The sequence below is a fragment of the Bubalus bubalis genome, chromosome X (genome assembly GCF_019923935.1).
Source record: "Bubalus bubalis isolate 160015118507 breed Murrah chromosome X, NDDB_SH_1, whole genome shotgun sequence".
Lineage (NCBI taxonomy): Eukaryota > Metazoa > Chordata > Mammalia > Artiodactyla > Bovidae > Bubalus > Bubalus bubalis.
In genome coordinates this window covers 22,436,077-22,579,950 of record NC_059181.1, presented here as the reverse complement: position 1 = coordinate 22,579,950, position 143,874 = coordinate 22,436,077, and the positions used below count along the sequence as shown (strand labels likewise).

At 41.9% G+C, this 143,874-nt stretch overlaps 4 protein-coding genes, 2 long non-coding RNA genes and 1 other non-coding gene across 8 annotated transcripts; 3 read left to right on the top strand and 4 right to left on the bottom strand.

Annotated features, from left to right (window-relative positions):
• Positions 1–14,393: 14,393 nt before the first annotated feature.
• On the top strand, positions 14,394–17,252 carry LOC123327577 (liprin-alpha-1). The gene is made up of 2 exons (XM_045164555.1): positions 14,394–15,541; positions 15,609–17,252. Exons 1-2 carry the CDS (start codon positions 14,591–14,593, stop codon positions 15,870–15,872), a joined length of 1,215 nt encoding a protein of 404 aa, XP_045020490.1. The 5' UTR covers positions 14,394–14,590; the 3' UTR covers positions 15,873–17,252.
• Positions 17,253–28,921: 11,669 nt separating this feature from the next.
• On the bottom strand, positions 28,922–31,975 carry SAT1 (spermidine/spermine N1-acetyltransferase 1). Its single transcript, XM_006072184.3, has 6 exons — positions 31,728–31,975; positions 31,452–31,503; positions 31,280–31,363; positions 29,704–29,805; positions 29,570–29,610; positions 28,922–29,443 (listed from the first exon to the last, which is right to left on the bottom strand). The coding sequence occupies exons 1-6, from the start codon at positions 31,791–31,793 to the stop codon at positions 29,273–29,275; spliced, it is 516 nt and encodes a 171-aa protein (XP_006072246.1). The 5' UTR covers positions 31,794–31,975; the 3' UTR covers positions 28,922–29,272.
• Positions 31,976–53,779: 21,804 nt separating this feature from the next.
• Positions 53,780–56,405, bottom strand: LOC112582323. The gene is made up of 3 exons (XR_003106862.3): positions 55,677–56,405; positions 55,420–55,581; positions 53,780–53,963 (listed from the first exon to the last, which is right to left on the bottom strand). It is a non-coding gene; the product is annotated as an uncharacterized LOC112582323 (long non-coding RNA).
• A 3,645-nt stretch (positions 56,406–60,050) lies between these two features.
• TRNAE-UUC lies at positions 60,051–60,123 on the bottom strand. The gene has a single exon. It is a non-coding gene; the product is annotated as a tRNA-Glu (tRNA).
• Positions 60,124–73,088: 12,965 nt separating this feature from the next.
• On the top strand, positions 73,089–103,218 carry ACOT9 (acyl-CoA thioesterase 9). Its single transcript, XM_006072185.4, has 15 exons — positions 73,089–73,294; positions 77,639–77,730; positions 79,743–79,788; positions 81,809–81,979; positions 82,218–82,255; positions 87,139–87,222; positions 87,620–87,723; positions 93,568–93,641; positions 99,947–100,014; positions 100,475–100,586; positions 100,739–100,829; positions 101,007–101,092; positions 102,090–102,177; positions 102,327–102,477; positions 102,915–103,218. Exons 1-15 carry the CDS (start codon positions 73,275–73,277, stop codon positions 103,001–103,003), a joined length of 1,314 nt encoding a protein of 437 aa, XP_006072247.3. The 5' UTR covers positions 73,089–73,274; the 3' UTR covers positions 103,004–103,218.
• A 12,014-nt stretch (positions 103,219–115,232) lies between these two features.
• Positions 115,233–128,380, bottom strand: PRDX4 (peroxiredoxin 4). Of its 2 annotated transcripts, XM_025276039.2 has the most exons (8): positions 128,032–128,380; positions 124,440–124,557; positions 120,159–120,275; positions 119,172–119,294; positions 117,231–117,361; positions 116,237–116,271; positions 115,557–115,607; positions 115,233–115,345 (listed from the first exon to the last, which is right to left on the bottom strand). In XM_025276039.2, the coding sequence occupies exons 1-7, from the start codon at positions 128,282–128,284 to the stop codon at positions 115,557–115,559; spliced, it is 828 nt and encodes a 275-aa protein (XP_025131824.1). In that variant the 5' UTR covers positions 128,285–128,380; the 3' UTR covers positions 115,233–115,345. The 2 variants fall into 2 exon arrangements, with proteins under 2 accessions (XP_025131824.1, XP_006072250.1); XM_006072188.3 differs by lacking the exon at positions 115,557–115,607 and having other exon boundaries at positions 128,032–128,379.
• Positions 128,381–128,473: 93 nt separating this feature from the next.
• Positions 128,474–136,981, top strand: LOC112582081. The gene is made up of 3 exons (XR_006548477.2): positions 128,474–128,720; positions 130,546–130,651; positions 136,257–136,981. It is a non-coding gene; the product is annotated as an uncharacterized LOC112582081 (long non-coding RNA).
• The last annotated feature ends 6,893 nt before the right edge of the window (positions 136,982–143,874 follow it).

The window sequence follows — 143,874 nt, the reverse complement described above, 5'->3', positions numbered from 1 at the left end:
ACAGTTGGTTGGTGACTGTTGAGAGCTGAACAGGGGCTTAGTGTTTAATGAGGACACAATTTCAGTTTGGGAAGATGCAAAAGTTCAGTGGATGGATGGTTCTGATGGTTGTGCAACAATGTGAATGTATTTGATGACACTGAACTGTATGCTTAAAAATGGTTAAAATGATAAATTTTATAACATTAAAAGAAAGAGTTCTATATAACCTGTTATTTCTGAATATCACCGAGGAGACCCATACTGCAAATTCAGCCCTGGAAGAAGCAGTAGAGATGCCTTCTGGACAGTTTCATCTCTTCCTACAAGCCTGCTACGAAGGAGCCTCGTGAGAGAAGTCACGCGCACAGAGTGGGAGTCTCTTCTGTTTCCCATCACATGCCGCTCAGAGCCTTTGCGTTGAACGTTCAGCCTATGATCCTTCCTGTGTGCTTCCCACTCCTGTGGCTTCTACTCCGTCAACAGATTCCAACTTGCCAGAACTTGTAAAGTGCACATCTCACCCTCCACATGCTTTGTGGTACCCCTGGTCTTGATTACACCAATTCTGAAGTGGAGTGCCCAACACGCCTGACTCCTTGGCTTGAAGGAAAGAACACTGAATCAGAAGCTAGAAAGCCTGGATTCGTGTCCCAGGCCTGTGCCACACCGCCTGGTGACCTCACAAGTTGTTTTACAGCCACGTTCCACTCTCTCTCTCCGAGTGATAAATGCATTCTGAATTATACACCCATAGAATGTGTGCTCACCTACCCTTCTCCCTAGATAAAGACTATTAGTCATTCATTCTCACTGTGAATCAGTTTAATCAGATTGTAAGTGGGTGTTGGACAGTATTGCCAAATGGAGAAGGCAGGCCTAGAAGAGGCCTAGGAGGAAAGGAAGCAAAGAGGCCAAGGGGAGTCTTGGATAAGTACCACAGGACTGCACTGGCTTCTAGCAACAGGAAAGAGGAGTCAGGAGCCGGGAGACCACTGGTCAAAAAAAAACTACCTTTGCAACAACACAGGAATTTATCATGAAAACAAAGAGGTACTTTTGTGAGGTAGAGGACTGTTACCTCCCTAAACTGAGTTTGATGTATTAAGGAGAGAAAGGGAAGAGGTCTCAGACCCTCCCCTAGTTCTTTATTTCCTGAGATCACATATGTATCTCCTTGGATTGTGTTCAGCCTAAAGTGGTTAAAAACACAGAAGTTTATTTCTCAAAAGAACTTTAAAAGAAAGTCCAAGGCTGGTGTGACAGCTCCATGGTCATAGGGACTCAAGCTCCCTTCAACTTTCCGCTCTGCCATTCTTAGGATAGAGTCTTCATCCTTATGGTCTAAAGTGGTGCTGGAGGTCCAGCCATAACATTGTAGTTCCAAGCAGCAGAATAGAAAAGAATACGGTACACATGCCACATCCCTTCCAAGACTTCCCGGAACGTCTACCTATAACTTCAGCTTACTTGTTGACTCTGACTTAACCTAGCTGCAATGGAATCTGACAAATACCTTTAAAAAAATTTTTTTTTAATTTATTTTTGACTGTGCTGGGTCTTTGTTGCTGCCAGCAGTCTTTCTCTAGTTGTGGCAAGTGGGGCTACTCTAGTTGCCGTGTGCGGGCTTCTTATTGCAGTGGCTTCTCTTGTTCTGGAGCGCGAGCTCAGTAGTTGCGGTGTGTGGGCTCAGTAATTGCAGCTCACAGACTCTAGAGTGCTGGCTCAATAGTTGTGGCTCACGGATTTAGCTGCCCCATGGCATGTGGGATCTTCCCAGACCAGAGATTGAACCCAGGTCCCCTGCATTGGCAGGCAGATTCCCAACCACTGGACCACCAGGGAGATTCCTGACAAATGTCTTTTAGCTGAGAAGCAATATGCCAAGTGAACAACTGGGGTTCTCTTAATTTGTGAGGTATTTGGAGAGTAGATACTTGGTAGGCAGTAGACCCTGCACCACAACAGCCTAAGAGACAACAGTGGGCACAGTCACTAGGAAACCAGTTCATTCAGCCACACATTCCCTCAGCATCATTGAGCTGTCGTAATGCGACAGCTACTTTTACTTTAAAACTTTTAGCTCCTTTTCATATGTAGAAAGATACCAAATGTGTCTGTCCTATTCATTCAACAAAATTTCCTGAATTCCAGCAACTGGCAGCGTAGTGCTGGAGAGGAATAGATGAGAAAGATCCAGCTTTTGAGCCTCCCCTCACTTCATCACCGCTGCTCTTGCTCTGTAGACTCATGCCACCTACGGACTCTCCACTCTCAAGTGCTAACACGGCTGTGACCGCTGCAGAAGGGGAAACACTTACTGTGGGGGAAGAAAAGAGTCATGGCATTTTAGGGAACACTGAGAACCCAGAAAATATGGAATGCAGTTTGAATATCTATTGTTTCAAGCTAAAGAGAACTTTTTCCCTGAATGGGAAAAAGTTAGATTTAGTACCAAGAATAGAGGAAGAGCAATGTCGGCCAAGTGCCTTCATCTGAGAAATGAATTTCATTAGAGTCACAGTTACCGTCTATTGTCCTGATTGGTTGTTCTAGTTGAGCTGAGACCTAATTTCCACTTCAGTTCTCACAGTTGGCATTATTATTTCCCTTTGTGTAACTTTCAGGAAAAAATTCAATATGAATCAGATTTTGTTTTTAGTTCCCACCAAAGAGACTTTTTTTTAATACAATGAGAACAGATTCAGCCTTAGATCAAAATACTTATATCACAATGGAATACCTTTTCAGAGCACTGTTGAGTCCTCTGCCTTTTATTGTTTCAGTGTCCCCACGACAGTTCCTGTCCTAATTTAGAACAGAGTGCACCTGCTGCCTCCAACATTTGACTTCCTTTAACTCAGCCTTCCTCTTTTAGTATTTTTTCCCCCATGATATTTACAAACCTGTGATTTTTTTTTTTTACTGGATGCCTCCCAGTCAGAAGAACATACAAAACTCTTCAACTGCAAGGTAACACCCAATTTCTTGCTTCCCGGTCTTTCCCTGTTCTTTCAGGCAAAGTTTGGATCTTCAGCCTTCTCAGATTCGATCCATGAATGATCACATTATCTTCCAAATTTTCTTCCTTCAAGTCCTGATGTTTGAAACCAAGGTTTTAAAAAAAAATTGTAAAAACCACATGACATAAAACTTACCATCTTAACCATTTAAAAATTTACAGTGTAGTACAAATTAAAAGATGCTTACTCCTTGGAAGGAAAGTTATGACCAACCTAGAGAGCATATTAAAAAGCAGAGACATTACTTTGCCAACAAAGGTCCGCCTAGTCAAGGCTGTGCTTTTTCCAGTGGTCATATATGGATGTGAGAGTTGGACTGCTAAGAAAGCTGAGCGCCTAAGAACTGATGCTTTTGAACTGTGGTGTTGGAGAAGACTCTTGAGAGTCCCTTGGACTGCAAGCAGATCCAACCAGTCCATTCTGAAGGAGATCAGTCCTGGGTGTTTTTTGGAAGGACTGATGCTAAAGCTGAAACTCCAATACTTTGGCCACCTCATGCGAAGAGTTGACTCATTGGAAAAGACTCTGATGCTGGGAGGAATTGGGGGCAGGAGGAGAAGGGGACGACAGAGGATGAGATGGCTGGATCGCATCACCGACTCGACGGACGTGAGTTTGAGTGAACTCCGGGAGTTGGTGATGGACAGGGAGACCTGGTGTGCTGCTATTCATGGGGTTGTAAAGAGTCGGACACGACTGAGTGACTGAACTGAACTGAACTGAGTAGTAGGTATAGTCACATTGATGGGAAAAAGATCTCCAGAGCTTTTCCATCTTCCAAAACTAAAACTTTATTCTGTCACGAGCAAGAAATTTTCCTCTGCCTTTGTAGGTTCTTCTGGCTGGCCTAAGAATTAAATTGACATGAGACAGATTAATTGGAGAAAATCAAACAAAGTTTTGATAACATGGATACATAGGAGAGACCCAGAGAAACTAAGTCACCACCAAAATGGTCTCTGCCCTCACCTTGAATGCCATCTTCAGCTAATGACAAAAGAGCATGTTGGGTGTAGTGGTTTGGGATTTCAAAGGGGAGGGAGGCAATTCATACTGAAGATGGAACCATCAGCAAATGCTTAATAAACAGTGTTTGCTGGGCCAGGCAGAGACGATGGGATACACAGTAGATGGGTATCTCTAGGCCCTGCTGAATCTCCTTCATCACATCCCATGCAAGTTCTTTGCCAAGTTCTCCGGTGATCTCTGTATTTGGGGAACAGGCCCTTTATCTAAATTCTTTTAGGCAAGTCAGAGGTTCTTTCTGAGTCTTGGGCCTTGGTTGTTTTCAGCTCAAAATAATTGAAGAGACACATTTTAGGATAGCAAATTTTGCTCATTAAATAACAACTCCCAGGACTTCCCTGGTGGTCCAGTGGCTAAGACTCCGAGCTCCCAATGCAGGGGGACTGGGTTTCGATCCCTGGCCAGGGAACTAGATCCCACGTGCTGCATCTAAGAGTCTGCATGCCACAAGTAGAGCTCCTACATGCCGCAATGAAGATCAAAGATCCTGCATGCCACAATGAGACCTGGCACAGCCACATAAACATCTAAACAGAAAAGCAACCCCCCACTCACAGTTCCCTATTTTTCCCTCCCTTCAATTCCTGGAGACCACATTCTACTTTTTGTTTCTATGAATTTGACTAGACAGATACCTCATAAATGAAATCACATTGTATTTGTCTTTCGTGACTGGCTTATTTCACTTAACATAATATCCTCGAGGTTCATCCATGTTGTAGCATGTGACAGGATTCCCTTCCTTTCTAAGCCTGAATAATATTTCACTGTATGTAGAGACCACATTTTATGAATCCTTTCATACATCAATGGACATTTGTGTTGCTTCCACCTCTGGGCTATCGTGCATAATATTGCGATGAATGCGGGTATATAGGTATCTCTTTGAGACCCAGCTTTCAACCCTTTTGGCTAAATATCCAGAAGTGGGATCGCTGGGTCATGTGATAGTTCTATTTCTAACTTCTTGCGGAACTTCTTTACTGTTTTTTCCTCTTTCAGTTGTAACCCAGAGATATGTAAATCTTAATCTTTTTGCAAATTCAGAAGTGTATATCAAAGAAATACCAATGTTTTTGGCAGATACAGAAAAAAGGGTGGAGCAGAGTTTATATCAATTGAAATGATCAAAGTGAAGTTATAATGAAGTCACAGCAGTGAGCCTTTCATTTTGAGGGCAGACTTGAAAATGTATCTTCATTTTCAATCTGATATTCATTTCTTTATATTATTTTTTTTACTTCCTCTCATTAAACCCCATTTTCCTTTAGTAGAATCGGTTCTCTGAGATACAGAGAAGTCAGAGGTCACTTTTTTTCCACCTGGCTCTCTTTAATTGTTAGACAGGTGAAATAAAAGTAGACAGAAACCAAAGCCCCTACATGTGTGTCATTACATAAATATCTCTATGGCTAAAGTTTCTGGTCAGGTGGAGGTATCAGTAAGTTTGATGTCAAGCACCTTTACACTAGATTCCTCTGATTGTTGTTAAAACACATGCACATGCAGGGTCCCATCTCTTAAGCAGTCTAACTGAACTTTTTGGGGGTTTAAACTCAGCCTAAGTGGTGATTAGCAAAACGAGCATGACAGATGTTAGCATTGGAAGGTTTCCATTTTTTTCTTCCAAACATTTGAAAGAATGGGAAAATTAAAAGATGGGTTTTTGTTTTGTTTTTTAAAATTTGGCCATGTTGTGTGTCTTGTGGGATCTCAGTTCCCTGAGTAGGAATTGAACCCATGCCCTTGGCAGTGAAAATGTGCAGTCCTAACTACTGAACCCCCAGGGGATTCCCTAAAACGTGTTTTTTTTCCCCCAAATTTCTTTCTTTATTGGAGTATAGTTGATTTACAATGTTGTGCCAATCTCTGCTGTACAGCAAAGTGACTCAGTTATATGCTTATATTCCATTATGGTTTATCGCAGAATATTGGCTATAGTTCCCTGTGGCATACAGTAGGATTTTGTTGTTTATATATCCTAAATATAATGGCTTACATCTGCTAATACCAAACTCCCAGTCATTCCTTCTACCTTCCCCCTTGGCAAATACCAGTCTATTCTCTATGTCTGTGAGTCTGTTTGGAGATAGATTCATTTGTGCCATATTTTAGATTCCACATATAAGTAGTTTGGTATTTGTCTTTCTCTTTCTAACTTCAATTAATACGATAATCTCTAGTTGCATCTATGTTGCTGCAAATGGCATTATTTCCTTCTCTTTTATGGCTGAGTAGCTCGATAAAGGACAGAAATGGTATGAACCTAACAGAAGCAGAAGATATTAAGAAGAGGTGGCAAGAATACACAGAAGAACTGTACAAAAAAGATCTTCATGACCAAGATAATCACGATGGTGTGATCACTGACCTAGAGCCAGACATCCTGGAATGTGAAGTCAAGTGGGCCTTAGAAAGCATCACTACAAACAAAGCTAGTGGAGGTGATGGAATTCCAGTTGAGCTATTTCAAATCCTGAAAGATGATGCTGTGAAAGGGCTGCACCCAATATGTCAGCAAATTTGGAAAACTCAACAGTGGCCACAGGACTGGAAAAGGTCAGTTTTCATTCCAATCCCTAAGAAAGGCAATGCCAAAGAATGCTCAAACTACCGCACAACTGCACTCATCTCACACGCTAGCAAAGTAATGCTCAAAATTCTCCAAGCCAGGCCTCAGCAATATGTGAACCGTGAACTTCCAGATGTTCAAGCTGGTTTTAGAAAAGGCAGAGGAACCAGAGATCAAATTGCCAATATCCTCTGGATCATCGAAAAAGCAAGAGAGTTCCAGAAAAACATCTATTTCTGCTTTATTGACTATGCCAAAGCCTTTGACTGTGTGGATCACAATAAACTGCAGAAAATTCTGAAAGAGATGGAAATACCAGACCACCTGACCTGCCTCTTGAGAAATCTGTATGCAGGTCAGAAAGCAACAGTTAGAACTGGACATGGAACAACAGACTGGTTCCAATTAGGAAAAGGAGTACGTCAAGGCTGTATATTGTCACCCTGCTTATTTAACTTATATGCAGAGTACATCATGAGAAACGCTGGGCTGGGAGAAGCACAAGCTGGAATCAAGATTGCCGGGAGAAATATCAATAACCTTAGATATGCAGATAACACCATCCTTATGGCAGAAAATGAAGAAGAATTAAAGAGCCTCTTAATGAAAGTGAAAGAGGAGAGTGAAAAAATTGGCTTAAAGCTCAACATTCAGAAAACTAAGATCATGGCATCCGGTCCCATCACTTCCTGGCAAATAGATGGGGAAACAGTGGAAAAGTGGCTGACTTTATTTTTGGGAGCTCCAAAATCACTGCAGATGGTGATTGCAGCCATGAAATTAAAAGACACCTACTCCTTGGAAGGAAAGTTATGACCAACCCATACAGCATATTAAAAAGCAGAGACATTACTTTGCCAACAAAGGTCCATCTAGTCAAGGCTATGGTTTTTCCAGTAGTCATGTATGGATGTGAGAGTTGGACTGTGAAGAAAGTTGAGCGCCAAAGAATTGATGCTTTTGAACTGTGGTGTTAGAGAAGACTCTTGAGGGTCCCTTGGACTTCAAGGAGATCCAACCAGTCCATCCTAATGGAGATCAGTACATCCTAATGGAGATCAGTCCATCCTAATGGAGATCAGTCCTGGGTGTTCATTGGAAGGACTGATGTTGAAGCTGAAACTCCAATACTTTGGCCACCTGATGCAAAGAGCTGACTCATTTGAAAAGCCCCTGATGCTGGGAAAGATTGAGGGCAGGAGGAGAAGGGGATGACAGAGGATGAGATGGTTGGATGGCATCACCGACTCGATGGACATGGGTTTGGGTGGACTCCGGGAGTTGGTGATGGACAGGGAGGCCTGGCATGCTGCGGTTCATGGTGTCGCAAAGAGTCAGATACGACTGAGTGACTGAACTGAACTGAATACTCCGTTGTATATATGTACTGCATCTTCTTTATCCATTCCTCTGTTGATGGAAATTTAGATTGTTTCCATGTCTTGGCTATTGTGACTAGTGCTGCTATGAACACTGGGGTGCATGTACCTTTTTGAATTATAGTTTTGTCTGGGTATATTCCCAGCAGTGGGATTGCTCTATTGAACAATAATTCTGGTTTTAGTTTTCGGAGTCACCTCCACAGTGTTTTCCATAGTGGCTGCACCAACTTACATTCTCACCAACAGTGTAGGAGGGTTCTCTAAAAGGTGTTTTTTGATGTCCAGATTTTGTAGAGTGGAAACTCTCTGAGGGTGCACCTGGGGTGAAGGGTGCTAAGCTAAGGGGGAATGGGATCAGGACTATGGATTTCATCTTCCTCAAGATATTCCCTTCCTTCTCTGAGCAGCTGCCTTGCTTTCTAAGCAGTTTTGAGGACAGTGGTTCTTGCTCTTAACCACACATTTGAATCACCTGGGGTGATTTTAAAAAGTCCAGTGTGCAGTTTGCACTTAAACCAATGACATCAGGGTCTCTGGGGCGGGTGAGAAGGAAACTTAGTCATAAGGATTTTGTCAGACAGTCCAAGGCTGGGAACCACTGTTTCGAAGAGAAAAGGCAGATTGCTACTATTTTCCCCTCAGCACCATGATTTGTAAATTTACCATTTTTATTAATACAGCACACATTCATTTCAAAGTTGAAGTACCATATAATCTGTGATGTTTATGATCTGAAATACATAAGAGCAAGTATCCTTGAAGGATTATTCTCTCTACAAGAAAGAAAAATGGCTACTGTGCACACACTGCAGATCAGTATATCTCCAAATTAATTTCCATTAAAATCATTTTTCCATCTTAGGAAGATTTTCCCTAACTGACTTTTATTTCTCACATTTTGTATAGAACTTAATATTCTTTTCAAAGAGTTCCAGGTCTCTTCTTCCTTGGAGTATACACTTGCGGGTTCCCACACTGTTTATTTCTTATGGTTCTAGTGAGTACTGAATGCTTGTGACTCACTGGAATGTTTACCCTTTTAATTCTTTTTCACAGTTGGCCTCCTGGTCTCCTTTTACCTTTGATGTTAACTGGCTAACACTGTGGTTCATTTCCTGTTATTTATAATTTTGGAATTAAAAGTGTAAATGAAGTCAAAAAAATGAAAGGCCCAGGTCAGCTATCATGTTAAGGGTCACAGCTGCGGTTCTGGAAGGTTCCAGTCGAAAAACTGGCTTGTTTTCCCTCCATCCATTCCCCAAATGTAAGCTTCTCCTGTGGAGGCAGTTATTAGGGTTGGCCAAAGGCGCTCTCAGAAAAATGTGTTATCTTTGTGAGCGGTTAGTTTTTTCTATGCTGAATCACATATTTTGTTGCTTGGGAATGTATTTGATGAAGCTCAAGCAAATAATTTGTCTCAGTTTATTCAGCTTGTCCTTCAATATCCTTTATCCCTGAGATACCAGGAATAACAAGGTGCTGTAAGTTGGCGTCTTAGTTGTGGGGGATGGGGTGAAGAGGAGGCCTTATGGGCAGTTTGTTTGCTTAGGCAGAATTTGGAGTCAGAGGTACTTGTGTTCACTGCAATGTATAACTCAGTTCAAAATTCCAAGGTCATAAACTTGAACATGCACCTCCCAGGTTGGGTGTGCACGTGAAACAAGATCAATGTAAGTTCTGCTCTGTAAGTGCTGTTTTTTAAGCAGTCACCTAGTGTGCTCACTTATTAGAAAAACATTCGGGTTTTAGTACACCTTCTGTCACAAGAAAAGAATTGGACAGATCTCACATTTCACCCTACTACATGCCAGGCTTGTTTCTTGGAGGAAAAAAGAACAACATAACATGACCTGCTACCAAGCAATTTAGGACCTCGGTGGGGAGAAGACCTATCCCTGTGGGATAGATTCAAGAATATGAGGTGTGGCTTCCCTGGTGGTCCAGTGGTTAAGACTCCGAGCTTCCACTGCAGGGGGAGCAGGTTCAATCCCTAATCGCGCATGCTGGAGCAGCAAAAAAAAAAAAAAAAAAGAATATGAGGCAATCTATAAATGGGAGGGGACTACACTTCATGGTGAGACTGACCCCGTGGACTGGGGTGGAGCATGAGCTGAAGGTTAAAGGGAAGCGGAACATCTCAAACCCAGAGATTGTCTCTGGTTCCCACAGGCTTCAGCTCTTCTTGTAACATCTCGCAGCAACTGCTCCCTCAAAGTGAGGAAGATGGCAGCCATCAGCTCCTGGCTTCTGTTGGGAGCTGGGGAGCCTGGGGACACTAAGCACTGAGCCCAGTCCTGGGGTGATGGGATCTTAGAAAGGAGCAGGGCAGGCACCTGGACTGATAATTTTGCCAGGACCCCGGGACCATGTGGGTGGAAGAGGAGCTCTGCTGATAAACAGAAGGATGGAGATGGGGAGTGGGCTGAGCAAAAATTAGAGCATTTGCAGGCCATGATATTTGCACATTTTTTTTTTTTTTTTTTTGCTTTCTAGACATAAAACTAAAAATCTGGACTGTTCCAGAAAAAAAAAAACAGAAGCCAAACGACCTTACATGTAGTATCCCTATATCGTCTACACTGACGCTGTACAGACACCTCAAAAAATGTTGAAAATGGTACTCGCCTCTCTGCCCTGCCACTCAGCACGATTTCGCTGATTTCTCACAACCCCTCATTTTTTTTCTTCTTGCTTTTTTCCTGCTTGCAAATCATGTGATACTATTTTTAAATGCTGTCTCTTTCTCATCTTCCTTATCCTGTAGACTTTTCACCAGATCATCTTTTGGACTTTTTGTAAAACAAAACAGTAATTATGAAAAACTTTCTTAAAAGTTGTTAGGATGTGGTATGCAATATATACTGAGAGAATTGGAGCTCTCACTGCTGAAGCCACCCCAGGGTTCATGCTGGGAGTCCAGATAGGAAAAGAATAGATTGTGTGATGATATGGTTCTGTTTTCAAGAAGAAAGAAGTTAGGTATGAATCTAAAAGCATCAGCCACAAAAGTTTCAGAAATTATCTTCCATAAAAATACATTAGAAGAAAAAAATTTTCAATCAGAAGAATCCCTTCCTGAACCTTTAAATAATCATGAAGACTTATTTGAGATACTATCCCCCAAACAAACTTAAATGTGTTTCATATTTTCAAACCAAGAAAAATATGGTGGCTCAGATGGTGACTCAGATGGTAAAGAATCTGCCTGCAATGCAGGAGACCTGGGTTCGATCCCTAGGTTGGGAAGATCCCCTGGAGAAGGGAATGGCAACCCCACTCCAGTATTCTTGCCTGGAGAATCCTATGGACAGAGGAGCCTGGTGGGCTACAGTCCATGTATTCACAAAGTGCTGGACACGACTGAGCAATTCACACTTTCACACTTTCAAAGTATAGAATGACTTGCCCAAACCTTTAAATAATCATGAAGACTTATTTGAGATATGGAGAAGGCAATGGCACCCCACTCCAGTACTCTCGCCTGGAAAATCCCATGGATGGAGGAGCCTGGTGGGCTACAGTCCATGGGGTCTCTAAGAGTCAGACACGACTGAGCGACTTCACTTTCACTTTTCACTTTCATACATTGGAGAAGGAAATGGCAACCCACTCCAGTGTTCTTGCCTGGAGAATCCCAGGGAAGGGGGAGCCTGGTGGGCTGCCATTTATGGGGTCGCACAGAGTCGGACACGACTGAAACGACTTAGCAGCAGCAGCAGCATCCCCCAAATAAGCATAAATGTGATTCATATTTTTATTCTTGGTTTGTTCTCAGTACTCAAATAGTAAAGGCAAAGGCTTATCTGAGTTTTGAAGACAGTGTTTCCTGAACAGGAAATGAAACTGCCGATGTTCCACAAAGCACACAAAGTGCCTGATTCGGTGAAGAAATTATGCTGATTCACCAGAAGAAAATGGTCTTAGTTCTAATCAACTGAACATTTGTGTGTGAGAGTTTTTTTTAAATTAAATTGCCATAAAAAATCGAATTGCTTTACAGGCAAAGTCATGTCTTAGTGTGATTCACAATTTAAAATGTATTTTAAGGATTTCTGACTTACATGCTGATTAGGAAATGTGAATGTCACAACCATTTAACACATTGGAGTAGGGTGGTTGGAGTTGGGAGTGGAAAGAGAAGTCACTAGAAAATGTCAAGAACAAAGCAATGTCAGGCCATATATACTAGCTTTCAATTTTTTGAGAGTCTACATTTTTGGGTGAACTGTTTATATTTTTGGTTTAACCTAGTTAGAAATTTGTGTAACTTTACACATCATTAAAGGTTTGTTTTGTTTTAATAACTGTTTTGTTAGCTGATTATTTAATTTACTTTGCAGTCTTCCAGATTACTTCTAAAACTGCAGCCTGTCATTTTTCTAATATGTGATCTATCACTTTGCTCACCCGATACCCATGACTTCCTCTACAAGACCAAGGAAAGCAGGGACTTGCCTGGTGGTACAGTGGCTAAGACTCTGTGCTGCCAGTGCAGGGGGCCCAGGTTTGATCCCCAGTCAGGGACCTAGATCCCACATGCTGCAGCCAAAGAAATAAAATAAAAAAAAAAAACAAAACAGTAATTGGAAAGCAGCATACTAGAATTGCCAGCTTCCATTACCACTAAGAGTTCCCTGTGACACATCCCAGGCAATGAAGTATAAATGGAAGTGATTAGAGATGGCTTTCTTATGAATTTTTTTTAAAAGCCAAGCTGTTTAAGGACAGGCTGTGTGTTTTACCGTCTACCTTCCCCCATTCCCTGTGTAGAAAGTAGACACATGGCTTGGAGGCGCCAGAAGTGACATTTAAGTTGATTGCTGACAAAGAGTAGGAGCTAATTAGGGGAAGGGAAATGGAGATCTTCAAAGAAAGACAAGAAATAATGTAATACAGAATTTATAAAAGATTGGCTCTCGGATATGATTATCTTGGAATCATTAAAAGCATGCTCAACGGATAAGGGACTATTCCAGCTCCAGTGGGAGAGTTTAGGCCACAGCTGGGTGAATAGAAACAACAGAGACAGCTTTTGACTCCAGGCTAACTGAACTTTTTTAAAAATGGAGCTTTCCAACAATGCTTTGTGCTAGCATATAGGGTAGTAATTTCCCCATCACCAGATGTGTTCAAGCAAATGCTTAACGGACGCCCACCCAGGAAGAGTAGAAGTGGGACTCCTGTGTTCATGCAGCGATTGTACTATTTCAGTTTTGTTCAAGCATTTCTATTCTCATAAGCCCTAAAAGACTTTTGAACAACTGTTATATACCCCTCCACATATTTTGTCTTTTAAAAATTTAACTTTCACATTTTCTCTTGCACATTTTGAATTGACATTTTCTATTTGTAAAATCACCAGTTAAATAGTTGCAAAGAACATAATTTCTGATGTACTGTGCATTCTGCACATACTTTAAATCTATTTTTATTGCTTTAAAATCTCGGCACAGCTCATTTAGCTCATTCAGTTAATGGAAAGTGCCTGCTCTACTCATAATGGTACAGCTAGTCCTCATTGGCAAACCGATCAGCCACATCAAACTAACTTTTAAAGAATTGTGCAAATTATAAACCCTGTCCCTGCTCACCAATCAACGATGGGCCTAAAACTGGCATGATTCTTGCCCTTATGTGCTTCTCTCTAATGAGGGAGACAGATCTAAAAGAATGTCACAGATAAACAGCAAGTCACAATTCGCAAGAGTGCAGTGAGGGAGGTGTTAGTGGAATGAATACTACAGGGTGATCTGGGAGGGCTTCCCTGAGGAAGTGACGTTTAAGCAGAAACAGCCCCAAGTCAACTGAACGCTGACAGTCTTTAACCAGTAGTTCCTTAATTGTACACTTAGCTCGCTCCTGAGAGAGACTCTTTGAATTGGCTTGCTCAGGAGCCTCTTTCTCTGTGGAGTTAGAAATAAAACCTTACAGCTTTTAGCTGAGCGATCTCCTCTTGTCTTTCATGAAGCTGATGCCTCCATGTGTGTAGTTCTTCAGGAGTTGGAAACTCCTGTATGGCCCACAAACATAGTCAAGGGCCACAGTTAAAAGATGATCCAACTCATAGCCACGCTTTCTCGATTGAATGGGATTCGGATGATCAGGCCTACTTAAGATGTATTTTAGATCTTTGTACACCTACAGGTCTCAGCTTGAAAGTACTTCTTCTGTCTTACTGTTAAGTTCTTCAAACAGAATTACTCTGCACCGTCAGAGGTTTGTTAGCTTGGTCTCACAAAAGGCATTTGTTTTTGGTTTCACAATATGGGAAAATGACATCATCTTGCCTCTTCTTTTCATTTTCTTACATCGGGTACCATGTGGCCAACGTGTCAAGTTGATCAACCACATTCCCAAACAACAGATTCCATCTTAGGAGAAGAGCTATTTCTTCCTTTGACTGAAATATCTCACACCTCGGGGCCGAGCTCCCGGGGGGCTTCGGCGCCGGCCGGGGGCGGCCGCAGGTCCCTCAGGTAAACAGAGCCAGCGAAGACCACCAGCGTGTGCCTCCGAGCGACCGAGAGCTTTCGCGATCAACGAGTGAGGTGGAGGTGCTCAGGGCGCTGAAATTTCTCTTTGAATACCACAAGGCCCTGGACGAGAAGATGATTCTTTCAGAGGAGAATAACCAGGAAAAGATACTAACGGACAGGGTGCTTGATGTACATCATGAGCAAGAAAACATGCCAAGCGCCAATGGAAAGAGACCCTCGGACGGCTTGGCGAAGGAGACAGAGCTCCAGGAAATCATACAGAGGCAGTTGCGGGAGCAGAGGCAGATGGAGGAGCGCCTGGCAGCCCTCTCTGCCCACGTGAAACATCTGGAGGAGGACCTGGACACGGCCAGGAAGGACCTCCTCCAGTCCAAGGACAGGAACAGAAAACTTGAGCGGGACGTCCGCGAAACAGAGGATAAGAACCGCCAGTTGCAGGAGCGCCTGGAGCTGGTAGAGAAGCTGCAGCAGAGACTGCGGAGGGCAGAGACGCTGCCCGAGGTGGAGGCGGAGCAGGCGCAGAGGGTGGCCTCGCTCTCCAAGGACCAGCTGATTCTAAACCTGGAACCCCTGAGAGCCGAAGTGGACCAGACGAGACTGCGAGGGGCTCCCTTCCACCACAGCCGACCCCACTTGGGCAGCGCCCCGGACCTCAGGTTCCCTGTGGCGGACCGGCCGGCAGACTCCTTGGGCAACGGGGCGGTGCTGTGGTGCCCCCAGAAAGGCCGGCTGGCAGCGTTGCACGATGAGCCATCCGAGGCAAGGACCCCGCCGCCCCCTTCCCATCCCTGGTGGGCACCTTGTGAGGCACCTGCCCCCTCACACTGTGGTCCTGAGGTGCAGACCCCGAAGGAGCAGGACTGGGAGCGCACGCAGCAAGCCAGCATGCTGGCCGATGTGGCCCAGGCGTTTGAGAGTGACGAGGGCGTGTCTGACGACGAGGGCGACAGGGTCACCCTCTTCAGCTCGGCCACTCAGCTGTCGCCCAGCAGGCAGGCCAGTGCCAAGACTCTGACCGTGATGATGCAGGAGCAGCTGGACGCCATCAACGAAGAGATCCGAGTTCCTGATCCCCAGTGGAAAAGACTTGAGGCACTGACGTGCATCTCTGCCCTGAGAGCAGGGGAGGTTGATCGAAGAAGAGAAGGAGAACACGGAGCAGCGGGCCGAGGAGACTGAGAGCAGGGAGGGCAGGGGGAGCTTAGGCAGCCTCCGTCGTTTTAAATCAGTGAGCTCCCTCAACCTGCTTCCCACCTCCTCGCATGCTGGCTCCTGCCCGCCCCTGCCCAAGGCCAGAAGGAGGCAGCAGAGCCTGGCGCAGGAGGGAGACCAGCTGGGCATCATGACTCTGGCAGGATCTTTACCCCTAGCGCCACCTGGAAAGCCCCAGTGAATGCTGACAACTAGAAACGCAGAACATAAGGGCCGCTCCTAAGTTAAACTGGAAGAGCAGCAAGCACAGGTTGTAAAGAGGAAAACACACGATGAGCGACAACAGCGAAATATCTGTGCCATTCGGAAGAGGAGCCCGTCAGCCCTTGGAGGGACAGCTGGAACCAGAATGAAAACCGAGGCCATGGTCAGCAGTGCCCACCACACGGCCTGGGTGGCGTGGTGTCACTCACCGGGCTTCCTGCATCCCCAGAGCTGCTGGCAGTAACATCTCTGAGTGCCAGGCCGGGCAGCATCCCCGAGTGAGCTCAGGCATCACCGCTCTCCTTCCAGTGCTGCTCCGGGGCCCTCTGTGGGCGGCCACCCTCATGCCCTGCCCTGCCACTTGCTGGGGCCCGGCTGTCCCCCTGGGATCCTTTCAGCCCTTGAGCTTGGGTGTTCCCAGCCCTCTGCCACACCAGACTGGGACGCAACTCAGGACTTGGGCTTGAGATATCAAGGAGACCGTGAATCTGGAAGGACACCACCCTGGGGCCTGTGAGAGAGCAGGAGAGCAAAGCCCCTACGGGGAGGAAGCAGAGCTGGGGAACGTGCACACAACCTCCACTGCCTCCTGCACAAGTGCCTTTTCTTTGTCTCTCCTTGACCTGAAACAAACGCCAGCTGCTGCTGCTCCGCAGGTGATTCCTAAAGATGCACCTCCTGCCAGAGCTATTGTCCTGCTGCTCTGGGGCTGCCTGAGTGTGCTCAGGAGTACCAGACAAGTTAGGGCTGCCACACCTCATACTGGAGGTGGGGGGCCTGATACTGGGGAAGGGTCGGAGGTGGGGGGAGGGTCTGAGGGTGGGGGAGGGCCTGATGCTGGACTAGGGCCGTGACGCTGGACTGGGATCTGATGCTGGACTGGGGTCTGATGCTGGACCTAGGGTCTGATGCTGAGGGAGGACCTGATGCTGGACTAGGGTGCATCATTCGGGTCCCCGTCAAGGTTGCCCTCGGACACCCCGCCCTGTGACCGATGGCGAGCCTCGACACCTGCACTTTGTTCCCACCCTCGGCCCGCTGCCCACGCCTCAGCAGCAGAGGGGCCCTGTCCCCGCAGATGCTGAAGTGATGGAGCCTCTTGTCTCCGGAGCCAAGGGAATGAACACACCGTCGGGCGCCCTCTAGGGACACCTATGCTTCCGCCTTCTGGCCTTTCCATTGCATCCGTCCGTTTCTCTTAAGAGAATGTCCGTGGGATGACACGGGCTCCCGTTACCAGCTCTGGTCTGTTCTCAGTGAGAGTACAGCTTACCCTCGGCACTCTTTATTGGCCCTGGGAAATTTTGCTTCAGTACTTGATTGAAAGAAAGCAATAAATAATACTGTGATAAAAATAGTTCAAAAGTAGACTGTACATACTTTGTCACATATTCGGGAAGTTCACAAAAGATTAATAGGAAAATAGAATGATAACAATGAATTGTACAAGTAAATTAAAGGCGGAACCCACATGTAAAGAGACATGCTGTCTCTGTCTACCAAGATACCAGCTGCATAATAAATATCACACTGTGACCTGAAAAAAAAAAAAAAAAAAAAAAAAAAAAAAAAAAAAAGAAATAAAACCTTAGTTTATGCTCCTAAGTAACCTGAGAAGCTAGTGAAGGGGGCCAGAATATCCCTCCCTCCCAACATGCCTCTTTGGCATGAGATTATTTTAGGCTAATTATTTTTAAAAATGAGCAGACCCAGGAGAAGCTCTGAAAACCAAGTAGAAATTATCCTTTTGTAAGAGACATTTACATTTAGAAATCTCCATTTGTAAGGGTGTTTCCATCTCTGTACCAGGAAGAAGAAAATGTCTAAATCTCTAGAACCTCTATCAATAGAGAAGGCAGCAACTTAAATCTGCCTTACCCTTGTTTACTGTGCTTTTCCTGATTACCATCTGTAACCAAGTCCCCCCGCCAACATCTTTCTGTGTTTATATATAATTTTATTTATTTCTTTTTGGCTGTGCTGGGTCTTTGCTGCTGTGTGGACTTTTCTCTGGTTGCAGCAAGTGGAGGCCACTCTCTAGTTGCGGTGCGGGGACTTCTCGTGGCAGTGGCTTCTCTCATTGTGGAGTGCGGGCTCTAGATAGAGCACAGGCTCAGTAGTTGTGGCACACAGGCTTAGCTGCTCTGCAGCATGTGAGATCTTCCCAGATCAGGGATTGAACCCATGCTTCTGCATTGACAGGTGGATTTTTGACCACTGAGCCTCCAGGAAACCCCCCCAACATCTTTCTTTTGGCTTTAGCTAGAGATGGTATTGAAGGTTGTGGTTTGGGCCATTTTGGAGAGTTACTTAGTTTTCCTGGGTATACAGTAATGTACATGTATTAAACTTCTGTTTGTTTATCTCTTGGTAATCTTTTATTACAGGGGAATCTCAGCCAAGAACCTAGAAAGGTAGAGAGAAAAATTCTTTTCCTCCCTGACCCAGGCTTAACTCTCAGGAAACTCTTCCCTCCGGAACACTATACATTGCTAAATTCTTTGGTTCGGTGCCCAGAGGTTTTTACACTTTGAGGTAACACACTCTGCTAAGATTCAGTGTAGATGAGGGATACACCTTTTTGTATTCAAGTACAAGAAAAGTGAAAGTGTTAGTTGCTTGGTCATATCCAACTTTTTGCGACCCTATGGACTGTAGCCCACCAGGCTTCTCTGTCCATGGGGATTCTCCAGGCAAGAATACTGGAGTGGGTTGTTATGCCCACCCCCAGGTGATCTTCCCAACCAGGGATCAAACCCAGGTCTCTGGCATTGCAGGTGGATTCTTTATTGTCTGAGCCACCAGGGAAGCCAAGAAGTACAAGAAGGCTATTATGAAAGAGGAGATGCTAAAGAAGACCCACACGAGCATGGCCTTGTTACCCCAGAGGTGTTGTCAAGCAGATTATTTCCAGAAAGAGTACATATGGATTTGAGGTTTGGAAAGCAAGTTCCTAAAACTCAAGTCACCTGAAAGTTCTCATATACCTCAGTTTCGGTTCAGTTGCTCAGTTGTGTCTGACTCTTTGTGACCCCATGGACTGCAGCTCACCAGGTTTCCTTGTCCTTCACCAACTCCTGGAGGTTGCTCAAATGCATGTCCATCAAGCTGGTGATGCCATCCAACCATCTTGTCCCCTTTTCCTCCTGCCTTCAATCTTTCCCAGCATCAGGGTCTTTTCCAGTGAATCAGCTCTTCACATTAGGTGGCCAGGGTATTGAAGCTTCAGCCTCAGGATCAATCCTTCCAATGAATATTCAGGATTGATTTCCTCTAGGATTGACTGGTTTGATTTCCTCGCAGTCCAAGGGACTCTCAAAAGTCTTCTCCAACACCACAGTTTAACAGCATCAATTCTTTGATGTTCACTCAGCCTTCTTTATGGTCCAACTCTCACATCCATACTCGACTATTGGGAAAACCATAGCTTTGACTATATGGACCTTTGTTGGCAAAATAATGTCTTTGCTTTTTAATATCATATACCTCAAGTGACAAGTATTTCCCAGTTTAAAGGCCTTGAACTAGAAAACTCCTCTGTCCTTGGGGCAAAGGCTTATATAAATGATTGTAGAGAGTGATTCATCAGAGATCATATCAAGAGATTATACTTCGGGTTCTGGAACAGAGGCACCTGGGGCAGCAGCCTGCATCTGTCCAAGTGTCCTCAAAACTCACTCTTCTCAGTGGTTCCTTTGAGACAGAGTGATTATTATTCAGTGGTTATTGCAGAAAGATTGTGTTGTGTTTTAGTTTCTGAAAAAACTAGTAAACTAGGAAAAACCAGAAACTATTCTGTTTCTCCCCTAGATGTTGGAGCCTATGAAACTTAGGGTTTGTTTTCAAAATGAAGTCTCAAATAATTATCATTGGACCCAAAAGATTGTGTATTTTTCATTGGAAGAAAGGCATGTTCTTAAAATATAGTGCTTTCAGTTTTGTCTTATCACTTGTTAAATTTTCACTTCCTTTCTCAATCCAAATCTCATTCTTTACCACAAGCCATTACCAGGAAACACCTAGATTTGAAAACATATAGCTTGCTTTTTTTCATTGAGTTTTAGGTAGAAAGAATAATAAACTTCATGAAATTCAAATGCAGGACAATGTACCCAGAAAAATACTAACACAACAACCTGGGTTGCAAAACTTGTTTAGCAAGTTTCAGGTGGAGGTTAATTAAAACCTGCTTGGAAACCTCTTAAAACATAGACAGGAATGCAAACTACACACACCACCACCTAGATTCTTCCCTCGGGAACTTCCTCCTCTCTACTTCCCTGGATTTCGGTGGGAACATTTCCTGAAAGTTCCATCTGGTCAGGCCTAGTGTCCATGACCAATAGAAGTCTATTTCTCCCATCCCAGGGGAGGAGCTGCGGGACTGTGGGTAGGCAGCCCACTCCTTAGCAGTGATAACAAACAGCCACTCCTTAAGATTTTAGCTCCTCTGGGAGGTGGAGTGGTGGTGGGGTGGGGACTGAGGGATTGTAAGAATTTCCTCCAGTGTTTCATGTTTAAGTCTCCATGTTTCAAGATAGAGAAGAGGCGGACACGACTGAAGTGACTTAGCAGCAGCAGCAGTGATGTTGTTCTGAACAAGACAAGAGAGCACAGAGAGAGGTCAAACACAGTACAGAAAAAGGTAGAAATGCTCCCTGATGTATGACCTGTCTGTAAGAGAATATTGAGCTGGCCGAACATTCTAGAATATTAGCTGCATATTCTTTCAGAAGTTCCTCCGGGTGACCGCTATTATTTCTTCTGTCCAGGCTTGTTTAGAGTGATTGTCAGCTAACACCCCGTTGGTGGATAAGCATCTGCGAGATGTGCAGGCAACAAGGCCGGGGTGTAATTATAACATAATGCTGTAACAACATTGCACAAGACTGCCTCAGTACTATCTGCCAGAGTACATAGCCACCCTCTCACTGACAGTCATTTGGATGGTGATTAGTGTTGGATCATGTCCTGGAATCAGGCTTGAAGCCAGAGAAACTGGAAAATGATTTTTGTTTTTCAACTCCTTGGAGGCCCGTGTGGAAAATTTAGGAGAGCAAATGTTTGTTTCTAGTAGCAGAACTTGTATATACTTTGAGGAAGAGAAAGTGAAGTGGGATGGTTCCTGAACCGCTTGCCTTGCCCTGAAGCTGGTCCTCCACAGAAAACTCTTATTTTCTCACGGGGCTGGCCAGGAAGTGTTGAGGCAGGGAGCAGTTGATGGCAATCCCACTCTCCCTCGGCTCCTCCACAACTAATCTAAGCACAGGTGAGACCCTTTCCAGGTGACAAAGAAACAGTCTCCGTCCCAAAGCACCACCAGTATTAATGACTCTAGGCCACCGTGTATGGTTAAGCTAGACAATGAGTTGTGGTTTGTGAGGTGTGTCTGGGGCCTGGCTGTCCAGTTCAAATCTCAACCCCATTGCCTTCTGGTTGTATAATACAGAACAAGTTGTTTCACCCCCTATACCTTGCCTTCCTCATACACAAAAGGCTGGCTTTGTTTTAAGGATTAAATGACATAATCCATGTATATCACGTGGAACATAGAAAGTGCCCTATAATTACCAGCTTGCTTTTTCCACCCCCCATTAAATTCTAACTCTCATCATGGATACCTGTTACAGGGAAAGCATGACATTAGAATCGATTCTGTCTCTCAATTTCCCCCCCAGACTGGGGCTGATTGATCCCATTTATTTCATGAATGTTTGTTAAATGCCTACTGCGTGCCATGCGTGGAATGAGAGACTCTGAAGATATAAACATCGTGGGACATGGTCCCTGCTCCTGGGATGTTGCTGGTCAAGGAGGTAGACATTTTTGGTCACGCTGCTATGCCAAAAGCATAGATAAATACATAAATCCAAGGTCAAAGAGTGTGGATCAGCTGCTTCGAGAAGGGCCAGGGATTTTCGAAAGCACATGTTTGTGGAGGCACAGACTGGGTTAACAGCCCAGACCTGCACTCCCTGCAGTGAACACAAATTGCTTAACTTCTCTAAACCTCCCTTTCCTCATCTTTGAAATGGGCCTGATTCAGTGGTGTGCTGAAGCCTGCTCCTATTGGCTTGGGAGAGCCTCCTGTTAAATATTCAAAAATTTTGCAAGCCAGTGGTTAAAGCCCTTGGTAGCTTGAAATCAGGATCAATATTTACATCCTGTTAATCAGCAAAGTCTATAGTTCAAAGCTCCTCCCTAACCCCAGCTGGCTCACTGGCACACCACAGGAACCTGTGGAGAAAGGCAAAACATGACCTTTACCCTCTTGGGGTTTTTGGCTGGGCCTGTGAATTTAATTAACATAAAACAGGTCGACAGGAAAAAAAGCACACATATTGATTGAATGTGTTTTTCAGTGACAGGGCAGGGGAGAACCCTCATAAGGAAATGAGCACCAAAGAGGTGGCAGAACCTGAATGCTTTTCCAACAGATTGGACAAAGAGGGGTGATTGTGGAGAAGTAACTGAAATATATAGAAAGAAGGCTCTTAAAAGGAGGGCCTTGACTCCCAGGTGAAGAATGTTTCTTTTCTCCTGGGACAGGGAAGGCATTTTTCACTTGGGAGTGTTATCTCTTGTTTTCAGAATGAAAAAAAGAGAGATTAGAATGCCCTTCATGCATCTGCTGTTTTTCAAGTGCCTTTAGCTCAAAATAATCCTTATGCCAAAGCAGCATGTTTTGAGGTGCCATATTCTGCTGCTGTTACGAAGATGAATGAAATAACAAAACCGTGGTATCTGACGCATAGTAGAGGTTCAACATGGGGTGACTCTAAGTATTTCATGTAGAATATATTAATCATATACATCCTGCACTTCCACAGTCATAGTCTTATTTAGTCCTCATAGCAGCTAGGAGGTAGTTTATTTTTAGTTCTGTAAATGAAGTTTTTTTATACCTACGAATGAAGAAGAGCCAGGATCAAATTCAGTTTCCCTTGCCTCCAAGTGGAGTGTTCTTTCCACCAGACCCAAACTGCCTCTGGATGGATGGTGTTGCTCTGCAAACAAGTATCATTGCTGTGGATTTAGCTGTTTTGTAACCACTTTTGTTGTTTTTTGTTATTGATTCACTGGATGAAAGAAAGCAGGATAAGTACCCAGGTGGAAGAAGACAGCCCTGGGCCACACAGCTGGTGGAAGGCTCCCTGAGCCAAGCTGGAGGTGAATGCCACCAGTCTGCTGTGTCCATGTCATTGTCAAGACAGAACTGTGACCACTACTCTCAGTAAATGTCGCTTCCTGGAAACCTCAGAAGCTCAGGATTACCTCACCATTGATGTCAGAAGCCTCTTGATGAAAATGAAAGAGGAGAATGAAAAAGTTGGCTTAAAACTCAACATTTAGAAAACTAAGATCATGGCATCTGGTCCCATCACTTCATGGCAAATAGATGGGGAAACAATGGAAACAGTGTCAGACTTCATTTTTTTGGGCTTCAAAATCACTGCAGATGGTGACTGCAGCCATGAAATTAAAAGACGCTTGCTCCTTGGAAGAAATGCTATGAACAACCTAGATAGCATATTCAAAAGCAGAGACATTACTTTGCCAACAAAGGTCTGTCTAGTCAAAGCTATGGTTTTTCCAGTAGTCATGTATGGATTCAGGAGTTGGACTATAAAGAAAGCTGAATGCCAAAGAATTGATGCTTTTGAACTGTGGTGTTGGAGAAGACTCTTGAGATTCCCTTAGACTGCAAGAAGATCCAACCAGTCAATCATAAAGGAAATCAGTCCTGAATATTCATTGGAAGGACTGATGCTGAAGCTGAAACTACAATACTTTGGCTGCCTGATATGAAGAGCCGACTCATTGGAAAAGACCCCAGTTCTGGGCAAGATTGAAGGCGGGAGGAGAAGGGGATGACAGAGGATGAGATGGTTGGATGGCATCACCGATGCAATGGACATGAGTCTGAGTAGGATCCAGGACTTGGTGATGGACAGGGAGGCCTGGTGTGCTGCAGTCCATGGGGTTGCAGAGTCAGACATGAATGAGCAACTGAACTGATATCAGGTCTGGGGTAAGAAATATACAAGATGAACCTGGGATATCTTAAAAGCCAGGAAGCTAATAAAGAAAGGCTTCTGGGATCATGGGCAATGGATTCTGAAGCCAACTTGAAGAAGTTCTCACTGGACAATTAAAGCAGTCTGAGCTTCAGTTAGAAAAATAATGTCAATGATTTAAGACACAGAAAATGTTTCAAGTCCACGAGTTAATAAAGATACTTGGGGGGAGAAAACCTAATTGGAAGATGCCAGAAAGCCAATCCATTCTTTTCCAATCTAGTAAATAACAAGACCAACCTAGATAGCATATTCAAAAGCAGAGACATTACTTTGCCAACAAAGGTTCGTCTAGTCAAGGCTATGGTTTTTCCTGTGGTCATGTATGGATGTGAGAGTTGGACTGTGAAGAAGGCTGAGCGCTGAACAAGTGATGCTTTTGAACTGTGGTGTTGGAGAAGACTCTTGAGAGTCCCTTGGACTGCAAGGAGATCCAACCAGTCCATTCTGAAGGAGATCAGCCCTGGGATTTCTTTGGAAGGAATGATGCTAAAGCTGAAATTCCAATACTTTGGCCACTTCATGCGAAGAGCTGACTCATTGGAAAAGACTCTGATGCTGGGAGGGATTGGGGGCAGGAGGAGAAGGGGATGACAGAGGATGAGATGGCTGGATGGCATCACTGACTCGATGGACGTGAGTTTGAGTGAACTCCCGGAGTTGGTGATGGACAGGGAGGCCTGGCGTGCTTCGATTCATGGGGTCGCAAAGAGTTGGATACAACTGAGCGACTGATCTGATCTGATCTGAAATAACAAGAATCAAGCATGTATCCTGCTTTCTCTGGGTGAATTGTACTTCATGGCAACAAAATACAAGAGAGGAGAAAGTTCTTTTTATAGAAGTATTTTAGCTAAGGAATGAAGAACGAATGATAAGAGTACCGCATTTTGAAATTCCTAGTGAATTTCGGTATTGACATCGGTATTGACTGCTAGCATCACAAAAAGAGATAATCAAATGTTATATGCCTCTTGATGGAAAAAAAAGCATATTATCTATGAAATATTTTTGCTGTAAATCAAGCCTAAATCTGATCACATTGGAGCTCGGTGGGTAGAGTCTTCCCTCTGATGCCACTGGCCTTTTATTTTTTAACCAATCAGAAGTAGGCATTATTGCATTATGGTCACAGCAGTGTTTCTCCAACTTGGGTAACTTGGATCCCTTTTAAAGGAAAGGATTCTTACAGAGCCCCAGTGGTGATTGAAATTATCCTTTTTTAAATATGTGCATTTTAAATTACTTTTATTGGAGTATAAATGCTTTACAATGTTGTGTTAGTTTCTGCTGTACAACAAAGTGTACCAGCTATATTATGTATGCATATATCCCGTCCCTCTTGAGCCTCCCTCCTTCCAAAATTATTATACTACTTACTGTAGACCTACAGCTAGACATGGATATTTTACGTTCATGGCTCCTATACAGCTGTGAAACCATATACATTTACAAGTCAAATACAAACAAAACTACCAAACAAAACTCAAATGAGCAACACTGATTTAATGTGAGGGAAGATGTTTTGCTGAAATGAAGTGACTGCTTGCAAAGGAGCATGGTACTGCTGGCAGTTTTCAGTTTCAGCACTGTATGCAGTTGGCTGGCACAATTCTCTCGCCATTTTTATCTAAAAATTCTCCAGGATCGTGAGGTGTGATGTGACTTTACTTGGTCTTTGCTTGGCAAGAGTTCACTGTTAATGATGGGGTGTCAAGGTGAGCAGCATAAACACAGATAGAAGTGGTTGTACTCACAATTGTGGCTGGGATTTGGTTACAAGGTGATTACCTAGCTCAGTGGCCATCAGCCCTGGCTTTACTTTGGAATGTACATTAAGAAATAAATTAAGATTCTCTCAGGGTGGGGCATTAGTATTTCTTAAAAGCTTTCTAGGTGATTGTCATGTGCAGCCAGTATTGAGAACTACTGATTTTGAGAATCCAGAAAATGCTTATACACTTGGCCCTCCCTTATCTGTGAGTTCTGCATCATTGGATTCAAGTAATAGTGAATGGAAAATATTTGGAAAAAAAAATTCCAGAATCCCCCTCGGATACTGAGGGACAACTGAACTGATTATTCTTTAGACTATAATCCAAAAGAAACACCAAATTCAATCATTCTGAGAGAGAATATGCCAGTGAACCCCCAGGGGTTTGAGAAATTTGGTTTGGAGTTTGATTCCCAGGCCTAGTTGTGTGGCCTTAGGCAACTTAACCTCTCTGAGGGTTAGTTTCTCACTATAAAAAGAAACTAATAATAGTATCTACCTCACAGGATGTTCGTGAGAATTAGATGACATCATGACTGTACAAAGCGTCAAGTGGAATGCCTGGTTCCTGTTGAGTACTTACTAACGTTAGCTCTTATGAACTATTACGTTGATAACCATGTGGAAGCTACTAAAAACATTTGCTGGGTTGATGTGAGCCCCAAGAAAGAGAAGTGACAGGGGCAAGAGGGTGCTGGGAGAACCTTTCAAGGAAGGGCAGTTAGTGGCCTTTGATAGAAGAGGAAACCAAGGCAATGACAGCAAGGATGGGGGTGGGGGTGGAGTGGGCTCCATAAGGTTGTGGGCCTGTGAGCCTGGGTTGTGGGTGACGGCTGACTAGGTTGAAATCTGGACCAGCAGCACAAAGAAAAGGGATGAGAATAAAACGGAGTCACCCTGACATGACCATCCTCAGGAAGACATGATGAAGCAGGGAGACAGAGATGAGGCCAGTCAGGTAAACAGAATCTTGGGAGCAGACATGGCCACCTGCAGATTCTGAACAGGAGGGTGGGCCTCCCAGGGCCTGGCCGGCTCCCTCAGTTGCTGCTGAGCAGCCCCTTGACTCAAGGAGCAGAGATGTGTCATCATTCTAGGCCCTGCTGGGGACTCAGTACTGTGTAGAGTGGGTACGAGACCTTAGATTTCTTCCAAACCGTTGGTTGTAGATTTCTGTGAAAAAGACTCCATTTTCTTTCCCTAGAAAGGCTGCCTGGTGAAATCTACACAGCTGATGACTTTGGGCTCTGGTTTGGACCATGACAGACCATCCCTCTACTATTGACCCTATAATCAGGTTGGTGGCTGGATGTCTCCTGAGCCTATGTGTGGACAGACCCAGCCACTTCCTGTTTTAGCTGTATCAAGAATTATGATTTTATTAAGGGAGATAATAAACTTAGCAAGTAAGAGTTATTTTCTTAAACTACGCAGAGAAAACCAGAAAATATTCTTATGTAAGAACTGGCAAGTTCTTAGGCCTGAAATACTATTCTTCCCAAATGATGTTAGGCATAACATATTAGTAAAATAGTAATTTTAAAGTTATCTTTACATTAGTCTTGTTTACCTGGAGTCTCTCCCCAAACCCTGCCACTTTTTCACATTTTTGTTTTTTATTCCCTTTGATTTCCCTGGAATGTGCTTTCTTACTTGCCTGGTGATTTCAAGCTTTGCAGATTTGTTTTTAGTTCCGTTTTTAAACAGGTGTCTTTGTAAGGAGAGTTGAACAGTCAGTGGGCTGATGCTGCTGTGGTGTTTCAGTTTCTAAGTTTTAAACTTAAGTGACTTCTTTAAAGTGGACACAAAAACTTCATAAAAGCTTTCATGTTGACAACACTGGGCCTTTAGGGCTAAGCTCTAAGAAGGATGAGAAAACAAAGAGTTACATTGTAACTCCCTTGGTTAATCTAATTTATTCACATATTTAACCACAGTCAGCATGTAGTTGTTTTCCTCAAAGAGGCCCACTTTCCAAAACACAATTTTCAAAATGTCTTCTTTCCCCACAAAGCTCCTTGTGTTTCATTAACCCTTTTTGTGCTTGCCAGTATTTCTCTCCTATAGTTATTTGCCAGCCTAGCAGGACCCTGGTTGAAAATTGACTCTAACCATGTTTTCATGACATACTCTCTAAGCTATCAATTAATCCCAAGGCTCTCCTGTTAAATACAGTACAGGACCCTACTTGTGTATATGGCTGCCTTCTAATTTAGGAAGCCACAAAAGACTGAAACCAAGGGATGCAGGCCAAAATCCTCCTTTGAGTGAGAAGCCCAGTATTTATTTCCTGGAGAACACAGAAAGAAGATACTGAGTACTGCTTTTCAGTTATCTGATGAATTCTTTTGGAAAAGATTCATCTTGGAAATCAGTACAGTGATTATTAACTAACATGTTCATTATTGTGGGAATTCGTGGCTTTAGGAATTTAGGTCAGTGTCATGAGTAATAAAAAGGAGTTCACCTATCTGTCTCCTCCTCAGCCCTCTTTGGGAGTTTAATTTTCAGTCCTGGAGAAAGGTCTTAGCTACTTCTTCCCCCATCCCCAATGGCTTTAACCACCCCTGCGGTTTCTCTGCATAGATGTCCATGGTGTTAACACAGTTCCAGAAACTTGTCCTCCAAATAGGATGGTGATTTCCCTGACTGGTACCTGTGTCCAACTCCAGCCTTTTAGTTTACCATGTTCCTGTAAAAATGTGGAATTTTTATTCTTGCCTGACTAGCAAAGTGATCTACTTTCCCTTCAGCCTAGTGTTTTGTGTGGGATGAGGTTGTTGTGAGCAAGATGTTTTTTCCTCCCAATTTCCAGTATTTCAGAATCCCATTTCCACCTCTTTTACTGGTGTAACAAATGGGCTTTTTTACTGTGGGGCCTCAGTTTCTAAGCTCTTGAAAATTCTGTTGGGTTAAGTGTACAGTGTCATCAATAGAAACTCATATTTTATATGTTGCTACATATAAAACCTTGGGATTCAACTGGCTTCTTTCTAGACATTGGGAATATAGGCACAACACAGCTCCTGACCATCAGACACTTTAGACTGGATTAAAAACTCTTTTTAAAAAATTGTAAAATTATCATGTTTCTTGGGCATTTTTATTTTGCACTCAACAGCAAGAAAAATGACTAAGAAATAAGGGATCAGTAAAAATGCTTACACCAGATAATTAAATCAAAGGGTACTTTATTAAAAAAAGAATCAAAACAGAAACTCTAAGTACCAGTGTGTACATTGTACACATTTAAATGACTCACAAGAATGAAGTTTTTTTCATAGACATTATCATACCACCTGTTGTTTATCAAAAGATGTTAAAAGAGAAATCTGTCTCCAACCTGTATACAAGATTGCCATCTTAAACAGACCTTATTTCAAACATGCAACAACGCCACTGGTAATAAAGCTTTGGAATGGGTGCTCATTCTATTATTTCACTACAAAGAGGAGAGAAAGCAAGATAAGTTGAGAAGTTATTCTAAAATAGAATGGAAGCTGTCATTTTCTACACCAGCACTCCTCACTCCTCTGCTGCCATTTTTAGCAAGTACTCCTTGTCGATCTTGAAGAGTCTCCATCCCTCTTCGCTGGATAGATCAGAGGCACCTCTTCTTTTGTAGAAGTTGATAGATGGTTCATTCCACTCTGCCACCAAGAAGTGCATGCTGCTGCAGCGACACTTCATTGCAACCTGTTACACGGGAGAGGAAAGTGAACTCAGTGACGGTGCACCTGCTTTCCAAGACCCAATTTCAATTCAGTCCTTCAAATAACCCAGTAACCCTTGCAAATTTGGAAACCAAACACCAAGACATACCTGGCTTAGCTTCTTCAGAATTTCTGAGCCTATGCCAAAGCCTAAAAGAACGAGAAGTACCATTTTAAAAAGTCATTTTAAGGACTTCAAGCCCCGATTTCTCTTTAGAGCAGCCCCCCTGAACTCTACCATACCTCTATAATCGCTCATCACAAAGAAGTCCTCAAGATACAACAGTTTGCCGATCCATGGATCATAGGTAAAATAGTACATGGCAAAACCAACAATGCTGTGTCCTGTAATAAGAGTATCACATGAGTTATGGATGAAAAAGAATCTGTCAAGGTTGTAGGTGCAAAATCAGAAGCCTATCATAAGTTTAAAAAATATACATGCATGTATTATAAAAATAAGTAGCCATTGGACCGGACTATCTTCTGATTTTTAGGCTAGTGCAATCCAGATCACTGTTGGATGATCTCACTGTTCTTAGAACATGTTTTCACAAAAAGCACACGTTACAGCTAGCTGAAGCCAGGCTAAAACCATGGACTGGCCACTTGGCAATCTGTTGGATCTCACACTCAGGAATTGAGAATGCTTTCATTACTTGCCAGAGTGAAAGTGCTATGGTCTTAAACTAAACACACACATTATTCACATCCTATTGGTATGTTGACTTGGGAATAAGTCAGGTTTACACGGCAGTTCAGAATAGTAAGTATTTGTAGTTTAGAAACCCTGCTTCCTTAAGGTCAGGACATAAGGCCGAAACTGTAAGGTTTAATTTCAGAACTTGCCTTCCAATTCACACATTTTCAATTTGTTTTCCCCAGTGTTTAAGTCGGAAGAAACAGAGGTACTCAGGTATGATGTAACATCCACATACCTCTGGAAAGTACCTCATCCCTTATGTATTTTGCTCATTTTTTTTCTAGCAGGAGGAAATGACCTCAGAACAAAAAAAAAACCTTAATCACCCCCCAACCTGGCCCATCAACTTCCCCCTTTGGCTTTGTCTTTTGGCCATTCAACAATGACCAGGAAGAAAAACAACAACAACAAAGAAAAAAACAAAGAAAAATAAAAGGAAAAAAGCATCCGACTTCCTCTTAATAGGTGTCTGTAATTCCAATTGGAGGCAAAAGTTTCAAATTAAACTTTCTAGCCATCTTATAGTCCTTCCCAAATAGGAAGCGAGTACATTGGAGCTTCTGATCTACCGTGTTTTAAGTGTGTGATAATAGGGCCTTACCTCATTTATCATGATCATCTACTTTATTGTGTAAAGGATCTTTTAGTTACCTCCCCGCCCATCCATGTACACGGAAGGGCCATGTACATGGCGAAGCTAGAGACTGTAACCTGAAGATTGGGACAAATTAAAGAAAAAAATGTAATTTAACACAGATACAAAAAAGGTTACGTTAGGGTCAAACAAGAACCATTTATGAAACTGAATTTACAACAAATGACTTTATACCAAACTTTCCGGGTCTCCACCGCATTCTGATACTTACATAAACAGCTCAAACTCTTCCGGGTCTCCACAGCACTGATACTTAAAGAGCTCTTTTAACCCGCCCTATTATTAAGTGCAGCACATCTATTTTTTTTTTTTTCAGTACTTTGAACACTGGCTGGCTATTATTTCTGGCCAATTTCTCAGTTAAGTAACTTCAGCCTGTGTTGTCAGTGCTTCTACAGAGCGGACTCTACGTCTTGCACAACACTCGATCTCTTCGGCTTCTAGAAGGGCAGGGCGATTACCTTCCGGAGTCAGGTGCTCCTTGGGCACTTCTGCAACTAAGCAGTGGTAGAAGGGGTGCTCTCCGAAACCGTCTTCTAGCAGATCTGCAAGAAGGGGAAGCAGAGACAGTGTTGGAGTCGGTGAAGGTCGTCCCCCAGACGCTCGTCCCCTGCCCTGCCACTGATGCGTTACCTTTTTCAGTTAACATTACTTGCTCTTCCATGTATTCGTATTTAGCCAATTCCTGGGTTGAGGCACATAAGAAAAAGGAAGAGAAGCAGAAAATTAAGTGAGGCCCCGGCCCGGACAGCTCGGGGGAAGGGGGTGGGCGGGGCGGGGATTCGTTCCGAGTTTCGCCCGGAGCGGCGCCGCCTGGCCGGGGCTGTGGGTAGGCGGCCGGAGAAAAGGGGACCTGCGGGGTACAAGGACCCCAGCTCCGCCTCGGGAGGAGCCCGAGCTTCCCGCTACCTTGATCAGCCGCAGGATGTCACTGCAGTCGGCAGCGGTGGCCGGGCGGATCACGAATTTAGCCATTTTCGTCTTTTGCTTTTCTTCCCTTTGCGGACCAGGCCCCTGTACTTGAACAGTAGGAGGAGGTGGTTCCTCATTCGTCTCCCCGGAGCGTCCTCTTCCCAGTCAGGATGGCACCATGACCCGGCGAACCTCTGCGAACAACGTAAGACAAGCAGCTCACTGCAACTGGAGCCGCGCGCGTTCCTGCCGTCGGGCGCTCTGCCTTTTAGCTTGAAGAAGCCCCGCCCCGGGACGTGAGGCGGAGGCGCCTCGACCAATGAGGTCGCGACCGCCCCCTCTTCCGGGCACCTCCCTCTTTTCCGGGCCCCTGTGTGAACCTGGCCGGCGCGGGCGGCGTGCGGCGGCGAGGCGCTAGGCTGAGCTCTCTAGCGGCGCCCTCTCGTGGCACATGGTAGAGGCTTCCCGAAAGTCCGACCTCCCAGCCTAGGCGTCCCCTAAGTGACCTTTGCAAAAGGAAGAGAGACGTTCCCCTTTGGGCCCTGGACCAATGACTTGACAGTTTCTTCTTTGGAGACACCTGGCTTTGAGCAGTGAGGGGATGAGAGGTTTAGAGTAGCGGCTCGCATAGGGTGGTCTGGGGGCCCCTGTGGGTCCCAAGATCATTTCAGAACTAGCTTCATAGTAATAATAGGGTTTCATTTGCCTTTCTTAGTTTCGCTGGAATTTTCCAGAGAACTGATGTATGATGACGTCATTGCTCTCATGACTGAAGGAATGTGTGCTTGCATGTTCTTGTGTTTTCTAGAATTTCCCAAGGTAAGCTATTTGGCTTCCTCAATAATTCTTTCCCCCTCTGCTGGTAATTTTTAGAGTTAACAGAATATTTTCTTTCTTACTTTTTTCATTTTTATTTTTTTCTTAAAATCTCTGGCTTTCCTATGGAAACACTTTACTTGTGCCTGAGGTACACTCCTTCTGACTTGCATTTAGTGAGGGTCCGCTCTTACAACATTTTCTGTTTTGCTTGTCTAAATATGTCTTTCAGTTATCCTAAAGTTCTTGGAGGATTTATTTCACTGTGAACGAATTTAAGGTTGGAAGTTCTTTTCTCTCAGCATATTGATGACATCTATCTTCTGGCTTCCATTGCTGTTTAAAGTTGTTACATTCCCTCCTTGCTCATTCCCTGCACTTCTTCTCCCCTCCTTTAAAACTTTTTATTTTGAAGTAATTACAAATTTACAGGATGTGTGATGACATCCTTGCTTTGGTGACTAAAGGAAGGTGTGTTTGTATGTTCTCATGTTTTCTAGACTTTTCAAAGTTTAGCTTTTAGAATTTCTCAATAATTTTTAAATGTCCTGAGAGGAAAATGTTTGAGAACAACAGTTGGATTAGTTTATAGCTCTTCCTGGGTTATACCCACTGGAGCAAGTACTCCATCCTTTTGCAGATACAGGTTTTTATTTACAAACCACCTTCCCAGACAGGCCTTCTGAGGGCCCTGCTTTGGCTGCCTAGCCTGGGTTCCTGACTGAGTCAGAGCGAAAGCATGAAAGGAGCCTGCAATGTTTTCAGTCTGTAGGTTGGATTATCACCAAATGACCCCCTCCCCCAACATTCAACGTAACTCTCTGCCTCTGCTCGCAATATCCTGTAGGTAGAAAAGAAAGCAAAAGTAACTCCCCTTCCCAGCCTCTGCGGATATCATGCGTAGTGAGTCATTGTGAGAGTTTATGGAATGTGTTTCTCAAACATCTTTAAAAATAGCATTGATTCTCATCTGCCTAAGCCACGTTAGGTAGTGTTTCCTGACACCATTGCACTTGGGATGACCGTACATAAGCCCTTCCTTCCTCTGCTTTGTTTTGTGTTGTGGGAAGACCCAGGAGAGCTTGTTACAGAATTAGTACTAACAGTAAGTTAGAACTCTGTGACTAAGCATTAATAATAACTGCCTCCTTGAAGCAAAAACAAGGCCGTTTTCAATGTGGTCTGCTTACTCTTTTAGAATAATGGTTGTTTGTCATTAAAACACATAATATATGTTTTTCTATTTATTCTGCTTTTCTGGTTTCAGTTTCATGTTTTTATGCTTCACTTTGCTATTATGACAATAAGAGCCCATTCAGAAAACCAGGTGGCTAGAAAAAGCTCATTGATTGTGTTTTTTGCACAAGCTTAGAACCCTAAGAAATGTGGATTTTCTTTATGAATCAAGTTAGGTTTCTCCATTGTCAGGAATAGATAGATGCCATGAGTGACCAACATTACCTGCTCCTGATAGTGGAATTTAAATTTAAAACTGCATAGAAAGAGGTTAACTGCCTAGCATTTCGGAGAAGGCAATGGCACCCCACTCCAGTACTCTTGCCTGGAAAATCCCATGGACGGAGGAGCCTGGTAGGCTGCAGTCCATTGGGTCGCTAAGAGTCAGATACGACTGAGTGACTTCACTTTCACTTTTCACTTTCATGCACTGGAGAAGGAAATGGCAACCCACTCCAGTGTTCTTGCCTGGAGAATCCCAGGGATGGGAGAGCCTGGTGGGCTGCCATCTATGGGGTTGCACAGAGTCGGACACGACTGAAACGACTTAGCAGCAGTAGCAGCCTAGCATTTGGAAAACTTTTATTTGGTTAATGAGTCAACAAATCAACAAATATTTATTGACTCTTATGCTAGGTACTTGGGGGTTTATAATAAAGTAGGTCTAAGTTTTGAAGGAAGCCCTCAGGACATACAGTTTACTTTAGAGATATATTTGTAGTTTACTACAACCAGATTCCCTGGTGGCTCAGAGGTTAAAGCATCTGCCTCCAACGTGGGAGACCCGGGTTCGATCTCTGGGTTGGGAAGATCCCCTGGAGAAGGAAATGGTAACCCACTCCAGATTCTTGCCTGGAGAATCCCATGGATGGAAAAGCCTGGTAGGCTGTAGTCCACGGGGTCACAAAGAGTTGGATACAACTGAGCGACTTCACTTACTTACTTACAACCAGATTTAATCTTTATCAGAAAGATAATCCTATAACTGAAGAGGTCTGAGCAGGAGAAGAGTCGCAGGAAAGGAAATGGCCAGGAACATCATGGATGTTTTATAGTCATTGTCTCATTTGATATCAGCTCTCTTGTGAAATAGCTAATGTTAGCTCCATCTTTGCAACAGAGAAAACTGGAGGCTCAGAGGGCTACAAAACTGCCACAGCTAGGAAATGGTAGAACTAGGAAAGAAGGAATTCTGTTGATTTCCATGCCAAAGTGAAGCTGTCCAATTTGCTCTATTAAACTATTATGGAAGGTGTCCTAGTTTTTTTTTTCTGTTTATAAAAATAATGCATATTGATTAGGAAAATTGGAGAAATATAGAAATAGAAAAAGTTAATAATAATTCCAATTAGTAGGCTTACTACCTTCTAGTCTTTTCTATGTACATACACAGGTAGGGCTGATACTAAGTTGGTATGGACAGTGTAGTGAATTAAAACGGCCACAAATTCATTGAAGCTCCTCCCATCAAGAGGTGGAGTCTGTTTCCCCACTCCTTGAATTTGGACTGGCTTTGTGACTTGCCTTGACCAATAAAGTACAGTAAAAGTGGTAGTGTGCAACTTCTAAGCAAGACCTCAAGAGATCATAAAGCTTCTGCTCACGTTCTCTTGGATTGCTGCTGCTGCCATATGAGGAAGCTTGAGCTAGCCTCCTTGAGGATGAAAGATTTCATGCATATGTAAGGCCAGATACATAAGTGACACCATCTTGGACCATTTAGTCCCAGTCGAGCTGTCAAATGATTGTACCTACACAAGTGACCCTAGGTAAGACCAGTAGAAAAACCTCCTTGCTGTTCCCAGCCCATGTTATCAATCCACAGAATCATGAGTCAATAGAATGCTTGTTTTAAACCACTACACTTCAGGGTTTTTCGTTACACAGCAAAGGCTTACTGAACTCAGATGGCCATTTGGGTTGTTTACTCCTGGCTTCCATTCTGATTGGTTGCAGCGTCCATTCTGACTGGTCTGTGCTTGCTTGTATTCGCTTAAAAATATTTTAAAAATAACCTGTATGGGTTATGCCTATGTAATAAAAAGTTGGAATCATGTATCTATAATGCCTCTCCTGCTGAATAGTGTAGTAGCTTCTTATCTACTGGGCTTCCCTGGTGGCTCAGACAGTAAAAGTGTCTGCCTGCAATGCGGGAGACCCGGGTTCAATCCCTGGGTCGGGAAGATCCCTTGGAGAAGGAAATGGCAACCCACTCCAGTACTCTTGCCTGGAAAATTCCATGGATTGAGGAGCCTGGTTGGCTGCAGTCCATGGGGTCACAGAGTCGAACGCGACTGAGCGACTTCACTTTCACTTTCTTATCTGCTACAGCTTTGTCCTTACACACTCCCCACCTATGTGATTACGTCCCTACATAACCTTGTTAAGTCACGGTTTCTTCATCTGTAATGAGAAAATATTAATAGTATCCTTCATATGGTAATTGTTGTAAGGATTAAGCAAAGTAATACATATAAAGTACCCAGTGGGAATTCCCTGGTGGTCCAGTGGTTAGGACTCTGCATTCTCACTGCCAAGGGCCTGGTGTTCAGTCCTTGGTTGGGGGACTAAGATTCCACAAATAGTGTGGTGTGTGCACCCCCCCCCCCCCACAAAAAAAGAAGTACCCAGCATCGCACCTGGTATAATTGTTAGCATTATTACTATTAATAGTATAAAGTATTTTTCCATGTCAGTGAGTGTATTTAAATTAAATATATATAATGACTCCTTAGAGTTGCATTGTGTGCAATTTATTATACCATTCTATTGTTGAAGACTCAGGTGTTTTTCCAGTGATAAATAATATTTTGATAAACATCTTTTTATCCAAGTTTTAGCCTAGCTTTCTGATTGTTTTCTTATGTAGGTTCCTAAAAGTGAAATTACTAGGTAAGCAGAGATGTAATTTTGTTGGTCTGGAGCCAGAGAAATACTTTAAAACTTCAGGTCCTCAGTACCTGAAAGTGTAATTTGAGATGACTTTTCAGATGTGCTCATTCTAGCTTGAATTATCTAAATTTTGGTAACATGTCTGTGTTCCACAGGTTGTAATAGATCTTTCTCAGAGAGTGTTTTTCTTGCTACATAATACAGGTGGGTGATAACCTGTGAGAATGATCAATGAATAAATACAACCACCTCCAAGAAAGCATCTTGTTTGGGGCCAGAATTTTCTTTCTTTTCAAATTTATTTTTTATTGATATGTAGTTGAATTACTGGCCAAGATACCTTCCTTTCTTTTCTTTACCTTACCTTTCATTTTGAGAAATTACAACTTAGGACATGGAAAGCTCTTCCATATCTTTGGGAGTAAACCATGAAAAGTGTAAGACTTCTCTTTGTAAATGTAAAGTATTATATGACTTCAGGCCGCAGTTGAAAGAGCCTAGTCAGTAATAAGCGAGGTATTAACCAGGCCTCTTGTTTGCAAGTGAAGTTACCCCATTCTAACTGGCTTAGGCAGAAGGAGAATTCGCTGCCCATTGCAAGAAGCACAGGTATGACAGGAACCAGGACCTTGTGGTACCACCTGAAATGTATATTGAGTGAGAGAGAGAAGATCACAGCTTGTGATGGGTGGATATTTGTTTCCCAGAACAGCATTTTCTGCTTTTGAAAAATTATTTCCCCTTACTCCCAGGTGGCATTAGTGGTAAACAACCCTCCTGCCAGTGCAGGAGATGTAAGAGACACAGGTTCGATCCCTGGGTCCGGAAGATCCCCTGGAGAAGGAAATGGCAACCATTCTCCAGTATTCTTGCCTGGAGAATTCCATGGGCAGAGGAGCATGGTGGGCTACAGTCCATGGGGTCGCAAAGAGTTGGACACAACTGAAGTGACTTAGTGCACACACACACACACACACACACACACACACACACAGCTAGATGCTTTTTCTTGGTCATGCGTGTGTGCTCTTTGTGACCCTATGGACTGTAGCCCCCAGGCTTCTCCATCCATGGGATTCTTCAGGCAAGAATACTGGAGTGAGGTAGCTATTTCCTTCTCCAGGGGATCTTCCCAGCCCAGGGATTGAACCCCTGTCTCTTCTGTCTCCTGCAGGCAGATTCTTTACCACTAGTGCCACCTGGGAAGCCCTTTTCTTGGTCAGGGAGCTGCTAATCAGAACATGCCACGCCCTTGGTCAATATTGTGATCCAAGCCATACCAATCAGTCTTTTCTCATTGGCACCAAGAAAGTGCTTTCCTTTCTGCTGGCACACCTGGGAAGATATGGAGGAATGAGACAGTGACTTTGACTTGCGGGAAAGACTGACCACCTTAGGGTTTCTGGCTTTCCGTAGCCACAGCTCAGATGGCCTATATCCTCTCAATCACTGCTGTTGCCTACCTCTGATGATGTCATCTCTCCACCACTACTACACACACATGGAAGGAGGAGAGAGCCAGATGGTCACAAAGTGTCCATTGCTTTCACCGCAGAAAGAAGTGGGGTTAAGATGTTCCTTGGCCAGAGACGGAGATTGGAGGTGGTAAATGCTGTGTGGGAATATGCAGAAATAGGGGTGATTATATTTTAATTCCCAGGAACATGCCCAGCTGTGCTCATTTCTGACCTTCACCACAAAGAATATCTATAGCAAGGCTGGGAATGAAAAGCTGTATCAGAAGATGGAGCAGAGACATTGTCCTGCTGCAAGAAGCCATCCCAAGCTGCCCCTCTCTGTTTATAAGATGGAATGTGTTGCCATCCTAGCCTAAATCCATCCCAGGCTGTCACTCTTGCCCTCCATGGGGCTCTTGCTGAGGATCATAAAAAATTGTGTTGGAGAGAGACCATTGAGACCCTTTGGTTAAAGTTCAAGAGAGATGATCATGCCTCCTTTCTTCGTTTCTAATGCTCCTTGTCAGGAGGCTGGAACATTGGCAATTGTGGTAAATCCACAGGGATTGCCCCCTGGAAACCAGGCATAGAGGCTGAGTGACTTTTAGGCAAAGATATGGACATATTCCAAAGCTAAGACTGGTCTTGCTGTCCCAGTGGCCTTTGCTGTCTATCCTGGACACTTTGTCTCATGGTTCCACAACAGAAAGGTAGTTATTTGAAAGCAGTTGTGTTATATCATCGCTTTTGTGGTAGTTAGTTATTGCCACATAACACATTACCACAAACTTGGTGGCTTAAATTACATGCATTTATTATCACGGTTTCTGTCATTTGGAAGTTGAGGCATGGCTTAGCTGGGTCCTTTGCTCAGGGTGTCAGCCAGACTGTATTTTCATGTGGCAGCATGGACGAGGAAGAATCCACTTGCAAGTTCAAGTCATTAGCATTGGCAGAATTCATTCATTTCCTTGACCGAGGGTCTTAGCTTCTTAATGCCCATCAGTTGATGCCACTCATGATTTCTAGAAGTTGCCTGCAGTTCCTTATAATGAGGGCTTACCCAGTGTGGCCATTTACTTCATCAGGCCAGCATGGAGAGTGTCTAGAGCAGTCTGCTAGCAAAATAGAGTCATTTTTTTATTGTGAAAAAAACCACAAAACAAAATTTACTGCCTTAGCCATTTTTGCGTGTATAATGCAGTAGTGTTAACTACTGATGCATAGTATTGTGTAATAGATCTCTAGGACTTCTTTGTCTTGCAAAACTGAAACTCTGTACCTATTGAACAACTCCCTTTCCCCTTCCTCTGTGCTTTGTGCTGTGCTTAGTCTCTCAGTTGTGTCCGATTCTTTGCAATCCCATGGACTGTAGCCCACCTGGCTCCTCTGTCCATGGGGATTCTCCAGGCAAGAATGCTGGAGTGGGTTGCCATGCCCTCCTCCAGGAGATCTTCCCAGCCCAGGTCTCATGCATTGTAGATAGATTCTTTACTGTCTGAGCCCCCAGGGAAGCCCCCCTTCCTCTGCTGCTGCTGCTAAGTCACTTCAGTCTTATCCAACTCTGTGCCACCCCATAGACGGCAGCCCACTAGGCTCCCCCGTCCCTGGAATTCTCCAGGCAAGAATACTGGAATGGGTTGCCATTTCCTTCTCCAATGCATGAAAGTGAAAAGTGAAAGTGAAAGTGAAGTCGTGTCTGACCTTCAGCGACCCCATGGACTGCAGCCTACAAGACTTCTCCATCCATGGGATTTTCCAGGCAAGAGTACTGGAGTGGGGTGCCATTGCCTTCTCCGCCCCTTCCTCTAGCCTGCTGGTAACCACCATTCTACTTACTGTCTCTGAGTTTGACTACTCTAGTTTCCTCTTACAAGTGGAGTCATACTGTATCATTTTGTGACTTGTCTCATTTAATATAATGTCCTCAAGGTTTATCCATGTTGTAGCCTATGACAATGGCACCCCATTCCAGTACTCTTGCCTGGCAAATCCCATGGACGGAGGAGCCTGGTAGGCTGCAGTCCATGGGGTCCCTAGGAGTCAGACACAACTGAGTGACTTCATTTTTCACTTTCATGCATTGGAGAAGGAAATGGCAACCCACTCCAGTGTTCTTGCCTGGAGAATCCCAGGGACGGGGGAGCCTGGTGGGCTGCCGTCTATGGGGTCGCACAGAGTCAGACACGACTGAAGTGACTTAGCAGCAGCAGCAGCAGCCTATGACAAAATGTCCTTCTTTTCAAAGACTGAACAATATTCCATTTTGTGTATATACCACATTTCTTTATCCATTCATCCATCGGTGGACATTTAGGTTGCTTCCACCTTTTTGCTATTATGAGTAATGGTGTAGTGAACACAGGTGTGCAAATATCCCTTCAAGATACTCTTTTAAATGATTTTGGATATGTGCCCTGAAGTAGGATTGCTGGGTTGTTTGGTAGTTCTGTGTTTAATTTTTTGATTCCCATCAACAGTGCACAAGGATTCCTTTTCCTCCACATCTGTACCAGCATTTGTTATTTTCTGTTTTTTTTTTTTTTTTTAATTTATAGTGGTCTTCCTAATAGGTGTGAGGTGATACTTCATTGTGATTTTGATTTTCGATTCTCCTATTATTAGTGATGTTGAGTGTCTTTTCATATGCTTATTGGCCATTTGTATATCTTCTTTGGAAAAATGTCTATTCAAGTCCTTTGCCTATTTAAAAATCAGGTTATTTGTTATTGTTATTGTTGAGCTGTGGGAATTCTTTCTATATTCTGGATGTTAACCTCTTAACAGATATGTGGTTTGCAAATGTTTTCTCCCTTTTAGTAGGTTGCTTTTTTACTCTGTTGTTTCGTTTGATATGCAGAAGTTTTTAAACATTTTTTTGGTTGTTTTTAAGTTTGATATAGTCCCATTTGTTAGTTTTTGCTTTTGTTGCCTAGCAGGAGAGAGGTTTTTGTTTGACTGATTGTTTGTTTAATTTTGGCTGCACCAGGTCTTAGTTGTGGCATGTGGGATCTTTAGTTGCAGCAAAGACCCTTGATGCTGGGAAAGATTGAGGGCAGGAGGAGAAGGGGACGACAGAGGATGAGATGGTTGGATGGCATCACCAACTCAATGGACATGGGTTTGGGTAAACTCCGGGAGTTGGTGATGGACAGGGAGGCCTGGCGTGCTGCTGTTCATGGGGTCACAAAGAGTCGGGGATCTAGTTCCCTGAGCAGGGATGGAACTCTGCCCCCTGCATTGGGAGCATGGACTCTTAGCCAAGAGAGTTTTACATAATGTAGCATAATCCTAGGAGTGACACCCTATCATCCTTACCATATTCTGTTGGTTGAAAGCAAGTAACAGATCCTGAATGCACTCAAGCAGAGGATCACAAGAGGTGTAAACACCAGGAGGCAGATTCCTGAGGGTCACCCTGGAGTCTGTCTGCATTTAAAGGGCAGTAATAGCCTGCATTTACCAAGCATTTATTAAGGTCTGTTTCCTGCCAAACATTTTGCTTGGGAAATGCTGAAACCAATATGGTGTGGTCCGTGCCCTCCAGGGACTTACAGTTCAACATCCCAGGCCCTTACAGTTCTAGTTATGGTTGGAAGGGATCCAGCCTTCTGGAGAAAAAGGACAGGAACAATCAGAACCTGTGTGACCTACCTCCTCCAGGCAGGCCTCCCTCTCTCCCCTTGTGAAGTCAAATCCAAAGGGAAGACTACTGCCCAACATTCAGCTCAGGGATCAAGGCTCTAACTCTTCATATATGACTAGGCAATCTGAAAGTGTGATTAGTCATTCCTAGGCCTCCTAAAGTATCAGCTCAGCTCTTTGAATCTGGGCTTGGTGGTTACTTAGTAAGAAGATCATAGGAAATAATTGCCTGTTAGGGCACAAAGTATAAGACACCCCCTCTTTTCCCTATGCCCCCTGGGTGCACGCAATAGATTTTAAAGGTCAGAATCTAGTTTACCAATTTCTGTACCATTCATAAACTGGCAATTAAATGTTAACAGTGAATTTAGGAAAATAGAGGATACTTCAAAGAAGGAAATGGAAGGGAGTGAAATCCAGGCAAGCAGTAAGTGTCCTGTGCAGCAAGGAACAGACCCATGTTCTGGCCCTGGTATCAGTGGATGTTGGGCATATTCTGCTAGAGACCACAGAAATTATTACATGAGAATCATTCAGGAGGTGGAGGATATGGAGATGAGTTGTTTCTTTTAGGGGGATGATGGAGGTAGGAGAAGGGTGCAAGAAGATCAAAAGAGGACCTAGACCATAGAATTGGGAAAACTGTGATACATTTTAAGTTCTCCTTAAAAGATTAATTATAAGAGGGTACTATAGGAGAGGAAGAACCAAGATAGATATGCAACTAGCATTTCCTAGCACCTACTATGAGTGATATGCCTTGTTTGGCATTTTACAGATGTGATTTCATTTAGTCTTAATTACCTTGTATCATTACTATTTTTACATATTTTCCACTTTGTCATCTAAATTCTGATGAATTAAAAAGATATTTGGTTCCAGGACCTATTGTACAGCACATGGAACTCTGCTCAGTTTTATGTGACAACCTGGATGGGGGGGAGTTTTGAAGAATGCATACATGTACATGTATGGCTGAGTCCCTTTGCTGTTCATCTAAAATTATCACAACATTATTAACCAGCTATACCCCAATACAAAATAAAGAGTTTTAAAAAATAAAGTATTTTAATAAAATAATTAAAAATAAAACTAAAATAAAAATTTCAGAAACCACCCCCCACCCCAAAATGGGCAAAGGATTTGAATAGACATTTCTACAAAGGTGGGAAAAAAGATATTTGTTGCTTTTTTTATTTTAAGGTGATTTATACATTTCCATTCCAGAGCTTCAGGGAAAACAGGGAATGAAACCAAACAAATTTTTAAAAATAATTTAATTAATTTCTTTATTTTTGGCTGTGCTGGGTTTTTATTGCTGCATGTGGGCTTTGTCTAGTTGCAGTGAATGGGGGCTACTCTTAGTTGCTGGTTCGGGCTTCTCCTTGCAGTGGCTTCTCTTGCTGCAGGGCACAGGCTCTAGGGCATGTGGGCTTCAGTAGGTGTGGTGCACGGGCTTAGTTGCTCTGGACATGTGGGATCTTCCTGGACCAGGGATCAAACCTGTGTCCCATACATTGGAAGGCAGCCTCTTAACCATTGGACTACAGGGAAGTCCCGAAAATAATTTAAATAAAGCTGGCCTGGATGAATATAATCTGGGAGAATAGGTGTTTTTTTTTCCTCTGAAGCCCTCCAACCTGTGTTGTTGAGATTTCTGTTATCATAGAAGCATAGAATGCTAGTGATTCTCTAGTCCAAATTCCTTACCTAATAGCTAAGAAACTGAAGCCCAGAGAGGGTTAAGTGCTTGTCCAAGGTACTTTCCACACAGCTAGAAAGTGGCAAAGTCAGAAATACAACAGGAGTCTCTTAACCTTTAGTCAAGAGATCTTTTACTACACCACTGTGGAATTATAGTCCTTATAGATTTTCTGGGAAAAATGGAAAATTTAAAAACAAACATTGTCTTAAGGCTGGAGCTCAGGTGAAAAATTGTAAACATTCAACACATTTGGTCCACTTCTTACAAATTAAGTTTTACTAGCACATGCCTTGTTTTATTTATTTATTTTTTCCCAAACTTTAAACTTTTTATTTTGTATTGGTGTATAGCCAATTAGCAATGTTGTGGTAGTTTCAGGTGAACAGTGAGGGGACTTAGCCATACATATACATGTATCCATTCTCCCCCAAACTCCCCTCCCATCCAGGCTGGCACATATACAAAGGTCCATGTTGGGTATCCATTTTGAATATAGCAGTGTGTATATGATATGACCTTCCCAATCTCCCTTACTATCCCTCCTCCCTGGCAACCATAAGCTCATTTTCTGAGTTTGTGAGTCTCTTTCTGTTTTTTAGGTAAGTTCATTTGTATCATTTTTTTTTTAGATTACACATATAAGTGATGTCATACGATATTTCTCCTCTGTCTGACTTACTTCACTCAGTATGACAAAGTCTAGGTCCATCCATGTTGCTGCAGATGGCACATGCCTTGTTTTAATTACAAAAAGGAATGCACACTCTTGACAGTTCCAGTCTCCCCAGTGTCTTCCTCTTTGTAAACCTTCTTTCTCTGCCTTATACCCATGTCCCCATCCCAAGAATGGGACTGACAAGTAAGACTCTGGAGTATGGATCAGAAGCCCCTACTGGGACAACTAGAAACAGTTAATTTGCTGGGGAGATCCCTGCCATCCTAAGAGGCTGTAGAAAGCTGCCTCCAGCCAGGCTCATTCACAGAAGAATTCCAGAGACCATAGGACTTTCTCTCATAGAAGACTCCTCTGTGAACATCTAGTCATTGAATCTGGGGCACCACAATAGCATTCTTCTTTCTGAGATGAGTGCTGTCCCAGTACTTTTGAAAATGGTCCACAAATCTTCATTTATGTTCTTCTTTCATAGGTAGAATACATGCTCAATCACCTGACAGGAAGAGTGGTTTTTCTCATCCAAACAAGTGACTTTGAGAATGCCAACCTGTTGGTGTGAAGCCAAAAGATAGTTGACTCAGTAAATACATATTGGAAGGTGGAGCTGAGTGCACTTGTGTGGCAGAAAAAGCAGGGATCTTTGAGGCCCAGCAGACATGGATGCAAATCCCAGCACTACCGGTTACCAGCTGTATGATTTTGGACATGATTCTTATATCTCAGTGTACTTGTATGTCAAATGGAGTTAATAATAATTGTTTCCTCCTCCTAAGGTTGTGAATATTAAATGCTGCTGTAAAGCCCTTTGTGAAGTACTTAGAATACTGTGAAAAGAGTAGCTTCCCTGCATATGTGGTGTGCATAGGGTAGGGAGGGATCAGAAGAACTGACCTCTAAATGTATATTCCTTTCTGTCTATTTAGTAAAATAAAGACTGTAACAATTTTTGGATGAGGAAGAATGATTGTGAATGGTCCAATGGGGAGAGAGAAAGATTTGTCCCAAGCCAATTTTTATCCTGCCTTACACAGGGATTATTCTCTTATTCATTGACTTTTGTCATGAAGCTTCACCTTCCTCATGAATAATAAATGTGAAATGAATCTGTTAATGCTTGCCAACCAGTGAGGTCTCCTCCAATGGAATCATCACAGAGGCTGGGTAATCAGTATTGTAATACCTATCGTATTTTGCCTGGAGTTTTTTTTATCTGCCTAGCCAGACATCATGTGGACAAAGTCCAATCCGGAACATAGCATCCAAGATAAATTATTTACAATCCTGTCTCTAGAAGTGGACCTCTCTCTGACCTAATTAACATTCCAACTGTAAACCATATGCAGAGATTTTTTAAAAGAGACAAACTTAGTGGAAATAGGAGAAAAGGTTGAAAAGGCATTATGCAGAACATGTTAATTCACACAACTTTTTTTCCTTCTCCTTTTTACAGATATTTTAATGTTGTACCAAATAGAAGGAAATTATGCAGTTATAGTGCTAAGAATATGGGCAGGACAGCAGATGGAACATTGTCCCATTCTTTTTTTCAGTACCTAGTCTGTGAATCCATGGTTAAAAACAAAAAGCTGTTAAAGAGCTGTGAGTGGCGGTTAAGTATTCTTTGTTTATCTTCAGCAATCTATAATAATGAAAAACAATTTACACTGGATATAAAATTCTGGGTTGATGGTGTTTTTCTTCCAGTGGTTTAAGGATGTTGTTCCATTGTCTTGGTTTGCACGGTTTTTGATGAAAAACCAGAGATTAGTCTTAACTTTAAGATTTTCTCATCACTAGTTTTGAGAAATTTGATTATGTAGTGCCATGATGTGGTTTTCTTTGTGCTTATGCTGCTTGGTATTCACTGGAATTCTTGGATATGTTTGTTTGTAGTTTTCAACAAATTAGAAATAGTCTGGAAATTGAGTAAGTCAATAGAGGGGTTAAATAGATTCATACAAAATAATACAAGGGAAGATGAAAAAAGAGGAATAAAGAACAGATGGGACAAACAGAAGTGTAGAACTACTCCTGTTTCTGATATCTTATACCTATCAGATAACAAATCACCAAAGCAAATACCCAAAGCATCTTTTATTTACCTCCATATCCAGACTCCCACAAATGGAATTCAGAAGCTTTTCTTGAGGATAACATCAGCTACATTCTGATTCATTCAGTGTTGAAATCAGTTCTGTTTATCATGATGAAAGAGATTATTTTGGTTCAGAAGTGCCAGTGACCTGGCACAACTTGGAAGGATTTGAAGGAAAGAACATATCAGGCAGAAGAGTGCGGGAAAGGAGACGTGAGGTGCTTAGCGCTGTCACAGTTGGTGGTTGCATGATTTGTGTAGTGATATTAGAAATCAGTGAAATTAGCATAGCTTCTGAAAGTGAAATTAAAAATCAAGCAGAGATATTCAAACTGTATCCCAGGCCAGTTAATATTTGACTATAAACTGACTGAATGTATTAACATACCTAAAGTGAAAAAGTATATCTTTTAACAAACTTGATCACTGTATCAGTTAGGAATGCTTTTGACTACAGCTAACAGTTAATTAGAGTAACTTAAGTAAGTCATAAAAGCTTAAAAGACAATTCAGAAGACTTGAGGTAGCCAGTTCCAGGGCTAGTTCAGCAATTAACCATGTTATAGAGAACCTAGGCTTTTAAAACCCTTCCAGTCTGCCAATTATCCTCAATTTATCTCATGAACATAAAAGGGCTGCAATAGCTCCAAGCATCGTGTCCTCACATCAGCATCCTAAGCAGGGAGGATAGGTCAGGAGCAAAAATCTTTCTCCAACTGAGGCTCTGTTTTATCTAGAAAGCAGCATCTTTCCTAGAATACTCTGGAAGTCTTCCTTTAATGTCTTATTGGACAGTTGTTTTGCCCAAAGTTTTTAATTGGTTAACAAAAGAAACCACTCATTACACAGAACAATTTCAGTTTTTTATAGAGGATTATTTGACTTAATCTCAATATTCAATCATTAAAAGAAAAGAAACAATAGAGAGAAATAACAGCATATATATCGCGAAATTGGGCCGACAACCTACATCTAAACTTGAACAGTGCTGAGAAATTCCTTGTTAACAGCAATCTGGAGTCCCAGTTGGGAAAGGGTCCTGGGTGGTACATCCATCCCATGGGTGAGACTTCAAATTGCAGTTTCGGAAGCTCTCACTTATAATCCCAGGCCACAAACTGATCATCAGTTTGTGTGCAGACATGCAGCTCTGGTTTTTCTTTAACTTATACAATGTTGTTTGTTTCACCTTGTGAGTTACAGGATTTCATTAGACCCTGGGGGGCTGGCCAGACTCTCAGGGGCTTAAGAGATTCCAAGACCCACTCCTATCTTACCTAACTTGCTGGTAACAATTGGTGTGCTTGCAGGCAGGCATATAGTCCATGCAAGGTCAGAAGTTGATCAGAGGCTGGCTCCCCTGCTTCTGAAACCTGAACAAGACTACCTCCATTTAATTTCCCTAATAACAATACTGAGTAATGGCTAACCATGGCTACAAGGGAGACTGGGACAGTGAGTATTTGGCAAAGGAAACATGATATGTTGAGCAAGATGAATGGTGATCTGTTCTTTGAGGTTGGGCACATTGCTGCTGAGAACAGAATTGGAATGTTCCTAGCAAGAAATTAGAAGGAAATGGCTGTAGTGTAGGTAACTAAAGGTGTCTACTGGGATCAGTCCTAGAAGCACAGGTAAAGAATCCAGACGCCAGAATTGAAATCTCCTGCTCTGGCACTGTGCTGGAACAGGAATACCTTAATGTGAGAACTCCAGTAGCTGAATCTTGAGATTGGTTTTTGCATATTGTGGAGATAGATACTTAAGTTTCTCCTTATTCATTCATTTATTTAACACATTTTTATTGAATCAGGTGTTGTTATTGTCTCTAGAATTTTAGCATTGGAAAGATCAGACGAAAATGTTTGCCTTCATGGTGCTTACAGTCTAGTGACTGTTTTAGCTTAGTGCAACTGATTCCATACTCATCCGTAAATTTTCTGTTTATAACTGGATTTCTCATGTGCCCCAAGCAGTCTTATATCTCATTATGAAATACAAAGTTGATATTGTTATTTCATGGTTATTTCTTGGTTAATATGAGTCCACATAAGGACATGGATTTACCTTTAGTGAAGTGACAAATCAGGTTTTTGACTTGCACATCTGAGGGCCAGTACCTAAACCATGGTAAATTCAAGAAGGCATTTCAACCTTCTTGTGAGCCATTGTGGGAGACAGCCAGTTAATACCCCAGCAGTGCATGTTTTCCCCATTTTAATGTTTAGACTTATTCATATGTATGAAAGGGATACAGGAAGGAAATATTAAATTATAAACATTGAAATCTATCGAAAAAAGAAGTCCTAACCTTGAAACTGTGATTCATGCCATAAATTATGAACTAATTGCATTCAAATTCATCCTCAGAGGATTCAAAGTTAAAAAAATTTCCTGCTGATGAACATTTAGATCGTGTCCTCCCCCCTTCCACTGCCCTTTCCAGCAATGCTCTTATGAGCATTCTTGTATATGTCCTTGAGTATAGGAGCACTGATTTATAGGGTATTTGCCTAGGACTGGAATGCTGAGTCAAAAGGTAAAATATTTGGGTTCAAGTTTATGAAATAGAGCCAAATTGTTCTCCAAAGTGATTTGGCCAATTTACAACCTGTCCTAGCAGTGAGTGAGAATTCTTAGCAGTCTCTGTCCTCACCAACAGTTGGTAATTTCACTTCATGGTTTTTGCTTGTATAATGGGTATGAAATGGTATCTTATTGTGGTTTGAGTTAGATTAATATGATACTGAGCTTTTCATGTGTTTATTGGCCATATTTTTTTCTTCTATTGAATTGCCGATCCATGACCTTTATCCATTTAAAAATTTTATTTATTTTTGGCTGTGCTGGGTCTTCACTGCTGTGCATGGGCTTTCTCTAGTTGCACTGTGTGGGGGCCACTCTTTGTTGCAGTGCATGGGCTTCTTACTGCAGTGGCTTCTCTTGTTGTGAAGCATAGGCTCTAGGTGAGTGTGCTTCAGTCATTGTGGCACGTGGGCTCAGTAGTTGTGGTGCACAGGCTTAGTTGCTCTGTGGGATGAGGGATCTTCCCGGACCGGGGATTGAACCTGTGTCCCCTGCATTAGCAGGAGGATTCTTACCACTGAGCCACCAGGGAAGCCCCCATTTTTGGTTGGCTTCTTTTTTTCTTATTCATTTGTAGTAACTCTTTTATGTAATTTATTATTCTCTCCACTCTTCTTTTTGGTTACTTTTTCTTGCAGACATGTGCTAGGGTTTTTGTTGTTGTTGTTAATAGTGTCTTTGGTCATATGGGAGTTTTTCAATTTAAAGCAGTCAAATTTAGCAATCCATTTTGAACTAAGACTATTATGAGGTGCAAGCAAGTTTGAAATTTTTATATTTTCATGGTGACTTTTTCCTGTTCACATGTTTGTGCCTCTTTATTTATTTATTTATTTTACCTCTTTATTTTTATACTTTTTTTTATTTAAGTACATTTTAATGAAATAAATACAGCTAATACAGGAGGAGAAGGGAATGACAGAAGATGAGATGGTTGGATGGCATCACCGACTCAATGGGCATGAGTTTGAGTAAACTCTGGGAGATGATGAAGGACAGGGAAGCCTGGTGTGCTGCAGTCCATGGGGTTGCAAAGAGTTGGACATGACTGAGCGACTGAACAACAGCAATACAGCTTTGTTTTCATATGTATTTACCTGATATGTTCTTTCTCCCAATCTTGACTTTTTTAAGCGCCGGGAGCTGGCGAGAGACATTCCACTTGTGACAAAGGTCATGAGGAAGGAGGCTCGGCATACGCAAAGGCGGGATCGAGCCTCAGGAGTCCCCCTGGATATTCTCGAACATCTACCCCAAAAAAACCAGAGTCTGCCTACTTTATTGCTTTGTGCTCTCACCTCTGACTTTATTGGGGGCTGTCCCCCACCACCATCTCGCTGTCTCTGTCAAAGAGTTAACTTACAGCTCCAATTAATAAAGTTCCTGGGCAATTAGGAGTGTTTAAATCCAAACCCCTCAGATGGCTCTCTAACTCGCCTGACAAGTTTACCCGGACTCCTACAGCTATGCATACGATTGTTTACAGTCTCCCAGCCTCGAGAGGCACGGGAAGCTTAAGATATTCAAATAGCTTAGAGCCTCTCAGACAGTTAGAAACTGTCAGAATAAAACTAGTAAAAGATTTCATTGATGAACCAATGCTTGTTGCCAAGTTTCCACATCCCCTGAATTGTATCCTTGAATATGTATTAATTAATAGTTGGTATGTAGAAAAAATAAGTAGTGGCCTTGGTGTTAGTAACTTTAGACCCTTAAGGTAATAAATTATTTCCTTTGTTGTAAACCCATTACACATCCGCCCTATAGGAATGCAATTTTATCTTTGAAAGATGGTGCCAAACCTTAAAATAATTACTCTTAGAGAAAATAAGTCTTTGTTGATAAGTCTTTGTCAAGAGTCATAAAATGTTAATAGGCCTTCTGGCCAGAAGATGATGTAAATCACCTAACCCATTTGTGTACGATAAATTTGCAGGAAAGAAACCCTGGTTTTTGATAAGGATCAAAGACTGCTGACTTTGCATCCCCTATTATCCTCTATGTGTAACTTAGGGTATAAAAGCCCCTGTTGAAAATAAAGCTATGGGCCTTGCTCACCAACGCTTGGTCTCCCCATGTCATTTTTCTCCTTAACCTCCAGCTAAGTCTCCATCTGGAGCGCGGATATCCTCTGCGACCATTTATTTGCCTGGGCTTCTAAGACCCACTCGAGAAGGTGTCTAAGGTGGGGCACCTTCTGCTATTCGAGAGGGTGCCTGCGGCCTCTGTGGTCAGAGCTAACCTGGTGTCACAGGTTATATTGATTTTCCGCGTAAACCAAGCTACTCAGCTTCTTTTCTCCACTGAATTTTCCTACTGAGCTATCCTCATTCTATTACTCTTTATATCTTTGGTAAATAAATAAATAAATAAATAGGTCTCCTACGCCGTCTCTCCTTCGAATACCCTGGATCAGCCGGGGCTGGACCCCGGCATTTAAGAAATTTATTTATCTATTTATCTTTGGCTGTGCTGGGTCTTCACTGCTGCTTGAGCCCTCTCCAACTGCGGAGAGCAGGAGCTACTCTCCAGCTGCAGTGTGTGGGCTCCTTGCTCTGGTGGCTTCTCTTGTTGCAGAGCATGGGCTCTAGGCATGTGGGCTTCAGTAGTTGTGGCTCCCAGGCTTCAGAGCACAGGCTAAATAGTTGTGACTCATGGACTTAGTTGCTCTGTGGCGTGTGGGATCTTCCCAGACCAGGGATTGAACTTGTATCTCCTGCATTGGCAGGCAGACTCTTTACCACTGAGCCACCAGGGAAGCCTCCAATCTTGACTTTTGACCTTATTGTATCATACCAATAACAGGCCAGTAGGAATGGTCCATGTCAGTTGTAGAAAATAAGGACCGTGCACCCTCAGAACTGGGCTTCCCTGGTGGCTCAGTGGTAAAGAATCTGCCTGTAATGCAGGAGATGCAGGTTTGATCCCTAGGTCGGGAAGATCCCATGGAGAAGGAAATGGCAGCCCACTCCAGTATTCTTGCTTGGAGAATCCCATGGACAGAGGAGCCTGGCAGGCTACAGTCCATGGGGTTGAAAAAGAGTTGGACATGACTTAGCTACTAAATAGCAACAACAAAGCCCCAGTACCAGCTTGCATCTGGTTTTGAATTTCATGCTTGTTTTTGTCTCCTTATCACTTGCTGCTTCCATGGTGGATAGGACCAAGTGATAGATAAGGGTGATATGTATGTAAGGATCTAGCCATAAATTAGACAGATTCAGATCCACCTGAAAGGATCAAATTAAATGGTAATAAGTTCTGAATCTATTTTTGCCAAAACATAGTGTAAAGAAGTAGAAATATAGTTTCCTTATTTACTGGCCTGAGATAGAAAAAGAGTTCTAGGTTAGGAAAGTTAACATTCAGATATAGAATTCTGAAAGGACAAATTTCAAAACATTTTGTTTACAGTATGTTGGGGAGCCATTTGATGATAACACATCAAGTTAGAACCATGTGTCCTTACTTTATAATTTATGAAAGTAAAAATTAAATGTAGAATACGTTTGTCCACATGGGGAAACAAACCAGAAAGGGAGAGATAATTGGCTGAAGGCTTAGAAAGTGCTGAATATGAACATGAGAGGGGAAACTTGAGGAATATGATTTGAGGCCTTATGGTCATCTAGTTTTCTAGATGCCTTCTCATTTCCTGGTTTGGTTCCTCTGTTCAGGATCCCCCAATTCTAGCAGCGATTGCTATTATATGTGACAGAGGTTATGAGTCTACTTACCCAGATCTACTCATACCATCAGTTTTTCAGGGCAAGTCTGGGGTATAAAACTGTGCCCTCTGGTGGAGAAGGACACTGTGCATCTAAACCTTGATTTTCCTTATCTGTAAAATGGGAATAATGGGAATACTGATCTCCTATGGTTGTTGTGAGGGCTTCTCTGGTAGCTCAGTGGTAAAGAATCTGCCTGCCAATGCAGGAGACAGAAGAGACATAGGTATGATCCCTGGGTTGGGAGGATCCCCTGGAGAAGGAAATGGCAACCCACTCCAGTATTCTTGCCTGGGAAATCCCATGGACAGAGGAGCCTGGTGGGCTACAGTCCATGGGGTCACAAAGAGTCGGACACGACTTAGCAACTAAACAGCAACAACATGGTTTTTGTGAGGATTAAATAAGATAATTGACCAATTAGTTCTCAATAAATAACGCTATCCTTCCTGATATTCCCTCTTCATTCAACAAATATTTTTTATACATTTTCAACATGCTAGGCACTGAGATAAGTACTCAACACATGGTAGCTATCACTGCTGTTTTGTCATTTCATCAATCCATTTTATTATATAATTACAGGGTATCAGGCACTGTGCCAAATTTAGGAGCCAGGAAATAAGACTTAACCTTCAAGACTCTAGATAAGCTTTTCTGGTTCTACTAATGGGAATCCACTTCTCTTTTGTGAGTTCTTTGGAATTCTTCAATGATATCTTCTCTTCAGTGAAAGAGATCACTGTCAGATGCCTTCCTACAATGTGCCAGGTTCTGGCTGACTATAGGACAAAAGAGGGGTATGAAGGTTGTGCAAACTTTTGCCCCACATAGGCTCATGACAGGACTTTTGCTCCTCCTTTCCTTTCCTTTTCATCTCCCTTTCCCTTTCCCAGAACCTAGTTCACTAGGGGAAATGTTCTGCTGAAGTACCAGGGGGAAAACACTACTGTAACAAGAGAAAAGAATATAGACATGAAGCAACCCAGACCCAATGTCCACTCCAGCCTTTCCACAAGAGAAGTAAACCCTTTGAGACTTTTTTTTTTGAGGCCAACAGCCTTGTAGGATTTTAGTTCCCCAACCAGGGACTGAATTGGGCCCTCTTCAATGAGAACGAGGATCCTAATCATTGTACCACCAGGGAATTCCCCACTTAAAGACACTTTTAAGTTAAAAATAACTTTTTTATTATTGCCATAAAGGACTGTTTTTTTCCAGTTCTTTCTTTCTTTCCAGAAGAAAGTACTGGACTTGCCTTTTTTCCAGCCTGTGGGGAAAACCCAGCCCTTCATTCATCTTCCATTCCATAGCCTTCAGGAAGGTGTTGGTCATCTAGTTCCTGGATGAGACAGGCCAGGGGTCAGAAAAGGATTAAATTTCCTTGGGCTTGAATCCTACAAGTAGGTAGAAAAGGAAAGAAAAGAAAGAGTCCATTAACCATGGTTATGAAAAGTCAGACCTTTCCCACTGCCAACCTTCATGTCCTTTCAGGCATTGTAATGCTGCAAAGAGTTGCTGTCTCTTTCCCTACTAAATGCCTACTTCTGTTAATCAGGCTTTCCTAGGTGGTGCCAGACCCTAGGAATAGGGCTGGGAGAGGGAGGAAAAAACAGTCCTTTATGGCAATAATAAAAAAGTCATTTTTAATTTAAAAGTGTCTTTAAGTGGGGAATTCCCTGGTGGTCCAATGATTAGGATCCTCGCTCTCATTGAAGAGGGCCCAATTCAGTCCCTGGTTGGGGAACTAAAATCCTACAAGGCTGTTGGCCTCAAAAAAAAGTCTCAAAGGGTTTAGGTTAATGCATGGATAATAAATTGGTTAAATTAAATTTAGGATGCTGGGGAGGCTAACTTTTGAGGTTGACATTTACATTGTTGGCTTCCCTGATAGCTCAGTTGGTAAAGAATCTGCTTGCAATGCAGGAGACCCTGGTTCGATTCCTGGGTTGGGAAGATCATCTGGAGAAGGGATAGGCTACCCACTCCAGCATTCTTGGACTTCCCTTGTGGCTCAGCTGGTAAAGAATACACCCGCAATGAGGGACACCTGGGTTTGATCCCTAGGTTGGGAAGATCCCCTGGAGAAGGGAAAGGCTACCCACTCCAGTATTCTGGCCTAGAGAATTCCATGGACTGTTTTAGTCCATGGGGTTGCAAAGAGTTGGATACGACTGAGTCACTTTCACTTTCACTTTCCCGGGTGGGCCTAGTGGGAAAGAACCCACCTGCCAGTACAGGAGACAGAAGAGACATGGGTTTGATCCCTGGGTTGGGAAGATCCCCTAGAGTATAACATGGCAACCCATTCCAGTATCCTTGCCTGGAGAATCCCATATACAGAGGAGCCTGGTGGGCTACAGTCCATGGGGTCGCACAGAGTTGTACACGACTAAAGTGACTTAGCATGTGTGTGCATGGCTATAATAAATCATCTTTTTTCTACTGCAGTGGACCAAATCTTTAATTGGATAAATTGTGAATATGGTCTATAATGTGGACCCTTTCATTTTTATGTTATGCTCTTGTAGAAGGTTCTTTAAGCCCAGTGCAGCTGGTTTTTGAAGGCTGTATTAGGACCAAACCAGCCTTTAAAAGTCGGATACGACTGAGCGACTTCACTTTCACTTTTCACTTTCATGCATTGGAGAAGGAAATGGCAACCCACTCCAGTGTTCTTGCCTGGAGAATCCCAGGGACGGGGGACCCTGGTGGGCTGCCGTCTATGGGGTCGCACAGAGTTGGACACGACTGAAGTGACTTAGCAGCAGCTTGAAAGAAAGTGAAAGTGAAGTCGCTCAGTCGCTAACTGCAGCAGCTCAGCAGCCTTTAAAAGCGGGGAGCATTGCTTACCATTCCTCTCCTCCTATTACTGCTCGAGAGCTGGTTTCCATCATCCAATCAGTTAAATCTTGACTAGATGTTGAGCGTTAACTGTGTGCCCAGGTTTGAAATTTAAAAGATGACTCCTGCCTTCTAGAAGCTTGCAGTATCATTGGAGTACCACCATGGACACTTTACATAATTAAAGAAATAATACAGAGAAAAGTAAAATAAGTTGCCAGATACAGACTTAGTGAAATAGAAATGTAGAGAAAGGAAATGATTACAGAGTCAGGAAATCCTCTTAGAAGAAGTAGAACTTCAGTTGGGCTCTGTGAATACAGGAAGGGAGTAAGGTACTCAGTAAAGGGAATACAGCATGAGCACACCAGAGAAAGAAACCAGAAAGTTCAGTTTCAGTTTCCTCATCTGTGAGATGAGTCAGAAGCCAGATATGAGCCCCTCTGCAGCACGGACTGTTGTCTTCAGTCTTGTGGCTCTATCATCAAGCAGGATTTCTCTCATAGAGTAGGCACTTGACTTGAGCAAGTATGCATCTTGACTTGAGCAAACATGACATGTGGAGGAGATGGCTTGGAGATTTGTCCACCCAGGGACAAAGTTTATGTTAGCAAGCCATGAATCTCCCTCAGCAATCTGGGGCTCAGCTGAGAACCATCCTGACTGAGACAGGCACATTACTTCTCTCTGGGTGTGGGACTAAGTCCTCTGAGAATGCAGCAAAAGGATTATCTTGCTTGTGCAACTCACTTCTACTGAGGACACAGAGCCCTGGTTGCCTCCAACATAAGTTTCAACTAGGTCGGTTGTGATAGTGACACTACTAGGTCACTCAGGGAGCTTGCTTGTTGGGAAATGAGCAGCTGGGCTGTGGGTACATTGATAACATTGATCCCTGGCCACCCTCCATAGGTACCTTTAATTAAAGTGACATATTTTAATTAGCCAGGTATGTGCGATAATGTGAGACAGAAAAACAACAAACATTCCCATTTAACTCCTTGGAAAACATTCTTAACCTCTTTATAAAGTTTATGAAACTGGACAATTCAATCTGGATAGTTTAGTCTCTTTTTGCCTAAGGGAAGAACTCTCAAATGTCACCTCTTCCTGTGATTCTACGGGCCACTAGCCTATGTCCTCACCAAGACTCCTCCAACTCTCCCTCCCAGCAGAATGGATTATTTATATTGCTTCCTCTGAGATCTTATGGCACAGTATTCATTGTAGCAGTTGTCACAGTGCATTTGATAATGTTTCTACTTTTTCTCTTTGGGTGGTGGATTCCTGGAGGTCAGGAACTCTCTCTATTTGATTGTTGTAGCCTCAGCACCCAGCAAAGCACCTGGCATATAGTAGGTGCTTAATAAATGGATTAAATTAATATATTGGCTCTATTGATTACTTTTAAGGAACTTAAGATAGAATTTGCTTCCTTGGTGGTTCAGCAGTAAAGAACCCACCTGCAATGCAGGAAATGCGGGTTCAATTCCTGGATCAGGAAGATCCCCTGGAGGAGGGCATGGAGACCCATTCTAGTATTCTTGCCTGGAGAATCCCATGGATGGAGGAGCCTGGTGGGCTACAGTCCATGGGGTTGCAAAGAGTTGGACATGACTGAAGTGACTTAGCAGCAGCAGCAGCAAGATAGAATTCATCAGAAAAATTCCTCTTGTTCATTATCTTTATTTTCTCTGACTGAGACTTAAGAGCCTCTTGGCCAACTAAAAACCATCCACAGAATTGGATTGCAGGGGATTCTGAAATGCATTCTCTCCTAGAACCTCCAGGAAGGAAAACAACCCTGCCAAAACCTTGTCCACTGAGTCCTGTGTCAGACATCTGACATCCAGAATTGTAAGATAATCAATTTGTGTTATTTTAACTCACATAGTTTGTGGTAATTTGTTACAGCAGCAACAGGGAACAAATATAGTAGGTGAGGAAAATACTGTCTACATCACGTTGCCCAGGAACAATTCACTCTTTCTGTACCAGGAGTATTTTGCATATTGCTCCATTAGAGTTAATGTCATATTATATTGATTTGTTTCCTGTTCTCTCTCTTTTAGGCTGTTTGCATTTCCTTGTGCAGGACTGTGCTTTTTTCATCTCTGTATTCTTAGTCCCTCAAATGTCATTGACTCTATGTGTGTCTCTGGTGACGAAGGAGGAAGAGGGGAGGCACGTGGGAAGGAGACGTGATCATGGTGGCGTCAGCACGAGGGAGGGGAAGCTCAGGAACTGGTGAAGACTGGATCTGGCTGACATTAGTTCTGTGTGGTGTGGGCTGGCAGTGCTGGAATGCAGAGCATCTGCAGGTTCACTGCAGGCAGGAGGAGGCAGCGCCAAAAGCAGCTTGGTTTCTGTGGGTTTCATGGTCCAGGAATGATTGATGAGCATGTCTCATCAACAGTGAACTCCTCTCTGAGTCCCTGTCACCCACTCCCTTACTCAGAGTGTTTCTCAACCCTTGTAGTCCCAGACTGGAAGCCACAGACTTCAGTTAGAATTGGAGCAGCTCCAGTCACTGAAGTATTCAATTTGGGCTTCCAGTGAGTGACACTGTTTCTCTAGTTTCCCAGCACTAGACTGCAGTACCTTCAGGGGCCCTGAATGTGCCCTTTATGAGCAAACACATATTCTGGCAGACTTGCTCCAAGACATTTATTTCAGTCCATTAACGCAGATTGCTCTTAGTGTGTGTGTGTGTGTGTGTGCGCATGTGGTTAAAATTATATACAAGATGGAGGCAGGATTTGAGAATTCCCTGAGCAGACAAAACCATTTAAGCCAGTAAGCTCAACTTAAATCTAGCTTATTTCATGAAAGTAAGTGAAACTTAACCTAGGTCATTTCTTGTAAACGCCTGTGACAATCATAAAAGAAACTTGAGTTATCGTCTTTAAAATGGTATGAGGTAATCACTTTTAACCAATCCCCTGCCACCTTGATCTCCCCCCCTTGTAATAACCAGTTATTTTAAGCATTAATAACTTTCTCATTTTCACTTCTATAAGCCCTGCTGTGATTTAATGCCCCCGAGCTTTGTATCCATCTTTGAATTTAGAAGCCCCCAGTCCCAGACTGTTTTTATTTTATTTAAAAAAACTATTTATTTTTGGCTGTGCTGGGTCTTTGTTGTTGTGCAGGCTTTTCTCTAGTTGCGGGAAGCGGGGGCTACTCTCTAGTTGTGGTGCGTGGGCTTCTCATCCTCTATTGTTGCAGAGCACGGGCTCTAGGGCACACAAGCTTCAGTATTTGGAGCACGTGGGCTCTAGAGCACAGGCTCAATAGTTGTCGAGCATGGGCTTAGTTGCTCCACAGCATGTGGAATCTGTCTGGATCAGGGGTTGAAACTGTGTCCCCTGTATTGGCAGGCAGATTTTTTTTTTTTTAAACTGAGCCACCAGGGAAGCCCCCAAACTGTTTTTATGTGTACAACAAACTCTTATTAAATACTATTTGTTGATTTGGTGATTTTAATTATGTTACGTGTATACATGTGTGCTCAGTCATGTCTGACTCTTTGTGACCCCATGGACTGTAGCCCTCCAGGCTCCTCTGTCCATAGAATTTTCCAGGCAAGAATACTGGAGTGGGTAGCCATTTTCTCCTCCAGGGGATCATCCTGACCCAGGGATCAAACCCACATCTCCTGTATTGGCAGGCAGATTCTTTACCACTGAGCCACCAGGGAATCTTAATTGTGTTATTTCTGGATTTTTGACCGTTTTATGGCATCAGAAGTGGGATCCAAATAAGACCTTCAACAACTCTGAAGCCAGCGAGCAACCGCGTGCTGGTACCCACAGGACCCAAGGAGCTCAGTGCTTTCTCATCGACCTTGCAGTCATCCTGAGTGCTGCTCTCTTTGAGTGTTGAACTCTCCAACTTTATCATGCATACCTGTATTCTGTTTGTTTTAGCTTCTTGGCAAGTCACCCTTCTGTCTTTAAGGGGAGAAACCTGTGATTCCCTGGAATTTAGGCAGCAGTAGGATTACTGAGCTCCTCATGGATTGTTTCAGGGAATCTAAAGGCAGAGATAGATTCCACCTCGTCTAAATCTCATTCTCCTCCCCGCTTAAAGACTCCTGCTTCTTGTATGTATAACCACTATGGGCCAGAATCTTGTGCGTTTCTGGCAAAATGAGTGAACTTTACAAAGAATAATTTGGAATTATCATGGCCACTTTGGGGAAACTCTAACTTAGATAACATAGTCTACTTTAAGAGGTGCCCTTGAAAAGAGGATTATAAACTTCTCAGAGACAATGGAAAATACTCTTTGATCAGTATGCAGAAGTTTCTAAGAGACCAACTGACTCCAAAAATAGCTTTTCTTAAAGAATTTTTATAATGCACACACGCACACACACACACAGTCTATAGTTAAAAAAAAAACAACTTTGGCTGTCTGAAAAGGTAACCTTAACTTAGTCAGTTGGCCAGAAACACAATTTGGATTCAGATTCTTTTGCATTTCGTATTATTATACTTGAGACAGAGCTAAAATTTAAAAATGAAAAATATAATATCTCTGTATCTGCCTACTTGTTTAGGTATATCCATATATGTACGTGTATTATGTATTTATGATTTTTTTTTGGCTGTACCATGTGACTAATGGGATCTTAGTTCCCTGACCAAGGATTGAACCTGGGCCCTCAGCAGTGAAAGTGCCAAGTTCTAATCACTGAACCACCAGGGAATTCCCATGTATATATGATATTTTTAAAAGAATTCTATTTAGTTGGCTTAAAGAGAAATAAGTGCTTATATAAATTAAGTATTCCTAAAACTTTTCAGAAATAGAAACTCTAACCCAATTGTTCTCAAGTCCACATGCTCAGAAAAATCCTTGATGAAAAAAAGCTAGTTTAAGTTTGTTGGTTTGATAAAAACAAGCATATTTTTGAAACTGTCATTATTAAATGTAATGCAAGCACATAACTTTTTCTACCTTTGTTTACTTGTCAAATAAGCTCATGCTATCTTTATGTTACAAAATAACTTAAGATGATGGCTAGCTGTTTGATGTCTAAGCATAATTGTTAAAAACAAATAATTTAAATAAATGTAAATAAGATAAAAGTTTATACTAAGTTAAACTAAATAATTAATATTTATATCTAGTTAATTTCCAAATAAGATAGTATACTGAGACATTGATCACTGAACATAAATTTAAATTTATTTACTTTTCTTAATTTTTACAGAGACAAAGGATATTTGAGTCTATTAATAAATATGTCTTTTGTCACATTAAAACCACATTAAAATTGTACTATGAAAAGCATATTTTTAAAAATACAAATTTACATAATTATGTTTTTATAAATTTTCTATTTTACTATACGATGCTAAATATTTGATTAATAGCTCACTACTGCCTACTTCCTAATTTTCCCTGGGAAGTTAAAGATTCAGTTCAGTTCAGTCGCTCAGTCGTGTCTGATTCTTTGCGACCCCATGAATTGCAGCACTCCAGGCCTTCCTGTCCATCACCAACTCTCGGAGTTCACCCAAACTCAAGTCCATCGAGTCGGTGATGCCATCCAGCCATCTCATCCTCTGTCGTCCCCTTCTCCTCCTGCCCCCAATCCCTCCCAGCATCAGAGTCTTTTCCAATGAGTCAACTCTTCGTATGAGATGGCCAAAGTATTGGAGTTTCAGCTTTAGCATCATTCCTTCCAAAGAAATCCCAGGGCTGATCTCCTTCAGAATGGACTGGTTGGATCTCCTTGCAGTCCAAGAGACTCTCAAGAGTCTTCTCCAACACCACAGTTCAAAAGCATCAATTCTTTGGTGCTCAGCTTTCTTCACAGTCCAACTCTCACATCCATACATGACCACTGGAAAAACTATAACCTTGACTAGATGGACCTTTGTTGGCAAAGTAATGTCTCTGCTTTTGAATATGCTATCTAGGTTGTTCATAACTTTCCTTCCAAGGAGTAAGCATCTTTTAATTTCATGGCTGCAATCACCATCTGCAGTGATTTTAGTTAAAGATTACTCATAGTTAAAATTTATGAACAATGTGTAAAATTAGAGATACTACAAACAATGAAGAATGAAGAAAAACAACTTTGTATACAGAGTAAGGGAAGAAAATCAGATTTAAAAAATCAGTACAGGTTTATTCCATTTGCTCATAAAAAACAACTCCATAAAATATTTGAATAAAAAAAAAGAGCAAACAGTTTTCAGTAAGTGTTTGCATATTTTTTCTACATACTTTTCTTTCTACGCAGAATTGAGATATTCTTAATTTTGTCACAGTCACATAGCCTTTAATTCTGTCAACACAGTTTCTATCCATTGTCCATAAGGCCCCTGAATATCTGGCATAAGGAAATTAAACTCATTGTCTAAACTCGAGTATATAAATCCCTTCCAAGTGCCAAATTGCTCATTCATTATGAGACTGGCTCTTCCATTTCCTTGCTAAGGATGTAGAGGTGTGTTCTACATCCTGAAAATAATAGATTACGTTTGCATGGCATGGATACAAGCAATAGTTACTGCACAAGTGAATAGGACACAAAACTACCTGAGCTGGTGGATTAGTGTGTTGCAGGGAAGAGGAGCTGGTGGCTGGTTTTATCTTTCCCTCTAATTCTTTGACACCCAACAGCACAGGATCATTATTTGTTAAACTATTCTGCCTGTGCATTTTTTCACTTTGATTCAAAGAAAGGAAAACTGACATTGCTGTCTCTCACATTGATTGGAAGAAATCAATGATAGTGAAGATTTTGTTGATTCTAGGAGTATGAAACATCAAAGTAATCTTTATTATGAGGCCTGAACTTGGAATTTTTAAAAACTGAAGTATAGTTGATCTACAGTGGGATGTATTTTTATTTGAGGAGTATGTGAGGAATATAGGATGTAGTTTTGTTAAGGAGAAAGAGTAATATCTAAAATAAACTTTTTTTTTTCAGAATAAAAAAGGAAAAAGAAGAAGACAAAACCTAAATGGATATAGAAAGATGCAAAAGGTTTGTGGAAAAGAAATTTTATGTTGTGAGGTTACAGCCGGCTAAATTGAAGAGATTTATACAAGGGTTTTTAAAATAAAAACTAGAGTTTAATTTTCTCTCTGTTAAAATCACAAAATTTCTTAGATTATTGGTCTGTTTTTAATAAAATATTATAAAAGGTTTTTCTTTACCTTTAATGTAACCTGCCTAGGAAACAGGGATTCTCTGTCATGGGAAATATTTCCCTTATTCCAAATTGTCTTTGTCAGATCTTTGATTAATTAGGAAAACAGAGTCTTTTCAGTTTTAAAAGCTAAGGTTTTTTTTTTTTGTTGTTGTTGTTGTTTATTTTGTTTTTGTTTTTTATAGCTACTTAACTTTGTATATTTGCCTTTGAAATCTTTCAGTTGTCACTTTGGTGAATGGATAACTAAGTATTATTTCATAGTGACTTATGCTCCTATTTGATGAGCTATTTCTAATCTTTTGACATTTTTAACAAACTTCCCCAAATCAAATTCTGAATGAAGTCTTTTTGACTGCAAACTAACTTTGGGATTTTCTGGAGGGCCCTTAGAAGATCACAAAAGATTTGCTCTTTCTCCTTATGAAAGAGAAATCTCAGTTTATTTAGGCTTACTTGATATTAACTTCTATAGGAAACATTGTCAAATAAAAAGTAATGTTCTTCTTAGATTATATTTACATAGTATATATTATTAATATGTGTTCTAGAAATTATATAAAATTCCAAAAAATCTGATATGTCCTGGTATAATGTGATCAGTCAAAATTCTAGTTATTATTTTATAATAATGTATGCATAAAATAATAGTTTGCTTCTCAATTGCATCACTTTTTGGTGGCCTCTCACCAGATTGTTAACCATGCTGGTTTTTAAGTCTTCTGTCACTCATAGCTATTGTTTTTCCTCTTGATTTCTCTCTGAAAGCATTTATAATCAGCTCCCAGCAACCCCACTTCCAAGGAGCGATGGCTGCGTGGGCGCAGGAGGGCTACTCCACGTTCAAGGTCAGGAGGGGCAGCCCTGAGGAGATACCCCTCGTCCAAGGTAAGGAGCATTGGCTGTGCTTTGCTGGAGCAGCCATGAAGAGATACCCCACGACCAAGGTAAGAGAAACCCAAGTAAGATGGTAGGTGTTGCGAGAGGGCATCAGAGGGCAGACACACTGAAACCATACTCACAGAAAACTAGCCAATCTAATTACACGGACCACAGCCTTGTCTAACTCAATGAAACTAAGCCATGCCATGTGGGGCCACCCAAGATGGATGGGTCATGGTGGAGAGGTCTGACGGAATGTGGTCCACTGGAGAAAGGAATGGCAAACCACTTCAGTATTCTTGCCTTGAGAACCCCATGAACAATATGAACAGGATACTGAAAGAGGAACTCCCCAGGTCGGTAGGTGCCCAATATGCTACTGGAGATCAGTGGAGAAATAACCGCAGAAAGAATGAAGAGATGGGGCCAAAGCAAAAACAATACCCAGTTGTGGATGTGACTGGTGATAGAAGCAAGGTCCGATGCTGTAAAGAGCAATATTGCATAGGAACCTGGAATGTTAGGTCCATGAATTAAGGAAAATTGGAAGTGGTCAAACAGGAGATGGCAAGAGTGAACGTCGACATTCTAGGAATCAGCGAACTAAAATGGACTGGAAGGGGTGAATTTAACTCAGATGACCATTATATCTACTACTGTGGGCAGGAATCCCTTAGAAGAAATGGAGTAGCCATCATGGTCAACAAAAGAGTCTGAAATGCAGTACTTGGATGCAATCTCAAAACGACAGAATGATCTCTGTTCATTTCCAAGGCAAACCATTCAATATCACGGTGATCCAAGCCTATGCCCCAACCAGTAACGCTGAAGAAGCTGAAGTTGAACAGTTCTATGAAGACCTACAAGACCTTTTAAAACACTCAAAAAAGATGTCCTTTTCATTATGGGGGACTGGAATGCAAAAGTAGGAAGTCAAGAAACACCTGGAGTAACAGGCAAATTTGGCCTTGGAATACGGAATGAAGCAGGGCAAAGGCTAATAGAGTTTTGCCAAGAGAATGCACTGGTCATGGCAAACACCCTCTTCCAACAACACAAGAGAAGACTCTACATATGGACATCACCAGATGGTCAACACCGAAATCAGATTGATTATATTCTTTGCAGCCAAAGATGGAGAAGCTCTATACAGTCAGCAAAAACAAGACCGGGAGCTGACTATGGCTCAGATCATGAACTCCTTATTGCCAAATTCAGACTTAAATTGAAGAAAGTAGGGAAAACCACTAGACCATTCAGGTATGACCTAAATCAAATCCCTTATGATTATACAGTGAAAGTAAGAAATAGATTTAAAGGACTAGATCTGATAGACAGAGTGCCTGATGAACTATGGATGGAGGTTCGTGACATTGTATAGGAGACAGGGATCAAGACCATCCCCAAGAAAAAGAAATGCAGAAAAGCAAAATGGCTGTCTGAGGAGGCCTTACAAATAGATGTGAAAAGAAGAGAAGTGAAAAGCAAAGGAGAAAAGGAAAGATATAAGCATCTGAATGCAGAGTTCCAAAGAATAGCAAGGAGAGATAAGAAAGCCTTCCTCAGCCATCAATGCAAAAAAATAGAGGAAAACAACAGAATGGGAAAGACTAGAGATCTCTTCAAGAAAATCAGAGATACCAAAGGAACAGTTCATGCAAAGATGGGCTCGATAAAGGACAGAAATGGTATAGACCTAACAGAAGCAGATAATATATCCCTTGGTGGCTCAGAGGGTAAAGCGTCTGCCTGCAATGCGGGAGACCCAGGTTTAATCCCTCAGTCAGGAAGATTCTTTGGAGAAGGAAATGGCAACCCACTCCAGTATTGTTTCCTGGGGAATCCCATGGATGGAGGAGCCTGGTAGGCTACAGTCCACGGGGTCACAAAGAGTTGGACACAACTGAGTGACTTCATTTTCTAACAGAAGCAGAAGATATTAAGAAGAGATGGCAAGAATACACAGAAGAACTGTACAAAAAAGATCTTCATGACCCAGATAATCACGATGGTGTGATCACTCACCTAGAGCCAGACATCCTGGAATGTGAAGTCAAGTGTGCCTTGGAAAGCATCACTATGAACAAAGCTAGTGGAGGTGATGAAATTCCAGTTGAACTATTTCAAATCCTAAAAGATGATGCTGTGAAAGTGCTGCACTCAATATGCCAGCAAATTTGGAAAACTCAGCAGTGGCCACAGGACTGGAAAAGGTCAGTTTTCATTCCAATGCCAAAGAAAGGCAATGCCAAAGAATGCTCAAACTACCACACAATTGCACTCATCTCACACGCTAGTAAAGTAATGCTCAAAATTCTCCAATCCAGGCTTCAGCAATATGTGAACTTCCAGATGTTCAATCTTGTTTTAGAAAAGGCAGAGGAACCAGAGATCAAATTGCCAACATCCGCTGGATCATCGAAAAAGCAAGAGAGTTCCAGAAAAACATCTATTTATGCTCTATTAACTATGCCAAAGCCTTTGACTGTGTGGATCACAATAAACTGTGGAAAATTCTGAAAGAGATGGGAATACCAGACCACCTGACCTGCCTCTTGAGAAATGTGTATGTCGGTCAGGAAGCAACAGTTAGAACTGGACATGGAACAACAGACTGGTTCCAAATAGGAAAAGGAGTTCATCAAGGCTGTATATTGTCACCCTGTTTATTTAACTTATATGCAGAGTACATCATGAGAAATGCTGGACTGGAAGAAACACAGCTGGAATCAAGATTGCTGGGAGAAATATCAATAACCTCAGATATGCAGATGACACCACCCTTATGGCAGAAAGTGAAGAGGAACTCAAAGCCTCTTGATGAAAGTAAAAGTGGGGAGTGAAAAAGTTGGCTTAAACCTCAACATTCAGAAAACGAAGATCATGGCATCCGGTCCCACCACTTCATGGGAAATAGATGGGGAAACAGTGGAAACAGTGTCAGACTTTATGTTTTTGGGCTCCAAAATCACTGCAGATGGTGACTGCAGCCATGAAATTAAAAGACGCTTACTCCTTGGAAGGAAAGTTATGACCAACCTAGAGAGCATATTCAAAAGCAGAGACATTACTTTGCCAACAAAGGTCCGTCTAGTCAAGGCTATGGTTTTTCCTGTGGTCATGTATGGATGTGAGAGTTGGACTGTGAAGAAGGCTGAGCACCGAAGAATTGATGCTTTTGAACTGTGGTGTTGGAGAAGACTGTTGAGAGTCCTTTGGACTGCAAGGAGCTCCAACCAGTCTATTCTAAAGGAGGTCAGTCCTGGGAGTTCTTTGGAAGGAATGATGCTAAAGCTGAAACTCCAATACTTTGGCCACCTCATGGGAAGAGTTGACTCATTGGAAAAGACTCTGATGCTGGAAGGTATTGGGGGCAGGAGGAAGAGGGGACAACAGAGGATGAGATGGCTGGATGGCATCACCAACTCGATGGATGTGAATTTGAGTGAACTCCGGGAGTTGGTGATGGACAGGGAGGCCTGGCTTGCTGAGATTCATGGGGTCGCAAAGAGTCAGACACGACTGAGCAACTGAACTGAACTGTACCTACAGCACCACCTCCTGAGCTAAAATAGAAAATACCCTTATGTTCACCCTGTCCTAAGTAATAATGAGGATATATGATTGCTAATACATCATGTTGTGTCTATGTAAAAAAATTTTAGATAGATTGACTCAGAAAGCTAAAGGTTGAAGTTGGTTAAAATTCATTTGAATTTAGTTGGTTAAATCTTAGCTCTTTGGAATCTCTGCCCTGGAGAGTTTGAAAAATTCTTGGCTGTTATGGGTTTTAAATGCCTTTAGCAGCCTCTCATATACCAAATGATATCCATCAGGATTAGACAACTTGAAGACCTCCGTGATATGACTTCCCTGGTCTGTGATGATGCAGCTGTTGGTAACAGCAGCTACGTGACTCTCTGTCCTGATGACTCAACTATTGCAGTCAATGAATGTGTGATGCTTCAGCCTGGCTGCATCAACAGTGGTCACTAGGAGCAGTGCTAAACTAGTTGGTCACACTCTGCACTTGCTGAGATAAGGACCAAAAAGGGGGGAGCTGCTAAACATAAGTACGGAGTGGAGGCTAGACTTGCAGACTCCCCGAGCAGACAAAACCACAGAAGCCATGGAAGCCAAACTGAGTCTAGCTTTTTTCATGAACATAAGCACAACTTAACTTAGGTTATTTCTTATAAATGCTTCTGACCATTGTAACAAAACTAGTCATCTCCCTAAAAGTGGTATGAAATAAAAACTTCTAAGCAGTCACTACCGTCTATAACCCCAGTGTAATAACCAGTGACTGTAAATGTTAATACCCTTCTCTTTTTCACTTTCCCATGAGCTTCATATCAGTCTTTGAATTTGGAAGCTCCCAGTTTGACAACTGTTTTTATATACACAGCAAAGTCTTACTAAATACTGTTTTATCGATTTGGTGGTTTTAGTTATGCTATTTTTTTTTTTAACATTTATTTATTTGGCTACACCAGGTCTTAGTTGCAGCATTCAGGATCTTCAGTCTTCCTTGTGGCATGTGAACTCTTAATTGCGGCTTGCAGGATCTAGTTCCCTGACTGGGGTTGGAACCTGGTCCCCCTGCATTGCGAGCATGGAGTCTTAGCAACAGGACCACTAGGGAAGTCTGTACATGTGCTGTATTTGACAGTATCTATATCTATGTCTTGATCTATACCTATACCTCCTCAGAAATATATATGTATCTCCTTAGGGAATTTTTAAGGGAACTGCTAGGGACAGGGTGAGGGAGATGGAGGAGCCTGAACAATACACAAGGAGTGAGTAAATGTGGGTTATGGTAGGAACTGGAGTCAAGGAAGAAATGGCCCCATTGAAGAGCCTTTTTAGGAGTAAAATAGGGATCTTTCCTCTCTCCAGGCATGGTTTTTGCATCGCCACAGATGAGGCCAAATGCAAGCCATATGTGGTGACCTGTGCAATGTGGTAATGAGTTACTTATATAAACAGACCAAAGCAAGCTAACAATCCCATAAAGATCACACATAAGATAAACTGCTAGAATACCGTCACTGTTTCTGAAGATTAAGTCAGCTAATACTAATGGCACCATCCTGTGTTTGTGTGGCCCCATCTCCAAATAGCACAAGATACACATTTATACTGGAAAAAATGTTGAGTAAATTCAAACAGCATTATTTTTAGTATCTCTAAAATATACAAATCCTCATTGTAAAGGCAGTTTTGAAAGCTTGCCGGCACTCTGAAGCATGAACTTTTGCAGTGATAGTGCAGTATGTTTACAGCTTTGTTCCCTCTATGTCATGCATCTGGTGCAGCTGTAATTGTATTGGAGGTACTTGTTGATTTTCCTTGGGCTGAGGAATGGCAGGGTTGGTGCCTCCACTGGCCCAGTTGAATGGACTGCCTTGGGGTCTGAAGGGAGGCTCTATTTCCCAGCTGGAATGGTAGCAGTTGAGGTGATGTGAAAAAATGATGCAAAGTTGGTACGCAAGAGAATGGAGATAAATAGGATACAGAGGGAGAAATGAATGGAGGAGAACTGACTTTGTTGGAGAAAGTGGGTGAAGTGGCTGGGAGGGTGGGCATGATAAGGTGAAAATGATAGAAGATTAGGTATGGGTAGGAGAGATACTCATTGTAATTTTACCTTTTAAGTTCTATTTTATTGAAAGACATCTTTATTGAAGATGACACTCTGAAATGAAGATGTCCTAGCCTAAAGAGACCCTCTGATCCCATGTCACTAATAGTATGCCGTGTTTTACATGTTTGCCATTTTTAAGCAAGAGGATACTGTTAGAGGGAAAGAGCATTGTTGAAGACATAAACCTTTCAACACTTGGATTTGATGAACAGTAGTAAAAGTGGAGAAGGCAATGGCACCCCACTCCAGTACTCTTGCCTGGAGAATCCCATGGACGGAGGAGCCTGGTAGGCTGCAGTCCATGGGGTTGCGAAGGGTCGGACACGACTGAGTGACTTCACTTTCACTTTTCACTTTCCTGCATTGGAGAAGGAAATGGCAACCCACTCCAGTGTTCTTGCCTGGAGAATCCCAGGGATGGCGTAGTCTGGTGGGCTGCTGTCTCTGGGGTTGCACAGAGTCGGACACGACTGAAGTGACTTAGCAGCAGCAGCAGCAGCAGTAAAAGTGGAGGTCAGGAAATAGCCTGGGTTTTACTTCTGTTGGAGCTGCTGCTGCTGCTGCTGCTGTTCAGTTGCTCAGTTGTGATCCCATGGACTGTAGCCCATCAGACTCCTCTGTCCATGGGATTTCCCAGGCAAGAATACTGGAGTGGGTGGTCATTTCCTCCTTCAAGGGATCTTCCCAACCCAGGGATCAAACCCACATCTCCTGCTTTGCAGACAGGTTCTTTACTACTGTGCTACTTGGGAAGCCCAGGTGGAGAATAACAGGAAACAAAAATGTGGGGTAGAACATCTGTTACTTCAGTGATTCTCACCACTACACAACTGTTGCCCGTTTCCTGGCCTGGTTTTATGACCACTTTGCCTTCTATCGCTGCTACCCAAAATCTGGTATGGCATATACCAAATGTACACCTCCCCCCCCACACACACACTGCCACACACACACACAGATATCAGGGTTGCTGAGCTGTTTTAAGAATTTTACACAGGCTGCCAATTGAGAGAATTGTAGACATGTGGATGAATGCTGGACTGGCTGGGTTTTAACAGGGGTTCCCTGAGGTTAGAACTAAGGTAAGTGGGCTAAGCGATGATGAGATGATTTTTTTTTGTTCTTTAAATAATATCTGCAGTGAGACATCTATGGGGTTGATTGCTCTGTACTCCTTTTCTAAGGAGAGCTCCATATCCCCATTTGAATGACTACTTATGAAGATAGCCATATGAGTAGATTGTGACGTGTCCACAGGCCTGGGTGAGGAGGTTCCTGCTAAGTCAGATGGGCTAGTCATGTGACCTTGCCCTGCTGCCACAGCTGACCAGCTCAGGGGTGTGTACCTGATCCCACCTGGGTCCTCTTTCAGGACTTTTTGTATTTGCGCTACAGATTTTTGGGATCAGTCTCCAAGCATGTGGATGTGGCTGTGATTGTAAAATGTAAAATTCAGGAGCTGCTTTGACCATGTGGAGGACACCATTATATAGGGAAAAACGAATGAAGCCTGTGCACAAAGTAAAGCAAAGATAAGTGATGGAGAAAAAGCATCTTCATGGCATCAAGTCACTGGGTCTAGCTGTTCCAGCCCAAAATGACACTATTTATACACTGAATCACTGATGGCTTAGTGGTAAAAAATCCATTTGCTAATGAAGGAGACTTGGGTTTGATCCCTGGGTCAGGAAGATCCCCTGAAGAAGGAAATGGCAACCCACCCCAGTATTCTTGCCTGGGAAATCTCATGAACAGAGAAGTCTGGTGGGCTGCAGTCCATGGGGTTGCAGATTCAGACACGACTGAACGACTAAACAACAATACACTGATTACAGGCTGATGAGAATGTGTCTGGCTGGAAAGTGACTCAATTGCACAAAATTATAAGCTATGCCTACCTATCATTATACCATCTATGTAACCTAAAAAATTCTCTTGCACTTAATTTTTCTCCCTGAACCTACTGTTGCCTCAAGCAAAAGTTCAAGTAAAAACCAACAAGAAAGTGTAATTCGATAAAATATTTATTGCACCAAGTTAGGTATGGTAGAGTACAAAGAAGTATTGTTACCAAACCAAACCTGGGTCTGCTCACCTGACTCCTGGTAAAGCCAATCTATTGATATCGGGTTGTGGTGAAGGAAAGTATAGTGTTTATTGCAAGGTGCCCAAAGTGGTCTTTAAAGGCCATATTATAGGTGACATTGTAGGTGCCTGATCAGTGTGTGGACGTTCTTCTGATTGGTTGGCAGTGAGGTAACGGTGGTATTTTGGGAGTTAACCATCATCAGCCTTCTGGTTCCAACTGATCTGGGGTCTAAGTGCTTATAATCAACATTCAGGTGGGGGTTTTAGTATCTGCAAAAAAAAAAAAAAATTCAAGGTTATGGCTCAGGATTTTATCTATCACTCTTGTGCTATGTGCTAAGTTGTTTCAGTTGTGTCTGACTCTCTGTGACCCCATGGACGGTAGCCCGGCAGGCTCTTCTGTCCATGGGATTCTCTAGGCAAGAATACTGGAGTGGGTTGCCATGCCCTCCTCCAGGGGATCTCCCCAACCAAGGGATCGAGCCCGCATCTCTTACATCTCCTGCATTGGCAGGCGGGTTCTTTATCACTAGTGCCACCTGGGAAACCCCAATAGCTCTTGAGGAGTAACTAAAAGTCCTTGACTTTGCTTTATGGATAAATTAATATTATTTTTTCTTGCTTGACTGTTTTCCTTTGCTTCTGTATTTTCTCACTTCTCCAGTTAAATTTGCTCCATGGAACTTGGGGCAGAGCTATGAGGCTAAAGCTTTTCTACAAATGAGAGGCAGGGGACATGGTGGGGGTGGGGGTAATCTGTCCCTGGGAAGGCCCTATAGGGTCCTGCTCTGTTTCAGTAGAACAAAGCAAAACAAAACCAACACTGGAAAGGTATGGACAATATGAACAAAAAGAAAGTCGAGATCCCTGCAGGCCAAAAGGAGAGTGGTATTTCAGGAGTTAACCATCATCTGGATGTGGGACTGATAGATGCAGGGAAAGTTAGGTGGAGAGGAAAGAGGAAGCCAAAGACCATGGGCCATCTGTAATTCATACATTGATTTTTAAAAAAGAGCCAGCTTAATTAAAACTGACAAATTTTTAGTAAGCATGGGGTATCAGAAAAAGCATACAATATCGACCCTGCCTTATAGGAAATTACTATCTTCAAGGACAAAGCAAGACGTGCATATATTTTGGAAAGATCCCTCTCATTTCCTTCTTTTCTTTCTTCCTTTGACCTCTTCATCACGTTTGAAACGATGCAGTTTGCTAACTTGCTTGATGATTATAAGGTAAGCCTCCAAAGGGCAGGGAGTTTTGTCTATTTTGCTGCATCTTCAGAATCTACAGAGTCCTGCACACTGCAAACAGCTGTATAAGAATTCGTTGAATGAATTGGAGAATCACAGCCTAGGGTAACATCGTCTTAACTTTCTGGCCTTGAATCTCTCTGGGCGGGCCAAGATCTCCCACTGCCAAACGCTAGGGGGCAGACCGAGATTAGAAAAGGAACAATTTTTTTCCCCCGGAGGGCAGAGTTCTCAACCTTTGCTAACGTTAGCATCACCTGGGTCGCCTTTAGACATACTGCACCAGGATGATGATGATGTTGTTCAGTCACCAAGTCGTGTCCAACTCTACCTCTGACTAAATCAGCATCTCCAGAGGGTGGGGCCCTGAGTGGGATAACGGAGACAAGCTCCAAGGACGCGGCTGAACCTAGCCTCTGCGTCACACTCCGGTGCCGCCGGGTGCATTTTATCCACAGTATTTGTGATAGGCCAGTGTCGTAGTTAGCAACACTCCCGCCGCTGCTGATTGAGCGGGAACCTGGGGGGGAGACGGATTACAGCTTCTCGCCAATGAGTGGGGCTGCAGGCGCAGCGTGGGCCCGCCCCCGGGCAACGAGGCCCCGCCCTTGGACCGCGAGACTCCGCTCCCGGACTGCGTAGCCCCGCCCCCAGCCCCCTTCCGTGGCCGTGGTACGAGGGTGCGGTCTGGGTGAGGTCCGGTCTGGCGCCCGAGCCTCTCTTCGTCTTCGCGCTTTACATTGCTTCGACTTCTCTCCACCGACCGGTGCGTGAGGCCCGGCTCTGTGGTCACGCGTGCAGCGGCGGCCAAGCGCGATGAGGCGAGCAGCGCTGCGGTAGGTAGCCGGGCGCCTGGCGGGGCGCGGACCCAGGGGCGCCCACTCCCTCCCTCGGCGCTGCTAGCGGGCCCGGGCAGAAGGAGCGGGCCGCAGCAGGCGGAACTAATGCCGGGGGCTTATGGGCAGAAAATAGGGTCGGGTAGAGAAAGACACTAACGTACCGTGACCCCGCTGGCCTCAGGTGGGGCACCGCACCCCCCACCTGTGCGTCTTTTGGCCGTAGTTTGATGATAAAAGTGAAGCGACACTTGAAGGGAGGAAGTTGGGTGTTCCCTGACATTCCTTTTTCTTTGCTCATCTGGGGTGTAGTGTGGAGTTAGCCTTTTGTCGGAAGGCTAGAGTTTAGGAGTGCATATTACTTTTATCGCCCTCTACGCTTCTTTGCAGAGCATGTTTATGGTTAAGTGCTTGACAGACTTGGACTCTGACTTGAGTGTGTTGTAATGTGGGTAGAGATTGCAGGGTACCTTCCGGCCTCTCAGAACCTCAGAACTGTGTGACTCGGTCCCTTGGTGCTGATTGAACTTTACTTTTACTGAACAGCAAGACCCCTAAGGCCAGGTGGGGGAGTGGCTTTGATTGGGCCACTTGGACAAGGAGGATGCCTTTTTGTGTAAGTCATCATCCCAGCGTGTCCAGTGACGATTGGGCATGTCTGGCTCTCCCCCAACCCGTTGCACCGGAGCACTCCAGCTGTTCCAAGATCTTTCTGCTTGGTTGCGTCCCAGGGGGCTGACCCTTGTTGCAGCTTCTGAATTCATCCTGCCACAGGTGTACCAGCTCCCCTGGTGTGGCCCACAGTGGTTCTGAGTGATGGTGATCCCCAGCCGTTCACTTGGGGGCCCTGAATCTCCCTCATTGTTCCTATGGACCCTGCTGACAGTTGAAAAAGGTTCTCTGCGTCTCTCTCTCTCTCATTTTCTCATTAACTTTGTTTTACTGCTTGAAGACAGGTTGAAAGTCATTAGGAGAAGAACCACAGTTGCCTTTAGCTTGTATTGACATGATGTGACAGGCCTTGTACAATCTCCAGGGTTTTGTCCATGTGCCTTCTCCCAGGAAGCCTTCCTTGGTCTCGCCTCTCCCGCATTCAGAAGACCTCTTTCTTTGCCGCGAGTTCCTTGTATACCTGCCATTCCTTTCTTCTGATTCTTGTAGAACCTCAAGTCGGTACTCTGTTAGTGTCTAGTGAGAGTACATAAATGAATACAGACTATCTGGCATGTTTAGGTTATTTAACTGGTGGGTAGTTTTTGTAGTTTCTTTTTTTCCCCTTACTAGTAGAAGAGTCACCTGTATTTGTTTAGTCTCTAAACTGAGGCCTTTTTCCTAAGTGGAGGGCCTGTGAGTGTCATTGCCTGGTTTTGTACTGAAAACTCTTCCCAGACACCCATCCTAAGCTTGGAACCCAGAACAGCTAAGACTTCTGTTCACACCTGCATGTGACTTTGGTGACTCCCTTCGGTAGCCATGGAGAGGTAAGGTTCCTTAGTTTCCTTTCATTGGGAAGGTTCAATAACGGAGTCCTAGGGCCTGGCTCTCCTAGAGGCCTCTTGACAGTTTCTTCTAAAGGCCTAGAGGTTTTGCTGTAGTTAAGACTCCAGCAGGCTTATTGGGGAATAAACCAGTAACTGAGGTACTGAGGTGTTAGGCAGTGGTTGAAGCATTCCACCCCCCTGCCCAATCTCAGTGTCTCGTAGATAAAGAGAAGTAGTCTGGGTTTATGAAAAGAGCAGCTTCCCTACATGTATGGTGTATGTGGGGGGTGAGGAGGGATCAGAAGAACTTGGCTCTATACAGTGTGCTAGTTGACTGGCAGGGGAAAAGTCATCTAATTCCTTTGGGCCTTAGTTTTTCCAGGAGGTTGATCTGAATCACAATATTTTAAGTCTAGGGGCCCGTGGGGGTGTCAAAAGGGAGTGGTCTGTGAACCATCTGAAATAATACATATCATTGTGTGTATCAATAAAATATATCCCCCCACCCCAGCTACTAGGCATGAGGGCCACAGGTTTCATCAGATTATCAGTAGGGACAACATGAAATTGTAGTGAAAAATTACAATACACTGAATATTCACTGGAGAATAGAAATTTGTTATACTGATACACGATTAGTATAGTCAATGATTTTTAAAAAGAGCATTCACATTAGGCCTTCGTTGTGCTACAGGGATGTATTTCCACATTTTTTATGGCAGTGTGCAAAGAGCAGGGTTGCAGGACCAGGACCACAGTTTTCCAAATAATTTGACCCAAGTGTTTCTCTGTATTTATCAACTCCTTTCTTTACTATCTCCATTTGATACTCTATTCAGAGATGGTCCATTATAGTGCCTGGCTTATTCCCAAACTTCTGGTCATTTTTGACTTTTAGGGGAGACTCTGAGGAAGCATGCCTTTCTGGAATAGCTCATGGTTTTTTGAGGACTTGTCAATGTACTAGGCATGCCCCTCACAGGTTAACGTGTGTTAACTTCTCTATTTTACATATGAGGAAACTAAAGCTCAGAAAGGTTAGGTAACTTGCTCAGGGTCACTCAGCTAACAAGCAGCATGGTCAGGCTCTTAACCTCTGTATACTACACTTCTCTTCACTCAGGCAGAATGAGATAGTTTTCCTCAGTCTGCAGAAAATGCTGCTTCTTAAGGAACAAGACAGAATGCTTGTATAAATGTGTATTTACCCAAATATGTGAGATGAGTTGTATAGCTCCTGTTATTTCGTGATTAGTATTTGAAGTATTTACCCACTCAGAGTCAGATCTCATTTCTTATATTGCGATCATCTACTCCATTATTATTCCCAGTTAACGTATTGAGGGCATGATTTTTGCTCTTCCAGCTAATAGTGGCAATGGGAGATTTTTAGCTTTTTCCTGTGTGCTTTTTAAAACCCAATATATTCAGTTGCAGAATAGTAGTTTCTGAGACCACATGCTCTGTTTCCTTCAGTGAGGGATTTGAACCTACAGAGTATACAGAAAGTGAAATAGTGAAAAAGTTCAGCTCATGTTCTGAGAAAACGCAAATTAGAAGGTCAAGAATAAGAAGACTGAAATATTAATCCACATATAAAAATACAGAAATGGAAAATTTATTGGGAAAAGATAAACCAAAACTGTGTAAGATAGAGTCTTGTTAGCTGTGTAATTGGAGAATAAACACAAAACCAAAACCTGAACCCTTTAGGAAACATTCTGGTCTTAGTGGATGAGCGGGGAGCATATCAGAGACAGTGTGATGTCTGGCTGGCTAAGGAGTTAATTTAGCCACTGAGCATGTGCTCCTTTCTGTATTCTTTGCAGTTAGAGTAGTTGACTTGGTGAAGGGACCAGGATTTGTTCTAGTAGCACATGAGTGAAAACTACATGGAGATTTTACCAGATATTTTTAGTCGGAGACCCTTTGTGAATGCTGTAATTCAGAAGAGAAATCTATAGTAAATTTGGACTCTAAAGAAAATAAGTTAGTTATTACTGAACCTGGCGTTGCTGCTGCTAAGTCACTTCAGTCGTGTCTGACTCTGTGCAACCCCATAGACGGCAGCCCACCAGGCTCCTCCGTCCATGGGATTTTCCAGGCAAGAGTACTGGAGTGGGGTGCCATTAGGTAGTAAGAATTTACTAGTCACTTGAGCTGGAAATAATAGCAATATCTGGGGTTCTTGACGTTTTCAATGCCTTGCCTTAGTCCACTGGGCTCTCAACAGATTAGTCTGTCAATCCCTGATACTATATGTGTGTTATCCCTGATAGCAGAGTGTGTGGTTAGGAGTCAAAACTTATGTACTAGCCAAAATCAAGTTAAACAGCTTGTTTTGGGGGAACAGGTTAAGCATATGTGGGTGAATACCTTGGATTTTATTCCATTGGGGAGTAGGAAATTTCTGCCTAAGTACATTAAATACTCTCTTTGAGTAACCCTGGAAAGGGTTAATTCTATTTTCAAAGCTGATTGACTTTTAATTGGGTTTAGTTTATTTATTGAGGAAGTATGGTATGACAATAACAAAATAAATATTCTTCGTTTACTCAGCTGTTTACCAGATAGATTCTGGGCTTCTGAAGGTAATAAGTTAGAACCATGAAACCTGGTTGATATCTTTTATTTATTTATTTTGTGGATTGTTAACCTAATTTACTCTCACTGGAGAGATGGTTTATGGTGTAGCCTCATAAGCAAATATGCATACACTTGAGAAACTAGTGCAGACACTGTAAAGACAGTATTTACTAAGAGTGTGCAATGGCAAAGTGCTCCAGAGGAGGCACAGGTCTTTGGGATTGCGAGGAAAGAAGCCACGGAACCTTCTCTAAGTGTGTTTCTTCTTGTTTTATAGGCTTTGTACCCTGAGCAAGGGGCTGCTTGCTCCCAGCAGAGGACTGACTCAAGAATCTCAGAACCCGGAGAATGTCTTCCACATCCGTGAAGGCAAGCATGAGTACTTACCTTTTAGGCCCATATAGGGGAAAAAAAAAACACCCTGTTTTATTTGAGAGGCATGTAGATAGACAGTTAGGGCAAATGATGCATAGTAAAGGTTGCTTTTTCATAAGATTCTCATTTATAAAATGACCAGGATAGCTTTGGATAGAAATCACATTCAGAACTTGACCTTTGGTTCCTGCAAGCCTTAGGGACTGAGCTTTTAGTTAAATGATTTTTACATCCTCTGTGTAGGTACTGTGAAGGCATGGAAAAAAAATGTAATTCATGAGCAAGAGACAGGCCCTTCAGTTGTACCAACTAAAGACTCCTAGTCTGTAGTTTTGTTAGAGGTATCCTATTAATCTATGGTTAATCGAAGTTAGTTTCAGTTACTAATACGATATGCAAACTATGGATGTCTGTGTCAGTGTAGGAATATTCATTATAATGAAAATTATGGCTTCTTTAAAGGATCTAAATATATATATATGTGTGTGTGTATATATATATATATATATATATATATATACACAAAATTTAAAATTTGCTTTGTTTTCTTGGCCCTCAACACCTGCCTCTCTTCTTAAACTCATTATAAACTAATAATAATCATTTTTTATCACTGAGCATCAGTAATCTGTGTACTATTTGGGATACTTTCTGTCCATTCTTTTATTTAAAGGACTTGGGAGGAAAAAAAAGTCAGAAATAAGACTAATTTACTAATGGATATTTTTGACACAGTACTCTATGGTTTAATTGTAATTAGAGTTTGGACCTAATTTATGGTATATAACAGTTGGGTTTTTTTGGCCACACTGTGTGGCTTGCGGGATCTTAGTCGCCTGACCAGAGATTGAACTCAGGCCCCAGCAATGAAAGTACGAAGTTCTAACCAAGAACTTGGACCACCAAGAAATTTGCTATAACAGTTGTTTGATAGAAAAATCAACCACTTTTTCATAAAAAGTAAAATGCATGTTCATCTAACCATATTTGGTTTTGATCACTTAGTTTTTGAAGGAACAAGGATTGCTGTAGGTAATTTTCTGTAACCGGAATGTATATTTTAAAAAGCTAGATAACAATGCATGAACTCAAAACATTATTTAAAATCCTATAGATTTGTTTTTTAATGTTGACTAACTACTGTTTAATCTTAATTTATTTCCCCTTTATCCATATAGCATATTCACCTATACATGTGAATCACGATGTGTGTGTGGTAATTGGTATCAACTCTTTTTTTAAATGCTTAAATTTTTTTTGCAATAATTTATTCTTGCAATTTGGGGCAATGGGCATTAACTAAACTTAAATTGCTTTCTTTGCCTTTCCTTTTTTGCTTCATTTTCCTTGTCTCAATTTTTCTAACATTTAGGGTAATATAAATGTATGAGAAATCAATTAGAGTGAGACTCAAATTTTGATATAAGTCCTACTGCCTATAAGAAGATAGGCTGGGATTCTATTCATAATGTCTTCATCATAAAGGGACTCCAACTGATGCTGATACACAGCCTCATCTGATGAATAATTGGAGTTTCCCTTTTCTGCTTATTTTAAGGAAAAAAGTTTGTTTTTTCCCATATCATTTTATGGAAAACCCAAACTTTTTGGCCAGCCCAAAAAATCCCAGTGATTGACACAGGATATTCTTTTCTGCACTAAGGAAGGAGAAGGAAATGGCAACCCACTCCAGTATTCTTGCCTAGAGAATCCAGTGGACAGAGGAGCCTGGTGGGCTGCTGTCCATAGGGTCGCACAGAGTCAGATACGACTGAAGTGACTTAGCAGCAGCAGCAGCACTAAGGAAACAGTAATTGTTTAAAGTTTTGGGGACGCAGAGGCCTGATCCCTTCCCTGAGCTGTTTGTTTATGGCATTAAATGGAAATTCGTAGCTCTTTGAAGATTTTGAATGCATGACTCACTTTTTGGAGTTCTGGAGCTCATTACCATAATCCAGTTCTCACATTCTTAGTTTCATGGAATGACTTCTTTATTTTTGTTTCAGTTCGAGATAAGTTGCGGGAGATAGTAGGAGCATCCACAAACTGGAGGTATGCACTCTGTTCATTCGTTCTTCTATCCCTGGAGTGGTATGCCAGGCTTATTTAGGCTCAGTTGATGCTTCCATTGTAGGAATGGGGGAAACCCATTGTTAAGAAATGGATTGAGAGGTTTTTTTCACCTGGGGGAGAAGAACAACATTCCAACATACTCATCAGTTGATGCTTTGTTGTCGTAAAATCGTGTAATTTATATGTACTCTACATTTTTCAAAGTGCATTCAGGTATATTATCTGACTGTCAGTGAAACTTAGGACATGCCTATGACATATGTTTCTGTTCATTTTTTGCATTTGATGAGACTGAAACTCAGACATTGAACGATCAAGTACTGGGGTTTGGAACTTGAACCCAAGTTTCCTGGTTCATCTGTTTCATGAAGCATGACTCCTTTATTGCTTCTTATGAGTTCATAATTAACCAGGTCTTCCATACAACCTTTATCTCTCAGTATTTCCTTATTGTAAAATAGGGTAGTATCCCTCTTGGTGAACAGAATTTTGAGGCTAAAATGAGATAAACAGAAAGCACAGTAATAATAATCTATTGTTGGTATAAAAATTACCTAATGACTTCTTTTTATCTCATTGTATGAAAAATTTCAATTTACTGAAAAGTGGAAAAAATGAATACCTTTTGTTCCCACCATCTGAATTGGGTACTTAGGAACATTTTTCCAAATTTGCCAGTTTACATATACAAGTCCCTGGTGGCTCAGACGGTAAAGCGTCTGCAATGCGGGAGACCCGGGTTCGATCCCTGGGTCGGGAGGATCCCCTGGAGAAGGAAATGGCAATCCACTCCATTGTTCTTGCCTGGAAAATCCCATGGACGGAGGAGCCTGATAGGCTACAGTCCATGGGGTCGCAAAGAGTTGGACACGTCTGAGCGACTTCACTTTCACTTTCACTTACATATACTGGCTATATAGGTTCATGACACTTCAGTTCCAGTTATGTTCCAGTACATCTCTAATAAATAAATATATTTTCCTATGTAACAAGCAGTTGTAAATCTCCAATAAGTAAGATGTTCTCTCCTGTGGTGAAATTGACAGTCATTCCCTAATAGTATGTTATTCATCCATATTCAGCATTCCTCCATTGTTCCCCACATATTTTTTTTATAACTTTTAATAAAAATCAAGATCCAGTAAACAATTGCATGCTTATGACTCTCTTGTCTCCCCTAATGTAGAATAATTACCCCTGCCTCCTTTTTTATCCCTATGAGTTTAAAGAGGCCAAGCCATTTGTCTTGTTGAATGTTCCATATTCTGGATTTACCTGGTTCCATTTGTAGGCTTCACCTTTCTGGCAGTTATACTTCATAAGTAAGCTTAGAAAGACAGCTTAATGAATGATACTGTGAACATTTTAGTTCCCTATCCCCTTGTGGCTGTCTTCTCTTCCACCTTAATCGTCTCTTCTTTTTCTTCCCTTTCTGTCTCCTTTTCGTATTATCTTCCTCTTTACCTTTTGGTGTGCCTTCCAAACTTCTTTTGGATATACTCCATTTTTCCTCCTCTGTCTCTCTTTCCTGAAATTGAAGGCAGAGAGAGAGACAGAGGGAGCTGGGGCACAGAAAAAACGAGACTTGTCCAGGTGAGAAATGGGAATGTGGAGTTCAGTGGCCATGTTGTTCTTTAGTGCATTTACATATATATTAATATATATATATATTTTTATTATGTCCATTTCTGTATTTTTAGTTTGATTTCCAAGATTCTATTCTTTCAATACACTTTTTGATGAGGGTGAATGTATCGTTCATTTGGATATATCTGTATCACTTATAAGTGTATTTTTCTTATCTACTAGGCTGAGAAATATTAAAAGACATTTTTAATTTCACCAAGTGGCAGGTGGGAAGGGAGGGAAGGAAAAGGAGATGAGGTAGGTCCAGACCTGCTCTTTCCTCCTTTCATGGTGTCTGACTGGCCTGTATAGCACTGAGGTTGTGGGAGAGCAGGTTCCTGTGTTTCATGAAGCTTGTATCCTTTCTTCTCAGAGACCATGTGAAAGCAATGGAGGAAAGAAAACTACTTCATAGTTTCCTGGCTAAGTCACAAAAAGGACTGCCTCCTAGGACCATGAAAGACAGTTACATTGAAGTTTTCTTGCCTTTGGGCAGTCAGCCTGAATTACGAGAGAAATATTTGACTGTTCAAAACACTGTAAGGTAACACAGCACTATTTTTGCTTGTGCCATTTGTTTTTATTTCCTTTCTTTGTTATAACTTTGAGATCCGTTCACTTATCTAAAATGTGTGATTCTCTGATTTTTAATATATTCAGAGAATTGTACAACCATCACCATAATAAATTTTAGTAGATATTTATCACCCCATGATGTGTTATTTTTTTTAAAGGGTGATCATCATGATTTTCATTTCATCACAGTTTTCTTTATTTTACAGGTTTGGCAGGATTCTTGAGGATCTTGATAGCCTAGGAGGTACTGATATTTTAATATTTTTGAATAGGGACTTATATCAATACATTGATGCCTATGGCTGGAAAAGGTCTTTTTATTCTTTAACTTGCACAGATGAAGATATTCTAAAAGAGCAGAAAAAGAATGGCATCTACTAATTCTGAATTGTCATAATTATTTAATTTAATTTACCAAAAAGTGGCAGAGTACAAGGAGTTGTTCTTCCCTGAATCATGTCAGAGTATGTTGATGACACGATGCACATCAGCCCCAAATATTTTCACATGTGTTTCCTACAAACAAGGACATTCTCCTTCATTAACTACAAGATAACCCTCAAAATCAAGAAATTAACACTGACATTTAGACAGTCTAATCCTCAGGCCCCATTCAGCTTTGGCCAGAGGTCCTTTATAGCAGGAGGATCCACTTCTGAATCATGTGTTGTGTGTAGTTGTTGTGTCACAGACAGTTTGTCAGTCTTTCCCTGACTTTCATGACCTTGATCCTCTTGAAGGTTATGCGCCAGTTCTTTTGTGGAATTTCTTTTAATTTGGTTTTGTTTGATGCTTCCCCAAGATTAGATATGGGACATGCATGTTCGACTGGAGTGATGTAGAAGGGATGCTGTGTTTCTGTTGCATCTTAGCAGGTAGAGCATAATTCTAATTTGTCCTATTCCTGTGATGTTATCTTTGATTCCTTGGTGAAGGTGGTGTCTGCCAGGTTTCTTTGCTGTAAAGTTACTCTTTTCCCCTTTTAAATTAATAAGTTCCTTGTTGGGACTTGTGAAAATCCCCTTCCTCTTCAGACTTTTATCAATTATTTTAAACTCAGTAGGGACTCAGGGATTCCTTTGTTACTGAATGGATTAGAATGTATTTCTATCATCTGTTTCGATGTTCAAATTGTCCCAGGACTGTTTCAGTCCCTTCATGCTGACTTCTATGGTTTTTTCTGTTTTTTTTTTTTTTTTTTATTTTTTTTATCTTTCTTGGATGTGTCCCCATCATTCTCTGAGAACTTCCTCACTTTTTGGCACAAGATCTTCTAGGCTCATTTCTACTTTTTGTGCTCCAGTCCTGGAATCAGCCAAATCTCTGAGGAGCCCTGGATCTTTTTAATGGAGAAACCAAGATCTGGGTGCTGGAGTGGTCATCGTTGCTGGGGTATCACTATTCCAATGCCCTTTTAGTATGTGAGCTGAGGAATATATGCACATACATGTTCATTTCCATTTATACCTGCCTGCCAATCTATCTCTTTCCTTCTTTCCATCTGTTTATATCTCTGTCTCTTGGAACCCTGGGTTCATACTGATAGTCCCAATTCTAATCTAGCCACAGGTTCATTCTTTATTCCTCCCTTTTCACATTTGTAATTCCCTTCTCCAGCTGGCTCCATTATCCAGAATATAATTACTTATTTGATCAGTTCCCCTGTGTGTAGCCAGTTTCATGTGACTGCCACCTCAAAATCCTCCTGGATGCTACCCTCACCTTGCTGGGGTGCTGCTCTGTACCAGGTGATCCTCTGCAGGTCACCGTCCTCATTGTGCTTGGGCTGCAGCTTGCTGGGCCATGGCTCTCATTGCCTCACTGTGTGTCCTCCTGACCCCACGTGGGCTTCAGCACTTGATTTGGGATTTGGGGCTGTGCTGCTTGCTCCTACTGAATGGCTTTTGGACTGAACTGTTGGGAAAGCATTTAAAGAAAGGCTCTGTTAATCTTTAAAATAGAGACGTAAATCCATTGTTGGTCTTACACCTAGCTACGTTTTTCTTGAAATTAATAAACTTGCTTAAAAATTCATAAGTTAGTTAATGTTAGTCACTCAGTTGTGTGACTCTATGCGACACTGTGGACAGTAGCCTGCCAGGCTCCTCTGTCCATGGAATTCTCCAGGCAAGAATACTAGAGTGGGTTGCTATTTCCTTTTCCAGGGGATCTTCTTGACCCAGGGATCAAACCCATGTCTCCTCTGTCTCCTGCATTGCAGGCGAGTTCTTTACCACTAGTGCCACCTGGGAAGCCCTAAAAATTCTTACTGGCTCTTAAAAAAAGATCTCTCTCTCTATCTCTCTCTCTCTCTCACACACACACACACACACACACTGACTTGACTTTGGTTTACTTAGGTGTCCCTAAATAAATGGGCTTCCCTGGTGGCTCAGATGATGAAGAATCTGCCTGCAGTGTCTGCCAGTGAAGGAGACACTGGTTTGATATCTGGGTTGGAGAATTCCATGGACAGAGGAATCTGGCGGGCTACAGTCCAGGGGGTCACAAAGAGTTGGACATGACTGAGTGACTAACACTTAGCTTAAATACACAAACTCCCCTGCCACTATGCTGTTTTTCTTCATCACCTCATGTAGATGGCTAGTCCCTTTCCCTTGTTCATTTGATACTGTTCCATCCCTTTCTTCAAGAAACTCGCCTTTTATCACATACACTTTCTCCCTCGTATCTCAGGCCTTTGCTCAACTTCACTTTTCCCTCAGTTTCTAAACATACTCAAGGCTCTTGAGTCTTACAATGAAAAATAGGTAAAATCCCCTTCCCTTATAGCACTCTGCAGTTTTCTTTCCCTCTCACTTGAGAGCTAACTCTGTGTTATGGCTTCTGCTCCTCTGTGTCATTGAGCTGATTATGCCAAGCAGTCTGTTGCTGCCTTACTGCGTGATCTCACAGGTGCTTCTTAGCATACATGACCCCTTTGCAGCTCCTGACAATGTCGAACTCAGCTGTGGGCATTGGCGATATCTCCTCCCACCTCTCAGGCTGCTACTTCCCAGTCTCCTTTGTAGCTTCCTCTTTCTCTGTTGATCCTTTAAATGTTGCTGATCTCCAGGGTGTTGTCTTCTGCCCCTTTTTGTTGTTGATAGATGCACTTTCTCTATAAATCTCGAATCCCAGTGCTTCAGTTGTTCTCAGTATTGTTGAGTTGTTCAGTCGTGTTTGACCCCATGGATACCAGGCTTCCCTGTCCTTCACCATCTTGCGGAGTTTGCTCAAACTCATGTCCATTGAGTCAGTGATGCCATCCAACCATCTCATCCTCTGTTGTCCCCTTCTCCTCCTATATTAGCTGTATTTATTTCACTAAAATGTACTTAAATAAAAACCAGTATAAAGAGGCACAAACATGAGAACAGGAAAAATTCACCATGAAAATATAAAAATTGCAGACCTGCTTGCATGTAGTAATAGTTCAAAATGGATTGCTAAATTTGACTGCTTTAAATTGAAAAACTCCCATATGACCAAAGATACTATTAACAATAACAACAAAAACCCTAGCACATGTCTGCAAGAAATAATAACCAAAAAGAAGAATGAAGAAAATAATAAACTATATAAAAGGGTTACTACAAATGTATAAGAAAAAGATAAAGAAGCCAACCAAAAATGGGGGCTTCCCTGGTGGCTCAGTGATAAGGAATCCACCTGCCAATGCAGGGGACACAGGTTTAATCCCTGGTCTAAGATGATCCCACATCCCACAGATCAACTAAGCCCGTGCACCATAACTGCTGAGCCCACGTGTCACAGTGACTGAAGCCCACTTGCCTGGAGCCTGTGCTCCACAAGAGAAGCTCTGTTGTCCTCTTCTCCTTCGGCCTTCAATCTTTCCCAGCCTCAGGTCTCTTTGCATCAGGTGGCCAAAGTACTGGAGCTTCAGTATCAGTCCTCCCAATGAATATTCAGGGTTGATTTCCTTTAGGATTAACTGGTTTGATCTTCTTGCTGTCCAAGGGACTCTCAAGAGTCTTCTCCAACACCATGGTTCAAAGCATCAGTTCTAGTATGGGACCTATATAAGGTACATTTCCTGGCCTGCTCTTGTGAGTTGCAGACCAGTTTGTCCTCCTGCCTTTTGGCCATCTTCATTTGGATCTGCCATGGACTTCCTGAATTCAGTGTGTTGAAAATAGTCCACTCTGCTCTCCCTGTGTATATCCTTTTTCTCAGTGAATGGTACATTGTCTTCACTCATGCAAGTTAGATACCTGAGTTAATTTAAGTCTTGTCAAACCTGCCTTCTTCTTAGCTCTTGGATCTTTTCTCTTGTCTTCATTTCCACTAATGTGCTGTAGGTCAGACACTTACAGTTTCCTTTCTGGGTACCATAAAGGTTTGTAAATGGAGTTTCTTGCCTTTCGCTCCTCATCCCCCTCCCAGTACATCCTTTAGCAGGTGCATGGGTGGAAGAGTTTATTGTTACTCAACAGATACTGAGCACAGACCCAGTCCTGAGGGTTGCTGATACAAATTTGAATGAATCATAGGGTAGGCAGGGATGCTATTGAAGAAGTACAGTACAATTTTAAATGAGTTGATATTTGTAAGGTACATAGAGTCATGTTTGGCACCTGTACATACTTGTTAAAATATGGGAAGCACACAGATCACCACAGGGTAGTGTAGGAGCCGAGGGTATTATGGGAAAGGAGGGAGAGCTCTAAGCCAAATAATAGCTTCATGATTCAGGAAGAGTCAAGAGGAAAACAGGTAGGTGAGTCCTTGTCTTTTATTTCTCTTTTTGAAGACGTTTGATGTTTTCAGACTCATGTGTTGGGGGCTTTTTCTGATTTAGGCACCATACCTTGGTTGAAGATAATAAGCCACCTGGTAGACCTGGGCTTTGGCCTTCAGTTTCCTCATCAGAGCTAAAATTCAACGGACAGTCAGATTAGAGGATTTCTAGATCTCATTAATGTATCAAAATCTTTGGTTCTAGGATATGACCACTAGTGGGATATGGGAAATTGGGTCTTCAAAACCAGATAAGACTGTTTATGAGTTTCAAGGCGTGGAATGTGAGTTTCAAGGAGTGGAATGTGAACATTAAAAAATAATTTTGCTTTTTCCTTTATTTGGTTCTCTTCTGTTTTCCTACAGTTCTTATTTGCTACATGCACAACAAAATTCATTCAGCTAAGATGTCTCCTCTATCGATAGTTACAGCCCTGGTGGACAAGATTGGTAAGTGATATTATTTTCTTGGCACACTTAGAATTTTTAGTAATTATAAAATATTGATATTAGAGGAAATATTTTCCTTTTATGGAGGAATTTTTATGTATATATATGTATATGCATATGAAAATGTCAGCTATGTGCCAACATGTTTTTTATAATTATCTTCGAGTGGAAGGGTTTTGCATGATTCTGGTTTCACTTTTTATATTCTTTGCATTGCCTTATTTTTCAGAAAGACATACACATGTCTTCAGTATGTCAAAAAGGAATCATATTTTTAGTTTTCAAGACAAAAAAGAAATATAATGAAATTTATGAAAATTTCCAATGAAATATGTCGATTTACAGCACAGAAAAGTTGGAGTATGGTTTGTGCTCAGGTTGATTTTCTGTTTTGTAGATATGTGTAAGAAGAATTTGAGCCCAGAACAGGACATCAAGTTCAGTGGCCATGTTAGTTGGGTTGGGAAGACATCCATGGAAGTGAAGATGCATATGTTCCAGGTGTGTCTGTGCCCAAAATCTGCCCCCTTTTTCTAATACAGCCAGCTAGCCTCAGTGAAAGAAAAGCTTACTTACCTATCTATCCATAGACAGGTGTATAGTTTTATAAGTTTTCCACTTATAGAAGAGCAATTCAAGTTCATGTCATACAGATGGTGTATTAGTATCCTCCTGGACAAAGACTGACAGATTATTTGGTGTTTATGCTTAGTGTTTATTATTTTCAAATCATACATAGCTCCATGTTAAGGTACTTGTTTCTGGTTTTACCCTAGAGAATTTCACAACAGTCTGAGTTCTGTTAAACATAAATGGAGTTGGTCACTGTTAGTTTCTTAGGGCTGCTGTAGCAAAGTACCACAAACCAGATGGCTTAAAACAACAGAAATTAATTGTTTTACAATTGCGAGGCTAGAAATCCAAAATTAAGGTCTCAGCAGGACCATGCTCCCTCTAAAACCTGTATAGGAGAAGCCTTCTTTGCTTCTTCCTAGCTTCTAATGGTTCGCTGGCTTTTTGGCATTCCTTGGCTTGTAGTTGTAACACTCATTATCTTCCTTCTTCATTACATAGCACTTTCTTCTTGTGTTTCTATGTCTCTTCTGTTCTTACAAGGGCATCAATAATACTGGATTAAGGGCCCACCTACTCCAGTGTGACCTCATCTTACCTGATTATATCTGCAACAACCCTATGTCTAAATACAGTCACCTTCACCTGTACTGAGGGTTGGGACATCAACATATCTTGTTGGGGGGCACAGTTCAACCCATAACAGTCATTTAGATGACTATAGCATCTAGGAACAGCCTCTCTGATGAGCACAAGTCAGAACATCTATTATAAGGTAATGAAGAAGGACTTCCCTGGTGGCCTAGTGGCTAAGACTCTGTGCTCCTCATGCAGGGGGCCTTGGTTTAGTCCCTTGTCAGGGACCTAGATCCTACATGCTGCAACTAAGAGTTTGAATGCTGCTAAGACTTGGCACAGCCAAATAAATTAAAACATTTTTTTTAAAGAGAGATGAAGAAATTTATCAAGAAAAAGTACCTCGAAGATAATAGTACAGAAATCAAATAATTCAGAATATGTTCAAGATTTCATTGTGAAACTTATCTAAGAACAACTTAGTTATATCAGGGTATTAGATGGATCTGTCATTCAGATACATTTTTCTTTTCTGTTATGAAATCATGAAGCATTTCACCTTTTGGAAAAAGTCTGGAGGTTGCTCTGCAGTAATTAAAATTATTTTGTCAAAATCAGTTCAGTTCAGTCGCTCAGTTGTGTCCGACTCCTTGCAACCTCATGGATTGCAGCACTGCAGGCTTCTCTGTCCATCACCAACTCCCGGAGTTCACTCAAACTCGTGTCCATCGAGTCAGTGATGCCATCCAGACATCTCATCCTCTGTCGTCCCCTTCTCCTCCCGCCTTCAGTCTTTCCCAGCATCAGGGTTTTTCCCAATCTCAGTTCTTTGAATCAGGTGGCCCAAGTATTGGAGTTTTAGCTTCAGCATCAGTCCTTCCAATGAATATTCAGGACTGATTTCCTTTAGAATGGACTGGTTGGATCTCCTTGCAGTCCAAGAGACTCTCAAGAGTCTTCTCCAACACCACAGTTCAAAAGCATCAATTCTTTGGTGCTCAGCTTTCTTTATAGTCCAACTCTCACATGCATACATGACTACTGGAAAAACATAGCTTTGACTAGATGGACCTTTGTTGGTAAAGTAATGTCTCTGCTTTTTAATATGCTGTCTAGGTTGGTCATAGCTTTTCTTCCAAGGAGTAAGTGTCTTTTAATTTCGTGGCTGCAGTCACCATCTGCAGTGATTTTGGAGCCCAAGAAAATAAAGTCTGTCAGTGTTTTCATTGTTTCCCCATCTATTTGCCATGAAGTGATGGGACCGGATGCCATGATCTTAGTTTTCTGAATGTTGAGGTTTAAGCCAACTTTTTCACTCTCCTCTTTCACTTTCATCAAGAGGCTCTTTAGTTCTTCTTCACTTTCTACCATAAGGGTGGTGTCATCTGCATATCTGAGGTGATTGATATTTCTCCCGGCAATCTTGATTCCAGCTTGTGCTTAATCCCGCCCAGCATTTCACATGATGTACTCTGCATTTAAGTTAAATAAACAAAATAGGTACTTTTAAAATGTGATACTGTATGTAAATATTGAATTTTTTAAACTCCCTTGTTGCTGCTTTTAAATAATAATAATTCTGCTTTTAAAACCAAACATGAAGTTGTTGGGGATGGTGCTATGATTTGTTCACTTCCTTTCTTAGCCCTAATGGTTGATTCACAGTGGCTTCCTGGCATAAGACCTGCTTTCTAAGGAATCTTGGGCAAATAGATTGAAAAAGAGTTAAAGGAATTATTTGGAAGCGAGCCAGTGAAAAATCAGTGCCAGAAATACACTTTTGTTTTAAATTTGCATTTCTCATTGGCCATTTTGATGAATAACTCATGGCTTAAGTGATCTTTTATTCCAGAGAGGGAGTTTGGCAATAGATACCCTGCCTCTGGTTTGGCTAAAATGTAGGGTTCAGATCCCAGCTCTTGGACTTCCCTTGCAGTTCAGTGGCTAAGACTTCACACTTCCACTGCAAGGGGCAGGGGTTTGATCCCCGGTTGGGGGACTAGGATCCCACATGCCACATGGTGTGAGCAAAAAAAAAAAAATCCTAATTCTGCTGTTTGTTAGCCATGTGACTGTGGGCAGATTTCTTGCCCTCTCTGAGATGCTGTTTTGTTAGCCACAGTAGCCACTAATCAAATGTTGCCAATTATGTTAATTTATCATCATTGCTGTGGAGATGGTTCCAGATCTCTTCTAGGCTTGACCTTCAGACCTGCCTTTTGGGGTTCCCATAGATCTCTCTCCCATGTGTACTCTTGCTGTCTCCCAAGTCCAGTGTGTTCCAGACTGTGTCAGCTTCCTTTCCAATCCTGACTCTCCTTCACTTTCCCCTTTCCCACCCTCCTGTTTCTCCCAGCTCCAAACCTTTGTGAAAGCTTTAATTTTTCCCTGTCCCGTGCAGCCTTTTGCCAAGTCTTGCAGATTCATCACCCACTGTTGCTCACCAGAGTCCTCGCTTCCCCTTCCCCCTGGCCTCTGAGTTTCATTCAAGCCCTCTCTGCCTCTTGTGTGAGCATCTTAGTTGTCTTTTAATTATTCTGCCTGTCTTTAGTCTCTTCTATCTTAATTTTACACATATCTATGAGATAGATCTTCCACAACCGATCTTGAGTCATATCACTTCCCTTCTCAGAACCCTTCAATGGCCATTATCTGTGGTTCAAAGTCTAAATTCCTTTGACTAGTTAGGATCTAAAGTGTTAGTTGCTCAGTTGTGTCCGACTCTTTGCGACCCCCACAGACTGCAGCCCACCAGGCTCCTCTGTCCATGGAATTCTGCAGGCAAGAATACTGGAGTGGGCTGCCATTTCCTTTTCCAGGGGATCTTCCTGACCCAGGGATCGAACCCGGGTCTCCTGCAGACTGATTCTTTACCATCTGAGACACCAGTTATGATCTAGGATGCTCCATAAACAGCACCAACCTACCTGGTGGCTGGTTCACACACCTTCTTAGAGCACACCACTGGAGACCTTGAGCATCCTAAGAGTAGAGTTGTTTGTTTTGCACCCACAATGCTTAGCACTAGTGCATGTTAATTACAATAAACTGGAACATTACACAGTAGGTGAGTAGATGAGTATCCTGTTGTACATTTTCCTTTTGCTGGGATTTCTTGGGCAGTGGCTCCCCATATTCCCATTCCACCTGTGCTTCCGGGTCACTTCATGCTCCAGTCTGTCCCTGATCCTTTCAGCTCATAGTACCTGTTCCTTCCCCACATCCATCTCTTCTGGCTCCTGCTATCCTCTGCTCTGCAGAGCTCTGTATGCATGTGTTTTTTCTGTTTGACTATGTGCGCATCCCCAAGGAGATCTGGGAGTGAGTCATCTGGCCCACTTCCTGATGGCCAACATTTAACACTGGCTTTGCAGTGATTTATGGGGTGTGCCATGTGTGCTCGGTATACAGCAGTGAGCAAAACAGAGAAAGTTCCATTCTCTTGGAGTTCACACTCTAGTAGTGCTCAACAGTCAGTTCATTCATTGACAATCATTGATCGGGTATCTGCTGTCTGCCAGTCTTTGTGCCAGTTGCTGGAATACCAATGTGAATAAAAATGGTCTTTGTCCTCAAGGAGTTCTCGGTGCAGTAGGAAGACAGACACGTAAGTAAATCATTATGGTATAGTCAATTAAGTGGGCTTCCCTGATGGCTCAGTGGTAAGGAATCCACCTGCAATGCAGGAGACACGGGAGACGTGGGTTCGATCCCTGGGTCAGGAAGATCCCCCAGACAAATGCACTCCAGTGTTCTTGCCTGAAAAATCCCACGGATAGAGGAGCCTGGTGAGCTATAGTCCAAAGGGTCACAAAGATCGGACTGAGCGACTAAGCACAAATTAAGTACTGTGCACTATTTCTCAACAGGGACACTATTAGCATTGTACGTGGGAGAATTCTTTGTTCTGCAGGACCTTCCCCTGTGTTGTGAAGTGTTACCTGCGCTGCACTAGTAATGTCCCTCAGCTCATGCGACCATCACCAGCCCTGCACGTTTCTAGATGCCCCTAGGGGGTGATATCTTCCTAGCTTATGTTGAGAACCACTGTCAGAAGAGGCCTTTGTTTCCCCTTAGGTGGCAAAAAAAAAGGGAGGGAATGATCAACTCTGCCTGGGGAGTAGGGCTGGGACCAGGGATGGGGAGGAGTATCTTGAGGAATGCCGCCCTGAGGAAGGCATCAGGCAAAGATGTGGAGGGGAGGTGCTCAGGTGACAAAATGGGACATTCCAGGACCTCCAAGTTGTTAGCTGTGGCTAAAGAAAAAGGTGCAGGCATGAGGGGAATGTTCAGTGAACAACCAGAAAAAAATCTGGGCTCCGTGGCAGAAGCTTTCCAGCAGGCTTAGACCAGATGCTGGGAGAAAGGAGGAACTCTTGGAAGGTTTGAACAGGACAGGGACATAGTAAGATGGGGGAGACTCTTCCCAGAGTTGAAGGGGAGGGCTCATAAGGGGTTGAACGGATATTGGTCATGAGGACTAGTGATGAGGTTTGTTGAGGATGGAAACAACTATAACCCCAGGTTACAATAGGACTTGAGGATAGAACTTTCCTGGAAGTACAGACTCCTAGGGGGCAAAAAAATACCTTAAAATCTTGATGGACTCTTCATTGTACATATTTAGCTTAATCCATAGAATTGTCACCCATCTTATCCATTCTTGGAAGCCCCTGTGCTGGGCTAAGGAAACAGGCACATCCTAGTAGTTGGCACACTCAAGTTGCCAGAAAATTTGAATGTCTGGGTGAGCGATGGGAGGTCTGCCTGGCTGTGTGTGCCTTTGGGAGGACAGCTAGGCCTGAAGAAAGCCAGCCTTCTGCAAGATGGTTACACTTAAGTGATGGTGATGCATAAGGTCCCTCTGTGACCCTTGCCCTGGGTCCCAGTCATGCAGCTCCAAGGGATAGTTTGTGCCCATCCCAGCCCTTCTCTCACTCTGTGTACTGTTTGGGTTTTGGAGGTGTCTCCATTCTCTGCTAGACCACAGATTCCTTGATCTTGCTGCCACTCCCCGCCACCTGCCAGAGCCTAGTCATGTTTCTGGGATCTCAGCAGATGGCAATTAATGAATGCACTCATCCTCTTTTGCTCATTTCAGCCTTTCCTGAAGGCTCCGGTATCTGTTAAGATTGTACTAGGTCTTCCCACTAAACGCATTTCTTACAGCTGCATTTTCTTTTCTTTGTTCTCTAGTTACATGACAATGACTTTTCTCCTGTTTTGGATGCGACATTTGTAATGGTGGCTCGTGATTCTGAAAATAAAGGGTAATTGCTGTTTTTTTCCCTATTTCTTTCTTATTTTTTCCTGTTCTTTGAAAAATATAAAATATATATTTTTCAAATATCTGGAGATATCTGAAAACTGGAGAGAAAACTTTAATAAATTTCTAGATTTATTAGATATAATTAATTAAATTTCTAGATTTATTCTAGATCTAATAAATTTCACTCAGTTTTGTCTGACTCTTTGCAACCCCATGGACTGTAGCCTGCTAGGCTACTCTGTCCATGGGATTCTCCAGGCAAGAATACTGGAGTGGATTGCCATTCCCTTCTCCAGAAGATCTGGACCCAGGGATTGAACATGGGGCTCCTGCATTGCAGTAAGAGTCTTTACCATCTGAGCTACAGGGAAGTCCTTAAATATATTTTTAAAATATCTGGAGATATGTGAAAACTGGAGAGAAGACTTTAATAAATTTCTAGATACCATCACCCAGACTTAAGAGTTTTGATATTTTGCCATATTTGCTTCTTTTTTAAAGGTATATTATTTTCTGTATCATATTTTAAAGCAATTCCAGATGTAATGACATTTCACCTCTAAAGACCTTAGCGTAGGCATTGCTTTAAAAATGAGGATATTTTCTTAAATAACTACATTACCACTAGCACACCTAACAAATAATAGTAAGTACTTAATGTATTCTAATAGTTCATATTCACTTTTCCCCAATTAGCTTTTTAATGATTTATTTAAATCAGGATCCAAACAAGGTCCACTTACTGCATTTGATTTTTATGTCTCTTAAGTCTGCTTTTTTTGTTTGCAACTTTATTGAGATATAATTCACATATCATGCAATTCATTGATTGAAAGTGTACAGTTTAATGGCTTTTAGTATATTCATAAAACTGCAATCTCTTCAGCCTGTGTTAATCTGGAATGGTTGTGTGCACCCACCTGTCCTTTACCCCTTCTCATGAAGTGGGCAAAAGCCCAGATTCATTGTTCTATACAGTGTCTCACTTTCTGGATTTGTCTCACTGCTTCTTCATGGTATTTTTTTTTTTAACTTGTTTCACTGTCCTATTTTCTGTAAATTGAAGTTAGATCTAAAAGCTTAGTTAGATTTGAATTCAGTGTATTTGGTGAGAGCACTTCCTAGGTGATGCTGTCTCTATATTGTATTATGTCAGATTTTCCCACTCATAGTAAAGGTAGGATTAGTGTGTGGGTTCAAGTAGCAACAGACTGATCTTTCCATTATGCACTTCAGTTTATCCTCTTATGATCAACAATAATCCTCAGGTGTAGTACAGTACAAGATGTATCCCATGTACATCTTACAAATAGCTAGTTTCCCATCAGTCTTCCTTCAGTGCTTTTAATCTCCTTTGCTGATTAGCAGTTTAATCATTTTCATTAGAGGATATAAAATGATTCTCAAATTCTGACATTCTTTCTGTATTTGTTAGCCAGAGATCTGTAAAGAAGAGTTTTTCTTTACCAGCTAGGGCAGTTTGGTTTGTCAAGGAAGATGAGGATCAATGTTTCATTCTTTGCTTTATTTACACATTTACTAGCTAGTGATGACAGTTTTTCTGCCTTTTTTGCTTTTTAAGAAAGTATCACTGTGAGTTCATGGATTTTAATATAGTAAATGTGTTTCAGTAAATTGCAGCCATTGTTCTTCCTGTTCCTTGGAATGAACATCTTTGGTCAGTGGGAACTCCTTTAAGCTGCCTCCTGTGATGAGCTATTTTTACATTTCCTAGTTTTTGATAACTTTCTGCTCTCTGGTACAATGAGATACCTTGAATTTATCCTATACATTTCCTACCCCAGGCCTGGTATCAGCTATTTCTCCAAGGAGTCCTCAGATTCCTTTTAATGGGAAACTGGTAGTTAGACACCAAAATCTGGGCACCAGAACTATATGTTTTTATTAGTTTGTCATTGTTTCTAGGCTTTTTCAGTGGACAGAGCTTGAATGTGTGTTAAAAAGAAAACAAAAAACCTCATAAATTTATACTGTCATTTCCAAGTCAAGTTTAGCTATACATACTTTAAAGCTTTATGCCTTATCTTTTCTTTCTTACATTGAATTCTTGGTTCCTAATGCCAGTTATACCCAAGACATTCAAACTGGGACTGCTAAGTCGCTTCAGTCGTGTCCGACTCTGTGCGACCCCATAGACGGCAGCCCACCAGGCTCCCCCATCCCTGGGATTCTCCAGGCAAGAACACTGGAGTGGGTTGCCATTTCCTTCTCCAATGCATGAAAGTGAAAAGTGAAAGTGAAGTCGCTAAGTCGTGTCCGACTCTTCGCGACCCCCATGGACTGCAGCCTACCAGGCTCCTCCATCCATGGGATTTTATAGGCAAGAGTACTGGAGTGGGGTGCCATTGCCTTCTCCGATTCTTCTTCTCAAACTGGGAAAAACTATTTAATTATGTGTGTGGGAGTGGGGTAGGAGGGAACGTTACAGGGTTGCTATTGTACAGGATGGAGTCTGGAGGCCTATGAGAAGTCTGATTTCAAAAATTTGAGTTAGGAGTCTTCAATGAGAAATCTCTTTTGCTGCATGGAAAACTGACTTGGAGACCCAAGTTAAGAGCAAAAAAATCCCTTGGTGACTCTTATCTGAGTGAAATATCCACCTGTCTTCTCTATCTCCTCCAGCCACTTCCAGCTGACCTGCTGCTCCTAGTGGCTGACCTGGGGCTCCTTTTCCAGCACTGAAGGCATTACTTAAAGTTTCTCACCCAGCTGATGCATTCTAATTTTCCAAGCTGCTATTTCAGTACTTTTGTTTCCATTTTTGTTTCATCCAACCTTTGGATTCTACCATAGTGAAGGATTATCCCTTTTCTCCATGTTTTAGTTTGAAAAATTTGACACCTACAGGAATGTAGAAAGAATAATGCAATGAGCACCCATATACCCTTCACCTAAGCTCTCAAATTAAGATTTTACCACTTTTACCTTACTCTTGCCCTTTCTCAGTAAATACAAATATGTACACTTTTCCTCATGTAATTGTTTCAAAGTAAGGTTGAGACTACTTTACCCATAAATAATTCAACATGTATCTCCTAAGAATAAGGCGATTCGCCTATATAACGTCAGCAACTTTATTATATCCAAGAAATTTAACAGTTATACAATTATTGTTTCTAATATTTGATCCATATTCAAACCATGCCAGTTGTCCCTAAAATATTCTTTATAACCTTTTCTCTTGAGTCAGGGTCTGATTAAGGACCATGTGTTGTATGCTGTTGGGGCTTCCCTGATGGTTCAGATGGTAAAGAATCTGTCTGCAATGTGGGAGACCTGGGTTTGATCCCTGGGTTGTAAAGATCCCCTGGAGGAGGGTATGGCAACCCAAGCCAGTATTCGTGCCTGGAGAATCCCCATGGACAGAGAGGCCTGATGGGCTACAGTCCATGGGGTCACAAAGAGTCAGACACAACTGAGCGACTAAGCACACATGATATGTTGTTATCATGTTTCTTTAAATAATTCCCCTTAAAATAATCCCACTCACACTTTCTGTCTTTTAAGACATTGACTTTTTAAACTTTTTACTGAAGTATAGTTGATGTACAATACTGTGTTAGTTTCAGGTATACAGCAAAATGATTCAGTTATGTATCTCTCTCTATATATAGATACACTTTTTCAGATTCTTTCCCCATATAATTATTATGAAATATTGACTATAATTCCTTGTATTATACAGTAGGTCCTTGCTGTTTATCTATTTTACATATAGTGATGTGTATATGTAAATCCCAAACTCCAATTTATCTCCCCCTTTCCCCTTTGGTAACCATAAGTTTGTGTTCTGTTTGTGAGTCTATTGGTCTTGTAAATAAGTTTATTTGTATCATTTTTTTTAGATTCCACATATAAGGGATATCATATGATACTTGTCTTTGGCTTATTTCACTTAGTATGATAATCTCTGGGTCTCTCCATGTTGCTTCAGATGGCATTATTTCATTCTTTTTTATGGCTAAATAATATTTCATTCTATTGTTTTCCTCTATTTCTTTGCACATTGTCTTTATCCACTCCTCTGTTGATGGATACTTAGGTTGCTTCCATGTCTTGATTATTGTAAATAGTGCTGCAGTGAACATTGCGGTGAATGTATCTTTTTGGATTATGATTTTCTTTAGGTATATGCCCAGGAGTGGGATCATTGGATCATATGGTAGCTCTGTTTTTAGTTTTTTAAGGAACATCCATACTGTTTTCCATAGTGGTTGCACCAGTTTACCTTCCTACCAACAGTGTAGGAGGGTTCCCTTTTCTCCACACCCTTTCCAGCATTTACTATTTGTAGACTTTTTGATGATGTCCGTTCTGACCTGTGTGAGGTGATGACTTCATTGTAGTTTTGATTTGCATTTCTCTAATAATTAGCAATGTTGAACATCTTTTCATGTGCCTTTTGGCCATCTGTGTGTCTTCTTTGGAGAAATGTTTATTTATATCTTCTGTCCATGTTTTGTTGGATTGTTTGTTTTGATATTGAGCTGTATGAGCTGTTTGTATATTTTGGAGATTAATCCTTTGTCATTTGTATCATTTGCAAATATCTTCTCCCAGTATGTAGGTTGTCTTTTCATTTTGTTTATGGTTTCCTTTGTTGTGTGAAAGCTTTTAAATTTGATTCAGTTCAGTTCAGTTCAGTTGCTTAGTAGTGTCTGACTCCTTGTGACACCATGAACTGCAGCACGCCAGGCCTCCCTGTCCATCACCAACTCCTGGAGTTTACCCAAACTCATGTCCATCGAGTTGGTGATGCCATCTAACCATCTCATCCTCTGTCGTCCCCTTCTCCTCCTGCCTTCAATTTTTCCCAACATCAGGGTCTTTTCAAATGAGTCAGCTCTTCACATCAGGTGGCCAAAATATTGGCGTTTCAGAAAGCTTCAACATTAGTCCTTCCAGTGAACACCCAGGACTGATTTCCTTTAGGTTGGACTGGTTGGATCTCCTTGCAGTCCAAGGGACTCTCAAGAATCTTCTTCAACACCACACTTGAAAAGCATCAATTCTTCGGCACTCAGCTTTCTTTATAGTCCAACTCTCACATCCATACATGACTACTGGAAAAACCATAGTCTCGACTAGATGGACCTTTGTTGACAAAATAATGTCTCTGCTTTTTAATATGCTGTCTAGGTTGGTCATAACTTTCCTTCCAAGGAGTAAGTGTTTTTTAATTTCATGGCTGCAATCACCATCTGCAATGATTTTGGAGCCCGAAAAAATAAAGTCAGCCACTGTTTCCACTGTTTCCCCATCTATTTGCCATGAAGTGATGGGACCAGATGCCATGATCTTAGTTTTCTGAATGTTGAGTTTTAAGCCAACTTTTTCACTCTCCTCTTTCACTTTCATCAAGAGGCTCTTTAGTTCTTCTTCTCTTTCTGCCATAAGGGTGGTTAGGTCCCATTTGTTTCTTTTTTTGTTTGTTTTTATTTCCATTACTCTAGGAGACAGATCCAAAAAGATATTGCTGCTATTTATGTCAAAGAGTATCTTGCCTATATTTTCCTCTAGGAATTCTGTAGTACTTCGCCTTACATTTAGGTCTTTAATCCATTTTGAGTTTATTTTTATGTATGGTATTAGAGAATGTTCTAATTTCATTTTTTACATGTAGCTGTCCAGTTTTCCCAGCACCACTTATTGAAGAGACTGTGTTTTCTCCATGGAGGATATATTCTTGCCTCCTTTATGGTAGATTAATTAACCATAAGTGTGTGGGTTTATTTCTGGGCTTTGTATACTGATCCACTGATCTATATGTCTGTTTTTGTGCCTCTACCATATGGTTTTGATTACTGTAGCTTTGTAGTATGGTCTGAAGTTAAGGAGCCTGATTCCTCCAGCTCCGTTTTTCTTTCTCAGAATTGCTGTGGTTAGTCAGAGTCTTTTGTGTTTGCATACAAGTTTAAAATATTTTTGTTCTGATTCTGTGAAAAATGCCATGGTAATTTGATAGGGATTGAATTGAATATGTTGATTGCCTTGAAAAGACATTAACATTTTTGAAGAGTCCAGGCCAGTTGTCTTACAGAATTTTTACAACCTGTTTTTGGCTATTTCCTCATAATTAGAGTCAGGTGAAACATTTTGACAAGTGGCCATATCCTTTTTTACAATATGAACTTTCTAGTGTGCAGATAAGTCTGTCCAGAAGGCTCCCCTGATTGTTCCAGAGCTCTTATGTGAAGCTGTCAGTAGCATTACCTAAAATGAAAATCTTCACTTTTTTTTTTAGGTAACGGCATGTCTTAAATTTTTTTTCTTTTTTCTCTTTAGGCCGGCCTTTGTAAATCCACTCATTCTTGAAAGCCCAGAGGAAGAAGAGCTCTTTCAACAGGGAGAATGTATATTAATTTGTTCATAATAAGATATAATTTAAAAAACATATTAACTCTGTTGCAGAGGAAATTAAGAGTATGTATGGACTCCTCATACCAGTCAAGTGTCCAAAGAGTCCATTCTTTGAACAATTTTATTGATCATACAATATTAAGTAATTTGTTTTCTCACTTTTGATGAAATGTGAGTTGTCTCTTCATGAAATAACTGCTGGTTGGGGCTGTAGGTCAAGGTGATTATAAGTGATCTCACACTGAGTTGATATGATTTCTATCTGAAAGCAAAAAAAATCACTGGAAGTTTTATGTAGCCTCAGCAGCCTTCTCTGGGATAAATGTACAGTTTCCAGTGGGCTTTTCAAAATTTGGAAATACTGTGTTTATAGGGTCCTAGGCAGCCCTGGACAGGAACCTTGTGCTGTAGTGTGGCCCTTCTGATCATAACTTTTATTGTCCCCTGTTGCAGTGAACAAGGGGAGAAGGGTCACCTTCAGCTCCACGTCATTACTGAAAATGGCCCCCACTGCCGAGGAGAGGACAACCATACATGAGATGTTTCTTAACACGCTGGATCCAAAGTAAGTTAGGATGGTGAGATTCTGGGTTGGGAAAGTAGGCCTTTTCCAGAGCTACACTTGCTCGAACATATTGGGTGGTGTTTGGAAATATTTTACTTTTCTGCAGCAGAACCATGGCATTGACAGGGTTTCCTCAATCTCCATTTGCACAGGACTATAAGTTTTCGAAGTCGAGTTTTGCCTGCTAATGCAGTGTGGATGGAGAATTCAAAACTCAAGAGCTTGGATATTTGCCACCCTCAGGTATTGGAACTTAGTGAAGAATCTTCTGAACAGGATAACTAGGACTCATGACACTCATCTAAGATTTGACCCGCTTTTCAAGACTATCCTCTGTTCTATGGCATTGTTAATTCCTTATTCTGTAGATTTGGATAGTCACAAGCTTGTATTTATTAATATTTATCTTATGTCCTATAGGAGCGGAACATTTTCAATCGAATCTTTGGTGGTTTCCTTATGAGGAAAGCATATGAACTTGGATGGGCTACTGCTTGTAACTTTGGGTGAGTTAAATTTAAGGTAGTCTTAACTCCTGAGAAGCCATTTATACTACCACACTCAGGGAAACATTTTGGACCAGTCTAAATGGGTTTGGTAATATACGGTGTTTTTAAATAAATGCTACACTGGTTCCAGATGGGTTTGTTTTTTATTTAAAAATTTTTATTGGAATGTAATTGCTTTACAATGTTGCATTGATTTCTGCTGTACAATGACATGAATTAGCTATAAGTGTACATATATCCCCTCCCTCTTAAGCCTCCCACTCCACTCCCCTTCTCCCCATCTGGGTCATCACAGAGCACCAAGCTGAGCTCCTTGTGTTATAAGCAGTTTCTTACTAGCTATTATTTTACATGTGGTAATATATATATGGGTGTGTATATATATATCGGAGAAGGCAATGGCACCCCACTCCAGTACTCTTGCATGGAAAATCCCATGGATGGAGAAGCCTGGTGGGCTGCAGTCCATGGGGTTGCGAAGAATCAGACATGACTGAGCGTCTTCACTTTCACTTTTCACTTTCCTGCATTGGAGAAGGAAATGGCAACCCACTCTAGTGTTCTTGCCTGGAGAATCCCAGGGACGGGGGAGCCTGGTGGGCTGCCGTCTATGGGGTCGCACAGAGTCGGACACGACTGAAGTGACTTAGCAGCAGCAGCAGCAGTATATATATGTCAGTGCTGCTCTTCCAATTTGTCCCACCCTCTCCTTCCCCCGATGTTCATTTTAGAAAGCTCTTGCTCTGATGCTGTCAGTCAGTACATTAAAGACCTGCTGAGAAAAAGGGGTGATGACACGCAGCAGGGAAAAGGTGATTTTGGCACTGATCTGATCACAGTGACATCTCTTACCATTCCTTACTGGTGTGATTCTTTCCTCCTCCTCTAGGTTTATTCTTTGATCTTTTCAAGTTTGCTTTAGAGGATTATTAGGGGAAAACTAGAGATCATCTGAATTTTGCAGTTGACCCCAAGTATTGTCTTTCCCCAATAGTGGTTCCCGACCGTTTATAGTTGCTGTGGATGATATCATGTTTCAGAAACCTGTTGAGGTGGGATCATTGCTGTTTCTTTCTGCACAGGTAGGTGTGTGATGAGACAGGGAAATATACTCTTATTATTTGGGCTTAAAAGAGAGGCTTTTGTGTTCTAAAGCCACCATTTGTCTTATGACTGCTTTCTTCCCTCTTCCTGATGTAACTGACTAACTGTCATGTCCCTAATCACTTAGGTCTGCTTTACTCAGGGGAATTACATTCAAGTCAGAGTTCACAGTGAGGTGGCCTCTCTTCAGGATAAAGAGCATATGACCACCAATGTCTTTCATTTCACGTTCATGTCGGAAAAGGAAGTGCCCTTGGTTTTCCCCAGAACATATGGAGGTAAGTGACAATGACTGCTTGTCCCTAACAAGGGGAACTTTCAAAGATAGTTTTCTCCTTTTAGGTTGTTGTAAGAAGTACTCTGATGCCCATCTGCCCGAGTGCATGTCTTTAAGGGATTGTGCTTTTGAGATTCTGCAGCCCCGAAGGTCAGGGTGCCTCATGGCCCTCAGGTGGCCATTGCTGTTCTGCCTGCCTGGGCATTGTCTGAAGGGCCGGTGCCAGTGCAAGCAGCCACTGGTGGTTAGGACTGGTCCTGCCAAAGGGCTAGAGTTGAGGCCTACTCCCTGGGGTATGCGGCCCATTCTCTGGCCCAGCATTGCATGCCTGGTGTCAAGTTTGCATTCCCATTGCTGTCCCAGTGTTCCCAGGTGGTCTTGTGTTTGTACAATAATTTTCTTAGGTTTCTCCAGGGCTCTTTCTCTCTTGTGTTCCAGAGTCCATGTTGTATTTAGATGGGCAGCGGCATTTCAAATCTATGGGTGCACCAGTGACCTTGAAAAGGAACTATGTGGTCGAGCCCTAGGAAGACTGCTCTTGTTGAAGCCCAGCACCCCGCAGTGACACAGATTCGGATGAAGGCCTGAGCAAGTGTATCGGTTTTAGTGTTTATTCTCATCTTCCATGGAGATGAAGGATATATTCAGCTTTTAGGATGGTCAGAAAAGAGGAATGAGAAATGGCTGGGTGGGGCAGAGGGAGAAAGAATTATTGAATAATAAATACTTTTAAGAATTTAAATTGTGAAGCTACCATGTTGCCTCCTGTCTGTTCAGGAAATGAGGGCAGAATGCCTTTTTATGTGGCTGGACGCACACTTTTTTTACACATATTGCAGCTGTCAGTTGACATGGTTTCCTGCCCAGGCATTTGGAGGGCATTTGTTAAACCTGACCTGTACTGCAGTTCCCCTATGTTGTTTAAATCCTATCTACCCTATGTGATTCCTTTGTAATTTTACCTCTTTATATTTCCCAGCTTTTGTTGTTAGCAGAGGACAGATGAAAAGTTGAAGTGAAGGGATTCAACAAAAGACACAGCATTTGTAAGAATCTGTGGGACACTTTAGATCAGAAACCATACCAAGAGGAGGAGTTCACAGATGGTCTAGGTCAGGAGATGCAGGACCAAATGTTCCTTCTTCCACTCACCCGACAGCTCTTCAGTACACTCTGCTAGGGGCTAGGAATCTTATATCTGATGAAAAAATATGAACAGTAATGGTAATAGCAGCTGCTTATGCTTCTGGAGCTTGTCTGTGCTACGTAGGCATTCTGTGAAGTGCGTGATGCGTATCAGCCCATTTGCTGCTTTCACCGACACTATGAGGTAGGCTGTGTAACCCACTCATTGGGTTCGGGCACTCAGGAATCTGAAGCACAGAGAGGTTAATAACCTGCTCAGGCTCCTTCAGCTGGTCGATGATGCTGCTGGGATTCATAACCAGGTAGTGTGGGGCAGGGTACTGCTTTCTGGGAATGTAGCAAGGGAGGTTATGCCTGGTATCACAGAGCCACCTGGAAACCCAAAGGGACGTATTCTCATGAGTCTGCGGCCAAGACCCAGTTTCTTCTTGTCAAGTACAGAAGAGAGAAAAACCAGGCTGCACAGAGGGGGAAAAGTCACTTCTGAAAAGATGTTCCCAGGAAAGAAACAGTGTGGGTTCTAGAATGGCTGTCACAAAGTTGGCTCTCTGCCTCTGAATCGGTTGTAGTACTTTTTTTTTTTTTTTTTAAATTCTGTTAATGTAATGTTTACTGAAACCACAGTTACATGAATGAATACTTCTGGCATAAATAGTCATGGGAACAAACAAATGCTCTGGAGGTGGGCAGTTGGACTCATGGCACCCAGTGTGTGCCACATTGTAAGCTTGCATCTATCTTCCTTCCCCTGCCCCCGGCCCCCTGAGCTGTATTATCAATACTACCATCCTGAGTTTCACCTGGCCCTTCAGTACTGCATTTTGCAGATCTGCCTATAACCTGGTGGGAAGAAGGGACAGCCTTGCAGAGTTGTCTGAATGTGTTAATAAGCAGAGTTCAGTTGAGAGACCCACTGCATGCTGATATATAGATTGTACATTATGCATTTAACCGCTTATTGCTGTACACGGAAGAGTTTGTAAGAAGTTTTCTTCCTGTTGTGAGAAATGTTGCAGTTAATATCCTAAAGCTAAAACATTTAATTCTTAAGTTGTTTTCTTTGGAAAATTGTTGATAAGTGATCTGTATGTCAAAATAGTATGCACAAGACTTTGAATATGTATTTCAAGTAATTCTCGAGCAGTTGTACACATTCATTTAACTTATTAGCAATTTTCCTGAATTTGACTGAATTTTAACTTTTATTTTTTTTTAAAGATTTTTATTTGATGGGGACCATTTTTAAAGTCTTTATTCAATTTTTTACAATATTGCTTCTATTGTTTTTTATGTTTTGGTTTTTTGGCTATTCAACATGTGGGAATCTTAGCTCCCCAACTAGGGTTCAAACCTGCACCGCTGCTTTGGGAGGTGAAGTTTCAGCCACTAGACCACCAGGGAAGTCCCTATTCTTTAGTTTTAAAAACATCTTTGCCGTTTCAATAGGTGAAAAATGACATTTGTTAATTGCTTTCTTTGAATTCTACTCAGATTGAACTTTTAAGTATCGTTTTTTTTTTCCAGTTAAATAACTTGAGTAATTTTGGATATCAGATTTTAAGTCAAATTATGTTGTCTACCAGTAACAGTTTTAATATTATAAGAGCTAGAGATTTTAATACAGGACTTTAAGAAGATGAGATGAAGCAAACTCTGAAGGATACACAGTAGGTTCTTGGTGTTCAGTGTTTTGTCCCTCTTCTGTAAGGAAAAGCGGACTTTCAGCCAGTACCAGCCCTGCTGCTGGTCTAGCGCAGAACTTGCTAAAATGGGTGGGACGTAGTTTTATATTGACTAGTCCATGTGCCCCATTTTACATCAGGCATTATTACCATGTTCTTACTTTTTGCTCAGGTAGTTCTTCACTGGGAAGTCTTCAAGGATGATGTCTTTATTGTTAGTTTTCTTAAAAGAGTTCACTTCACATTACTGTGCTCTGCATTGTGTTGTGTGTGTCCACAGGAGGCTGTGGCTCCATTTCTCGTGGTAACCAGAGTGTTCTACGTGGCTATGTGTTCCCTTTGCTACCTGCATTCTCTGTATCTTCTGCTCTTTCTCCTCTCTGGGCATAGAGTCAGTAACTTGATTCCTGAAGAACTGAAGGTTGCCCTCCAGCCCCACCCAGGAAATTCACCATTTTATTTTTCATTTCTATGAGTTTGGGCAGAGAAAAAGACTTGTCATCTTTCAAAAGACACATTTGATTCTGTGGCATGGCTGGGCTCATCTGAGAGGTTCTGTTGCTCTTTGCGGTGTTGGCTGGCATCACTCAGGCAGCTGTGTTCAATCAGGAGCTCTTCTGGGGCTAGAACAGCTGGCCCATCAGCTGGGGCTGCTGGAATGGGTGGGGGCCAGCCAGGCCTCTCTGAACAGGCTAGTTGAATTTCTTATATGCTGTCTTATGGGCTCCATGAGCAACCAGCCAGATTCCTAGCTCCTAACTGTGTCATCATCTGCCTCTCAAAGTCATTTCTGTGAAGAGTGATCATGGTGTTATGGAAGTTCCCAAAGGTGAGCACTGGAAAGAAGCTACCAGTTGAATGATTGAGAGGTCGCTGGTAAGAAAAAAAAATGGTTTCAAAAAGCAGTGGTGTCTAGGGCTGGGTGGAATGAGGCTGAGTAATTCCAAGCATGCAGCTCTCTTTTCTGGGTGAAGTCTTTGAACTCTGGTGAGATGCTCTTTGATAAACATTTTATGTGTTTATATTATAAACAGTTTAGTACAATTTGAGATTTTATAAAATTTCCTATAAATATTTTATTTACGAGAAGCATTGGGAGGCACTTGCATCAGATACCCCTCCTCTGGTAGTTTATGATGCATATTAACTTAAATAAGACTTTGAAAAGTAGGGCCATTAGAACAGCTCTTTAACTTTTTAAACCAGCTTTTGTGAAACTTATTTGATTAAGGACTTTGTTGTCGTTGTTAATACCTATGAATAAATGGAACATATTAGACTCTTGAGAGTCCCTTGGACTGCAAGGAGATCCAACCAGTCCATTCTAAAGGAGATCAGTCCTGGGTGTTCTTTGGAAGGAATGATGCTAAAGCTGAAACTCCAGTATTTTGGCCACCTCATGTGAAGAGTTGACTCATTGGAAAAGACTCTGATGCTGGGAGGGATTGGGGGCAGGAGGAGAAGGGGACGACAGAGGATGAGATGGCTGGATGGCATCACCGACTCGATGGACTTGAGTTTGAGTGAACTCCGGGAGTTGGTGATGGACAGGGAGGCCTGGTGTGCTGCGATTCATGGGGTCACAAAGAGTTGGACACGACTGAACTGAACTGAACAGAAGATAAGGTGTTTTAATAGCTTTTACAAAGCCATGATTATACTCTGTATTTTGTAACCTGAAAAGGCGTATGTATACTGTCCAAGGGGGAAAATATGCCCTTTTTTGCTATGGAGAATCAAGTATTATGTTTCTTAACAAATTTATTTATTTTTATAATTTTTTTTTTTTAACACCAAAAACATTTCGTATTGGGATATAGCTAATTAACAGTGTTTTGGTACTTTCAGGTGAACAGCAGAGGGACTCAGCCATACATATACATGTATCTTAAAAACAAATTTAGAGCAGCATTTTAGATCTGACTGACTTTTTATCACTTTCCAGTGTTGGCAGTCTTGCTTTTTTTTTTATGTTTACTTATTTAGTCTATTTTGATTTTTGGCCTCGCCACATGACTAGCAGGATCTTAGTTCCCTAACCAGGGATCGAATCCATGCCTTCGGCAATGAAAACGGGGAGTCCTAACCACTGGACCCACAGGGAATTCCCAGTCTTGGTTATAAGTTTTTTATCTTGAAAGTGAAAGTCAGTCATGTCTGACTCTTTGTGACCCCATGGACTATACAGTCCATGGAATTCTCTAGGCCAGAATACTGGAGTGGGTAGCCTTTCCTTCTCCAGGGGATCTTCCCAGTCCAGGGATTGAACCCAGGTCTCCCTTACTGCAGGTGGATTCTTCACTAGCTGAGCAGGAGTGTAATTTCTTGCTGTCACTGCTGATATTTTATAAAACATTAACACGTAACAGTGCATTTAACTTAAAATTCTGAGTAGCTCAGCTGGTAAACAACCATGGTTTGATTCCTGGGTTGGGAAGATCTTTTGGAGAAGGGATAGGCTACCCACTCCAGTATTCTTGGACTTCCCTGGTGGCTCAGACAGTGAAGAATCCATCTGCAGTGTGAGAAACCTGGGTTCTGTCCCTGGGTTGGGAAGATCCTGTTTAGGAGGGCATGACCACCGACTCCAGTATTCTTGCCTGAAGAATCCCCATGGACAGAGGAGCCTGGCAGGCTACTGTCCATGGGGCCACAAAGAGTCAGACACTACTGAGCGACTAAGCATGCATGCACACAATCTTCTAGCATTATGCCCCATTTACGGATGTGAAGAGGAAGGCAGAAGGAAATACAATAGGAAGCTGGTGAAGGTTAGTTTATAAGGTATTTGCGTCCATTCTGATACAGAGAATACAAGTTTGTGTTATTCAATTTCTGTACAAGAGCTTCAGGCTCAAATTCAATGATGTATGCTTTAATGTGAAAACATTTGGAAATAATTGCCAGTTTTTTAGGGGCCTCTGCAGTGGCTGAGCAGAGAGGGCAATGGCACCCCACTCCAGTACTCTTGCCTGGAATATCCCATGGATGGAGGAGCCTGGTAGGCTGCAGTCCATGGGGTCGCGAAGAGTCAGACGCGACGAAGCAACTTCACTTTCACTTTTCACTTTCATGCATTGGAGAAGGAAATGGCAGCCCACTTGTGTTCTTGCCTGGAGAATCCCAGGGACAGGGGAGCCTGGTGGGCTGCCGTCTATGGGGTCGCACAGAGTCGGACACAACTGAAGTGACTTAGCAGCAGCAGCAGAAGTGGCTGAGTGGTGAAGAAGCTGCCTGCTAAGCTGGAGACATGGGTTTGATCCCTGGGGCAGGAACATCCCTTGGAGGAGGAACTAACAACCCACTCCAGTATTCTTGCCTGGGAAATCCCATGGACAGAGGAGCCTGGAGGGCTACAGTCCATGGGGTCACAAAGAGTCGGACACGACTAAGCATACATGCACGGATTATTTATTTGGTTACATAGAATCCCATGGCAACTTGTATTAACATATTAATACTTGTAATAATATATAATACTAATGTGCAGTGTGGCAAAATATCAGTCACAAGATGTAATCATCATAAAATAAAATTTTTATATATGGCTAATACATATTGGATTCTTAGCACTGTGCTAATGGCATCAAAGTGTATTTTCTCACTTAATCCTTACAATCAGCTTTTGAGGTCAACACCATTATTACCCACTTTTTCAGATGAGGAAAGCGAGACAGAGAGAGGAAACTAACTTGCCACAGCTTATCTTGTAACAGTATAGAGGTAGGAATAGGTGCTGTAGACCCACACTATGTCTAGAAGCTTTACCACATAGCATATTCTCAGCTAGTGTGATAAGAGTTAACTTGTGATTTATATATATGTAAATATGCATTGGAATATAATTGGGCCTCAACCATAAGAGATGAGGATGGTTGACTTATCTGGGACATTTACAAGAAGTATTTATTTTTGGCTGTGCTGGGTCTTCATTGCCGAGCAGGCTTTTCTCTAGTTGCAGCGAGCCGAGGCTACTCTCTAGTTGGAGTACACGGGCTTCTCATTGCGGTAACTTCTCTTGTTGAGGAGAATGGGCTCTAGGATGCGTGGGCTTCAGTAGTGGTGGTTCCTGATCTCTAGAGTACAGGCTGAGTCGTTGTGGTGCATGGAATTAGTTGCTTTGTGGCATGTGAGATCTTCTTGGATCAGTGATAGGACCCATGTCTTCTGCATTGGCAGGTGGATTCTTTATAACTGAGCCCCCGGGCATTTAACTTGCTCTTAGAGACAAACTTTTGGTACAGTTGTGATTGACTCTCTAAAGTGACTTGTGAATGTTTTCTCTCCCTCCCTTGGCAACAAATAATGAACTATTTTAAAATAGATAATAGTAAAGAGAGATTAGGGATTTGGCAAGTTAAAAAACGGATTTAAGGACCCTTGAAGAGTTACTGCCTCTAGATAAAACTGCTGTATCATGGGATTATTTTGGTCTAAGGGGATCAATCTGAGGTGGATTTGGTGTCCTTTGGTCCAGTGGGGGGTTTCAGGCAGGCAGTGTGATGTGGGAGGAGGGTTGCTGGCCCAGATGTCCACACCTATGCATTCTTGCCTGTGTCTGCAACCAGCCTGTTCAGAGGATAGGGTGGGGGGTGGTTCATCTTTTTGGGTTCTGTTTCCTTCTCCATAAAAGGAGAGGCAGTTTCCTCATCCACAGTTTCCTGATTTAGGCCTATTTTTCTCCACTTGATTTGGCTGTTTGGTTAGTGAAAATTTTTAATGCCTGTATTGCACATAATGTAAAAAATCAAGTTCCATTTAAGAAGTGTAAGCTAAAAAAAATGGAGCTTCAGAATAAACCAAGACCTTCTCAAAACCATTCAGTAAGCCACAGGCATTGATGAAGTAATACCTCAGAGAAAGGATTATAGTAAATGAAAGAAAGGGTAGGAAATTTTTTTCCTGTGTCACAAAAATTATGTACCTTTAATAGAGGGAATAGTATGACTAAAACAAATGAACAAAACCATAATGGAAGGAAAATTACATATGACAAAGTATTGATATGCCAGGCATTTATTGTATCCTGATTTTATTTGTATATACACACATATTTCAGTTCAGTTCAGTCACTCAGTTGTGTCCAACTCTTTGTGACCCCATGGACTGCAACACACCAGGCTTCCCTGTCCATCACCAACTCCTGGAACTTGCTCAAACTCATGTCCATTGAGTCAGTGATGCCATCCAACCATCTTATCCTGTCGTCCCCTTCTCCTCCTGCCTTCAGTCTTTCCCAGCATCAGGGTCTTTTCCAATGAGTCAGTTCTTCACATCAGGTGGCCAAAGTATTGGAATTTCAGCTTCAGCATCAGTCCTTCCAATGAAAATCCAGGACTGATTTCCTTTAGGGTTGACTGGTTTGATCTATATTATATATATATGCATTTGTTAGAAAAAAGTGACCCATTAATAGGTCATGTAATTTAGTGGGTTGTAGCCAACATTACAAAAATAAAAGACTGCGTCACACATAGTAACAGTTCATATGAAACTTGCTATATATGTGCATGGTGCACACATACGCACGGTTGTGCTAGGTCATGGTGTAAAATGTACTTCTAACTGGGTCATGGTCATTGATGGGAGGGATACTCAGTACAGATTAAGATGCTTCCTTGAGTTGTACTTAAGTTTTGAATTGGTCTGAATTTTAAGGTTTTTTTTTTTCCTTTTTTTTTTCTTGTGTGCGCTAGTCACTTAGTCATGTCCGACTGTTTGCGACCCCATGGACTGCAGCCTACCAGGCTCCTCCATCCATGGGATTTTCCAGGCAAGAGTACTGGAGTGGGGTGCTATTCCATTCTCCAGGGGATCTTCCTGACCCAGGGATCAAACCTTGGTCGGTCTCGTGCATTGGAGGCGGATTCTTTACTGTCTGAGCCACAGGGATCCTCTTGTTTTCCTTAGACTGGTTAAAAAACAAAAATCGAGGACTTCCCTGGTGGTCCAGTGGTTCAGACTTGACACTTCCAGTGTAGGGGGTGCTTTGATCCCTGTTAGGAAACGATCCCACATGCTGTGCTGCCCGGCCAAGTAAAAGAAAAAAGCCTTCCGAAAATCGTTTGGGTCAGTTGTTGCTCTGAATAGTTTATCCTGAAAGGGGGTGGGGTGGGGGGCTTGGGCGGAAACCTCAGGACTGGGGGCTTTTGGTGTGCTGGGCGCCATCTCGTGGCCTTTGGGTTGCAGTGCAACGTAACTCCCTTTGATAGAGAACTTGCGAATTGTTTTTCTGATGTCCCGGCTGCGCTGTACAAATGGCCAGAGCTTGAAGTTAAACCCAAGTCTGAAGATTCAGTTCTTACCTTCGTTTATCCTTGGCCACACACTCGACCTGTAACTCTAGCCAGTCATGAGACAGGATGATCATGAGACCAGTCAGCGCTTAGTCTCCCGAGGTTGGGTCACATGTACTGCCTTTTTAAGTAAGGACAGTATACTTGCAGTGGATTCTGCTTTCAGTGGAGGAAGAGGAAATGGGCTTACACTTCCCCTGCTCTGTGATGCCTTCCCTCATCCCTATCTTCCCTTGTTGTTCATGCTGGCCTTGGAGCCAACACAAGTGTCAGCATTTTTAGCATTTATTCTTCTTTTTCACTGATACATTCACTGATTTTTTACATGCTTATTTGGGAAACGGCTTCTTGAGGGAAGGAATTGTGCCATATCTTTTTATTCATATTATGTAGCAAAGTACCTCGCACGTATGCAGGTCATAAATAATTCCCATGTGAATGGATGCATGATTTAGGTGAATTTGGATATTTGACTTGGCTTTTTAACTTGTTAATTAAAAAAATTATAAGCTTAAGCCTCAGTATGGTGAATCTTTAAAAAAGTGTTTTAAGGAATTTACCTAAGTGTACAATATTATGCACAAATTGTGTTATTATCTTAACAGTGGAACTCTTAAAAGTTGCTTTGCAGCATTTTAAGGACAATATTCAAAAGCAAGGTTAGAAAATGTCTGATCTTTCTATAAAAGTCGGGTACAGTATGTAACTGCAGGAAACCCACTGCCCCTTTGTAAGTTGTGGAACCCAAAATGTATGGAAATATTTGATGTTTTCAGCAAAAGAAAATATGGTCCAAATTAAATTTTCCAGACATATGTTAAAAAAAAAGTTTTTTTGCTATCTTGGACTAAATACATAGTAGTACACTATACTATGATAAAAATTTTATTTCCTTTTAAAGGCTAAGTAAAAAATTTAATGATTTTATAGAAGTGTATATATATAAGTATGCATATTTGTATGCATATGTATGTATAACACAAACATATTAGTATTTATACACCCCCACCACGACTGGCATGGAAACCTTTACGGAGCTATTTGCATGCAGTATGTGTTTCTTCACATTCACATTAATACCTCTATTCAGAGATATTTTAGTGACATAATTCATAGGTAACAAAATACAAGAATGCATTCCATAACATCACATGGGGAGGGTAAGGTACAAAAATATTAATAAAAGTGGTTAATATATTTAAGAACAAAATATAGAACCTGGAAGTCTACTGACAGATGCAAAGTTTTACTATGTTGGATTAGATGTATCCTTGGATATGGAAGAAATGATGGGAATGAGGAATGATTGCTTGCATGAGCTTCTGGGGACTAAAATTCCTGAAAGGGCAGGCCACCATGAGCACTTCAGAGGTCAGAACACTGGCTAGGCTCAACTGGGGAATAGCCAACAGATCAGAGATTTGAGGGAGAAGCAGGGAATTACAGATGTTATTCATAAATATATATATGTTGTTCATATATGTGATGTATGAAAAAAGTGCAAGTGTTAATTGCTCAGTTGTGTCTGACTCTTTTGAGACCTCCACGGACTATAGCCTGCCAGGTTCCTTGGTCCGTGGAATCCTCCAGGCAAGAATACTGGAGTGGGTAGCCATTCCCTTCTGCAGGGGATCTTCCCAACCCAGGGAGCAAACCTGGGTCTCTTGCATTGCAGGTGGATTCTTGACCACTGTGCCACCTGGGAAGCTTTTTGACGTATGTGCTTGCATGTGTGCTAAGTTGCTTCAGTCGTGTCTGACTCTGTGACTCCATGGACTGTGACCCACCAGGTTCCTTGGTCTGTGGGATTCTACAGGCAAGAATACTGGGGTGGGTTGCTATGCCCTTTTCCAGGGGATCTTTCTGACTCAGGGATTGAACCTGCATCTCCTGCATTGGCAGGTGGGTTCTTTACCACTAGTGCAACCTGGGAAGCCCATATGGTGTATGTATGTGTGTGTGTGTATACACACACATACACAGAAAAGACTTGGCCTAGTGTTTCATAGAAACTTTGGGCTACCTCTTGACCTATTATTTTGGATAATCTACTGTCGTGGCATAGTCTATCCTCCTGCTGCATAGGTAGCTAAACTATTACTGGTCTCCTTTCCTTAATCTGTTGGCAACTGTCCTTAGAGAATGGTTTCTCAACCTTGCTACTACTGACATCTTGGACCAGATAGTGTCCTGTGCGTTGTATGATGTGTAGCAGCATCCTTGAATCTACCCACTAGATGCCAGTAGCACTCTCATAGTTGACAACCAAATACATCTCCAGACATCAATCTGTGCTCTGGGAAGATGGTGCCTAGTTGAGAACCATTGGCTGTAGATTATGAAGTTGCATGTTTGGGAATAGGTCTCCTGTGCTTCCCTTATTATAACAGTAAATTGTCCACCCAAGAGAAATGATGGATTGCCCTGCCTTTTCCATCTCTACACAAACCGCAGGCCCATCTGGGCTTTGTGAATGGTGTTTAACATGTATTAGGGGTTATGTTTTCTAAAAAGTTGTGACACTTGTAAATCAACCATAATTCAAATCACATACTTAACATATAGATCAATTCCTTATGATAGGCTAAATATAGAAAATAATTTCTGGTTTCTATTAAAAAAAACAAATACAAACAGAGAGTCAGTATACACATATATCCTTTAGGTATAGAAACAGCTTCATTCATGTTTAATTTGAAGACCCAGATACAATATTCTTTAAATGACAATGGCCCCTAAAACTTACTCAAACTTACTATAAAAAAGTAAACAAGTGAAGAAATATAATTTTAAACCCTGTCCCTTTGCTTGAGAGCCTGGAGAAACCCCCCCATAAAAAAGCTACAAAAAAAGCCATTGCTATATTCAGATGATGAGGTAGCTCTGGAGTTCAGCTTTATATGTGGTCATTTGTGAATAGCTGGTTACATTATATTTAGAGATTCAACTTTTGTTAAACTATATGTCTTTTTTTTTTTTTTTTGTTTTTGGCCATGCTGTGCAGCTTGCAGGATGTCAGTTTCCCAACCAGGGATAGAAATCGGGCTATGGCAGGGAAAGGCTGGAATTCTAACCACCAGGCCACCAGGGAACTCCCATTGTAAACTAAATACAAATATTTCTTTCTTATAATTTTGGTACAAGCTGAAAATGTAAATTTAGATAAAAGAGAGAACCAAAGGGCTTTATGCTGGGTACAGAGCAGAGTCTGGGGTCCACTGTCTCTACCAGACACAGTGGAAGGTGACTGTGCTCACAACCTATTCTTTCCTGCTGCCCTCAGAGGTGAGCCACAGAGGAATGTAAAGAGCCCCGAAACTAGAATTAGCCTATCTGGGTTCAAAGACTGATTCTACCTTTGCAAGCTGTTTCCTCATCTGTGAAATAAAGAACTCAAAGAGTTACTGTGAGAGTTAAGTGAAAAAAAAAATGCACCTATCTCCTAACAATGCCTGGCCCATGGCATGTACTCCGTAAATGTCAGTTAGTACTCTTGTTACTAGTTTGAGTCAATCTGACATTTCATGTTTTGGAAAGATAGAGAATTTGGCATCAGTGTCTAATGACACTAAGGATCTTTGGCTCCTGACATGGATTTTTCTATTATTCAAGAAACTACTACTATAACACAATGCGGTAACACACACTGAGTTTTATTGAGAAGTTTCAAGCATTGTGACCTGAGGAAGTATTTTCAGTTCAGTTTATCGAAATACTTCAGTTTTCCGGCTGGATCTGGGATAATCTGTTGAAGAAGACAAGGTACATCATCAGTAGTCTGATAATAGTTGTCCATCTCTTGACTAAAGAAGGTAAAGATTATTTTCTTGTATCAAATTATATATATTTAGGAAAAACTGGATTTGTCCTACCTGCTAATTTTAATCTCAGCTATTTTAGAAGGCAGGTGATCTGCTACTGAATTAACATCTGTACTCAAGCACTCCCAAACTTACTTATAACTCTTCTCTTGGCCACCAGGCTTTCATGGCATCTTCAGGTTTGATCTAATTAAATCAAACACATTAAGGGAGCATGGCTACAGATGTTAATGCATTTGTAAAATAATCTGCTGATGAAGTGATGGTATGCTACAACCTGAAAAGGGGGCAGAGAGCTCAAATGGATTTTTTGGCAGTCTAGGGTGTAACCTTTTAATCTCAAACTGCAAAATAAAAGAAACACCCTATATAAGCTCCCTAAATGAAAGAATGTGTTTCAGTCTTGTCTTCCTTCATATGACAAGGAGAGAATCATCAGATTCATTGTCAGTTAAGCCAGATTTTCTCTAAAGCTTTTAATACATACACTGAAAAATTTTTGTTGTGACCATTCTCTTTGCCCTGAATTTAACAAGTCTCCACCGCTTCCTTCCTTCTGCTTTTTAAATGATAGAATTCTCTGAATACTTGGCTTTACAATCCAGAGCATCAAGTCCCATATTCTGCTTTCCCAGTTTTAGATACTCTCCTTACAGTCCAAAGAATGCCTGTAATTCTTTTAGGAGTTCTGCCTAGCAATGTTTACTTCATTTACAAAATCAAGGCAGGTCTGTTACAAACAGAGATTATCCCAGGGTTGGCGACTTCTTTTTGGCCCCAGCCATCCCCTTAACAGAAAAATGAACTTGACTTACTGTTTCACTACCAGGTTTCCAACCAGCAGGGCAGACTGAAAGGAAAAATTGGCAAAAGACAGTTTAAAAACTGTTCAATTCTCTCTAGCAACTCTCAGCTTTTCTTTTTCCAAATGATACCAAAAATAGAACCTATATTAATTAGAACATTTCTAGGCCACCGAACGCTTGACTTCTGTTAGCTTACTGGCTTGCAACAAGAAATTTTAGTCCTGGAGCTTATCAGCAGACAGCTGTTTTTCAGTTTTCCCAGTCATGTTTAGTTACATTTATAACAGAAGAAATCAAATTGAGTGTTCCTCTAGTAAAGTTGGAAAGTTTGGGAATCTGGTGAATTGAAAGGTCTGGGTACAGCAAAATTCCTCAAATGTACATCCCCTTAAGCTTGCTTTGTATGCTCTGCAGTATTTGGTCCTGACGCCATGGTTCACTGTTTCAGCACCCTGACCCAGGCACTGAGTTATACTTTTGAAAGGAATATATAACATACGTTCTATTTTAAGAAGAATCTGATGTTTACCATTTGGCTACTGCAAAAACTTGGAGTGAAAGGATGAACTAATAGATTACTAATGTGTTACTGAATAACCTCAAAGATTTCTGAATTACCTTGAAGAAAAAAGCTAAATTAAATAATGTAAAACATGCAAATAAAACCTACATTACTAGATATGGCCAGATTGGCTGGCACATTTTAAGTTAATAGAAACATAATAGGAAAAATTACAGTAGCAGAAACTTTTCTCTGAGATTATCCAAAAAGACTATGAAAATAATATTTTTTCTATCCTACTCAGTAGGTAGAATATATTAGTGATATTTTGTTAAAAGCACTTTCATATTAATAATTAAAATTTGATTTGCTTAAAAGATCTAATTGAAAGCAACTGGAAGACTCTGGAACCATCAAAATTACTTTTAAGGTAAGAAACCATATTATGCTGCTGTCTCTCAAACTAAAAAATCCAAAGGCTATGACAGAAGGAAAGGGCACCTTCTCCGTGTTTGTCAGTGTACTGGAATGCCTGAACCAAACGTAGTGTCTCATCCACGGATCTACCCACGGGAAGGTCATTCAGAGTAATCTGTCTTAGGATTCCCTTGTCATCAATAATGAAGAGACCTCTGTAAAACAGAAGAATGGGAAAGATGAGGACATTTGTTCTCAGTTAAGACAAATATTAGTTACTGTCAATCCCTGTACTGCTCAAACAGAAGGATGTTATACAGAACCAAAAACATACTACCTACCTACTTGATTGGTATGTACATGCACACACCCCTATACCCACACCTATCTACTGTGTATTTTGGGATTATCACTGTTAAATGGTAGCATTAAATTTTTGTTTTTGTCTTTGAGATGTACTGTAGTATTAACAGTTGAATCTTCACGCGTACTAGATTTGGGACTGTACTGTAAATGATGAAACTGCATAGCAAAGCCTTATTCTACAATACTTAAAATTTTTTTTTGAATGAGTAACTCAACTTCTGAACCTACTAGGGCTCAGTCTCCTTAGACCAGATCAACTTGGTCAAACTTAGGTAAAATTGTTAATTACTATTCATATTTGTGTTCTTTCACATACTGCTTTCACAATTGAAAATCCTCATAAAAGGTGATCAAGTCTGTTTTGAAGTAAGTGAGCCTGATTGGAAATTTTGATCTTGCCTCCATAACACTCATAGCCACACACTCCACATAAAAACAAAATCTGCCTGTTCTTTGGTAGCAAACTGTAGCTTCTGTTTTCTCTTTTGATTTTGTGAGCTGCTTCTTTGGTAGACTATAAGACTAAGACATTTGCTGTGCTTGCTAATATTAGATAATTTACTTGGTTAATGTTCAAACAATTCTCAATTTGAAAAGTGCCTCAGTCTTTAGTGGCATATTTATTCTTTGGGAGTTAATAATAATCGCTAGGCAGAAACCATTATAGACTTGACAAATACAAAACAAAAAGAAACTTGGCAGGGATAAATTGATTCAATATGGATGAACCTTGAAAATATTATGGTAAGTGAAAGACGCTAGTCATAAAAGAGCAGATACTGTAGGATTCCATCTATATGAAGTGTCCAGAATAGGCAACTATTAAGACATAAAGTAGATTAGTGGTTGTGTAAGGGCTAGGGGAGGAGGACTGGGTAAAATGGGGAGTAACTGCTAATGGGTATGGGATTTCTTTTTGGAGCAATGAAAATGTAACATTGATTGTGGTGATGGTTGTACAACTGTGAAATACTAAAAATTACTAAATTGTATGCTTTAAATGGGTGAGTTGTATGGTATGTGAATTATATCTCAATAAAGCAGTTCCAAAAAAACACAAGATTATAAAATACTGACACCTTTACATAAAACATTAAAAGAACTATTAGCACTGCAAAGCAATTCAGTATGATTATAAGAAAATTACAAGTATTTCAAGCTGAAGCTGCCCTTTTTTTCTAAGAATTACATCAGCAGTTATTAGCTCAAGTAACTCAATGAGAGCTGTTAAGTAAAATATATCCTTAATTTTTCCTACTCCAGAGGCATAGGTTGGCTAAATACTATACTTGTATTTAGAAAAACTATTACTCGAGTCAGTTTGGACAAGAGAAAGAAATGGACAGAGAGTTTGGGGACCTGGGTTCATGTCTGGGTTCTGCAATTAACTATAGTCACTTTGGCTAAGTTCTTGGAATGCTGAATCTGTTTTTATGTAAAATGACAGGGCTGAAGACCTCTAAAATTTTCCAGTTCTAACAGTCTTTGACACTCACATAGTTTAAGTCAGGCACTCACCAATTATTTTTAATGGTATCTACAACATTTTTACAAGTAGAAAAAATATTTCTTGATCAAACCTTGTATCTTCTAATTCCATTTCAAGTAGGATTACAAATATATCTGTATTTGTCATCATGTACAACTAATGAAAGGTACCTAAGAGTGTGGCCTGAGTCTTCCAGATATACGCCATAGTCCTTTGAGATCTGATGGTTCAAATCCGCAAGAAGTGGAATATTTATTGACCCAAGTCCTCCTTGTCTTCGAGGAGTATTAATCCTGTTAACAGAAAATGTACTTTTCAGGGTTAAGTAAACAGCATATATTAAAATAGTCCACACTCCTTGCATATGTACACAAACATGTGCATGGCATGTCTTGTCATTTTACTTTTAAATTTTTTGCAATTAGGTGGAACATCTTTTCATGTTTAATGAATTAGAAATTATTTAATCATTGCTTCTTAGAAAGTAAATATAAAAAGAAATTTCTCCAGATTAAGGTTATCCAATTTATCATAATAATCATAGAATTCAGTGGTTTTTGCTGTGGATATTACATCTTCTAAAAATAATTATTTGGTACTGAGCATTTTAAAAATCTTTATTGAATTTGTTACAATATCATCTCTGTTGTTTATGTTTTGGGTTTTTTTTTTTTGTTTTTTTTGTTTTTTTCTGTTTTTATTTATTTTTTGATTTTTTGATTTTTTTTTATTTTTAAACTTTACATAATTGTATTAGTTTTGCGATGAAACTGGAGCCTATTATACAGAGTGAAGTAAGCCAGAAAGAAAAACACCAATACAGTATGTTTTGGGTTTTTGGCTGTGAGGCATGTGGAGTCTTAGCTCCCTAAGCAGCGAATGAACTGGCACCCTCTGCACTGGAAGTTGAATTCCTCAGCACTGGACTGCCAAGGAAGTCCCTATATCTTTTGAATTGAACTGTTTCCAAAATTGAAATGTTCTATAAAATCTTTAAACATTTTTACCGTACTTTCATTGAACTAGCAGCTCTCAGATAAATTTATTCCTGAACTGTCTGATAAATAACTATATTCCTGTCGTGTTAAGAGTTGTCTGCCCATAATTTAAGAGTATGTCTATTCTTTCCCTATAAATGTTAAGTTTAAGATACTGACCAGGCCAAATGGGTGAACTGTGAATCAACAGAGCATGCTACCACTTCAGTGTTGATTGATCTGAATTCGTCAATTCTATCACCAAAGGCGATGATTTCAGTTGGACACACAAAAGTGCTGAAATAAAAAAAAATCATTATTCTCAAAATACACATATACTTAGTTTCAAATGATTTTGTTTTTATAAACACTTTAGTATATAAAAATGCACATTAAGAACAATTTTATATATGAACCTTCTCAAGATGGAGTAGTCTAAAAAATGGTCATTGGATCAAATTATTTAATTAAAAAATATAGAGTTCTCAATTATGTCTTGATAAACTTTATATTGGTGCATACAGACTGAATGTTACCTTGTATGTATGTGTAAGTGTATAGGGCAGCAATGAAAGATGGACTTCATGCTGTGTGTCATGGTCAAGAGAGTTTGAAAAACATAGACTTAGGGGACAGGTTCCGACCACAGTTCAATATAGGCTTTTCAAATGTTTCAGTTGTTGGAGTGGAGGACTGCCATATGCAAGAAGACAGTTCTAATCCAGATTATGTCTTTGGAAATCTGGCCTATAAAATGAACTTTTAATATTTTCCAAAAGGTAAGAATGATTGGCCCTTGTCCTCCTTTCTGTTATCCCAAGAAATGTTACCTAGAGATATACTGTGTGTGTGTTAGTTGCTCAGCAGTCATGTCCGACTCTTTGCGACCCCATGGATTGTAGCCCACCAGGCTCTTCTGTGCGTGGGATTCTCTAGGCAAGAATACTGGAGAGGGTTGCCATTTCCTTCTCTTACTGGCTCAACATAAAAATTTTGGCAGAAACCCGAAGGGTTACAATTCTGGTTTTCTTCCTTGCAGACTGTGGGAAATGTCCAAGGATTCTTCTTTCTCTAACCAGGTCCAGTTTGGCTGGCATTACATGCATACAGCAGAAGCTCTCTTAGCTCCTTGCTCCAGAAGACCATTGCTAACATCATGCTCTAATTAGATATATCTTGTTCATTAGGGAGTTTTAAGTAATACCGGAGAAATAGCTTATTTGTCTGCTCAGTTCAGTTCAGTCGCTCAGTCCTGTCCGACTCTTTGTGACCCCATGAATCGCAGGACGCCAGGCCTCCCTGTCCATCACCAACTCCCGGTCTGCTATGTTAGGCTAATTCCAAAATTCAGGTTTAGCATCATATATACTTAATATGTGTGCTGCTTTTTGGTTTTACAGCAACATGAATTTAGAAGGCCTATCATTTTATATACATTAAAATGTCTACTTCGGGTTTCTATTAGAAGTTATAGTACACATTTTAGTTAATCAAGCCATAGTACAATTGATTAGAAAGAAGGAAGTTCTTACTAATTTAAAAGATTACATATTATGCAGAGTCATGGTTTGTTTCAGTCTCAATGTACACGTTTTTATGAGAATTCTGCTTGCATTAGAGTAGGAGTCAGCAAACTTCAGCCCACAGGCCAAAATCTAGCGTATCTTGTTTTTGTATAAACTTTCAATGGAGTACAAGACCCCTTTATTATTGTCTGTGGCTAAAGCGAAGGAGAAAAGGAAAGATATAAACATCTGAATGCAGAGTTCCAAAGAATAGCAAGAAGAGATAAGAAAGCCTTCTTCAGCGATCAATGCAAAGAAATAGAGGAAAACAACAGAATGGGAAAGACTAGGGATGTCTTCAAGAAAATCAGAGATACCAAAGGAACATTTCATGCAAAGATGAGCTCGATAAAGGACAGAAATGGTATGGACCTAACAGAAGCAGAAGATATTAAGAAGAGATGGCAAGAATACACAGAAGAACTGTACAAAAAAGATCATCACGACCCAGATAATCACGATGGTGTGATCACTGACCTAGAGCCAGACATCCTGGAAAGTGAAGTCAAGTGGGCCTTAGAAAGCATCACTATGAACAAAGCTAGTGAAGGTGATGGAATTCCAGTTGAGCTATTTCAAATCCTGAAAGATGATGCTGTGAAAGTGCTGCACTCAATATGCCAGCAAATTTGGAAAACTCAGCAGTGGCCACAGGACTGGAAGAGGTCAGTTTTCATTCCAATCCCAAAGAAAGGCAATGCCAAAGAATGCTCAAACTACCGCACAATTGCACTCATCTCACACGCTAGTAAATTTATGCTCAAAATTCTCCAAGCCAGGCTTCAGCAATATGTGAACCATGAACTTCCTGATGTTCAAGCTTGTTTTAGAAAAGGCAGAGGAACCAGAGATCAAATTGCCAACATCCCTTGGATCATGGAAAAAGCAAGAGAGTTCCAGAAAAACATCTATTTCTGCTTTATTGACTATGCCAAAGCCTTTGTGTGGATCACAATAAACTGTGGAAAATTCTGAAAGAGATGGGAATACCAGAACACCTGATCTGCCTCTTGAGAAATTTGCATGCAGGTCAGGAAGCAACAGTTAGAACTGGACATGGAACAACAGACTGGTTCCAAATAGGAAAAGGAGTTTGTCAAGGCTGTATATTGTCACCCTGTTTATTTAACTTATATGCAGAGTACATCATGAGAAACGCTGGACTGGAAGAAACACAAGCTGGAATCAAGATTGCCGGGAGAAATATAAATCACCTCAGATATGCAGATGACACCACCCTTATGGCAGAAAGTGATGAAAGTGAAAGTGGAGAGTGAAAAAGTTGGCTTCAAAAAAGTTGGCTTAAAGCTCAACATTCAGAAAACGAAGATCATGGCATCTGGTCCCACCACTTCATGGGAAATAGATGGGGAAACAGTGGAAACAGTGTCAGACTTTATTTTTCTGGGCTCCAAAATCACTGCAGATGGTGACTGCAGCCATGAAATTAAAAGACGCTTACTCCTTGGAAGGAAAGTTATGACCAACCTAGATAGCATATTCAAAAGCAGAGAGGTTACTTTGCCAACATAAGTTCGTCTAATCAAGGCTATGGTTTTTCCTGTGGTCATGTATGGATGTGAGAGTTGGACTGTGAAGAAGGCTGAGCGCCGAAGAATTGATGCTTTTGAACTGTGGTGTTGGAGAAGACTCTTGAGAGTCCCTTGGACTGCAAGGAGATCCAACCAGTCCATCCTGAACGAGATCAGCCCTGGGATTTCTTTGGAAGGAATGATACTAAAGCTGAAACTCCAGTACTTTGGCCACCTCATGCGAAGAGTTGACTCATTGGAAAAGACTCTGATGCTGGGAGGGATTGGGGGCAGGAGGAGAAGGGGGCGACAGAGGATGAGATGGCTGGATGGCATCACTGACTTGATGGACGTGAGTCTGAGTGAACTCTGGGAGTTGGTGATGGACAGGGAGGCCTGGCGTGCTGCGATTCATGGGGTTGCAAAGAATCGGACGCGACTGATCTGATCTGATCTGATCTGATTTGTGCTATAATGGCAAAGTTGAGTAGTTGCAATGAAGATCACTTCAAGACTAAAATTTTTACTATCTGGCCCTGTACAGAAGAAGTTTGCTGCCCCTGGTCTATAGACATAAAGATATGAGCTTAAGTATACCCTCCCTACAAATTTAAAATATATTTACATAGTTCTAGATTACTCCTAATGGAGAAAGGAACTTAGTATACAGTGGCACAGACAGAATAATCTATTTACTTTTTGTAACCAAAAAACATATTCAAACAGAAAAGATCAAAGTTTTGCTAACTCTCTTTGGTATTCTTTTCATTTTCATGGAATTTGAAAAATTCAAAATTAAGTCCTCAGTGGGACTAAAACGCCAAGAATCTTTACTTTGAGTCAACTTTCTACCTATAAAAGTGCTGTCAGAGTTAAAGAGAACCCCCTCCATAATCATACTTTATGTTAATAGGTGTTATTCCTTAAACATATCCAATATTTTCAGGAAAATGTTCAAATCACAGGAAAGGAACATGCAGCAAAGAACAAAAATAATAAAACCAAAGTTAAATGGTATCACCAGATAAAAAGCCTTATTAATATTCACATTAACAGAGAAACAGATTTGTGGCCTAAGTCTTGCTATTTAAATGGTTTCTAAAATATTCTCAGTCCATTTTCTTGCCTTAGTAAGTAGAGTTTAATGAATTAAACTGTGGCTTTTGTCTAATGATTACATTACATTAACACAATCACACATTTATGATTCTGAAATATATTCAAGATGTTACCTTCTTGAAAAAAACTCACCTCAGGTTGCCCTTTACGAACAAGTGCTAAGAAATTTCTAACTATATGATGCTCCTGAGCAAAGATTAATAATGACTGAGGTATTACTAGCTGCTATGATATGGATTACTTACAAATCAAGTGGGTAGAAGAAAAAAACCAGGTACTTCCCACGATAATCAGTTAACTTGAGCTCCTTAAATTCTCCATTTATCACAGCTGTTCCTTCCCAATAAGGTGCTGGCTTGGAAACTAAGAAAGAAAAATATATGATGTTCTTAAACGACGGGAAGGTTGGTGGGATGACAGAAGGACATCTTTAGGACATCACTAAACCCAAGGCTTTGGAGGGAATCTTTGGACCTCTTTTAGCAGTCTGGTGATGCAGATGGACTTCTGCAGGGTTACTGAATGCGTAAAATATTTAGCATATTTAGAATTTCAAAGGAAATAAATTACATTGAAATGCAATCATCAAAACTATAAAAAAAAAACTGGTGATGTATTAATATTCGTGTCCTTTTTCTTAACACTTTAAAACTCCAAGACCTGGAGGTGATCTAGTACCTACTCAAGATTGTGATGAGTGTAAATGATGTTTCAGGATACCTGCAGCATCCGTAATAATGGTATGAAATCTATGCGATTCTTCTTGGCGAGAACTACAAATGAGTACTGCTGAGGCTAAGGTGGTTTGTTGCTGATGTTCATAATGGAAAGAACTCCTATATTTCAGCTGGGGATTAGTGAAAATAAAGATTCTTTTTCCTATTCATGCTCACAGACCCCCTACATTCTATCCCTGCACTAAACCCTACGGGATACTTCACTATAGTTCCTCCAAGTTAATCAGCTTGCCACATTTCAAATAATTAGATTTTCCGATCTCTAATGGCAGTCTTCCAGATGTATTAATTTAAGTGTTTGTCCAGTTTCTTGAATATACATGGAGGACCTGCTGCTACATTCAAGGAATAGGAAATCTGCAAATATGTCAGGACAGAAGTGTAAAATCCTAGACCATAGGATTATTTTCCAGGCTTTGAAAGAGGAGACCCTCTTGAACAAGTGACCTAATGGAAATTGAATAGTTCATGCTGCTGTCTTGTCAGGGTATGCTTGGAAGTCTAGCCAACATGCTCTGATAATAATGTACCTTGATATTCTGTTAACACATTTAGATAGCACTTAAACTTTCAGAACCATTACATACATTAACGTCAATACTTGCTTCCAAGTTTGACTAAGGTTCCTAGAAAGTAAGGCTTATAATAGCATTTATTATATTTTGTATAGCAGCCAGCATTTTTGATAACTCTGAAAATAGAGACACACTTACGATTAATTTCTCTGTGGAGTTAATGTATAACAGTTGATTACTTATCTTGAGCCAGCAGCCTACTTCACAAAAACATCCTGATCTGACTAGGTAAAGGCCAGGAGGGAGATTTAGATAGCAGAAGGATATGGAACTACATATGTTTTATATATATTACTTAAAAATGCTACTCAAGTGTGAGGTTATAGTTGTAATAATGTGTTACAATGATAGTCCATAGTGATTTTAGCATATTGGGAAAACCAATAAAACTGAAAAATTTTGCTCTGAAAATCTTGATTTTTGGGTTCTTTCTTTTTTATCGACACTGATGGAATGCTTTATTATCATTATTAGGCTTAACAAATTGGTAAAGGTTTGTTAAATGGTAACAATCTTGGCAAGGTGGTGGAAAGGCATGCCTTCATATCCTTGACTCTACCTAGATATGGCTTTCTTTTTCTTTTTTGGGGAGAGAAATTTTGGGTTCTTGATTTACGAACTGCAGTGTTAGTTAAAAAAAAAACTGTCATCAGTTTATAGAGCAAAGAGAATGCAGTTTGCTAAGATCTATAAATGGAATTCCCAAAGCAACCACTCGCATGTCAGGATGGGGAACACATGTACACCCATGGCTGATTCATGTGAATGTATGGCAAAACTACCACAATATTGTAATTGGCCGCCAATTAAAAGAAAAAGAAAAAAAATAATGTTCTTACAAAAAACCCCCAAAAAACAAAAACCAAAAATTGTACCAAATACAAATCATATAATTAACAAAGCAAAAGGAGAGGAGTATAAAGTATATTTAAATTCCCTTTCCCCATAACCCATCTGTTTAACTACTGTTAACATTTTGATGTCCTTCCTCCTAGTTTTTAAACACAAATTTGGATCTTGTTGCATCCCACTTGTGAAAAAAGGAAGCATTAGATCATGAATAATTTTTCATGTTACTAAAAATTATATGAAAGTATGAACTTAATAGCTCCATAATCTTCTGTTTTGAGTGAAGGTCCTTGCTCCTGTAATTCTAGATGAGCCTACACATGAGAGAAATGTAGCCAATACTTAAAATTTGAAAAGGTCTGCTGGTAGAGGGAAATCTTATTACTACCATTAGCTTCCATGAGCAGACTTGGATGGCATGTTATAGGAAATGTATGTAATGCCAGTAAACACTTAACTGGCTGCCATATTTCAAAATATCTTCCGAGGCAAGTAAAAGCAATGAGACTTGGAAATAATGATTTTGAAAGTGCAACACTAGCTTTTTAAAAAACAAAAACCTAAAGATAACTTGCAGTAGGAAAGAACTGCAGATGTTTGAGGAGGCAAAACAGTTTTTCTCATTTATCACTCCCACTCCATCCTAAGGCATATCAACATTCCATTTAACACTGGGGATTCATAACTGTGAAGCACTACTTTTTTTCACTGAACATGGGCAAGGAACATGCTGTAACTGGACCACAAAAGCCAAACACACATCTTCAGAATGCCAGATGGTCAGCAGGAAAAGCAGGTTATTTAAAAGCAAGCAAGGGACACTCTTTATCCTTTAGCCCCTACCCACTTCTTTTTGGCTGATCTTAACATCCAGATGCAGCAGGCCACAATTTTCTCAGTATTCACTTAGTCTGACGTGTCTTTTCTGAAAGTGGCCATTAGTTGTGTACACTGGACAGAAATGCAAATAATCAAAAGCCAAACTGGCAGGACACAAATTTGCCACGAGGTTTATCATCAACCCAAATGCATTACTTCTAACCTCCTTTTCCGCATTTCCCTACAAAGAGCCTCCAAAATACACCCTGTAACAAGCTCTTCATTTCTGAGAAACAAAGGATGCCCATTAACTCTAAAGGTCTCTGGGAAGGTGGCTTTTAATAGTTTTCTTTGTAAGATGTAACAACAACAAAATGAAACGTTTGCTCTCCTGAGCTAAACGTTGTTTAGCCACTTTTCTGTTTATCCAAACTTTCTGTGAATCGTTATTCAACTTATCAGCGCATTATTCTCCGAAATCGTACTTGAACACAGACGCGATGCGCTGCAGGCACTGGGCGATGTTTGAGGAAGTGTTCTAGTTTGTACAACATCCTCGTCGCCTGCAAGCCCAGGACCAGGGCCACCCTCTCCCTCATCTGCGGCTTTTGGGGTAACCACTACTTCCTCCAAAATCTGATCAGTGGAACCCACCCCTTTCTTCACACCTCTGGAACCCCCTCCATCCCCTCACCCCCCAGGAGAACCAAGCTCCCCCTTCAGGACCGGAGGTAGCCCAGGAGGTGCCGCCCAAGCCAGGCCCCCGGGTAGCCACCGTAACCAGGGTACACGTGTCCCCTGGCCCTCCCCACCTCCGGGTGCCACTGGTCACCCCGCCGTGGCGGGACACCACCTACTTTTGGCTTTGCTGAGGTGCAGGGAGTGTTCGGCGACCGAAACCCGGGACACCTCTCCCGGGTACACTTGGCCACCCGCGTAGAAGTGGCACTCCTCTTCGCGGGTTCGGGGCCTCTCCTCCGCCTCCAAGCCCCGCACAGCTTCGGCCCGCAGCAAGAACAGCAGCAGAGGTAGTAGCAGGAGCTTTCGGCTCCGGCCAGGGGCCAGAGTCGTCGCGGGTAGCGGCGGCGGCGGCGGCGGCGGCGCCTCCATGACCACGCGAGTGTAGTCGCACGTCTCTTGGCTCGAACGCTCCTTCTCCCGCCGCCAGCGCTCAACGCTCGTTAGAGCCCAAGCTCGGCCTCGCGAGACCAGCCCCGCCTCCTCACTCCCCCGCCCCTCCGCTCCCCCTGTCGCCCGCTTCCCGGGCGGGAGCCGGCCCAGCCACGTGGTTGCCAGCCCCGCCCACTCATCCCCCTTGTGCGCGTCTGCGCATGCGCCCTGGTGCGGGCCCAGGCAGGGCGCTTTGCCTAACTCTGAGAAGTGACAGCGGCCGTGACTGGCCTCACGCGCTCCCTCTCTCACACGTCTTTAGACATCCTTTTACGCTCGTCTCTTCCACAAAGCCTCACCACTGCACACCATTCTCCCCCGCAAAAAAGTGAAACGAACTTATCTCTGAATGGCTTGCACTTTATACTTCTAACAGGTACTGTATTTTTCCTTGAAGTGATCTGCCAACAACGCCACGACTCCCCTCACCTCCACCCCTAGTTGAAGCCCTTGTAAGTTTGTAAATCCTGGGAAAACTTGGAGAAGAAAGGCCTAGCCATTTATTTCTTCTCCAGCAGGCAAGGCAAACAGGCAGTTTGGTGACGTAAGCCTTCCTCAAAGGTGTCTTATTCTTTAACTTGAAAAGTTCCCAGAAAACCAAACTTTCTTACTGCGCAGTATAGTTCCATCGTCTGACAATTAGCCCATCATCTTACAGGAGTCTTCTGCACTCTTTATGCTCCCCCCCCCCGCCCCCCGCCCCCGGGGTCCCTTCTAGTCTCCTGCGAGCTCTTGTCATCTTTCTGAATCCCACAGAAGCCATCCGACAGTTTCTCTTTCCTCTGTTAGACTGTCAGCTCCTTGGGGTCAAAATCGATGTGGAATTCAGCTTTGTTTCCCAAGGCACCTGGCACAAGGTGGGCATTTGCCATTGTAAGCTTTTGATTTTGTGAATTACACCTAATGTTCCCAACTGCCAGTCAGTTTTAAGTTGCTTTCACATTTTATATCCTTACTCCCTGTGACAACCCTTTCCAAACTAGTTCTGCCCATTATAGGACCCTGAAAGAGCAATGGGCTAGGTGCTGAAGGCCCTTGGCCCCTACAGTCTGTCAGCCCCTTCTCTCGACTCTCCACCCTCCCCTGGAGGCATTTGCGCCTGCGCCCTGCGGGCAAGCCCAGGGTGCTCAGCGAAGCCGCACAGCGAAGCCCAACTTGGTTTTGTGATTTTGTGACGGCCACGGCGGGTCTCCTGCCCTCCTAGACTACCCTCCCCTCTCCCAGCCATTCCTGTTCGCCCTCAGCAGTGTTTTAGGTGCTCCTCATCTTTCCAGGCCTATCTCTTCCACAAAGCTTTGAGGGAGACTGCGCTCCTGCCATTGCAGGCGGACTGGTCAGCACTGTTTTAGATCCTCTTAATTCTTCCGCGCACATCTCTTCTACGGGAGCCTCACTACCATCCGTCACCGCCCCCCCCCCCCCCAAAGTAACCTTTCTGCCTTTGAAATTTTATGCCTCTGTGTGTGTGTGTGTGTGTGTGTGTTGTGTGTGCGTGCATGCATGCGCTCAGTTGCACAGTCGTGTCAGACTCTTTGTGACCCTATGGACTGTCGCCTGCTAGGCTCCTCTGTCCATGGACAGAATTCTTGTCCCAGGCAAGAATGTTGGAATGGGCTGCTATTTCCTCCTCCAGGGAATATGCCCTACCTAGGGATAGGACCCACGTCTCCTGCACTGGCAGGCGAATTCTTTATCACTGAGCCAACTGGGAAGCTGATTTTATACCTCTAACAGATAGTTAGGGCTTCCCTGGTGGCTCAGCTGGTATAGAATCTGCATGCAAGGTGGCAGACCTGAGTTCGATCCCTGGGTTGGGAAGATCCCCTGGAGAAGGGAAAGGCTACCCACTCCAGTATTCTCGCCTGGAGAATTCCATGGACTGTATAGTCCATGGGGTCGCAAAGAGTCAGACACTACTGAGCAACTTTCACTTCACAACAGATACTTATTGTCCTTTTCCTGCAATGAGCTGGGTGAACTGGCACCATGACTCCAGTTGTAAGCCCTTTTAAGTCCTGGCAGAATTTGGAGAAGAAAGGTCTAACTGAAAAGCAGTATCTTAAGTTCAATTATTGTCTTTCAGTGGGAAAGAAGAACTCAAGTAGAAAAGTCACAGTTTGGTGATTTGAGACTGTCTCAAGGTGTGTATTACTCTTTTAAAATCAAGACTTGCTAAGTTCCCACAAAACCCTTTCTCCCAGGCATGGTATTGTTCCATCTTCTGACAAGTAACCCCATCACTCACCTATTAGCTAAGATGGCAGATGAGAACTGAGGGGAGACACACAGCACGCACACTAGAAAGAGGTAAGCCATGGGTAGCTTTTATGTCCCCCTTCTATTTTCCTGTGAGCTCTTGTCATCTTTCTGAATCCCACAAAAGCCATCCAGCAGTTTCTGTTTCCCCAGACTGTCTGCTCCCTGGGGTCAAAATCTACGTGGATTCCCAAGGCACCTGGCGCAGCTGAGCATTTGCTATTGTATACACTTGATTTTGTAAATAGCATCTAATGTTCCTGATAGCCTGTCATAGTTTAAGGTTGCTGAATATTGTACCCCTCCAGACAACCTTTTGAGGCAAATAGGAAACAAACTCATCCCTCTCCCCAGTCCCACCCATTATATGCTCTGCTTTTTGTTTCCTGACCTATTTCCTGTGGGCAAAGGAGGAAGTCACCTCTCTTTTTCTGAGGGTGGTAGAGGGGGTTATAGGGGAGCATGTCCTTACCCATAACGTTGTCTGTCATTTCTTCACTTTGCAGTGGCCTGTTGATAGGAGTAGGCGTTCTGGGACGAGGTAGCTCTCGAACCTCCCATTCATCTTCTCCTCTGGCCTCCTGTTCCACATGGAAGGGGACTGGGGCCCGAGGAATTCGGGGCTGAGTTCCAGGGACTCGGCTCAGACCAATGCCCCGAGGTCGGCTTCGGTGATCCATGCTGACCGTTGGGCAAACAGCCACACAGCCTTAGTGAATTCTAGGCCTTGAGCTGGCTCTCTTAATTTAGGAACTGGGAGAGAAAGCTCAGGGATAGTGTTATTTCCTGAGACCTCTGTTATGGCCTGAGCTGAGGTGCCCAAGTTGGCAACAAGGGCTGCCCACCAAAGGGGGCCCCAGTGAACCTCCTGCCCACTGGCAAGAGTGGCCAGGTAGGCCAGCTCTCAGCCACAAACTGTGCTCCCCTCACCGGAACCCCCTGGTAGCTGACATTCTGGGTGGCAGTTGCTCTGAATCCTTCTGTCCAATGATGACCTGCCACCCGTGGGTAGACATTGTGCTGTCAGAGTGGCAGTCACAAGGAGGCTTGGGGTGGGGCCCTGCCCCAAGGCACTCACCATCCAGCTGACATCAGCTGCCCGTGTTAATAATACAAAACCATCAGACAGTGAGGTGGGTCTGTGTATAGAGAAACACCTGGTGAGCTTAAAGACATTTGAGTGTACAGACCAAGCCCCAGAAATGATGATTTAAATCAGGGGTCCCCAACCTTGGGAATCTAATGCCTGATAATCTGAGGTGGAGCTGATGTAATAGTAATAGAAATAAAGTGAGCAATGAATGTAATGTGCTTGAATCATTTTGAAACCATCCCCCAACACCTGGTCTGTGGAAAAATTATCTTCCACAAAACTGGTCCCTGGTGCCAAAAAGGTTGAGGACTGCTGCTTTAAGTGATGTTGAGGGGGCTGGTTCTCAACCGTGTATGGTTTCACAAATGATGTGTCTGGTTAAGAACCACCACTGATGGAGGTTAAGAGCACAAGTTGTGGACTTAGCTGTATTTAGGTTCCAATCTGAGCTTTGCCACCTATTGGCCTTGTGGCCTGGGGAAATGAACTTAACTTTGGGGAGCCTGAGTTTCATCTGTAGATGGAAGTTGTTAATACCTTCCCCATGTTGTGAAACTGAAATGATAGGAGTTTCATGATATAAGTGTAAAACCTGACTTGGAACATCAGTCAGACTTAGGGGCTCGTTTCTTTCTTTTTTCTTTTTAATCTCAGAAGCATTTTTTAATTGGAGGATAATTGCTTTACAATGCTGTGTTGGTTTCTGCTGTACAACAGTGTGAATCAGCTGTGAGTATACCTATGTCCCCTCCCTCTTGAGCATCCTACCCCATTCCCCCCGTCCCACCCTTCTAGGTCATCATAGGGCACTGAGCTGAGTGCCCCATGTCACACAGCAGCTTCCCACTATCTACCTATCTATTTTACACGTGGTAGTGTATATATGTCAATGTTACACTCGCAATTCATCCCACCCTCTCCTTTCTCACCCCTGCACCCCGCCTATGTCCACAAGTTCGTTCTCCCTGTGTCTATTTCTGCACTGCGGATAGGTTCGGATAGATTCATCAGTACCATTTTTCTAGATTCCATATACATGCATTACTATATGATATTTGTTTAGCGACTCACTTTTTTTTTTTTTTTAGGGACTCACTTCTAATGCATACAACAGGAGGAATGCTTATGACTTCTGAGTCAAGGTCATAAAAAGGATAGTTGCTATCTTGGATTTACATTCCTCAGCCTGGGGGAAGACTTACTGTCCAAAAATTGTTTTGAGATAAAATTCACTAAACGTATAATTTATCCTTTAAAAATGCATAATAAATTCAGTGGTTGTTAGTATTGTTGTACTTTGTGCTCACCACTATCTAATTCGAAAACATTTCCATCACCCCAAAAAAGAAACCTCATTCCTGTTAGTGGTTAATTTCTCCCTTCCCCCTAGGTCCTGGCTATGACTAATCTATTTTCTCTCTGTATGGATTTGCCTGTTCTGGACATTTCATATAAATGGAATCTTGCATGTGTCCTTTTGTGTCTGGCTTCTTTCATTTAAGTATGTTTGTAGGGTTCATCTCTGTTGTAGCATGTATTGGTACTTCATTCCTTTTTTCTTGTGATGAAGCATACATAGCATAATACTGTTTTAACCTTTTTAAGTGTATATGTAGTTCAGTTGTTGTAGCCACGCATTCTGGGAAACAAACTCACTCAGAAGGACAATGCAGATAGTGGAGTGCAGTTTATTATTACACTGGTGGGTCCAAGGCAGAGTCTTGTCTTAGCCAAGGACCCCGACCAGTTTTTGTGAAAACCTTATATTCTCTAAGTGTATAAGATTCCCTGAAACTAGTCTGAACAGAGGAAAAAGAAAGATACACTCAAAGTTAACCCGTGGTTCATATGCCTTAAGCCTAGGTAGTTAACAGTGGACAATTATCAATAGGCCTGTGGTCATCCCCCAGTAAGCATAATAGAATGTATGATTCTATTCGGGTACACAGATAATTAGGGTATTCTTTAGGAGAGTCTAGGCACGAGCCCTGGGGTTCTTCCTTCTGGGGGCCTGGTTTTCCAGTTGGTTTGTCGTTTCCATAGAGACTGGGCATATAGCTCAAAGTCCACAGTCTGGCCCAAGATGGAGTCCTGCTTTCAAGACAGGGCCTGTTCTGTTTCCTCCTTCACAGTGACATTAAGTACATTTACATTGTTGTGTACTCATCACCACCATCTTCTCCAGGATTTTTCATCTTCCTGAACTGAAACTGTACCCATTAAGCAGTAACTCCTCATTCTACCCTCCCCTCAGCTCCTGGAAACTACCCTTCTGTTTTCTGTCTCTGAATGGGACTACTCTGGATACCTCATATAAGTAGAATGATACAATATTTGTCCTTTTGTATCTGGCTTCTTTCACTTCAGCTTAATAGTTTCTAGGTTCATCCATGTTTTAGCATGTATTATACTCTGTTCCTTTTTATGGCTGAATAATATTGCATTGTATGGTTATACCTATTTTGTTTCCCCACTCACAAATTGATATTCAGATTGTTGATACTTTTCGACTAAAATGAGTGATGATGCTACAAACATTCATGTACAAGTTTTTATGTGAACTTATGTTTTCAGGTCTCCTGGGTATCCATCTAAGACTGGAGTTGCTGGGCTGTATAACTTTATGTTTAACATTTTGAGGACCTGCCAAAGTGTTTTCCACAGCAGCCATCCTATTTTACATTTATACCAGAAGTGTATGAGGGGTCCAGTTTTCCCACATCTTCTTCAATACTCTGGTTCTTTTTTTGGTCATAGCCATCTTAGTCAATGTGAAGTGATATTGTACCATGGTTTTGATTAATGATGTTGAACATCTTTTCATGTATATCACCTTTGGAGAAACGTCTATTTAAATCTCTTGTTCATTTTATAATTGGGTTATATTTTCTTTCTCTTGTTGAGTAGTAAGGATTCTTTATATAGCCTGGATACTGAACCCTTATCAGATGTATGATTTACAAAAATTTTCTCCCATTATCTGGATTTTCTTCTCACTTACTTAATAGTGTCTTTTGATGCAAAAGGTTTTTAATTTTGATGAAATCTACTTTATATTTTTTCCTTGCTTTTGTTTTGGCATCATATTTAAGAAGCTGTTGCCTAATTCAAGGTCGTAAAGATATAAAACCATGTTTTTTTTCCTGTTTTATTATAGTTACAGCTTTTACATTTATTTATTTGATCCTCTTTGAGTTAATTTTTGTATATGGTGTGAAGTAGGGGTCAGGAATTATTTTTGAGTGCCCACTTTGTGCCAGACACTGTTGTTAGGAGAAAGCAGTAACAAAGGAGACATGTCCTGCTATTCAGTTCAGTTCAGTTGCTCAGTAGTGTCTGACTCTTTGCAACCTCATGGACTGCAGCATGCCAGGCTTCCCTGTCCATCACCAACTCCCAGAGCTTGTTCAAACTCATGTCCATTGAATTGGTGATGCTATCCAACCATCTCATCCTCTGTTGTCCCCTTCTCCTCCCACCTTCAATCTTTCTCAGCCTCAGGGTCTTTTCAAATGAGTCAGTTCTTTGCATCAGGTGGCCAAAGTATTGGAGTTTCAGCTTCAACATCAGTCCTTCCAATGAACACTCAGGACTGATTTCCTTTAGGATGAACTGGTTTCATCTCCTTGCTGTCCAAGGGACTCTCAAGAGTCTTCTCCAACACCACAGTTCAAAAGCATCAATTCTTCGGCACTTAGCTTTCTTTATAGTCCAACTCTCACATCCATACATGACTCCTGGAAAAGCCACAGCTTTGACTAGATGGAACTTTGTTGGCAAAGTAATGTCTCTGCTTTATAAAATGCTGTCTAGGTTGGTCATAGCTTTTCTTCCAAGGAACAAGCATCTTTTAATTTCATGGCTGCAGTCACCATCTCCAGTGATTTTGGAGTCCAAGAAAATAAAGTCCTGCTATTATCGAGCTGAAAGTCCAAGGGCACTCAGATACTAGTCCTTGGTAACATAAATGTCTACATGTAAATTTGACCACACACCGTTTTGGATCTATAATGGGGCTTAGTGTCAGGATTGTGGGGGAAGGGTGCACCCTCTCATGGTTGACAAATTTGCAGTCTGACCTGGGGCTCTGATATGGAGAAAATCCCTGTGTGACTGTTCCAGGGACATTGGCAGGTTCCTTAAGGGACCTCAGAGTGCAGTCTCTGCCACATCCAGTGTTTTCCTTCTGAATAGCCGCTTAGACTCTCGGGTCAGTCCCTTGGCTTTTGTGACCCACCCCTGCGTTGGGATCCTTTTTTTCCCCTGGGTGCCCCCTCCCCTGCTGCTTTTCCTTTTATGATAGTTTCAGGCCACTGTCTTTTGTGAGATCCACATATGTTCCCTGGAAACACAAATTTCTCTGCATTTGTGGTCAGTGTAGTTTCATCTCAGGCTGCTATTTTATTGTTCCTTCTGCCAGGGAAAGTTTAGTCCCAGCCTCTAGAATTTACTTGTGTGAGGCAGACACTAGTTCCTGTGATCCTCAGCCTATAGGAGACACAACTTTTCTGCAACTTTTTGTCATTTGCCTGAGGTAGCAACATTGTCCCTCTCTCATTCTAGGAAAGTCATTCACAGTCATGAGGACATTCCAGTGACCTCTGAAGAGGCTCATGTGGGAAGAAACTGAGGCCTCCCAGGACCTCCCAGCACCATCTTGCCAGCCTGTGACAGCACCAGCTTGGAAGCAGATCTTCCAGCTCCAGTCACTTCTGATGACTGCAGCTCTGGTGGCATCTCAGCTGCAGCCTCATGGGATGTCCTGGGCTAGAAGAACCTGGCTTAGCAGTTCCTGGATTCATGACCCACACAAACAGTGAGTCTGATAAGTTTTCTTTATCATTATTTTTGCAGATTTTGTTGGAAATAAAATTCACATATGTAAACATCAGCATTTTAAAGTATACTGTTTAGTGGATTTTAGTACATTTATTGTTACGCAACCATTGCCACTATCTCATTCCAGAATATTTCCATCACCTCCAAATGATACCCCACACTTCTTGGCAGTCACTCTTTGTTCCCCCTACTCCTCATCACCTGACAACCACTAATCAACTGTTTGACTCTAAGGATTTGCTTGTTGTAGACATTTGCTATAAAAGGAATCATATGATATTTGGTCTTTTGTGAATGACTTCTTTCATGTATCATAATGTTTTCAAGGTTTATCCATATTGGAGCACAAGTTAGTTATTTATTCCTTATTTTTAAAAAACTTAATTTTTTTTAGAGCATTTAGGTTTACAAAAAAATTGGGACTAAAGTACAGAGATTTCCCATATACTCCCTTTCCCCCATGTACATAGCATCCCCTATTATTAACATCACTCACCAGAGTGGTACTTTAATTTTTTTTTTTTTAACCAAAGATGAACCTACACTGACACATCATAGTCTCTCAAGGCCCATAATTTATCTTAGGGTTCACTCTTGGTGTCATAAATTCTATGGCTTTTGAGAAACATGTAATGACATATATTATTGTTAAGATACCATTCAGAGTATTTTTACTACTCTAAAAATTCTCTGTGTTCTGCCTTCACTCTTTTTTATGGGTGAATAATATTTCATTGCAAATATATACTGTTTTTTGTTTATCTTTTCATCAGCTGATCCATATTAGGGATATTTATACTTTTTGGCTATTATGAATAATGCTACTTTGACATTTGAGGATAAATTTTTGTGTAAACATATGTTTTCAATTCTCTTGGATATGTACCTGTACTAGACTTGCTGGTTATACATGGGAACTGTATGTTTGACTGAGGACTGGTCAGAATGTGTTTCCACAGTGGCTGAACCACTGTATGCCAGTACCTCCAAGGGCCTCTCGTCTCCATGTTGATTTTAACCCGAGCTCTCATGTGGACTAAGTGATTAGGACCCCAATGCTTTTGACATTTTACCTTTTGAAATTTTGACTCCCTTTTCTGGAGCATGATAATGTCACAGTGTTGTATTGGGAAAATATAGATGAGATCCTGTAGGTCAAGGTGGGACAAGTTGATTCTAAGGAGGGAGAAAATTCTGGATGTACTTGATGTTCACTGGTGGACAGATCTAACTTAGAAAACCATTCATATAGAATAAGCATGTGGAAATGGATTCTGTTGTAATTCTACTTGCCCAACTACCCCTAGGAAGGTCTTCTTGAATTATTGGGGGCTTGTCTTCCGTTAGAGAATTGCTGCATTCTTTGTAGTTATTACTCGGCATAATGAATGGGGATATGGGAGACTTGGGAAGAAGTAGAGAGAGCAGACAAAGGGGAAAGAAGTGCGAAAAGAGGGATAACTTGGGAGTAATTAAGGAGTATAACATGGGGTGTAATGTGCATGTAATCCGGTATCCTTTCATCCTTCTCTGGATGGTCAGGGTGCATACAGACCCTGCCACTGATGTGATGGCTTTCAACTGTGTCTTCTTTAGTAACCTTCTTGTTATTCTTGCAGAATCATCTCCTCTGTGAATTTCTTTACCACCCTTTAAGCAGGGTTCTTTGGATTAGTAGGTTTTCTCAGGGGGCCTCTTTTTCTCTCATATTTTCAAATCACTTCTGCCTTTTTATCTTCTATCTATTCCCCAGTTGACCAACTGCTCACTGTTACCATCCCTGGCCACCACCAGTGCAGTCCCCAGATAGAGCTTAGGGAGAAGAACAAGTCACAGATCTTTCTTCTGTGAATGGTAGAAATGCTGCTCACTCCCAGGGGCATGCTTATTGTCTTTTCTCCCAGAGACATCCAGACCTGCCCACTTGGTTTTACTCCTGTGAGCCAGATGCGAGTTCCTGTGTTTCTCAACCCCCATGGGCATCAGTTAGCTTTCCTGTAGCTTTTGTCACCAGCTTGCAGCTAAGGGAAAATAGTATTTGTCCTCCCCTCAGAAGTGTGGCAGTGTGCTGCCGTCCATGGGGTCACAGAGAGTCGGATGCAGCTTAGTGACTGAACAACAACAGAAGTGTCGACATAAACATTTGCTCTATTGATAATTCTGTAACATTTCTCCCTCTTCTACCTCAACTCTTTTATATCTCTGTGTTGGGTAGTGGGCTAGTGGTGACAGAACCCATTTGAGTCCATTATTTGGCAAGCTGGCCAGTACCTCACTTTAGAACATGGAAGTGTTTGTTGTTTGTTGTCTTGGTCTTTGGAGTCTGTGGGCTTCCGCTGTGGCTCAGCTGGTAAAGAATCCGCCTGCAATGAGGGAGACCTGGGTTCTATCCCTGGGTTGGGAAGATCCCCCAGAGAAGGGAAAGGCTACCTACTCCAGTGTTCTGGCCTGGAGAATTCCGTGGACTGTACAGTCCATGGGGTCGCAAAGAGTCAGACATGACTGAGTGACTTTCATTTTCATTTTGGAGTCTGTAATTGTTTGTAGGGGGCCACCATAATAAAGTGCTACAACTGAGTGGCTTAAACAACATCAATGTACTGTATCATTTGAAGGCTGGAAGTCAAGTCCAAGGTTTTGGCAAAGTTCATTCCTTCTGAGAGATGTGAGGGGAAGGGGTTTTCCAGGACTGAGCCCTTAGCTTGCAGATGGCTGTCTTCCCATTCATGTGGTGTTCTCCCTGGACTTGTGCCTGTGTCTACATTTCTTCTTCTTAGGACACACTGGATTAGAGCCAGTCTACTAGCCTCATTTTCACTGGGTTATCTCACTAATGACCCTATCTCCAAATCAGGCCTTACGTTGAGGTACTGGGGGGCTTAGACCTTTTAACACATGAGTTTTGAGGACACAGTTTAATGCATAAGTGAGCCTCTGTCAAATGTCTTATCTGAGGGGGCATGTATTCAACACCCCGTTCAGTACAGGCCTTCAGGAATGTACCTGTCCTCTGACTGGGCAGTAGACTCGTGCCTGACCCATGAGTTTTGTGACTCACCGCTTGTTGTGCTCCCTTTATTCCCCCCAAAGGCTCCTCTTTGGTGCTTTCATTTTAATGCATGCTCAAACCACTCACTGCTCTAGAACCTACTTGTGGACAGGGAAAAACATGGGCCTTTCTTGTGCATGTGGTGGAAGTGCAGGCCATGCCCAGGCCAGCTCTACATGCATAGCTGATCACCACACACACACACGTACGTTATTGTAACCAGTACTGCTTGGATGGAGAAGAGTTGTGTTAAGTATGTGTAATTCTTTTCTTCATTGTAGAGGTGTTCCCACTGGGAAAGTGCCATAGTAGAGCAGCAGTAATGGGACAGGTGGACAACTTGGGGCCCCCACAGGCTGCCCCAGCCCGGCCATGAGGTTTCCATAAAGCAGGTTAGGCTTCTGATTTGAGAGGTGTGTCAAAGGAGGTCTCTATTATTGGCCAAGGAGCTAATGTAGATGTGCTTAAAGAGGCTGTACTACCTACAGTATCCCTAAGTAGCCAGAGAAAACAGTGAAGGGTACTTGATGCCTCATTGTTTCAATAGGTGACTACAAGTTCTGTGGCAGCAGTATCCTTGTCTCTGTAGTTCTGATAGCGTTACATTCTAGGACTCCATGGTGCATACCAAAGGCTGTGTGCAGTGATGGAGATGCTAATGATTTTTTTTCAAATACCACTGAACCTAGGTGATAGGAGTCTGCTTCATGGGTCAGACTACATTATACATGAATGTGGTAATGTGGTGAGACCTGAAGGTTTTCATTATTAGATAGGTCTAAAAGCACCAAAGGCTGAAACCTCATTACAGGTGTCCTGGTACCATTACATGGATGACATTATTTAGATTAGAAGGGACAAGAGCAGCAGATGGTCTGCCTTAGAGAGCTGGTCCAACTTCTTAGTAATTGGCACTAGATTAGCCAGTTGCATATTAAGAAGCAGCCACTCAGGTAAGGAAATGATGCATTTGTCTTCCCTTCCTAGTACATCACTGTTTACATTCATCCATCTGTGAAGTAATAGCTTATGGTCTATTAATGCCACCAGTGGCACTCAGAAGTATTCCTGAAATTTTCATAAATATAAAATCTAATATTGGCAGCTCAGTCTCTTTGAGGAGGTCAAGGTGATGTTTCCACTTGGGCTTTTGTTTTTGTGGCTAGTCTGACACTGCAACTGGACATGCTGCATTTGAAAGACCAACTGGCTTATTAGTGAGTAACGATGGACATCAAGAGAGCAACAAAGCAATAGCAGGGGTTTTTAAATGCCCATATCCCTGTTAAGGGATTGGTAAGATGAGAATCTCACAGAACCCAGTGAGCCTTCACATTTATGTGGAAGTGTCACATCAAGGAAAGAAGTTAACTGTGGGCTTTGGTGGCATCTCATAGCTGCAGGACAATGTATCCAGTTACCGTCCAGGTATGGCCCTCTTAGATGGATGGATTTAGGTCACCACTCAGGCTACTTGGTAGCTTTGGGATACCAAGTTTCTTATGGATGCTTGGGTCTAGTTGATGGGCTTATCCACTAAGTTAAAGTCTAGTGGGTATTGTGAGCTCTTGTAGCTGCACAGTACCAAAGAAAACCATTTACAGCTATAACTGCAATGAGAATTCTGTTCAATTAGTAGAGTTTGGAGGTGCAGTGCTTTTCCTGGACAATAAACTCCCCAATACATCTTGCTACATTTTTCCTGAATGTGGTAGAAATTAATGTCCTGGTAATGTCCAGCCCACCACCTGGGCTGGTGGCTGGCAGCTGAAAGACTGGATAATCAATTTTTAGCTTTTGTTGGAGTGAATATTATAAGCAGAATGCTAAAGATGCCTACCATCTGTTCATGTGTTATATGCATACCCGTGGATAAGGAACCTTTGAGGGAAAGTCAGTGGAATCAACAAGCTCATCAGACATATCCTGTGCAGGTTGGGACCAGTGCCCACTGCACGGTAATCCATGTACAATTTGGGACCTGGCCCCAAACAAGATTTCATCACATGAATCCATGGAATCCTAGAAATGTGCAGGGTGCCAACTGCACAGTTGAGTAAAAGGGATCTCTGGATCCCATAGCCAGAAATGCTAGAGCTGGTGTTCCTATTCTCTTTTCAAGTGTATCATTGGTCACGGGTCGTAGTAGGTACCTTTTCTGAGTATGGCATTGTCAAACCCATTTTCAGAGCAGACTGGGGAATTTCTGTAATAGGCTTTGCTTCATTTTGGGATTCATTGGCTGCATACAGTCAGACAAGGATGCCTGATTTAAAGGAAGAAATTCTCAGCATTTTGAGTTATCTTGGGATGTTTGCTGGATTGTTGATACTCTGTTGAATAGCCAGGTAGTAGGTTCCACTGAAGGATGGCTTGGATTCTCATAGAAGAAACTGAAGAAGCGAAAGAGATGACTGCTGGTCAGTTTTCAGTGGAATACATGCTTAAGAAACTCAGTTTGAGTTCTAAATGTTGCAGTTCCCCAGGAGGGAACACTCCATTTACATAGAATGTTGAATTATGTCTTTTAGAAGCAGAGTAAGGAGGCCCAGAGTCATGATGGTGCAAAATATGCCTACCACATTGACAACTCATTGAAAATTTTATAATTCTTCCAACTAAACTATTTTATATCTTTTCATTTGGTCATGGCATAATGCCAGCAGAACCAGTTTTGATCATTTTGGGGCACGATGCCTAGCACTTCACTTTAAAGGTTATATTAGACATTAAATGTTTTATCCTTTGGAGTCTCTTCTATATCTCTTATAATAGAGGACGTGTTGCTTTCTTTTTTCTTTTCACTGTGCTGGCTCATCATTTTGGTGTGCAGGCTGTCCTCTCTAGTTGTGGCAGGCAGGTTTCTCTTGTTGCCTAACACAGGCTCTAGAGCATGGGCTCGGTAGTTGTGGTGCATGGGCTCAGTTTCTCCGAGGCATGTGAGATCTTCCCAGATCAGGGATCGAACCTGTGTCCCCTGTATTGGAGGGTGGGTTCTTTACCGCTCAGCAACCAGGGAAGCCCTGAGGACATGTTGCTTTCTACATCTTGTTCAGTACACACTTAGGAACATGGCTGCCTCACACCTCCTTCCCTTGCTACACCATTAATTGTAGGCACAATGAGTGCATTTCCTTTTGCACTTTACTTCTTTTAGGTAAAGTGGTAGTGCCTGTGTATTGCTGTATTCTCAGAGTAACTGGGAAAGGAGAGTTTTATCTGCTTAGGACATGGGATGGCAACTCCATCTGATGTGAGACCTTCTCTTCCTCTTGCTTTTGGGGTCAGATGTTTTAGGTTCTGCTTGTTTTCCTGGTGGCCTTGGGAGAGACATTAAATCTCTCTGTGCCTCAGTTGCTTTACTTTTATATGGGAGGTATTTTATTGGTAGAATTTTTTTTTTATTAATAACTTCTCTGCATGAAAGTGAAAGTGAACTCAGTCGTGTCTAACTCTTTGCGACCCCATGGACTGTAGCGTGCCAGACTCCTCCGTCCATGGGATTTTCCAGACAAGAGTACTGGAGTGGGTTGCCATTTCCTTCTCCAGGGGATCTTCCTAACCCAGGGATCGAACCTGGGTCTCTCGCATTGCAGGCAGACGGTTTACCGTCTGAGCCACCAGGGAAGCCCCTAACTTCTCTGTATATTGAAGGTGAAATAAATGGTAAATATAAAATCTTAATGCAGTTCTGAAACTCTGTTAATTATAGAAATCAAGTGTTAGATTCAGTAAAAATGTAGGAGTTCAAAAGAATGTGGGGTAAGGTGCATGAAGCTGGGATTCACAAGTGTTTGTCTTAAACTTGTGTGTTGTGGGGCCATTTGAACTCTGAAAGTAGCCTCTAGTTGAATATGGACAACTTCTGATGGTCTGTTGTTTGTATCTGTGGTCAAGATTGGGAGGGGTGGAACAAAGGGCGAAGGGCATATTCCAAACAAAATTTTCATTTACATTTAGGGGAAAGAGCAAGAGTGAAAGCTCCCACTTGTGAGAATCTACTATCTAGTGTTCCTTATTGGTCAGGCACATGTGTTTTTCTATGACATTCTTAAAAAATCAAAGTTGGAATATGACTTGTGGAGCAGACCTTAATCCCTATGAAGACAGACACTTAGGGAATATGATTCTGTGAACTCCATATGTCTCCAAACCTTTCTCTATTACCTGGTCCACAGTGGGCTGTTTTGTCACTTACTCATTTATTCTTTTTTTTTTGGCCATGGTCGCTCACCTTGCAGGATCTTAGTTCCCTGACCAAGAATTGAGCCTAGGCCCCAGCAGTGAGTGCAC

Bases quoted from the DNA above. Each gene is read 5' to 3' on its own strand.
- PRDX4 (XM_025276039.2), bottom strand. From the start codon at position 128,284: ATGGAGGCGCCGCCGCCGCCGCCGCCGCCGCTACCCGCGACGACTCTG. The intron at 117,362-119,171 runs GTACCTTTCATT...TCTGTTTTACAG, and splicing joins GACTCAGGCCACACTCTTAG to AGGTCTCTTCATTATTGATG. The intron at 116,272-117,230 runs GTGCCCTTTCCT...TTTTCCTTTCAG, and splicing joins CACTGACAAACACGGAGAAG to TCTGCCCTGCTGGTTGGAAA.
- LOC123327577 (XM_045164555.1), top strand. From the start codon at position 14,591: ATGATTCTTTCAGAGGAGAATAACCAGGAAAAGATACTAACGGACAGG. The intron at 15,542-15,608 runs GTTCCTGATCCC...GAGCAGGGGAGG, and splicing joins CCATCAACGAAGAGATCCGA to TTGATCGAAGAAGAGAAGGA.
- ACOT9 (XM_006072185.4), top strand. From the start codon at position 73,275: ATGAGGCGAGCAGCGCTGCG. The intron at 79,789-81,808 runs GTATGCACTCTG...CTTTCTTCTCAG, and splicing joins GGAGCATCCACAAACTGGAG to AGACCATGTGAAAGCAATGG. The intron at 82,256-87,138 runs GTACTGATATTT...GTTTTCCTACAG, and splicing joins GGATCTTGATAGCCTAGGAG to TTCTTATTTGCTACATGCAC.
- SAT1 (XM_006072184.3), bottom strand. From the start codon at position 31,793: ATGGCTAAATTCGTGATCCGCCCGGCCACCGCTGCCGACTGCAGTGAC. The intron at 29,806-31,279 runs GTAATCGCCCTG...CTCTTATTACAG, and splicing joins GGAGCACCTGACTCCGGAAG to GACACAGCATTGTTGGTTTT. The intron at 29,611-29,703 runs GTATGGTAGAGT...TCGTTCTTTTAG, and splicing joins TGTGATGAGCGATTATAGAG to GCTTTGGCATAGGCTCAGAA.